This window comes from Rhodnius prolixus, unplaced genomic scaffold (assembly GCF_049639745.1).
Source record: "Rhodnius prolixus isolate KJV_2025 unplaced genomic scaffold, Rpr scaffold_4, whole genome shotgun sequence".
NCBI lineage: Eukaryota > Metazoa > Arthropoda > Insecta > Hemiptera > Reduviidae > Rhodnius > Rhodnius prolixus.
The window spans coordinates 2,676,213-2,805,402 of record NW_027411614.1 but is presented as its reverse complement, the minus strand read 5'-3'; the positions used below and the strand labels follow the sequence as shown (position 1 = coordinate 2,805,402).

Sequence of the window (129,190 nt, the reverse complement as noted above, 5' to 3'; positions counted from 1 at the left end):
AAGAGGATTAGAGGTAATGACCGCAGAACAAATGATGGCCCGATGGACAAGCCGAAAAGAACATGCGCAATTGTAGCAGACGGGATGTCGTTGTATGGTATGAACAGCCGAGAACGAGCGTAGGATGGAGGACAGAAAGAATGAACAAAAAAAGAGGCTTAAAGATCTCTTAAAGCTTGAGCAAGTCCCAAGCCTACTACAATGAGAATGAGAAAGTATCCTGCAAAATTAAATAAAACCTGGTTAACTCATCAATGAAATTAACAGAGGATAGACAGGGGGACAGGTACATCAAGAAGGAGGAAATTACTCCCTTGGGATTCCACATTAAAACACTCCTAGGATTCCATTAACAAACTTAGGATTATAGACAAAGAGAATAAATTAAAAAAATATTAAAACTGTCCGGTAGGACAGTTGTATAAGGGCTGATCGTCAAAAAACTGCACCAAAAAGGCGTAACGTTGAAAGACACCCAACTTTGACAATTTTGTTCTCTTTTTCTATAAAAGATAAAATTCCCAATTTTTCTTTAAAATATAGGACAAATCCTCCTTTATAACTGTAATTTTGTTGCAACAACATAGATTAAATAGATTTCGAGAAATATACCTATTGTTCAGTCGAACTCATCTTTTCTTGGAGTCCCCTCTCTTTAAATTTCCCGCCATGCTTTTTCCCACGTTTTGGTCCCCGCCAAACCTCTGTAACGTATTATAACCTTTATTGTGTTTTCACTTCTCTTCTTTCTAGGGTGCAGTGCATCTCGTTCATCGGCAAGAAGAAGGAGCAACAATCACCTTTCTGTATCTTTTACATTCTTCTCTTCAGCATCAGTTTTTCTCCATCTTCATCTGCAGGGGTTATCTCGGTGTCTTTTGTTTGCCCTCTTTCAGGCCTTGACCCCACTTGGTGCCCAACCTTGACGAGGTGGTGGGGATACTTCTAGTCAAAGAACAGATATAAATACAGTTTTAAAGGAGGATTTTCTCTATATTATAAAGAAAATTTGGGAATTATATCTTCTATAGAAAAAGAGAAAAAAATTGTCAAAGTTGGGTGTTTTTCAGCGTTACGCTTTTTTTTTGTAGTTTCTGACGACCAACCCTTTATACAACTGTCCTACCGGACAGTTTTAATAAACAAAATATATGACCACTAAGTGCAATCAAAATGCAATCAATTAGCAGAAGCAGCCACCTTTAACATCACTCGATTGTAACTTCAACAGATTATATTCTACCCCCACCTATCACCCTATCTGCCCGATAATGAAGACTCACCCACCAATCCTAAACACTGTTAGCTTTCAAGATTATTAGTAAAAGTTTCAAAACATAAACGATCAATTAAATAAATATTATCAATGTTTCCATGGAATTTATTTTCAAGATTGCCAAAAAAACATACTTCGTCCAGGAGCGAGAGGAGGGCTGAAATGTGGTAGAAAAACAACCTCCTAATTGGCTAGTACGAAGAAAACAACTTCCAGCCTCTGGACAATTTTGTATTTATCTTTTTCTTTTTTATCCTTCTTCCATCACAAAATTAATTATCCTAAAAATGAATGGGGAAAATGTTCTGGACTCATTTTACTTTCCACCCATTTATTTTAAAATGTTCTGAGGGAATTTGGTAGTTCAATTTTACTTTATAAATGTTAACATTATATTTGAACTTGTAAAGAGATGTTTTTATAGTAAAATGATTTTCTATAAAAGGCTATTACAAAATATAATAACTTTTTTTTAGAGAGAGAAAAATGATTAAATATTTAATACGAACAATCAAGTAATTATTTTTAACGTGGTTCATTTAATACAATACAAAAACTTTTAATGTTACATTATTTATTTATTTTTTTATAATTTGGTGACTTTTAAGTGATAAAAATCCAACAAAACTCTCGGTAGTTACAAAAATTTTGGGTTATTTTGATTGGAATCAACTAACCCACAATATGGCTTCTAAGACGATTAAAAATTTTACTTCCAGATTTTCGTTAATAATAGCGGGACCAGATTCAGCCAAGATCATCATTTCATTATTAGAAGCAGCTTCTGAATCGTGCCTGCCCCATTCTGTGAAAAGATGATAAGAGAAACCCAGTTACAGAGTTCAAGAGGAGGGAATTCTCCAAGATTTTGTGATTTCATGGATATTTTTGGCTTGGATAGAGAGGAGTAGGTCACCCAGAAAGGATAGATCTTGAAGAATGTAGGGTATCATCATACTCTGATAGAAAGAAAAATCAATTCTCTGCTTTCTCGGGCCATCTAATCTGAGACATACATTTTTTGAGCTCATCTTTAGCACATACATCTTGGGCCAATTTTTTCTAGCACACTTATTTTGAAATCCCCCTCCTTAACGCTCATTCCAATCCTTAATCTATATTTCTCTCTATATCTCTCTCACTAGTTTGTCACACAGATCTCCCCCAATCTATTTCTTACTTTCCTTATCTCTTGTCCCAATAATGTCTTGAACGTGCAGATCTCTGTATCATAGAAAAAGAATATCATTGACAACAAAAAATATTTCCTCTTAGTTTCTCCGGAAAGAGCTGAACGTCATTATACTGTACGCTAGATCCTTTGTTTCCTTCATTTCCAATCACTAAAACTTCCTTATCTTCCAAAACGCTGAAAAAAAACTTAATTCTTAATAATTTTTATTTACAGAAAGGACACGTTCCTATCCACACTAAAACAGCCTCTTTGTTTGAAATTAATTTACAAACTTCAGTTAGGAATATTCATCACCAAATTTTCCATAAAATAAACTCCAGATCCTGGTTATCCTAGGTCAGCGCTCATTTGATCGGCAAGCTAACGAGATGAAGATCAAAAGCGCTCACACTATCAACATCCACTTCTCCAAATTTCCTGTTCCTAATCTAAGCAAATTAATTAAAATCTAATTAACGAATTCCCTCTTTACAGTAAATACAAGAGTAAAGTTTTGATATACTCGTATGTATATGTGTTAACCATGTGTCTAGTCTTTTTCATTAGGAATTATTAAATTGTAAATATTTTATAGGTAAGGATGGCTGGAAATACGTGAACGGTAAACATCCAGTAATTTCTTACGCAAGAGGTCATGGAGCTACTCGGGGATTAAGGTATCGCTGGCTGGATTTCCTGGCTGGGGATTGGAGTATATTTGCTACTTGAGGGAAAAGCTGCGGTTAATAGTTTGGGCTGCGAGTTGTCAAAAGAAGATCAGAGTAAGATTATGGCTGGATACTGGAATAGATGGATACGGTTTAGATTAGAACGCTTAGCAATCCCGTAAAGTTCCAGGCCTCCGTACGATGCCAGTGGCAGATTGTGAAAGACACAGTCTTTTGTTGGCTATTGCTAATTTAGAGCATGCCTTATTGAATTCATCCATACTGTGAATGTTCGGCCTGAAAGACAGATGTACAACTGGATAGGCTTATTACCGACTTCAATCCCAAAATTCCATTTGTTGCCAAACCAGGCCCCAAGCTGCATAACCGAAAGTTGCCAGCAGCGGAATCCATAAAGACGGAGAGCTACACTAAGGCAGGATGAGAAAAGAGAAGGAATAAGGTGAAAAAGGAAGTCGGTGGGGGGAGACACACCGACCCGCCAGAGCCCTGTAAGTCGCAACGCCTAAGCGCTACGCTTCCGGCCCACACTACGTGGAAGTAGGGTTGACTTGCCGTCTGAAACACTGGAATCGCTAAAAAAGCTTGGGACTCAGTGTCCCAGAGGCCTTGTGGACCACTTTATCTCTTCATTGGGCATAATCAGGTTTCTTTCAAATTCCTGAGCGACTCCTTTTTTCTTAGGTTAATAACCCGTAAGATAAAATACAAGAGAATAACCAGAGTATAACCTTTCTTTAAATAGTTTTTTTTTTCATCATTTGTGTTCATTTCCGTACGTCCAGATAGGTTTTAAAGTAGTATTGTACATAAGTCGCTGAGAACCAGATTTCTAGTGAGGGATGAAGTCTAAAACACTATTTTAAATATTGTACCGTTTTAACAGCTGGATAACATTTGATAAAGGATATTCTAACCTAAATTCTGCGTAAGAAGAATATCAGGACACCGAAAGTGCGAATTTAGTGAAAGCGATTTTTCAGCTTATCTATCAGTTTAGTTTGAAAACTTTACTCAATTGAATATAGTCCTGGGGTAGCTGCGAAGTACACTACTATTTTATTGCAATGAATATTAAACGTAAACTGTGGTAGAGAATATCATGTGAGTATTCATCAAGATATACAGGGCGATCCATTTAAAACGCACCAATCGCTAATAACCTTTTAAGAAAGCAGAATTTCGAAAAAACCCATGAAGTAAACTATATGTTTTTTTTTGTCTAGTTTTCAAATTTTCCTCCCCCGATGCTGTATCTTTATTTTTCAGGGAGCTACGGCCAAAAACCCGATTGAGCTTACATAAGGACCACTGGTTTTGACAATGATTATGAAAACTACATAAAAAACTGTGAAAAATGATGTTGACTCCGTTTTGATATCCGTTATATTAGTAGAGATATTTAAGTTACAATTTTATCTATCCGTGAACGGTTTTCAATACAAATTTATCCTGACCCACCCACAACCATTACATTACACTAAATGTTTTGAAATCTTCAATTATTATTATTTTTTTACTTTGCGTCACCAATAACATTTTTTGCAGTCAGAGGACCTCCCAAAACGTGTATTTCTGGTGGAAAATTAATATTAAAAACCGTTCACGAATAGATAAAATTGTAACTTTGATCTTAAATATCTCAACTAATATTAGGGATATCGAAACGGGGTTGTCATTTTTCACAGGTTTTTATGTAGTTTTTACAATCATGGTCAAAACCAGTGGTCCTTATGAAACCTCAATCGGGTTTTTGGCCGTAGCTCCCTGAAAAATGAAGATACAGCATCGGGGGAAGAAAATTTGAAAACTAGACCAAAAAAAACATATAGTTTACTTCGTGTTTTTTTTTTTATCGAAATTCCGCTTTCCTAAAAAGTTATTAGCGATTGGTGCGTTTTAAATGGATCACCCTGTATATATTTTAAAATACATAAAACAGAACAGACAAACTTGAATACACCTGACTTTTTATTAGCTTTCGTCTTAGTCAAAATTTGCCAAATTTTCGTCCTAATATTTGCGCGTAGTTAAGAGTAACTTCACCTGTCTGAGAAACTTGCTAATTATAAATTGAATACCTACTACTAATAAGAGCAATATGGTAATTGTTTCATTACCTGACTCACAAAAAAGATGCATTCAATCAAAAAGTACGAATTTCAGAAAAGGTAAGTTACCTAGCCAGAACCAAGTACCCTCCCAACTAAGAGGTTCGTAGAGGATGTAAAGTTCCAATTAAATTTTGTTTACCTTTTTCCTAATATCAATATTAGACTTACTTCCGCTTCATTACGTTAAATTAATTAGTAATTAAACATAATTAAATTCTAGCCAACCATTTAATTCCCTAGCCGTTCTAAAATCAATGCATTAATTAAAATCGTCTAATGTAGTGGACAATTTAAGAAATAGGTCCCGCAGAAGCAATTATTACTTTAAGAATAGATTTACAAAACAATTGCTCTTTAATGAATTACTGGTGGCCCCTCTCATCTCATTCATAATTTCATTCTTTTAAAATGCTATTTTTTAATTAATTAATTAATTTTTTTTCTTTGTTTACTGCCCGCTGCTCCCCACCTCCATGACACTTTTTTTCTTTAGATATTTTTATTCGAATAGGAAATATATTTCCGGTTAACCATTTAGTCGATTCACATCCGCTACTTAGCAGCATTTTCGGCATAGCTCTTATCACACGATGAGGAAATCAGGTGGCCACTGGCGTTTTAATCGCCTTAAGACGATTATCTGGAATGGTACGAGTGGTTTGGTGGCAGATCAAGGGATTGGACTGAGATAACAGGGTTTGTTTCTTTTATAACAAGGAAAGGGACTTGTTGAAAGGAATTTGCAAAGTAGAAAGTGAGCATTAACTGTTGTTATTCAATAGGATTTTGGATTGCAGGGATTTTATGCTTCCTGAGGGTTGGAACGTTTGATTGAACCCCACCCCCCAGAGTTCAATTCCGTATCTTCTGGTAAGTTTTAAAATGGTTCTCGTTGGAAGACTGGTACTGTGAATCCAGTAGTCTTTTGAAATTGCGTTCTCTAATTTGCATAATAATGGATTAGTGACAGGTCACTCCATCATACCCAAACATAAGCACGGATATCCTAAGCAGTTGACGCGCCTGAAAAAAAAAGTAATTTAATTTATTAATTTAATTTCCAAGTTTTTCTAAAAAAAAAGTGTACAAATGTCTCTAAAAGATGTTATTAAAACAAAGTTTAATATAAATAATCTTTTCAGGCAGGCTTTACTCGTCCTACTACCAAATTAGGTGTAATGGACGTGGACAACTTTACTTTACAATTCCCATATTAACCGCATTAAATAAAATCCAAGGCCTAGACCGGGGGAAACGAACCCACTAACCAACAATACATCTTAGCATTGCGGGTCTAGCCTATAACCGCCTAACACTTTACTACAAACTTCTCATATTAACCATTAAATAAAATCCAAGACCTAGACCCCGGGAATCGAACCCACTAACCAACAATACATCTTAGCATTGCGGGTCTAGCCTATAACCGCCTAACACTTTACTACAAACTTCTCATATTAACCATTAAATAAAATCCAAGACCTAGACCCCGGGAATCGAACCCACTAACCAACAATACATCTTAGCATTGCGGGTCTAGCCTATAACCGCCTAACATACTTTACTATAAAGTTCTCATATTAACCATTAAATAAAATCCAAGACCTAGACCCCGGGAATCGAACCCACTAACCAACAATACATCTTAGCATTGCGGGTCTAGCCTATAACCGCCTAACATACTTTACTATAAAGTTCTCATATTAACCATTAAATAAAATCCAAGACCTAGACCCCGGGAATCGAACCCACTAACCAACAATACATCTTAGCATTGCGGGTCTAGCCTATAACCGCCTAACATACTTTACTATAAAGTTCTCATATTAACCATTAAATAAAATCCAAGACCTAGACCAGGGGAATCGAACCCACTAACCAACAACACATCTTAGCATTGCGGGTCTAGCCTATAACCGCCTAACATACTTTACTATAAAGTTCTCATATTAACCATTAAATAAAATCCAAGACCTAGACCCCGGGAATCGAACCCACTACCCAACAATACATCTTAGCATTGCGGGTCTAGCCTATAACCGCTTGGCTACCGTGGCGCCTGTATTAGTATTCTTTTATTATCGCATAAATAAATGATTTGTACTATATGATAAATCGAGCATTTCATTCTTACGTAATAAAATCTTGATAACTTGATTTTTTTTTTTTTTTTAACATTCATATAAGATTGTAAAATTCATATACATGTAAATTCATACATGTTCATACATGTTGAAATTCAAATTCTAGAGTCTAGTAATACAACTTTTTTACATGTCTTTAGTTTAAGTTGGAATTTTATTTTGCAAGTAGAAAATCGTAAAAAAAAAAAGTTTCATTTAAATCACTGTGCAAAGTGCTTTGTACAGAACATCTACAGGGTAAAATATAATAATAATTTTCTCGGAAAATTTAATGATTTTTCTTTTATTTTTTTCCCCTTTGTTACTCGGTTTTATGTTTGACCTAAATAACTTACAAAGTGAAAAAAAAAAATTATTTTTTTCTTATTCAATTAAAGTTCGTTACAAACAGAGCGCTGCGCGTGGGTGAGTAAAAGAGAAGGTTTAGTATCTTGATATGTCTAGACTGTTTGCCAAGTATTTTGTTCTTCTAATCATCTGGCAAAACCGTACCTTCGCTCGTTCCCTAGCTATGTCTCCGTTCGCTTGAGAAGTTACATTTTTATTGAGTTTAACATTGGAAGAAAGGAACATGAAAACTGAAGCAGGGAATTAGTTAATCTGACAGCAAACATTCAGTCCGCTGTCTTCTTATTGCAATTATTACGGTTATAATTGACCAAATTTTCTGTCTTTAAACATAGAATATCTACTGAATAATAAGTTTTCTTTGAGGTTTCTTAAGGAGAAGTTATTTTTACTGGGAGCGAACATCTCTTCCTCAAACTCTAAAACACGATTACGCCAATCATAGCGTAATTTTAATATCTCATCCTGATCCTATTTACGTCTTCAACAGATTGTACAAGGAACACCTTGAGCTCATGGAAGCTTAGTATAAAAAATTGGAGAGTTAAACTCAATACTGACAAATGCGTACAAATAGCTTTCATTTTATTTATTTATTTATTTTTTTGCGAAGACAGGCCTGCCAACCTTTTGCTACACATTACTTTACACATCCGCTTCTACAAAAAGTTCGGATCTTAAGGCTCTGCTTAGACAGTTCTACTAAACGTGGAACTCACATTAAAAGACATTACGGGGACTGCTCAGGAGACTTCTTGTACCCAATCTTGAGATTCCACAAAGAAAAATAAACTCTTACTACCAAAACGGAAGATGGGCAGTGGAGATTGAAAAGCTGGGGCGAGAATTACCATGGAAACCAACACATCAGTCGTTTGATCTACTCAAAATTCCCTGAAAAATTGCTCTGCACAAAATAACGTCCTTAGTATTACCGTTGAAAATCAAAATAATGTTTATATTACCTTTACAATAAGATAGAGTTATTTGTAACGAGAAAACACTGTTTGGTGGCCGGCAATTTACAAAAAAAACTCTTCGCGCCAATGACCTCAATTGTTGACGCTCTTTAAATTGATTATTTATATATATTCACACTACATACATAAATTATATAAATATAGATTATATATTATGTAAATACACAGATAAAGCGGTTATAGGCTAGACCCGCAAAGCTAAGATGTATTGTTGGTTTAGTGGGTTCGATTTCCGGGGTCTAGGCCTTGGATTAGATTAGATTAAACTAAAGCGGCCTCAAGGCCTACGCCACTGCGACCCCTTTGGATCTATTGCGGCTCCCCCCACTCTAAAGCTCACTCTCCAGACCCGTCGTTTTAATCAGGCTCTTAATTCTGGAGAGCGGCTCCCTGGGTAAAGCTTCTCAGGCCTTGGTTTTTCCTCCCTGAGAAGTAACATCCATATTAGCCATACGAGCCCCTCGCACTGACACAACACATGCGATGCCGTTTCCTCCTCTTCCTGACAAAACCTGCAAAGGCTATCATCTGCCAGGCCCATGCGATGCATGTGTTTTCTGAGCCTGCAGTGGCCCAGTTAATAGGCCTACAATTATCCTTATAGCCCCACACGGCCTTGACGGATTAATTCTGCAGTCAGCCTTGGTGGGATAGCCCGTTATGAACTCCTTCTACCTGTCTCTGCCCTGAGGTGGCAAGCCACCACTCTTGGGTCTAGGCCTTGGATTTTATTTAATGGTTAATATGAGAACTTTGTAGTAAAGTATTGTTTGCTAGTCGCCTCCGTCCACGACACATAATTGGAAGTTAAACGTAAAGCCCGCCTGAAAATAATAGGCAATTACTTTACTTTCAAATAATTTTTACCTAAACTTTTGGGCCCTATTCTCAACAAAAATCTTTCATATTTTAGGGCAACTCTAAAATCTAGTATCGATGCCCTTGCAAATTCCACTAACACAAAATGAGATTTGAACAGCTTGAAGGGCATTGGATTGTTTCCCGATATATGTGAGCCGAGATGACCTATTCTTAACCTAGTTAGTATGAGCCCTTCTTTTTTTAAGGGCTTCTCCGTGCCCTTGTACTTAATACTTTGGCTTCATTTTCTTCAATATTTTTCCGTATTCTTTGCCATTCTTGAAATATAAATCTCTTGATAATACATTTCAGCGTCACTTCATCTCAATTTTGTATTCTTTGTGATACTACTTTTTGTCATTTGTTGGAAAATACAATGGCTTCTCTTTTATAATTATTTCACTCACACGTATTTTTCTGTGAAACCTGGTATATCATAATAAACATGACCTTTGTACATTATGCAGGTGTGTATAGTTCATAGCATTACCGTAGAGTTATCCAAATAATATATTAACAGATAATTAGCGGTAGAGCGAGTGTCAAATGGCCGGCTTTACCCCATGGCGCGTGGCCAGTGTAGATGAGCAACCATTGTAGCGAGCTACATACATGTTTATGTTAAAGACAGTCTATTAGAATGGTTGTGATGTTTAGATTAACCCGTTGTCAACTGCTCAACATGCCCACTCACTAACACTACGGCAAACTACTGTGTAAAGCTGTTTATATACCCAAACATTTACACTGCATATGTTTCATGCACTAAACATTCCTCACGAATACATTTAAACTAAAATAAATATTTTGAATTTACTTTACCATTTGGTTACCGCTCGTTTAAATAAATGAAGTACAATTAGACCAACTATTTTGTGCCAAATTTTTAGCTTAAACCTTTGCAAGATATGGATACTCCGTTCTCAGCGTTTTCTCCTCATTGAATCTGCAAAGGCGTACGGTTGGCGTCGTCCATCAAATGTGACTTAAAAAACTATTCCATTGTCTTCAACAAAAGATGTTAAAAAACTGCCCGGAAGGTTTGATCGTCAAAAACACCCTAAATTTGACAATTTTTCCCCTGTGAAAAAGATATAATTTCCTAATTTTCTTCATTAACCAGTCAACTGTTTATGACGAAGATTTTCGTCATGAAAAAAAAAATGTAAAATTTTGTGTTATGACGAGTATATTCGTCATTCGAGACTGTCTGGGTGCCCTGAAGGAAATTAGTGACCAGAATAAGGTCTTTCTAGTTTGGGTAACTGGTCATTCAGGACACAAGGGGAACGAAGTGGCAGATTTATTGGTCCGGAAAGGCTCTGCGGGACACTTCGTTGGCCCGAAGCCCTGCTTTGGGGTTTCGAAATGTATTGTCTGCGACCATTAACTTATGGGTGCAGAGTAGGGCTCAAGAGTGGTGGCTTGCCACCACCGGGCTGAGTCAAGTGGAAGGAGTTCATCAGAGGCTATTCGCCGAGGCTGACCGCAGAAGTAATCCGCCAAGGCCGTAGGCTAAAAGGATAATTGTAAGCCTATTAAGCAGGCCACTGCAGGCTCAGAAAACACACGCATCGCATGGGCCTGGCAGATGATAGCCTTTTGTAGGTTCTGTCAGGAAGAAGAAGAAACGGGCACAGCACGTGTTGTGTCAGTGTGAAGGGCTTGTCTGGGGCTAAGGTTGTTACTTCTCGGGGAGGAAAAACCAAGGTCTGAGGAGCTTTACCCAGGAGCCACTCTCCAGAATTAAGAGTATGATTAAGTGGACGGGTCTGGAGGGCGAGCTCTAAAGTCGGGGAGCCACAATAGATCCATGGGGGTCACGGTGGCGTAGGCCTTGAGGCCGCCCTAATCTAATCTAATCTAATATTCGTCATTCGATTTCAGTAGTGACCATCGGCAGTTAATTTTGCAATTTTAGTCAAAACTAAAATATATTTTCGTAAATTTATCTTTAATGTTTTTGGTTCGTATTTATGTTGATATAAATAAAAGAATAAATAGACATGAAATAAATAACGACAAAAAAAAATAAATATAAAAGTCATTTCATTGCGACCCAATTTCATATCAAACATACTCTGGGTTCCACGAATATATTCGTCATCGCTTATTTTTGTACGACGCAAGTAGGGGACACATTTTCCAACAAGGGGTCGAAACCAGTTAACTGGTTAAAATATAGGGCATATCCTAGTTTAGTCTGCAACAATGCAAATCGAAGAGATTTTGAGGAAAACATGGTTGTTGTTGTGACCGTTTTTTTTTCTTCTTCTAAACAACGTAGCGTCTAATCAAGAGAGCCGATTCTCATGGATGTGGTATCATTCAATTTGGCATTTTTTTTGTAGATCTGCCTTTTTTGGTGGAGGGGGGAAGTTGTCCACAGTTTAGAAGGGGAGGGAGTAAATATGAGAGAATTGGGAATCAGCTGATCACATAATCTTCTTTCGCCAGTTTTAGAGGGGGAAGCACATTCATTATCAAAGTTTCCTTCTGTACCATGCTTACGTCCCAAAATATTTAAATTTAGAATAACCTGGTCCTAAATAACGAATAGCATAAACATCAAACCATTATTTATTGAGAACACAGTTAGTTATGTTTTACGTCAGAAATTTATTATTTACCAATTTTAAACCGTAATTAACTTTAGTTTAATTACAAGAGAAAAAGGCCTGAAAAGTACATAATTAAAATTTAATCTTTTCCTATTTTCATCTTAGCGTATTAATAATTCTATCCGGGGTGTGGGGGAGCTTACAATACGTCCACTCTTTCTTTGATTGGATAAGTACTAAAAGCTACGTAATTATTAACTAAATTAACTTATTAGTAATTAAAATTAAATGCACAAAGAAAATTAAATGTTCATTAGCTTTGCTACCGAAAATTTCGATTCTGTAATAAATTCTGGCATAATTATAAATGGTGTATAATCAATATAAAACCATAAAAACGAACGGCGGGCTTTACGTCCAAATGCCGAATTAGGTGCCGTTACGGAAGCGACTAGCAAACATACTTTACTATAAATTTCTCATATTAACCATTAAATAAAATCAAAGGCTTAGACTAGTACCGCAATACATCTTAGCTTTGCGGGTCTAGCCTATAACCGCCTAACATACTTTACTATAAATTTCTCATATTAACCATTAAATAAAATCAAAGGCTTAGACTAGTACCGCAATACATCTTAGCATTGCGCGGCTAGCCTATAACCGCCTAACATACTTTACTATAAATTTCTCATATTAACCATTAAATAAAATCATAGGCTTAGACTAGTACCGCAATACATCTTAGCATTGCGCGGCTAGCCTATAACCGCCTAACATACTTTACTATAAATTTCTCATATTAACCATTAAATAAAATCAAAGGCTTAGACTAGTACCGCAATACATCTTAGCATTGCGCGGCTAGCCTATAACCGCCTAACATACTTTACTATAAATTTCTCATATTAACCATTAAATAAAATCAAAGGCTTAGACTAGTACCGCAATACATCTTAGCATTGCGCGGCTAGCCTATAACCGCCTAACATACTTTACTATAAATTTCTCATATTAACCATTAAATAAAATCAAAGGCTTAGACTAGTACCGCAATACATCTTAGCATTGCGGGTCTAGCCTATAACCGCCTAACATACTTTACTATAAATTTCTCATATTAACCATTAAATAAAATCAAAGGCTTAGACTAGTACCGCAATACATCTTAGCATTGCGCGGCTAGCCTATAACCGCCTAACATACTTTACTGTAAATTTCTCATATTAACCATTAAATAAAATCAAAGGCCTAGACCAGGGGAATCGAACCCACTAAACCCCACTCCCTGATATCCCTGACATGTTTCGGATTTTCCTCCATCATAAGGGGTAAATTGTTTATTTTGATGTAGAAATTACGACTTCTTCGTCACCCCTACGCTTCTTGTGTGAGGGAATTTTGACTTGGTGTGTTCCAAAATGTTTTATGATTTATTATTTTAGATAACACTCATACAACACTTTGTAACCTTCCTCACTTAGTAAGTACAGTGTGAGACGGATTTGTAAGTGAAGCCCAACCTGAATGGGATATAAGCTCGAAACCTGTCAAGGATACAACAAACATGCGCATTGCAAGGGAGAAAATCAACCAGCAGTACGGACCTAACCCCATATTTTCCGTGCGGATTCACTGACCTTCACACTCGGAAATCCTACGAAACCCTTCAAAACCATTGGCTGAAACCTTCTCTCTTACATTCCTTACAGGACCCCTTTTAAAAGATTTTTTAACACCCTGGGGATGATGTGACTTAAGCGATCATGAATATCCAGTTAGTATTTGCTATCAAATAAATGAAAAACTGTAATTTTCTAGAAACAAAAAAACAGTTTCTGAGTTTACAATTACTGATTTTGTCAGTCTTTAAAATGAACTCATCTGTTGCCATATATAAAATAATGATTTACTCCATTTGCTTATTAGATAATTTATTATTCCATTGTTTACAATATTTAATAACAACTTTGCGACTACTGTTGTTGTGTGTAAATATCTTCAACAAAGTTGTTTTCAAATATTAACGAACGTTTGGATAATTATGTATTCTCTCTAATCTCCCATGTTTACAAAGCATTCTGGTTTTGTACAGTAATAACGTAATGTATAGGTGTGTTACTGAGTGTAATACGCAAGGCTAAGTGATATTAAAGTGTCCTTAAAAGGTATATAAATGATTAATTGAAGATTTTACAAGAATAAAACCCCTCCCCCCAAAAAAAGCTAGCAGAAAGAAGTTTAGCTCCTGTCTACTGCTGCTTTTGTGCTTTATCTGAAGCAGTCCAAAATTGACTCAGAAGTTTAGCATAGATGCCAGAAACGTTGACCAGAAAAGTAGTAAAGTAATGCCTAATTTTCCAGGCGGGACTTTACGTCCATCTACCAAATTAGGTGTCGTGGACGGAGGCGATTAGCAAACTGTACTTTACTGTAAATTTCTCATATTAAACATTAAATAAAACCCAAGGCTTAGACCAGGGAATCGAACCCACTAAACCAACAATACATCTTAGCATTGCGGGTCTAGTCTCTTAACCGCTCGGCTATCGTGGCGCCTCATTGATGGACAGTGTGCTCACGTTACACATCCATCAATGGCAGTGGACTGTAAAGGCACTAAACGCCAATGGCCTTAGTTAATGACGAGCCTTAATTATTTAACAAAATAAATAAATAAAAATAATAATTAACAAATAATAATAGATGAGAACTACAATAGGCAAAAAAAGTATTTGCACACCCTGTTATTTTAAGATTTTATATCAATAAATTTCACTTTTTTACCCAAATTACATTTATTTAACTTCTTAAATCAAAAACTATAAGATGATAAATATAAATATGGAAAATTGTCAAATAAATTAAGTATAAAGAACATAAGGTTATTTTATACTGCAAAAAAAGTATTTGCACAGCTGTAATTAGGGATAATAAACAAATTCCCTAACAGACAAAATAGGATTAACGTGACCTTTAGTACTGCCTATACTCCCCTTACTAGATTCATTAGTTTTAATTGTGCTTTCAACTATTGCGTTTGAGATGGCTCCAAAATCTGGAGAAATTCCTGTGAGTGTGGGACAGGAAGTGCTTATACTACATCGTGCTAGAAACGGTTATAGAGAAATCGGAAATAAAGTAAATTATCGTTTTCAACAGTGAGGTATATCATTAAAAGAGGAACAACAGAAAATAAGCAAGGAACAGGTCGACCAAGAGCCTTATATGAACGGGAGAGGAGGAAGGTCGTCAAAGACGCACTGAGAAAACCAACTCACAGCGCTCAAAAACTTGCGCATGACCTGGCGTCTTGTTCAGGAAAGACGGTTACAACTCAAACAATAAGAAATGTTCTTCACAATAAAGGTATACGAGGCAGGCGACCCTTAAAAAAGCCATATATTAGTGAGGTTAATAGGAAAAAACGTCTTGAGTTCGCCAAAGAATTTGTTAAAAAACCTGTTGAATTTTAGAAAAAAATTATTTTTTCTGATGGAAGCAAGTTTGAGGTTTTTAAACCACAAAATATAATAACAATCTGGAGAAGAAATAAAACTGGTTTGAATACAAAAAATATATTAAAAACTGTTAAGCATGGAGGAGGATATATCTTGGTTTGGAGCTGTATGGCTTATTCTGGGGTGGGTAATTTAGAAGTTGTTGAGGGCATAATGACAGCTCGGTCTTATTTGGAGGTGTTGCGAGGCAACTTGAAGGCAAGTGCTGTAAAATTAGGTTTGGAGAACGATTTTCATTTCCAGCAGGATAACCATCCAGAACATAGGGCCAACATTACAAAAGAATTGCTTCTTTATAATGCCCCAAGAAGATTACTGACCCCACCTCAATCACCAGACCTGAACCCAATTGAAAATCTGTGGCATATTCTGGGCAGAAAAGTCCGCCAGACCTCTATTACAAGTAAGGAGCACTTAAGACAGGTGTTAGTTGATTGCTGGAACTGGAGGTGACAAGAAATTTAGTCGAATCAATGCCAAGGCGGTTACAAGCCGTAATTGAAGCTAGAGGGATGCACACTAAATATTAAGGGCAATGTTATGATTGGTTATGGATCAACCAAATTATTTTTTGAAATGTTTAACTAGGTGTGCAAATACTTTTTTTGCAGTATAAAATAACATTATGTTCTTTATACTTAATTTATTTGACAATTTTCCACATTTATATTTATCATCCTAGTGTTTGATTTAAGAAGTTAAATAAATGTAATTTGGGTAAAAAAGTGAAATTTATTTGATATAAAATCTTAAAATAACAGGATATGCAAATACTTTTTTTGCCTATTGTAGTAGAAGATTAAATTTACACGCATGTGTTCATTCACATAATTTTCTATGTAAATATTTATAATTTATTTAATTTTGTTTGTTAATAATTGCCATTGAAAAAAGGAGAAAATTAACTAGGAAATAGTCTTCATTCATCCCATTGTTTGTTTACACCGAAATTAAGAATGGAACTTTTCACTCAAAGGAAAAGGAAGTTCCAACAATCTTAATGACCAGTAGTAAATGATTCTACCGCTAGGATTGTAAACGAAACTAAAAGTGGAAAAAAGAATAATGAAAGGATTCTGTGTGCGCTTGTGTGTGTGTGTGTGCGTGTTTAGTTGTTTGAAGGGACGCTAGACAGAAGGAGAGAGAGTAAGATAGTTAAAAAGAGAGGGAGCTACCAAGTGGGGGTGGAGAAAGGTGTGTCATATATAAAGGCTAGGCACCATTCTGTGGATACGTTATTCTGTGTGTAGTGTAGAATCCCCCTTAGCCTTGTCATTGTCAACGGCTCTGGACTTCCTTTGCAACCACAAACTGCCACAAGAAAGACACGAGGAGTGAGGACAACAATAAGAAGAAGAGGAAGAAGAAGAAAAAAAACGGCCAGCGAATCATGCTCTTCTTTATCCAGGTAAGATAGTAGATCTTCTAGTTCATCTTTCTTATACCGTTGACAGCTTCCAGCTACGTCAGCCATCTTCCCTGTCTATCTGATAACTTGTGTCAATTAATTCACTTCATTTTTTGGTTGCTGTTGCAGTATAACACCCACAATTTCAAAAATAATGCATATTTGCATAGTTTGTTGCTTTAAATAGGTGCATTCAAGGAAGGAATATTAATAATAATAATAATAATTGTTATTATTATAATTATAATTATTATAGGGCGAGATAAACTCCGTGTTAGCGTATACTGATTCCAACGGATAGATCGATTAAATGTGTGATAGATCGAAACATTATGCCCAAGTTCAAATTAAAATTAATTAACGAAGGCCTACAAAAATTTATAGAAACGTAAAAAAAAGAAGACCGCTCTGTATATTATTCACATTTCTGGTCTGCTAGAATTCATCCAACTAATTTTGGTATTTTTAACAATTAACAGGTGTTATAACAGATTTTAACTTCACCTCTCTCTAAGAATAACCGCTGCTAGTTTTCCGGAAAAGCGTTTCAATTAAAAGTAAAGATATCGATATTCTGTCTGTGGTAACTCAAAATTAAAGAAAATCATTCAAAAAGTTTTCAAGGAAATAAAAAATAAAAAATCGGGAAATGCTGGGAAAATTGGCGTTTTTTGTAAAATAGCACTTCCGGTACTATATTTCCTTCAACTTTAGAAGTACAGTAACAATTTAATTCCTATTGTACAGGGAAATGATGCCATATATCCACATTCAAATGGCGCTGTCGAGGAAAGCCTAAAAGTGCCCATAAATGGATTCCCTAGGGATGTTACGTCTACAACTATTTGTCCACTATTCCATGTTTGATTTTTTTTTTTATTTTTAAATAAATAATAAATAGTAAATTTTATTACTGTCGAGTCATATCGTGGCATCTACCTCCAACAGTACAGGCGTTAACAGACAGACTTATTCTCGCGTACCTGATCAATTCTATAAAACTCACTCTTTCATAATCAGGAAACCCCAAGACATGTTCTTCCGTTGGATATGCAAATAAATTAATTTTTATCTTTCCCAAATGGTGGACTTGCAATCTATAATAATATAAATCACTTTTTTTGGCACCAAATAAATAAATTAAAAATGAAAATACGCCAGACAGTTTATTGATTGTAATTATTATGACATTTATGACGTCTAGTATAGGCTCTTTTACGTAACAGAAGTTAGTGTATCGATTACGAAAAAATTTATCAATTTGTAAAAACGTTTTATTGTGTATCGTATGTGTTGTTAGCTGTAGATGAGGTTGATGTCGATGAGTACAGCCACAGAAAGGGAGATTTAAGTGGCTATTAATTTATAGGCAGGAGCGGAATATCAGTGATTTGATTAGGGAGGCTGAAGGGCTGAGTAGAATACAGGATAATATTACTGGCTAAGAGTTTAAGGGCTAGCATTAACACTAACTTAGGAACGAGCGTAACTAATCAGGGTAAACTAAATATAAACTATTTCTAAAAGTACTGGCTGAACTGAATGACGAGTAGAGTAAGATCGTGAAGAGAGTGTAAGAATGAATCCTCAGCGTGTGAATGCTATGCCCTGAATGCGATTGAGTGTCCCAAGCAAAAGAATTGGTTGAACTGAATGACGAGTAGAATAAGATCGTGAAGAGAGTGTAAGAATGAATCCTCAGCGTGTGAATGCTATGCCCTGAATGCGATTGAGTGTCCCAAGCAAAAGAATTGGTTGAACTGAATGACGAGTAGAGTAAGGTCGTGAAGAGAGTGTAAGAATGAATCCTCAGTGAGTGAATGCAATGCCCTGAATGCGATTTGGTGTCCCAAGCGGTGGTCTGGCGTCCTTATATACTCTGATGCTCTTGGGCAGCTTCTATTGCACTGAGCTTTAACCCTTTAAACCTTTCATAGCCATCTGGAGTCCTTATATACTCTGATGCTTGGGCAGCTTCTACTGTTCTGAGCCTTCCTGGGCTTTGACCCTTTAAACCTCTCTCAGCCATCTTTTTTGCCATCTTTAGAATTTCCTAATTCTGTGACACTATTATTCTGTTAAAGCAGATGTTACCGTCTTATATTCTGCACTAAACTAGTGTAAAAAGTACCTAATACGTACTGTTGCCAAAAACACCATTTCTAACAAAAACAAAAGTAAAACTGTAACTGTAGCACATAACTACAAAGATTAAGTAGCATAATTCTTAGTATGAAGGTTAAATAAGGGCAGGTTATCGTACTTATTCAAGGGATAATAAGTTTAATCAATTTGAGGCAAACGTACAGCTTCAAAGCTTGAATGTTTAAACAAAGATTCTATTAGTATTGGATGAAAACAACTATTTTTTTTATTGGTTTACATTTTTTAAAATCTCGTAAAGGTTACATTAAGTTGTACGTAATCGTTTCATTCTTTTAACTATACGTATATAAAAACAGATGGACGATATAAAGCGTCATTCTTGAGTTGAATGCCTTTCAATAAAAGGATAATCAATCAATGCTTCAAGGTCGACAAAAAAAATTTTTCTCAAAAAGAATTCGTCTTGGATATTTACCCGTGCACATAGAGACCTCATCTGTCAAATAAATTATTAAAAAAGTTGTCTTATGTTCGGGGTAAAAGAATCATACTGTCTCTTTTTAGTGTTCACATAACCTTCATTGATAGAATTCTCGATTAACACTTTATTTTTGGTGGTAAATCTAAACTCACAATAAGTGAAACATTTCACATCAAGAAAAATGTTTAATCTTATTGTCCATGATCTTTTATTTCTCTTATGCAACTAGTAGGAGTAGGTATTGTGATTGCCAAGAATTCCGATTTTCTATCTGAACCCAATTTCCAACCCTTTGGCAGGTAAAGTACGATATCTTGATGGGCTCTATCACGATAAACGTTTTGCGTGGAATCCCCAAACTCGACTATAGCGGGCTTAAACTTGACTTAATTCATCGAATGAGATCAAAAAATTGATCGAAAAAAAGGTGTACAATCTAAGCGCTGCAAGGCGCCACAATATAGCCGAGCGGTTATAGGCTAGACCCGCAACGCTAAGATGTATTGTTGGTTTAGTTCGATTCCCGATTTAGACCTTGGATTTTATTTAATGGTTAATATGAAATTTAATAGTAAAGTATGTTTGCTAGTCGCCTCCGTCCACGACACCTAATTGTTAGTTGGGTAAAGCCAGCCTGAAAAAATAAGCATTACTTTACTTTACTAAGCGCTGCAATTGTAACCGTATACAATCCCACTGATTTTAACTCCTACGCACCATCGTTAACGCACCTTTCTACGTTAGCTAACAGAATATACACTCTGGCCTTAAAAAATCCTTTTTGTTCTTGAACATAACCTAATTCCCGTTACACATAATTTCATTCCAAACACTTCATCCCGTTAGCGTAATCTGTCTTAAAGTAGTCTTCCTCCTCCCGAAGACTGAGGCGTAAATGGCCTCGAAATGACCTTATCGTATGATAGAAAAGAGGGCATCCTTCATAGTTAAGATATCGATAATAAAAGTAAAGTAAAGTAATCGCCTATTTTTTCAGGCGGGTCCAACTACCAATTAGGTGTCGTGGACGGAGGCGACTAGCTAACATACTTTACTGTAAATTTCTTTTATAAACCATTAAATAAAATCCAAGGTGTAGACCAGGGGAATCAAACCCACTAACCAACAATACATCTTAGCATTGCGGGTCTAGCCTCTAACCGCCTAGCAAACAGTACTTTATTGATATTTCTTTTATTAAACATTAAATAAAATCCAAGGCCTAAGACCGGGTATCGAACCCAATACCAGAATACGTATTAGCTTCGCAGGTCTCGCCTCTAACCGCTCAGCTCTACCGTGGCGCCTATGAGCAAGTAACCAATGAAGATCTTCTGAGGTGTGATTATTGCTAGTTGAAAAATTTTACGAATATCGGTAATATTTCATTACATTTTTCCATTTTTTCAATTTATTTTGTTTATTATAAGCAATCATATTTTTGCTTGTTACCAATAGGTACTTTGTAAATTAAATACTGAGTTCAAAAAATGGAAAATTGCAAAAACTTGCCAAAATCGTTATTGCAAATCGATGCACTATTATCAAAACTGATAATAAATTTTGTTCAATATCACTTTTAATTGAAAATGCCAGTTTGAAAAAGAAAATTCTGCGAAAGTGGGATAAGATTTCCCTCATGATATGAATTTGCTGTAAGAATTCAATCATGCAATGAAAATTGATTGAGCAGAATTATCAATTTGTTTACAAAGAAAATTTTGTGAATTTGAGCGTATTTTTCAAAGAAAATTCAACAAAACTTTTATCACGAAATTATGCATCGAGAGAAAATTGTGCGCAACAGGTTTTTTACTACTACAGTAATATTACAGTTATAAAGGAGGATTTGATCTATATTATAGAGAAAGTTGGGGAATTTTATCTTTTATAGAAACAGAGAAAAAAATTGTCAAAGTTGGGTGTTTTTCAACGTTACGCTTTTTCGTGCACTTTTTGACGATCAACCCTTATACAACTGTCCTACTGGACAGTTTTAATAATATAGTGAAAGTTTTCTAATTTGATTATTACTTCCTTCCTGTAATATTAATTAAAAATCAAAAAAGGAAAGTCAATTGTTCAATCTAACTCGAAATTTTTGAAGTCAATGATTAAGTTCAACTTACAATTGAATTTGTTGTAATAAATTCTAAAAATCTTATCTAGAATGTACAACAACGTAGAATGAAATAAATTCTAGATAAACTATAATGCATAGATAGATCGAACGAATCTCCAGACCTTTCAAAGGCACAATGGCCGCGGGGAAACATCTCCTAATAGCGGTTAAAGTATTTTACCTTTACACTGCTCGGTTCATCGCCAGGTTTATCTTATTCTTGTTATCTTATCAGTAAATGTTATGTTGGTATCGAACTGTTATCAGATATTTCGTAAAAGCATTGTAAATTTATTTATTTATATATGCATATGTTAAAAAGCTCCAGAATACGAGCTTAGAAATTTAAGCTCTCTCTCGCACTCTTTCTAAATCTCTGACGTCAACACTCTTGCATTTAACACTGCCATACAAATTGTAGCTATCATTTGCAACTTCCTTTAATATTAGGAATGCTTTTCTACAGTATTTCTAGCCATAAAACAGGACCTCCGTCCAAGTTTGGCCTTCTAGATAAAGCCTGACCCGAGATCGGTCTCCCTGGGAACATTTTCCACAAATAGATTTAAATTTTGTCTGGAATATCTTTTTACAACTTAATATTTTTCTTTACTATTTTGTCCAGTTAAACCTGAGAATTTAGAAAATGGGGGGGAAAAAAGGCCGATCTTCCTTTCCATTCGAACATTTCAATTTATTTAAGGGTTCAAGATTGGCGAGAAATCGGTCCAATAAAAAACAACTCGCCTTTTTGCCAACGTTTCGACAAATATATTGTCTTCTTCAATATTTGACCGATTCCTCGCCAATTTTGAATCTTTAATTGAATCATTTACGGTCACGAAACCTATATATTCATTTCAATTTATGTCGATGATACGGCCATCCTATCCTACAATTCAGATCCCGTAAAGCCACCCGATCTAACCAGTCTTATCTTCATATCCTGGAACCATGGTTTCGCTAATGGAGAATAAAAGTCAACTTGGCCATATCACATTATATATTCTTTACTCTTAATCATAAAATACTACCTAAAATCTACCTGAACCATTTTTTTATCTCTCCAGCAGATAAGGTGCGATCTCTTGGACTCTATCTCGATAAACGGCTCATCTGAAACCCCAATACTCGTCTCAAGCGACATGAACTTAAGTTACTTTACCGATTGATCAACAAACTACTCGACAAACGCTCCACTAATTGACAATAATGATCAAAAAGAAACTCTACACAGCCCCTACTAACCCCAATCTGGGGCTCGTATGGCTAAGGATGTTACTTCTCGGGGAGGAAAAACCAAGGCCTGTGAGCTTTACCCAGGGAGCCGCTCTCCAGCATCAAGAGTCTGATTAAACGGACGGGTCTGGAGGGTCTGGAGGGTGGAACCCGTATCCAATCTCTCCAATCGAAAAATACTACGCACTATCGTTAACGCACCTTTCTAACGTTATCAATCAGACTCTTCTCGCAGACCTAAAAATCCCTTTTGTTCTTGACCTAACCTAATCCCCCGTTACACCAAACTTTCCCCAAACATTTCAAACCCGCTTATGGAATAATCGATCCCAAACGTTCTCTAGAATCCTTTTCGCGATCACCTGATTCGGGCATCCTTCCAAATTCACTTCATCGGTCTACCTGAGTTAGCCGAGTCTTAGTTGGGTGGTCCTTATTCAGTTCTTTCAATTTAATATTTACGCAATCATATTTACTCGTTGTAGATTAAATGGAATTTTTTAAAAAAAAAGAAAAACAAAAGCAAATTGAACTGGATGTAATTATAAAAAGATATCTTCCAATCACTTTACAATGGTGAGAAATTTGTAACACACGATGGCTCTGATAGGGTTGCTCTTCTATTGTAACTTGATGACCTCTGTCACTCTTTCACACTCTCCACCATCGGACAGACCAATTTTCTGTCTTGATAAGGAAATGTTACATGTTCTTTTTTGGTTTGGCTTTATTTTATTTTTTTCCCAATCTCAAGTAGCTGGATTCTCAATTAGAGATTGTATCATTGATTTTATCCAATCACAATGACGCTTCGTATCTTTAATTGTGAGCGCATAGGAACTTTCTTTCATTGTCCGTAATTAAGGTCATTATTTAGTTGTTGGAGTTTAAATTTTTAAAAGTACGTAATGCCTGTATCCACTTATTTCGTGTTACCGTTACATTGTGTAACATTGCTAGGGCTATCAAATATTTAAATATTTGGAAAAAATACATAAATTGCAGTAACTAGAAATGTTTCTCATTCAGTGGAATCTTTTAATCGTATTCAATGGGAGCACTGATAAGATAAGATTCTTATTCTAATAGGGCGGCCCTTAAGGCCACTGCAACCCTATCGTGGCTCTCACCTCTCTAGAGCTCGCCCTCCAGACCTGTCCTTTTAATCAGACTCTTAATTCTGGAGAGCAACTCTTGGGTAAAGCTCTTCAGGCCTTGGTTTTTCCTTCCCGAGAAGTAACATCCTTAGCCCAGACAAGCCCCTCACACTGACACAACACATGTAGTGGGAGTACTGATACTGAACTTGATTGATACCCAGTTTGTTGGTCATTCCCGAAGGAGACCTCGGAGCTACTGGCACTTCAGTCGGTGCAGAGGATTGTCAGAAAAGGTAGGGAAAAATTAGGACAATGAGAAAGTGTAGGGTGGTATATTTCCATGAAGGACTAATTTATTCTTAAATATTTGTAGTATTTTAGACTAAAGTGTCTACATTGTCCATATAGTTTGACTACGTCTCTGAGTTCTAGTCCATAGATTCACACATGTTTTTCATTACAGAGTTGTCTATTAGTCTTTTTAGTTTCGTTCGTAGTTTTCGATCTTCGTCCAAATAGTTGGCAATGAAGTCTTGTTCTATGAACAAGGGTACCTCATCAGATCTTTGGATAGGAAAGGAATGGTTATTGAAGAAGACGGGAATCCGCCGCTATCTGAACTTTCAGCGAGTTGTAGTACAAGACGGAAACATGAGTGGATCTGTACACCAAACTCAATAATCCATCTCTAATGATGGATGAAAGTGCGAAACCGACCAGGGATTGGCTGGATCAGGGATTCATGCTATGACGGATAAAATCAACAATACGTAGATTTTAATTAACAATACTATTTGTTAAATTTTTTTTATTTTTTTTTTTTTACAAATTCACCATTTGCCTTTAATTTAGTAGTACAATGAAAATGGCAGAAACTAGTCTGTAATTAAGAATGCCTAATTAAAGTGTTGGCAATGCACTCCCTTGGTTGCTCAGCGAAATGAACAGCTGAATTGTTTAGAACTCATTGAATATTGGATCCAATTGATTGGCTGAAAGCCTACATTCCAATCAAAACTACCCAGTAACTTTATAACAAATTCTGCCTTAGTAATTAACAATAGTTTGATGTGTTTTGGGACAAAAATGAACTTATTATCGGGTGGAATTTTTGTTGATTTATAAAAAAAAATAGCTTTCTAAAATAATAATAAAAAGATGTTTAAATTAAAGAAGAAATATTCAATAATTTTTAATAATAAATGATTTTTTTTTTTAACTTTCGATTGAGTTGCATTCATGATAATTATCGATTTTGAATTTACCGGTAACACAAGATCGAACATCAACCGATTTCAAACCTTGCAATCTAAAATTCTAAGAACAATAGTTAACGCTCCCTTCTACGTCTCCAATCATACTATACACTCTGATCTCAATATTCCTCTCGTCTCTGTAATAACCCAATCTCTATACACAAACTCCACTCACACAGTCATTACTACCCTCTGATCCTCAAACATGTCTACTACAAGCACTTCCTTCAAATCCACAGCGCAGACTAAAGCGGCGGTGGCTACGCGACCATCCCAACATATAATGCCGACCTCCTAGAATGGTTGCTTTGTAAGCTTGCCCAAAGTGGCGAACTAACGGCTTCCATCTCTGGATGGTCGTCGTTCACTCCACTCACGCCTCTTGGCGCACATGCACGTGTATGTAAGTGCATATATATGCGTGCACGTGTATTTGCGCCATTTCCTTACCCTCATCTCTTTTGCTTGTTGTAATCTATTACAGTTGCAAAAGAAATAAGCAAATAAAAATAAATAAATAAATAAAATAAGGTGCTTTTATATCAATCAAGTTCTTCAACTGTCCAACTAAAGTTCAAAATTATTTTGCCACGTAAAAACTAGGCTTCAGAGTGGCGAAGGTGGTAATTAAGGGGTTCTATGTCAGGGGTGTGAAATGGGGAAAGGGGATGAGCTTAGAAATTCCAAATCCCAAAATTCTGCGTCCAAAAACAAAGTTTATTTTTACTCTTAAATGGGATAAATAATTTAGAAAACACCCTTTATTTATTACCCAATCTTGAACGGTGTTCGTTATTTTATTCATTTATTAGTTATTAGATAACTTTATTAAAGTGTACAATCGCAGACGCAATTGCCACTGTAATGAGTATAGCATGTAAAGATGCTGTAAAGACGTGAGAGAAGTTACCTCTCTCAAGGAGTCAATTATTGGACTGTACCGCCGGATTAAAGGGGCGAGCTTCCGTTTCAATCGTCGGTTGGGATTTTCAGGAAGAGTAAAAGATGAAGGCTGGACCATGAGAGGATTAGTAAGAGAGTGAAACTTCCAAGAGTTATCGTGGGGCGGAGATTAGGTCTTTTAGTTACTTTTAGATAGGTAGGAGAATGGTCCGGTTAGAGCATTGGGCTGGCTATAAGGCGTAGAATTCGTGTCTGCGGTTTTGGAATGTTTGGCTGAATCCCGAAGTTCTGATACTTAAGTCGTCCAAATCGGTTTCAGTAGCACGTTATATACTAGAAGTTTGTTGTTTAGGGTCAATTTGTGATCATCTGTCCAGGTAGTGACAGTTCTTTAGTCCTTGCCCTTTAAGGCATGTATGTGGATTTCCACGTCAAGTGTTTGTCCAAGTGTAGTCCAAGGTATCGTACAGTGTCTGTGCAAGAAAGTACAGTCTGGTTCTCCAGTAAACTGGAGAACAGATGGCTCGTCTAAGTGTGAAGGTTAAAATTAAACCAACTAGTCATAAGATCAAGGCTATTTAACAACAATGTACGTCTGTTTGTGACCAGCGTTTCACAAAAAAAACAAAAAAAAAAACGTAAATAACGCGCTGAAAATCGAGTTAACACTCTTCTTACAAATAAGAGAACGTAGTAAGAAGAATTACAAAGTAGAAGAGAGAAACTCTACCCCGTGGAATAGTTTGTAGTGGAAGGTAAAATCAAACGTCGCGAACAGTGATTGCATTATAAACTAGCATTGATATTATCACAAAAGATAGACAGCTGCCTAGTTGGAATGTTATAGTTTCGTCCCGTTTATTGTCACAGATTCTGTTTTTGGCCATAGTTTGTAAATTTAAACAATAACCCACTGTGTCCTAAAAGAGAAAACATACCAGAAATGAGATCAAATTCACATCAGACCGCAATACAGAATAGACCCGCCAATATTCAATTGTTTATTTCTAGTTTTGAATGCACAAACAATAATGCACTAGGAGATTCATTAATGAATAGAATCTGAATCAAATTCATTATGAATTTATCTCTGAAAATGTTGAAATAACAAGAAGTGATGGTTTTTGAATTGGCTTTTCTCTTCTTTTATTAAAGTTGGGAAAACTGTTCGTTTACGATTTAAATTAAATTTAATTGAGCTAACATCATATATGGGATCCCGAAAACTTTCCTTTGATACATTTTCCCAGGTAAATTTATTTTTGGGATATTTTCAATATTAATAAAATGAAAAACTAAAAACTTTGAACATGGAAAGGACTACGATTCAAATCCAGCTGTTTGCTCTTTGATTTTCTGTTTTTAGAAGCTCCTTACAGTTCACGGTGAGGGATAGTGTTGCCTATAACGAGAGAAAACACTGTCCGGAGGCCGGCCAATAATCTGAGATGTTGAAGCGCCTTAATTAGGCAATACAGTAGGATTGAATATAAAGTCACCTTATCTATAAGATAGATACAACCAGGTCAATTCAAGGCTGGTTTGGGACTGTCTGGGTGCCCTGAAGGAAATTAGTGACCAGAATAAGGTCTTTCTAGTTTGGGTACCTGGTCATTCAGGACACAAGGGGAACGAAGTGGCAGATTTATTGGCCCGGGAAGGCTCTGCGGGACACTTCGTCGGCCCGGAGCCCTGTTTTGGGGTTTCGAAATGTGTTAAGTCTGCGGCCATCAATGTATGGGTGCAGAGTAAGGCTCAGGAGTGGTGGCTTGCCACCACTGGGCTGAGACAGGCGAAGGAGTTCATCAGAGGCTATTCGCCGAGACTGACCGCAGAATTAATCCGTCAAGGCCGTGGGGCCATAAGGATAATTGTAGGCCTATTAACGGGCCACTGCAGGCTCAGAAAGCACATGCATCGCATGGGCCTGGCAGATGATAGCCTTTGTAGGTTCTGTCAGGAAGAGGAGGAAACGGCACTGCACGTGTTGTGTCAGTTTGAGGGGCTCGTATGGCTAAGGATGTTACTTCTCGGGGAGGAAAAACCAAGGCCTGAGAGCTTTACCCAGGAGCCACTCTCCAGAATTAAGAGTCTGATTAAACGGACGGGTCTGGAGGGTAAGCTCTAAAGCCGGGGAGCCACAATAGATCCATAGGGGTCGCGGTGGCGCAGGCCTTGAGGCCACCCTAATTTAATCTAATCTATCTATAAGAGGCAAACAATTCTATGCAGGGATAATTGTACAGAGACTCTGCAGAGATGCGGAACTGGGTTACCCCAAGATATTCGGAACTCCAACCCAGTTTTATCTGCACAAGCCAATCCCCTGATTTCCTCATTATCAGCAATCATTCTCCCAGAAAGCCTGTGGAGTCGCCTGAGAGTAATACTGTGGAGTAATACTAAGGCTGTGTTCATACCCATTTTGTTGGTGTAAATGTTGAGCCGTTTTCCGAAGCAATCTAAAGGCAGAAAAATTGGAAAATCTATTTAGTGATTTAGATGGAGGCCAATTGAAATGTAATGTTTCAACTAATTGCTTATTAAACTTTACACTCTCAGTTCATTTAATTTCGAACTCAATGAAATTTAAAACCAATATTTCCTGATTGTCAACAACAACAAAAAGTTGACAAGAAAATAATAATTTCATGACTAGTAGTAAGAGACAATAAAATGGAGAAAAAGCCTAGGTCAACATGTAAAGAATACATAAATTAAATAAAAATTTGTAGAATTAAAAAGAAAATAATGAATAATTAATATTAATTTAATTAAAGAACTTCAGTATAATGAAATGTATTCTGATACAATATTAAGAAGCTTTTAAAAGCTTCATTATAATTTCATGTTGCTTAGAAAATAAACAATTTGGAAAATAATATAGCTTTTCCAAAGTGTTTCAGTATATACTTTCTTGGCAGAGAATTCAAAGATTTTCTTGGAATATGGAAGATGTAATATTATTTGGGGGGGGGGCGGAGAGGATCTTGTGGAAAAGATTTTAGTTGATTTTACTTAAACTTATTGATAAATGTTCGTAAATTTTCACAGTACAGTACTGACTCTTATAGTGAAACAATAATTACAGTTAACATCAATCCAATATTATAATAGAAATGTTTGGTTATGCATTTGTGGCCGGCAAAGTAGAACTGAATGTTTTCTGAGCTCACAGTTCGAAACAGGCAGAATTTGTTGTCAATTTCAAAAACAAAAACTCACTGCAATGAATACGGGCATAATACAATAGTTTGTATCGCCTATTTAATTGGTTGAGTGTCACGTGATTCAGGTAGAAAGATCGATATACAAATTTTCAAACAATGTTGAGAACTGGGTGATGTTTCCTGGGGTCAAACACGGCAAGAGGGGGTCATGCTCTTGGCTGTGTAAACGAAGAGCCAAAAGAGACACTGGGCTTGGGCAGAAATCAGATTATTCTGATCACAGGCCTATTCACCAGAGCATGGTAGGTTCGGGAAGTATCTGCACAAGATGGGGTCTTATTAGCTCGGAACCGTTGTGCAGATTGTGGTCAGGAAGATAAGGAAACAGCCTCTCACCTGTTGTTCAATGCAATCGAGTGGTTACGCTATGAAACCTTTGGCTCTTTGAGACTAAAGGAGATAGTAGCGCAAAAAGAACTAATAGGGAAAGAGTCCTCAACCTCTTTACTAGGGGAGGTTTCGTCTACTAGATTCGAAAAAAAGGGAAGGGCATAATAAGTCTCTTGTTGCTGCGGTGCCGTGGGGCACAGGTCCCGCCCTGCTTTTTCTATTCTAGTATAATGAATTCGTGTAAAAAGATCAAAGATATAGGTATTGCTTATTAAACTGGATAAAAGAGTAAATAATTAAATGTAGCCAAGAAACTTCTAAATCTTCGAGGTAGTATTATTAGAATGTCGATTGACTTTACAACCCAATTCGTTCAAGGTTTCGTGGAGAATAATCTGTATTGAGGTTAGCAGAAGTTAGTCGGCGCAGTAGATTGTCAGGAATGACGGAGGAGGCGAGAGACAGGACGAGTGGATTAGAAGGAAGTAAAAGTATGGAACTGGTAATGATATTTCGTCTTGGCGAGTTGTACGAAAGGGATGTTGAGGTCGTTGTGAAGAGTGAGGTTTTTCACGAAGAAAAGAGAGCGGAGCCATTGAGGAGGATTGTCAGGAATGACGGAGGAGGCAAGAGACTGTACGAGAGGATTAGAACAATTAGATAGAATGAGCGGTATGGAACTTTTGATATTTCTTCTTGGCGAGTCGTTTGCACGAATGAGATGTTGAGGTCATTGTGAAGAATAAGGTTAGTGACGTAAATATATCTACAGATTTGATTTAAATATATCTACATTCCATTTGTTTGTAGGTTTGTCTGAATCCCACAGCTCTAGTCCGCAAGATAATCAATATTTCAAAATATTTGTTTGCATATATTAACTGAATTTTTACTTAACAGAATTTTCTTTTTTCCACAGTGAATAAAAAAAAAAATTGATGAAAATTATTTTTTTCATGAAAAACCAATAATAAAGGAGAACTGTAAAAAAAAAAAACAAGTTGATAACTTGTGAGAATGATGACAAAGATTGGATGATGTGGTCCTTGAAATAGACTCCCAAAACCATTCTCTTTGACAATCTATCACCATTTCTTGACTGTCAACTGAAAATACATCCATTCCCTTACTCACTTAAGACTGTTACCCAGTCAGACCAGCATATACTCCCATCTCTGGCAGGACATTATTCATCCAATGAACTGCCGGCTGATGGCAGCATCACACTTCTTCTCCTCCTCCACCATTTATACCTAAATTTACAAACACATTTGCTATTCTATATTGAATGCACATTCTAAACAGCAAAATGATATCAAATCAGCATAGATTATGTAAAGTATATTTAGATAATAATTTATGTGGTACTCAATATAGAGCAATTCACTTAAAAATGCATTTTGAGCACCCCCTAAGATGGTAAACATTTTCTCTAATAAAGTACGAGGGTCGTTTGAAAAGTCCGTGCAAAAATAAAAACTACTTAATTTTTTGGGGTAAACCTTTTTTATTTTTCAACATAGTCTACTTTTAGGCTTATACACTTCGTCCAACGCTGCTCTAGTTTGTTGATCCCTTCCGAATAATAGGATTTGTCCAAGTCTGAAAAATAGCCATTCGTTTCTGCAATCACCTCCTCGTTTGAATAAAATCTTTTCCCCGCCAGCCATTTCTTCATATTGGGGAACAAATAGTAGTCCGAGGGAGCCAAGTCTGGAGAATAGGGGGGATGTGAAACGAGTTGGAACCCTATTTCCATTAATTTTTCGACCACAATTGCTGAGGTGTGAGCTGGTGCGTTGTCGTGATGGAAAAGGACTTTTTTGTGGGCCAATCGTGGGCGTTTTTCTTGCAGCTCGGTTTTCAAACGGTCCAATAACGATGAATAATATGCACCTGTAATAGTTTTACCCTTTTCCAGATAGTCGACGAGGATTATTCCTTGCGAATCCCAAAAGACAGTCGCCATAATCTTTCCGGCCGAAGGAATGGTCTTCGCCTTTTTTGGCGCAGATTCCCCCCTTGGTAACCCATTGTTTAGATTGTTCTTTGGTCTCAGGAGTGTAGTGATGTATCCATGTTTCATCAACAGTGACGAAACGACGCTTAAAGTCCTGCGGATTCTTCTGGAACAGCTGCAAACCGTCCTTGCAACACTTCACACGATTTCGTTTTTGGTCAAGCGTGAGCAATCGCGGCACCCATCTTGCGGATAGCTTTGTCATGGTCCAAATGTTGATGCAAAATATTATGTACCCGTTCATTCGAGATGCCCACAGCACTAGCAATCTCACGCACTTTCCACTCATCTGTCATCCATCACCATATCATGGATTTTATCAATGATTTCTGGAGTAGTAACCTCAACAGGGCGTCCAGAACGTTCAGCGTCACTTGTGCCCATATGGTCACTCCGAAAATTTTGAAACCACTTATAAACTGTCTAATCGAAGGTGCAGAGTCACCATAATGTTTATCAAGCTTCTCTTTAGTCTCCTGAGGCGTTTTGCCTTTCATAAAGTAGTGTTTAATCAACACACGAAATTCTTTTTCGTCCATTTTTTGAAAATCACTCGACTTCCTCGATTCAAACGAATGCCAAACACAAAGAAATAGACCGATCTGGCTGAAACTTGATGTGTGTTCTTCCAAGAGATGCTACTAACTAAACATAACCTCGATACGCGCCAGTGGTGCTATCTGCATGACTTTGCACGGACTTTTCAAACGACCCTCGTAAAACAGAAGAAAAAAGGGTTAATAAGAAGAAATTAGTTGAGAAATAAAATAAAAACGACGAAAATTCAGGTATTTACTTATAAAAACAAGAAGGTAAATAAGGTCAGAAAGAGTGATTCATTCATTACCTTACAATTGAATGAAATTGAATAAAAATGAATAATAACTACAAATAAAATAAAATATTCACAATCAATGTGTAGGTGAGGTGTAAAAGTAGAATACAATTGACTGTAATTCACACAATATATTGTAGAACTAACAATTGATTGTGTAAATAAGCGCGACATGTTATGTGAATGGTCAAGTCAACACGTAAAGGTTCTCCATAGGCTATATTTATTGTGTCTACTTGTGGAAATATGTCATGTAAGTTATATATATGCGATGTATTTAGTGATTCAATGATTTGCTGGAGTTTACTTATAAATTATTATTATATATCTGTATGTATGTATGTATGTATGTATACAGAGACTTGTAGGTTTTATTATTATTATTATACATATAAATATCTAATTTTTTACAATTTATTCATAGCTAGTATCATTAATATATGTATACACACAATTTATTACGAGGGTTGGCTGAAAAGTAATGCACACACGCTATGAGTGAGGGAAAGAAAAGTGTTATCAAGTTCGGACAGAAAGTATATTAAAGTGCAATTCTTAAGCTACACAATTATGTATTACTTTTCAATGTAGTCACCATTAACGCTAATACATTTCTCCCAACGTGAAACAAGTTTTTCCATTCCGTCAATGAAGAATTCTTTTGACTTATCTTGAATCCAGGAATTGACAGCTGCCTTCACCTCATCGTCTGAGGAGTAGTGATTACCCTTGAGGTCTCTCTTGAGTAGAGGAAACAAATAAAAATCGGAGGGGGCAAGATCCGAGGAATAAGGAGGGTGTGGAATTGGTTCAAACTTCAGTTTTTCCAGAGCCTCTTGCAGTTATAGCCGCGCGAGGTGTGAGGACGAGCGTTGTCATGTTGCAAGAAGATTATTGGTGCCAAGCTGGCCTCTAAAACGGCAAACTCGATGTCGGAGGTTTCTTAGAGTCTGACCGAGAAGAATTTTACCGTTGCCCCTGGTTCCAGAAGAAAATCGGTCACATAAACTTGGTGAGCATCCCAAAACACAGTCAGAAGAATTTTTTTTTTTTTCTGCGGACGGTTGTGTTTTGAACTTTTTGCGGCCGAGGTGAAGATGCATGTCGATATTCAGTGCTCTGCCTTTTCTCTTCTGGGTGTCGTATTGATGGACCCCATGATTCGTCCCCTGAGACAATATTCAAAAGAAAGACGGTAACAGCACGCCGTTTAACTCGCAGTGACATATCACCAGTACACGTGTCCATACTTCGGCGTCTAAAAATACACACTGGCTGAACGCAGCGAGTTCAAACTGCGCTTTATGTAATAAGGGGAAATGTGTCTTCCAAATGCCACCTCGCACGCTTTTTGGAAGCTCTTCGTTCGCGCTCGGCAAGCGTGTGTACATTACTTTTCGGCCAATCCTCGTATTTATCACCATTAAATTTTGTTTATTCAAATTGTAATTTTTATTTTATATATGGAGAGAATTTTGAAGTAAAGTTGAAGATCTGTCAGTTTGATTTGGTTCACATTTTAATGAATTTAAGATTTAAAGATAACTTACATCAAGTAAAAATTTGGAACAGAATTGAAGTATGAAGGAAGTCGTGTTCTTGTCCAGGAAACCGTTAGAACATGTTACTTCCGGTGGAAAACCACCTAATTCCGTAAATAGGTCAATGTCTCGTAATAAATAATCTCAGACAGGAAGTCTGATATTCCATAAAATCTGGTTCAATCTGGTGCGATGTAATGGTACTCGTTCTATAACCTAGTATTTTATAGTCTGTTAAATCTTAAGAAAGATATTACGGTATTATTATTTTTTTTAAAAAGTTAAAGATAAGCACGAAAACAATAAGTACCGCTTATAAGAAGAGAGTGGTAATTAAAAAAATTGCAAAGATCGTGATCAATGAAAGTCTGTCTAAAATAGTGGGAGAGCGGGGGGGGGGAAGGCGCCCAGGATAAGGCTCACTACTGCATAAGGCTCACCTCCAGTATGTGTGTGTGTGTGTGTGTGTGTACAATAAACTCCTGCCTTCTTACAGCAGTCTCTGGTGTGCCGGACCAATCTGTCGACAGTAAATGCTTCAGGCACAGTCACGTTCGTTTTATTGCCATCCGATTGGGCAATTTGGCCTATCTGTCTCTAATTTTACATGTCTATCTCAAACTGTATTTATTTTTAACTTTCTCCAATCCTTTGGGAAGGAAAAAAAGAAAGAAAAAGAAATTATTGTAATCGAACTGATTTTCGATTTTATATTGTCACTCGAAATATCAATTTTTTTTAACGCCCTCCTCAAAGTGTTGAGGTCTGAGTTATCTTATGGCAATTCCTTCAACTATTGGTTTTAAATTTAAAATTTTTCAATTATTTATAGATCTACAAGTGTATAAATCAATGTTACAAATTTACAGGAAACCTTGAGGCCATTTTCGAGAAATTCTCATAGAAGTAGAAGTCTTACTTCCGGTTCCATGTAATACTTAAATAAAAAATAAATTCAAAAATTCCTGCAATCAATTTTTTAACTAGTTTATTCAATTAAGTAGACCATTTTATATTTTTATACATTTTTGAGGACATTAGGGGTTCTTCAAAACATGTATCTATTTCCGGTAAAAAAATCAGTTACGAAAATTTGCGGATTCTTCCGCTGTCTAAGTATTCGTATAAGAGAAAGTATTAAATAGATAAAAACTATTCCGGTAGAACCAGTTGTATAAGGGTTGATCGTCAAAGAAAGTGCACGAAAAAACGTAACGTTAAAAAAACACCCAACTTTGACAATTTTTTTACTCTATTTCTAAGTAAAGTAAAGTAATCGCCTATTTTTTCAGGCGGGGCTTAACGTCCAACTACCCAAATTAGGTGTCGGTGGACGGAGGCGACTAGCAAACATACTTTACTGTAAATTTCTTTTATAAACCATTAAATAAAATCCAAGGCCTAGACCGAGAAAATCGAACCCACTAACCAACAATTCATCTTAGCATTGCGGGTCTAGTCTATATCCGCTCGGCTATCGTGGCGCCTTTCTCTTTTTCTATAAAAGATAAAATTCCCAAATTTTCTTTATAATATAGGGCAAATCCTCCTTTATGACTGTAATTTTTTTATGCAACAACATAGATTAAATAGATTTTGAGAAATATTTAATGATTAACAGTTGGAGAAAGAATTGTACCAGGCTAAAAAATATGGTCTCTCTCTGAAGGCGTTCTTCTAGCGATTAAAAAACATTAGTTATGAAAAAACAATCAGCAGACGTAGGTTTAAGACTAACTAGCGATAATCTATCACTTTTCACCACTTTGGAAAATTAATTTTCTTTTTTCCCTTTATTTTCCCCCACTACTCCAAATAAAATACGACTGGTGCTAACAAACTTCAGAACTGGATCTAAACGCTCGCCTGGATGTTGTGAAATATTTACTTTGCTCAAGTGGTCTCCAAGGTCACACCGGATGCTTAGCCCAAATCGTTTACCTTTCTTTGCCAATTATTTTGTTTTTTTTACATAATCTTATCTTTTTTTTTGTTTTTTTGTTTTTACTTTGTTTAGATGTGAAACAGGAAGACCATATCTGGATCAATTTTGTTGACAATTTACTTGACCTAGTTTATATCTTTAAACTGAATGAAAATTGTCTTTTTTCTATTCGCCTAAATTTCGGAGGGAAATCTTTATATCAGTCCAATTTCTAATATTAATAATATACTCCTTAACAAAAACTTACAGTTTAAAAAGTTAAGTATAAGGGTTGATTAAACGCCAAAAGGTACACAAATCAGCAAGTACCCAACATTTCATTAATACTTCATTGATATTATTTAAGTAATTTTACCGCATTAATTTTCATTAATATTTTTTAAGAATTTATTAGATGTCACATACCCTTATGCTGGCCATTTTCATCTACAAAATATTTGTTCAAGTAGCACACCATTTAACTTAGATTGACTGTAATATCTATTTATCTATAATAATCAAACTATTAATCACTGGTGAAAAAGAAAACGTTATAAAAAATAAAAAAATATGAGGCTAAAAAATTCATAAACTTTTTTAAAAATTGCTTACACCAACTTACATCAATGATTTTATTTATTTTTATTTTTAAATAAAAATCGTCGGTTTAAGTTCATTCTTCGATAAAGTAATTGTTATTTTATGAAGTAGTCAATCTGGCTTTATCGTAAATAATATAGTTTTCTTCAATTACATTCTCCATCTAGGTGTTCTTCCCACAATGTTGTGTATATGTAATATAAAATAAATAAGATATGCATATTTTTAGGACAGCTAATTATTCCAGTATTTTACCATAAGTAAAATTAGGGGAACTAAATTAAATTACAATTGAGAAATGAATAAATAATGTTGAATAATCTACTTGTTATTAACTGTGTGTTATTTGTCCTCACGAATATTTCGGTAAGACGAATTCAAGACTGAAAAAATGCTTTAAATCCTCCGTGATTCAAATTTAAACAGTAGCCGGCTCTAAATTTGTCTTTTTCTAATTTAACATGCATGTATATGTGACAACTTCAGAATCAGAAGAATAATTTGGAATAGAGTTAAAATAAAGTACCTATTTATACGAAGATATAATATACATTTTATCACAATTATAACTATTATGAATGAACTGGCCAGCATAAGGGTATGTGACATCTAATAAATTCTTAAAAAATATTAATGAAAATTAATGCGGTAAAATTACTTAAATAATATCAATGAAGTATTAATGAAATGTTGGGTACTTGCTGATTTGTGTACCTTTTGGCGTTTAATCAACCCTTATACTTAACTTTTTAAACTGTAAGTTTTTGTTAAGGAGATTTTTGTACCTTTTGGACAGATTTTCCTTTTTGTCTATTAGCAAAGTTACATATCTGCTTTACAGATTGGATTTTTTTAAAATTTGGAATAAGCTATTCTATCATTATAACCTGATAAGGTGTTAAATCGGAACCGTAACTACCACTGGAGAGATCTTTTTAAAGAATGGTTATAGTTGCGGTTCCCAAACCATCCTCAATAACATTTTTTTTGAGAAAGCCTTTTTATATAAAATAGGAAGGTATTTGTACGTAAATAGCAAAATTAAACTGCGATTTCAGTACTTCCTTTTAAGAGGAGCAAGAAAAATAAACTGCGATTACAGTACTTCTTTCTAAAAGGCAAAGATTTTGAATCGAACGACAATTCATTGATGTAAATCGGGTCACTCATTGATAATTTTAACGATTGCAGTACTTCCTCTTAGTAGGTGTAAGAGCATGATGGCACTTCACAGCCACGTAGAGGAGCTTTAATCACTTCTTCGTGCTAAATTTTATCAAAATCGGGTTAAGCTTTGTAGAAATATTGGTAATAATAGTTTTAGAAAGGGCCTTATTTGGGTGGGGCAAACTCCCCTCCTTATGAGGCATAGCGTCGAGACTTTTAAAGTACAAATCTGTACAAAATTTCGATTCATTCATGAAAATCGGTTCACGTGTCGATAATTTGAAACGATTGCTATACTTCCCCTTAATAAGTGTAAGAGCAGATCGTCGCTTTATTGTTAGGTAGGGGAGCCCTAACCCTATCATCCTACCAAATTTTATCAAAATAGGGCCAAGATTTACAGAGTAATTAGTAATAATAATTTTGGAGGGGCCTTACATAAAGGGGGCTAACTCCTCTCCCATTCGATGTACAGGGCCGAGACCCCCAAAAGGCACATCTACATAAAGTTCCGAATCGAATGACACCTCATTCATGAAAATCGGTTCACGCGTTTAGGCGCTACGTTGTTTACAAAAAAGGTAACAAGAACAACAACAAGAACAACAAGAAGAAGAAGAACAAGAACAAGAACATTTTTTGAAAAAGCCGTTTTTGCTCATTTTCGGCAACTTTTTTCTCGAAACCTATTAGATCTGGGTGGTTGCAAAAAAATTATAGTTATAAAGGAGAATTTGGAGTAAGATTTAATGAAAATTTGGGAACTTTATCTTTTATAGAAAAATAAAAAAAATTGTCAAAGTTGGGTGTTTTTCAACGTTACACTTTTTCGTGCAGTTTTTGATGGTCAACCCTTATACAACTGTCCTACCGGACAGTTTTAATATATTTTATATTATATAAAATTTATTTCGTTATTTACAATCTGTATAATATAATATACACTAAGTAAATAGGGAGAATGAAGGATAAATGAATGCGTGAAAGGCAGAAGGAGAGAAACTGCCCTACAGAATATGATTTTTAGGCCTTCAGACTGCGAGGAAGTCGCGGGGCCACTGGCGATTCAGTCGGCGAGTATTGTTAGGGATGTCAGAGGAGGCGAGAGACTTAGAGGATTAGAGCAAGTGGAGAGAGCAGTATGGAATTTTTGATATTTAGTCTTGGCGTACCAACCCCTCTTATTAGAGAACGCGTGAGCTTAAGCGACCTTCCGTGATTTCGCAAGGGCGGCCTTTGTTAGACGAATGGTCTCGGTGTTTGGGCGAATGATGTTGTTGATATGGTTGGTAGACTGGGACATGTTGCTGGCTGATTGTTGTTGTGGGTGTGGGGTGGGGTGTTTTGAGGGTTGATGAGTGTGTGAATTTATTTATATTTGCATAAATTGTTGATAATATTTTATTCTTTTTTTATCTTGTGTTTGGCGATTGTTTGTTTTTGTGTTTGTTGTGTTGACGAGATTTGGGGTCGTTAGTCTTGGCGAGTTGGTTTATAAAGGGAATGTTGAGGTCGTTGCAAAGAGTAGTGATGTAGAAAGGAGCGTCAACTATCTGTCGACAGTAGTTTTGTCTGAAATGTCTGTGCTGTCCGTATGTTTGTAGGTTTGGCTGAACCCCACAGCTCTAGTCCTGTAAGTCCATATAGGTTTGAGGATAGTATAGTATACGAGTGTATCAACTGTTTGAGTTCAATGGGTAATATTGATAATATAGTACACGAAAAATAAAAGCGATTGATTCAATTTCCGGAATATTAGCTATATAATATATTTATCAATAGGATGAAAAAATGATTGCCATTTCAGTCGTGATACATTTATTCTGCCGAGCTTTCGACCTAGAGGACTAGGTCATCTTCAGGGCTAGTTTACAAAGTAATATTTTTACATGACAAGGTTGGTGTGTCTTCTCTCTTGTCTGTTCACACACTCAGTCCATGAACAGACAAGACAGAAGACGCACCAACCCTGTAATGTAAAAATATTACTTTGTAAACTAGCCCTGAAGATGGACCTAGTCCCGAGGTCGAAAGCTCGGCAGAATAAATGTATCACGACTGAAATGGTAATTATTTTTTCATCCTATTGAAACTATGAATCAGTCACCAAAAATAATGAATAACAACTATATATATTTATTCACCTAACTAGTTTTAACGAACTCCATGATTGAATTAAAATATACGAATTCGTGAAATAACCCTAAAATATAATAAGTTTTCATATAGGTTTTTAGAAAAGTGTGGAATAAATATCGTAGACCACAAGCGGCATTATGGAAACATCCCTGTGCTTATATCAAAGTTGAGAGGGTAAACTCTTGACTCTAAAGCACGTTCTGCGTAAAAGATCAAAAAATTAAAAAAATAAACTTAAAGCAAACGAACACTTCTCATTAATAAATGTACGTAAAAAAAGAAATAGGTAATTAAAAAATAAAATTATATAATTTAGCGATTGTTTTGTTCATTTTAAATAGTTATATTTATATAACTTTCTATTTCATAATATAACTACATATTTAGTATGAAATATGTATATTATACACTCTTGCAAAGCAGCAAATTGTCTTTCTCATATTAGCATGTATGTATATTCATGGGACAAACATTGATTGCAATCATATAAACATAATTTTTAATGTTGTAATGTTTGTGATATTTAGAAGTAATATTTTTATTATAATCATTATTTTTTATCATTCCTTTTCTTTTTAATGGCGATCTGTTACAAGCTTTGGGAGTTGATATTAGTGAACGAATCTAATATGGGGAAATCAAAGATTTACTTGTTAGGATGACAGCTACCTTCTTAGGGATCTTACTGCCTTTGTGAGCTATTTAGCCACTAACCATTCGCACAATGCAAAAAAATAGGGTCTATAGAGGTAGTTGATGGATACAACTATTTGGGTTAAGCGAACCCACAGGCAAAATCATCATTATCACCTCATACAACCAGTCTAATTTAAGAATTCCTGCTCAAAGTGGCTAGTTAGGACTCAAATCCCGTCACTAAAATGGAGAATCAATTCGCAAAAAAAACGGAACCTAGCAGTACAGCTTGTTTAGATGTTAGTAATGTGCACTGAACTGACATCACCCTTAAAAGAGCAACTTTAGGTTTTTTTAAAAATGCTTAGAGTGCCCTGTAAGAGGAACTAGCGGATTTCCTAGCAGGAATTCCAGTCATCCAGCACCTGTGCTGACACCCTACAACATTCACGGTACACATAGGGGGGGGATCTGGTCTAATCCAAGGTGTTAAACGACCCGTGCCGAATGATGGATGTCACAGAAGTAACTGTAAGGAAAAATAGAAGAGCTATGGCACAGGTGTTCATCGTCAGCTTTGACTGGAGAAGTTTATAAGCTGCAAAAAAAAATCAAAACTTGGTGAGGTTAGTCTGAGAAGGACCCTACTAGGTGGAAGAAGTTAAAGGGTAGTAAGTAAAATGAGAGACACTAAGATATGACAAAAAAGCTACTTCTAGAGAGAGTGAAAAGCAATAACCCCTAGGAGTAGGTCGCCTTAAATGATGTTGACCTCTCAAAACCTGTGCCTACGCTTCCAATAGACCAACTGCAGCATGCCTTGACCACAAGAAACCGATAATCTGGAAAACCCCTGGAGTATGTGACAAAGAGTGGTTCCGGGGCTACAAGAAATAAAGAGCTAATAAGCGATTTCCAGATTTAGTCCCGTCGGAGAAGGCTCCCCTTAGTTTTAATCTAATCTAACTTCACTTCTTTTGGAGACTTAGCGTGCCCTGCGGGTACTCCCGTCTAACAATACGAATAACACCATCAATGTCACCTTCAACTATCGCGTGGAACAACTAGGTAAAATAGTAAGCTATTTTCGGGATTTACGTACCCCTATACGGCAACATTAGCTCACAACTATAAAAGTCCTGCTGTATATATTCACTTTAAGGGTGTCTCTTAACTATTTACTATATCTGACCTTAAACGGAACCCTAATTTATGGTAACGTTTTAAAGTATCGTTTATTTTATCGCATCAAGCATGTTTATGGTACTCCTGACTGGTTCCGAACTTCATCGACCATCAGGGTTGGATTGATCAGTTTAGTGCATAGATTTCGACTTCACTTCCGTTACCTTCTCGCAATACACTTGTTGACTGAATGTGGGAGGTTACGTAGAGTGTGTTAATCAATCTGTTTTGTAAAAATTGCGCAAAAAAGTCATTAATGAAACCTGGTAATTGTTTAAGAGCTCTAGACATTTAGTGCGCATGCGTAATATCTCAGACTTGTAAAGTTGTACTTTATGCGGGAGGGTGTAGCCGGGTGAATTTAAGCAGAAAAACACGGAATTACAATTATATCATTTGTGTGTTTGGAAATAATTATTGTTAAATAAAATTTTGATGACTAAGTGACAATATGTAATAACCACATTTTCAAAGACTTTCACTACTATATTTTCAACTTGTTTCAACATGATCGATTCCAAAGAAAACAATCCTTTCTCCGTAAAGGCTTCAGGAAATGCCAAATTTATTCAATTAATTAGTGATTATTTAAAAAAAAAAATTATTCAACTATATCCAATTTATGTTTTAGATAAATACATGAATTTTAAACGCCAACTAAATGTAATTTCCACAGATAATTTATTGCAAATTACTCACGAGTAAAATCTACAATATATTCCTAGATAGTTAATGGTAGTTTCATATTGTAACTGTATTTGGTAACTATCATCTAACTGACCCTCGAAGTAATATATTATTTCAATATAATTACTTAGAAATAATTATTATAATATTGAATAATTATATGATGGTCTTACACAGTGTAATTTAGGATATTGTGCCGGCTCATATTCGTACACTTTTAATTAATTATTAATTAACACAATTAATTAATTTAAAGAAATTTATATTTTTAAATATATTTTGTAATTTACAATCTGTATTTACTCGTATGTATACAGTCAGTAAATGTGATGAGTATGATGAACTGGTGCGGGAGGAGAGAAACTACCCAGCGGTAGCACTCTCTATAGGAGAAGGATGACGTTTAGGTCTTCAGACTGCGAGGAAGTTGCGGGACCATTGGCGATTCAGTCGGCGGGGAGGATTGTTAGGATTGACAGAGGAAGCGAGAGACAATACAAGAGGATTGGAGCTAGTCGAGAGAGTAGTATGGAACTTTTGATATTTAGTCGGCGAGTTGGTCTATGAAGGGAATGTTGAGGTCGTAGTGAAGAGTGAGGTTAGTTACCGTAGAAAGGAGGAATTTTGACTGAAATGTCAGTACAGTCCGTATGTTTGTTGGTTTGGCTGAACGTCACAGCTCTAGTCCGTAAGTCCATATAGGTTTGAGGATAGTACTGTATATTAAACGTTTGAGTTCTACGGGCAATTTGGAGCGTCGTCCAAGTAGTCCTGTAAAGTAGTTTCGCACGTTTTGTCATTGCATGCCTTTTAAGTCTAGTGTGTGGGTTCCACGTGAGTCTTTTGTCTATGAAGAGCCCAAGGTAGCCTAGCACCAGATCTGTACAAGGAAGAGGATTGCTGTTGAAGAGGACAGGTGGACAGGAGCCCCGCCAGAGAGTAAACGTGGCATGCTGAATTTTTTGTGGGTTCATTTTAATCTGCCACTTCTTTGCCCAGATTTTAAATATTATACCTAATTATTTTTGGGTGTGAATGTATTTCCAGATGTATATAAAGTTTTTTTATTTAAGACGCGTCAACATCTAAATTCATTGGCGCTCAGAGCCTTTTTCAGTACAGTTCCGGGCACTGCGGACAGTAATTTCTTGTTACAGACAACACTGAACGCCAATCGGACAATGAGGTAGTTATGTGAAGCTTCTTCTAAGATTTTTCCGGTGAACATTCTAAATTTAGAATCTGCATGATTTCAATACTTCCTTTTACAAGATTGAGCGCCCCCCCCCCTACACACTCACACAGCACTAACTTTTTTGTAAACCATTAAGAATCCTGGAATTATTTATTTAACAAGCTATAGGAATAGTAAACCGAACGGTGATGTGGGAAGAGGAAGTCGAAGAGGGAATAGCGAGTTGGCAGGAGAGAAGTCTAGGTATGGAGATGAGACTGGCTGCAGTAATATTGAGTATGCAGATGAAGAAAGTAAGATGAGATGGGTGAAGTAGAACCCTTGAAGATCTTCCAAAGTACAAGATGGGCTAGCCCGCAGATCTCTCCTTACTTTAGTCCGTCTTGAGGATGCATATACTCAGAGAGATAGAGACAGAGAGAGAGAGAGAGAGAGAGAGAGAGAGAGAGAGCAATCCGCCATTGGGTACTATCATCCTTTCAAGTCTGCAAGACTCTCTAGTCCGCCGGACCGCTCTCTAGTTCGGGCTGGTTCTTCCTCCTTCACTTAACCACCGGGGATAGAGGATTTGATTTAAGTGCTAATACAAGAGCTTTCCTCACACCGAATAGTTCCACCTCTTACATTAGCAAATCATATCCTAACCCAATTTCACTTAATTCTAACCTATAAATCTGTTATAACATCAATAAAACCTTATTGATTATTTGAATTATTAAATTTACATTTTAATAAAGTCATTAATATTAAAAAAAAATTGTAACAAACTCCTTTATTGGCTGTTGAGAATAAAATATCAAAATATAGTAGCAAAGTCCATTTAATGAAATTTTACAATAGAAATTACATTTACAATGATGGATGGTCCTGATTCGTTTAAATTTGTGACTAAGAAATCTCACATAAAGCTCTTTCAACCCAGAATTAATAATCATTTACGATTCTTGACAGGGTGTATGCGGAGGAGTGTTCGAAACACGACAAACACAATAATCACTACAAAAAAAACACCAATAACTCAAAAAGACAAAATTCGAATCTAAAAGACGGGACTGAGAAAGAACAAAGAATCAAATCATATGTACGAAATTGAATGTAAAGATTGTCACAAAAAATATATAGGCGAAACATCACAGTACATACTTAAAAAAAAGACTGTACCAACTTGCTTACATTTGCCAAAAAAGAACTCCACAGCACTTTCCTTACATAGCACAGAAAATCATCACACTTTCGATTTCCCAAACCCAAAGATACTTAAATCAGAAACCAACACACAAAAAAGGAAAGTGCTAGAAATAGATATACATATCTAAAACAGAAAACAGTTTAAATTTCAAAACTGACACCAACAATTTAAGCAACATATACGCCAACTGTTACTACAAAATACTTGACAATTGGCAACACTGACTTCCTTACAACCAAAACACAATCACACACAGACCGATCACATTTCAGTCCATGAACAGACAAGACAGAAGACAAACCCTAATGATGAAAAACAGTATATTGTAAATTAGGTAAATATTTTTGTCAATTTCGTTGCATTATACATATACATTGTAATATAATTAATTGGTAACATAATTGTTAAAACATTGTAAAATATGTTCCACAGCCCTGAAGATGACCCTAGTCCCTAGGTCGAAAGCTCGGCACTTTAAAGTTTATCTTGACTGAAACTGGCAACTATTTTTCCATCCTATTATTTTAAATAGTAAAGCTATTTTTTCAGGCGGAGCTTAAAGCTCATATTTTACTATAAACAATTTTTTTCCTAACAAATAAAAAGTAGTCAAACGCCGGCTTCGAACAGGAGATCTCCCACTTCCATAGCCACGCTCTAGACCACTAGACCAACACCCAACTGTTGTTAGTTTCTATTAATCGATTGATTTTTTCTGTTTTTATGTCTTTATCCAAAAACATGGAACCACTAGGGTGAAACATATATTTCATAGATTTACTTAAAATTAATTTTTATTACATAATTTTACCATTCTTATTGCGGAAGGAACCACCCAACATTTTTAAAAGTCGTGCATAAATAGATTAGTGAAAGTAGTTTTGATGTATATATATACATATACAATATGTGAATGTACTAAATGTTGTCCAAAGAAATCAAGTGGTAATCGCTACACGAACTATTGTTGTTTATTAAACCAGGTTGAAACAATGAAGGTTGTTCAAGCAAAAACACGAATAATAAATTATTCAGCAATAGTTAAATAAAGGGCCCATTATTGTACTAAATTTTGTACAGGAAGTTCAATTTTAAATCACTATTTTGTTCACCACTGCTTCGGGTGTTTCATTTGTTTGTTTGTTTTTTTTTCAAGTTAATTATGTATAAACTAAAATAATGAGATATTCAAATTTTATTGTTGAATTCACTTTAATGAGTAAATTTTGTAGAAAATGTGATTTAGGTCCGCAGTGGCTGAATTATATCTTTGATTTTATTCATCGTGGGCATATTTATGGTATCTCGGACCGATTTTGGACTTTCTTTTAATCAACGGAGGTAGATTAAACATGCAATACATGGACGTCACAGCATGGTTTGCCTATTCTCTGTGCCTAACTTTTTCTATTGAAAATGGGGTTTAGGTCTGCCGTGCTGGATAATATCTTTGATTTTATCCATCGTAGGTAGATTAAACATGCAATACATGAACGTCAGCATGGTTTGCCTACTCTCTGTACCTAACTTTTTCTATTGAAAATGGGGTTTAGGTCTGCCGTGCTGGATAATATCTTTGATTTTATCCATCGTAGGTAGATTAAACATGCAATACATGGACGTCCGCATGGTTTGCCTATTCTCTGTGCCTAACTTTTTCTATTGAAAATGGGGTTTAGGTCTGCCGTGCTGGATAATATCTTTGATTTTATCCATCGTAGGTAGATTAAACATGCAATACATGGACGTCCGCATGGTTTGCCTATTCTCTGTGCCTAACTTTTTCTATTGAAAATGGGGTTTAGGTTTGCAGTAGTGGATAATATCTTTGATTTTATCCATCGTAGGTAGATTAAACATGCAATACATGGACGTCCGCATGGTTTGCCTATTCTCTGTGCCTAACTTTTTCTATTGAAAATGGGGTTTAGGTCTGCCGTGCTGGATAATATCTTTGATTTTATCCATCGTAGGTAGATTAAACATGCAATACATGGACGTCCGCATGGTTTGCCTATTCTCTGTGCCTAACTTTTTCTATTGAAAATGGGGTTTAGGTCTGCCGTGCTGGATAATATCTTTGATTTTATCCATCGTAGGTAGATTAAACATGCAATACATGGACGTCCGCATGGTTTGCCTATTCTCTGTGCCTAACTTTTTCTATTGAAAATGGGGTTTAGGTCTGCCGTGCTGGATAATATCTTTGATTTTATCCATCGTAGGTAGATTAAACATGCAATACATGGACGTCCGCATGGTTTGCCTATTCTCTGTGCCTAACTTTTTCTATTGAAAATGGGGTTTAGGTTTGCAGTAGTGGATAATATCTTTGATTTTATCCGTTGTAAGCATATTTATGGTATCTCGGACCGATTTTGGACTTTCTTTTAATCAAAGAAAGTAGATTAATAATGCAACTCACGGACCATAAATTTGTATTTCACTATTTTTACATTAACATTTCGAATAACATACTACGACACCAAGTAACCTCCCTTACTCAGTCAGCAACTACGGACAAGGAAATGAACTGACAGCAGATCTTAGATGTAGCAATGTAAAAAAAAATTAAATAGCATAAGCCCTGATGATAACCTAGACTTTTGATCGTAAGCTTGGTCAAAAATTAAAAAAGTTATTTCTGAAATTGGGAAAACTATTTCTTAATTTTGGGTTGATGAATCAGTCATCAAAAACGATATACAATACTCTACAATATTATAAATTTAGACAATGATGTGGTGGCAGACAATGATGTGGTTTAATTTTTAAATTAAATTCGGTATCAGAGAGAGCCTTGCTTGGCCATAGACTTCTGTCTGTAAGTGTAAACTGAGTACAATTGGCTGTAAGGCGATGAACCCAAATAAGGCGCAGTCTATAAGTGTACGATGTCCATGGTTATTAGAATGTTTATGTTGTCAAACTGGCGCTTCCCTTAGGAATGCGAAGAAACCCTTTAAAAAACAAAAAGGGCCAAGCCCGCCCTACTCTACAAAAAACCACATAACTTTGTAAAAAAAATAAATTATCAAATAATAACTAACTCCTAAAAAACAATAACTTTATTTTCACTAATATTGCGTACAAATAAAAGTTATTACTAAAATGACTGTTGCTAAATAAGTACGTAAAATAGAACAATATAAACTACACACATGTTCTCCATATTCTGGCCAAAAAGTAATTAAAAGTGTTCATTTGCTAGTTAATGAGTTTTAAAAGCAAAGTCATTTGGTTAAAGTCATCTGGTTTATATTGTCATGACATCGCCCATTAAAGATTGGACTTACAATTATGGTATTCTGAGCCACAATAGAGACCAAAGGGGGTCGCAGTGGCGTAGGCCTTGAGGCCGACCAAATGTAATCTACAATTATGGTAGAACATTATTAAATATTAATATTAAATTATTTCTCTCTAGCATTTTGTTTATTTGTTTTTTTTTTTAAACAAAACGTTATTTAATTTCTCTTATAAAATCTCTTTCTCTTTAAAATTATAAAAACAAATTTTTGCAACAAAAATCAATCGCCCAACAGTATTAAATTAGTTACTTTAAATGATGCCACTTACGTGAAAAGACGTTACTGTTACCAATTTAAATCGATCAATTTGGGGTTTTTAATTTGTCTGTTTTGCCGACTGTCTGGTAGGTACTCTCTTTACGCGTGTTCTGGCGGAACATTAATCTTTTTTACCGTGGGGAAGGGAAAATATGGTAAATAACTATAAATAGTTCAAATGGTAATAAAATTGTTACATTATTTATAGATATCAAAAACAAAAAAACTACAATGTGGTTTAGCGGAATACCGGTCATCTATTTGACTACAAAGATCTTTATGATCTCAAGTATCATTTGAACAAATATTGCATTCTAGCAAAGATGTATAATGTCTATTAAAGTTATTATATTTTGTGGGATGAAAATAATAGCAAGTTTTTCTTAGCATTTCTGAACTATGTAAAAAAGTAAAGTTGAAAATGTGGTTAGGTCAGCCAGTGCTGATTAATTTCTTTGATTTGTTTTCATGTCTTAGCATGCATATTTATTGTAATTCTAATCAGTTTCGTACTTTCATCCATTAACAGAGGTAGAATTATCAGTTTGGCGTAGAGATTCTGACTTAATTTATGTTTCCGTCTTGCTCTTCACTTAATGACTGAGCGTGGTAGGTTACATAGATTGCTGAGGAAAAATTTATGAACTGTACTGCACTTATACTGTATAAACCTCCCTCAGTAAGCCGGTCAGTAAGCGTAGTGCGAAACTGTAAAGTCAAAATCTCTACCCCAAACTACTTAATCTACCTCTGATGATGGAAGAAGGACCGAAACCGGTCATTGATACAATAAAGATGCATGCTACGACGGATGAAATCAAAGATATTATCCAGTACTGCCAACCTAAATCACATTTTCAATAGAAAAAGTTTGTTACAATGAATAGGCAAACCATGCTGACGTCCATGTATTGCATTATTAATCTACCTCCATTGACTTAAGTCTGAAGCCGGGTTAGGTATACAAATGAACAAGCATGCTACGACGAATGAAATCAAAGATATTATCCAGCACAACGTATCTATAACCACATTTGATGTTCTTTCCTCGCAATATTACTCAGATTTGTGAGTGATAGAGAGAGAGAGAGAGAGAGAGAGAGAGAGAGAGAGATTGGGTAGATTCCCTCTAAAGTGCCATTTTTGTGTAATGTACGGTCCTATCCCTCGTTTGAGGGGGGGGTCTAAATGAATTGTCTCTACCGGAAATCCCCATTTTTATTCATTCAATAGTTAGTTAACTTTCTCTGAAAATGGCTCCTAAGCTATTCTATTGAAACTTCTTGAAGCGAATCACTGGACCGGAAGTTTAAATGATTTACAGATCCACGTATCTCCATATAATTTCTACGTCGTCCATTCGATGACGTCAAAAAAGAAGAAAAATGAAAAGTAAAGTAAGTTTTCTCCTTATTCTTATAAAAAAAGAACCAAGTTTTATTTGTGAAAAATTAAATTACTTAGAGTGGAAATAAGATTTCTTGTCAATAATTTTCTATTCCCATTTTCTAACTTAATATAAAGTTGTACTACAATGGCAAAGTTCGATTAAGTTGTCACTTAGTTCAAAGTAAGAGGGGAATGGATGGAATTTCTAACCTTAAATAAAGGTTTGGTTTTTTACCCCTTCTCACTTTTATTTAAATTTATTATTTATTCATTTAATGTGATTTTAGTCTCTTTTATTGTTTTTTTATAGAATAATTAGTTTTTATTAAATTTATTGCTTTCTAATTTCTCTTACTGCTTTCTAACAATAAGTATATCCACCGTTCGCTTTCTTTTTTCTTTTTTTCTACCGTAAATGCGCACATTTCGATCTTATGAGTCGCCAAAAATTCAAAACCGGAAATACAAATTATTGCAAAGTTTAGGTTCCGCAAGGGAGAGCAACAGATATGTTTTTAGGACAAAATCAGGGAATTGGCAAAGCGGAAATTATTAGAATGGGAATTTACTCGTAAAAAACAAAAGAAAAAGGCTCTAGTAATTTCCTTTAAACTGGTTACGTTCATACGAAACATTTGTTGCCCAAAAATTCGCGCTTATAAATGAGGATATACTTCTTATTTTTAAAGAAAGTTTTTGGGGAATTATTAACTTTTTTTGTCTGAAAAGAGGGGGAGGGGGGAAATTGATAAAGTTGGGTGCTTTTTTTCAACGTTACGCTTCTTCGTACAGGTTTAGGTGATCAAAGCTCATTGTATCCGTCCTACCCGGATAGTTTAACCATTTCTCGTGTCGCCGAGATTGTTGAAGATAATGAAATAATGCGTCTATTAATTTTTTAGCCACACTTGAAATGACGTCAAACATGTATTGTGCCAAGCAGTTACTTACCAAAATTTTTGCTTAACAAAAACGGAACGTACCAATTGGATATTTCTTTTACGTGCTATAAGATGATCAAATAAACAGGAAGAGTGAAAATAACGATTTTCTTGTAATTCTATGATTGAAATATTTTTTTCGATGTAATATCGATTTTAAAAATTATACTACTTATAATTTATCTTCTATGTTTAACAAAATGGTGGATCCTTGTAGTGGAAATCTTAGAAAACTGGAAAATCAATTCAGCAGAGTGGTGCATTTTCTGAAAGCTGATTTTGTCTAATATCTTATTATCATATCCGGTTGTGGGCATTTAAACCAGACGTCAAATTCGATCTTAGTGCATAGTTTTGACTTGAAGTTTTGCTGGCCACTTTTTTTGTTTTGAATCAGCGGATATTTCTCTGGAAACTCTACAACCTAATCCTGAGACTTTCTCCAAGAATCGTAAGAGAAATTAAAGTATTTCTATTACTACAAGTATCTCTATTGAGAGAGTAAAGCACAATAGGATCACAATGGATTTAAGGCATAAAACAAACAAACAAAAAGACCAACAAACAAAACATACAATTACAACACGAGGTTTGACATTTGCATGTCTCAATTGATCGCCTGTCTACAGAAGATTTTAAAATCGTCTAACTTCTTTTTTTAACTCTTTTTGATCACTTATTTACTATTTTTTTTTTAAAAAAAACTACTTAACCGGAAGTCTCATCCTATTGGCTAATAGCTAAACCACATCACTTCTCTCAGCAAAAGAAGAAGAAGACTGGATTAACTACAATTACACCGTCAGGAAATCAATCCAAAAGAGCCTAGAGAATTTGTACGTCAGTGAACGGCTGACTAGTGGGTGTTTATGAAAGTTTATAGCTCGTAAAGTTCAAGCTTGCCCGAGTCTCTAGCCACGAACATCTGTATGTGGTCTGAAATGTTGGGAATTGGTTGGTTAAAATAATGTTTCGACTCCCATTGGAGTAAAACTGAGGGGGTAGGGAAACTTGTTACAGAAGATTGACAAATCTATATGATTTATAACAACTTTCTCTTACTTCCTGTTGGAAGAGGAAGTGTGATCGTGGAAAAAAAAATCAAATTTAGTTATCCCAATTAAATATTTGGATTTGGGGCCAAATGAATACGAAATAATAATAATGCCTTTCTTGTATCCCCTCAATGAGTCAGCAAGTATCATGCGAAGACGGTAACGTAACTGAAGTCGAAATATCTACTCTTAATTGATTAATCTATTTCTGTTGATTAACGAAAATCTAAAACCGTCCCAGGAATACCATAAACGAATAATCTTTTTTTTGTAATTTACAATCTGTATAAATATATAGATACAGTAAGTAAATAGGAGGTGAATGAGATGAACTGGTGCGGGAAGAGCAGGAGGAGAGAAGCTACCCAGCGGTAGCACTCTTTAGATGAGAGAGGAGAATATGAGTAGGAGAGAGGAGAGATAGGAGAATAATAACGATTAGTTCTTCAGACAGTAAGGAAGTCTGAAATATTTGATTTTTTCCAGCATCCGGAGGAAGATTGAGGCTGTTTGGAGAATAACTCATGCTTCGAAATGGTATCAATTTTATAGAAAATTTATCTGTCTTTCTAACCGTGTCATCAAAATCGAATTCGGACTAAAACTTTCTGAGTAATAACATTTTTATTGGGAAAAAAGTAATGATTTTAGAAAAAAAATTTAAAGTGGCGTCACTCAAGAACAGTGGAAAATATGAAGTTGGCCAATACCGTCATTGAACTCCACTTTAGATGTACTACACACAGTAGGCCTATGGACAGTACTGACTGGTTCACCCTGTATATTTTATTCTATCCATTTCAGACTGTGTTCTGCACGAAGTTATGAATGAAATTTTAATTACTCTAAGTGCCAAGTTTCAATGGAAATTTCTCAATTAATAATAACGTCTGTGAATGATTACTGTTCGCAGTTTCCACACTGTATAAAAACAGAAAAATCTCTGTTAATGTTTCTCATAATGAAATTACAACTAAAATTAATTCATTAATATGTAACTTAATTAATTTTTGCCACATTTTTATTTATACATTATATTAATTATTACATAATTAGTTACAACAAAAAAATTTTATGAATGAGACAAAAATATAAAAAGTTCCCATTATAAAAAATAAAACTATTAATGAAACTAGCTCTAGATTTTATTAGAATTAATTAGTTTTAACTAAGAGTGAATTGGGTCACGATTAGAACACCTTAATCGACTTCCTCTTTGAATAGTTAATGAATGACGTCAAATTTGCAATTTTTACTCATCGTAAGAGGAAGTAATGCAATCGAATTAAATTTTGTACTTTCTCTTGTTAAATTAATAAATAATAAAAAATCCTGGGATTTCCCTCCAGCTTAAGCGTTTTCATCAGCCAATCCCTTCAACAACTTTATTGCGTATCTCATTATATGGACGTATATTTGGAAATTAATAAATAATTATTTATGGTAAAACCTAAATTCATTTCTTTGTTTTTGAGTTTTTGGTGACAACTACGTAAATAAAAAGTAACTTATTACAAAATTCTAGTTTTAACAATAACAATACAAGAGTTGTATAAAATATAATGAGAATAAAAATAAACTTAGACATAGAGACAAACATGTATTGTAGAACTGGTAAACTCTGAGATGTGAATAAAATAAACAAAAAAAATCGGAAAAGAAGTAGGGACAATGTTGATGAAATAGGAGTGAGAATCAGGACAATACATTGAATATCGGTTTCTCATTTCTATTGTGTCGAGAACTATTGTGGGAGAAAAGAACAAATTAAAGAAACATAATTAAAGATTGCGAGACATTCTTGAGAATGTTAATGAGCTTGAGGGATGCACTTCTTGGTTGTGAATTAATTTTTTAGTAAAAGAAATAGGGTGCCACGATAGCCGGAGCGGTTAAGAGGCTAGACCCGCAATGTTGAGATGTATTGCTGGTTTAGTGGGTTCGATTCCCCTGGTCAAAGTTTTGGATTTTATTTAATGGTTAATATGAGAAATTTTATAGTAAAGCATGTTAGGCTGATATAGGCTAGACCCGCAATGCTAAGATGTATTGTTGGTTAGTGGATTCGATTCCCCTGATCTAGGTTTTGGATTTTATTTATTGGTTAATATGAGAAATTTACAGTAAAGTATGTTTGCTAGTCGCCTCCGTCCACGACACCTAATTTGGTAGTTGGACGTAAAGCCCACCTGAAACTATAGGCAATTACTTTACTTCACTTACTTTACTTTTTAGTCAAAGAAATCAAGAATTGTTTTAAATAAAGAACAGTAAATGGTAAAAAAAACGTAATAATACCATAAATCTGGACACAAAACTATTAGCTCATAATGAGTAAGAAATAGATAAAGACAGACAAAAGATAAAGACAATTCCCATGATGATTCAAGGAGGCCCACAAACAAAAGAAATTTAAAACAAGAAAAAGTTGCAAAAGCAGCAACTTTTGGAAAAAGGAAAAAAGTTTAGATTTAAATCCCAAATCTATTATTTTTTAGATGTGAAATTTTTTACTGATAATGGCTTTGGATTGTTGCTAGAAACAAGTGGGCTAAGATTGGTAGCTCTGCAAGCGAATTGGCAACCCGATTTAGCGAAAGATTTGTCCAAGGATGAAGTACGATGTGAGGGAATATAGAGGTCAGAGGAACGAGATCTAGTATTGGGAGAATGGATCGAGGGATTTGAACTTGAAGAGATGGAAAATATAAGATGGTCACTTTGAGATTGGTTAACTTTGGAAAAGGAATGAAGCCCAAAAAAATACTGGCGGCGATAGGCAGCGGAAAAGCCACTTAATACGCAAGCACTGTGAAAATGGCCAGTAAAGCCTTGGGTGGGATACCCTTAAGGGATTTTAACACCGACTCAAAGATCAAAGCTCAAGGCCTTAAAGTCATCTGAAAGGACACAACTCACATTGTATGGACCAGGGAGACTGTTCGCTCACAAAAAAAAACAACAGTTTTTTGACAGATTTGATAAAAATTTACAAAAATAAAAAATACTAGTTTGTAAAAACGTAAGTAAGTAAATAATTGCCTATTTTTTCAGGCGGGCTTTACGTCCAACTACCAATTAGGTGTTGTGGACGGAGGCGACTACCTAATATACTTTATTGTAAAATTTCTCATATTAACCATTAAATAATATCCAAGGTCTAGACCGGGAATCGAACCCACAATACACCTTAGCTTTGTGGGTATAGCCTCTTAACCAACCGCTCGGCTACCGTGGCGCCTTAATAAACGTACATTATACTGAAGCATATATTAACAGGAAGGCCTATCCCTCAGGAACTACCCAAAAACGATATTTTCTCGCCAGTTTACAGACAAATCCTAGGAGTTCATTTACGAGAAAAATCACAAAAACTTGAACAACCAATTAAATAATGACGTACTTCCGATAGACGAATTTCCTTCGGAAAAACTCGTAATTTTAGTAAAACATTTAATCTTTCTCAAGACAAAAATAGTACAATAGGGGAGGGGGAATCTATCCATTTCCTTTCACAGAGGTGCCCTTAATTGTGCGCTTTTGGTGAAAAATATTATAAACAAAAGTTATAGAACTAAATACATATAATTAGTACATCAAGTTTATGGAAAATGGTGGAAATCTTTTTCGAGAAATTCCGAAAATACTGGAAAATTGATTTTAGTTAAGTGACCTAAACTGGTAGCCAGGTTTAAACAGCGCCATTTAAGGTGATAAATAATTCATTTGGCAAACAAAAATAATAATCCAATTTCAACTTTATGAGACAAGATCACACGCACAGCAATTTGTGAAAATCCCTTTTTTTTTCGAACTCAAGGAACCACAAAACCGGATATTGCTGGTGAAAAATCAAGTATTCTAGAAAATAGCGCCCAAAATTATCATTACAACTTCCTTTATTAAATACAAAAAAAACTTCTTTAGAAAACAGCTGATTTTAAGTTTGAATTTTAACCAGAAATTAAGTTAAGTGAATAAGAGTTGATTGAGTTTAAATCGCTTAAAAGTGATTTTTAAATTTTTATATTAAAAAAATTAAAAATTAATTTTGTTGATACAGATTCAGCCAATCATCGATAACTATCGATTTCTTAATCAATGACTTCCTTTACCAGTCTACTACTTAGTAACTTGACTACTAACACACTTGGCTAATTATTAAGTATCTAAAATTTACGGCGAATACATTTTTTTTAATTTTATTTTTAAACCGGATATATGTTTCCTGTCAAATATTCAAAAATAAATAAAAAGTAACAGTGACTTTGTTTACATCGAGATTACTTTATTTTTTTACTCATTGAAAATTATTATCCTCTTATAGTTTTAATAATTTAATTACGTAATAAAATTAAATAATCATAATCGCCTTTCTCTCACCACTAACTGAGGTAATAAAAGTAATAAAACAACATAATCAGGTAGGTTTTTTAAGGTAATTGGTCTAACTTAGAAAGGAAAATTCGTTGCGAGTTCAATAATTTAGGTGCTATCCCAGGATGCATCCCTAAAATAATTTTATTAAAGTAGTTGCGTTACGAATCGCATAAAATGAATGAAAATAAATTTATTATCCTGGGTCTATTGTCCCCTTAGAATAAATATATGAACACTTCGGAGGCCCTATTGGTTTTAGTCTGTATTTTAAATATATTTATATACAAAAAATAAGCAAATATTTATAAGAATAAAAAATAAGAATAAAAATAAAGGAAATAAATGCATTCAATTATTATTCCGGAGAAAGCTGGGTAGAAAGGAGATTATTGAACTGAAGGGATTTAAAAATGGAAAGGGTAGGAGCATGACGGACAGATGAAGATAAGGATTTCCAGAAAGAGGTAGCACGTATTAGGGAAGATTTGTCAAAGGATGAAGTACGGTGTGAAGGAATATAGAGATCAGAGGAACGAGATCTAGTATTACAGGAATGGATCGAGGATTTGAACTTGAAGAGTTGGAAAATATAAGAGGGTCTTTGAGATTGCATAACTTGGAAAAGGAATGAAGCCATACTGGCTGCGGTAGACAGGAAAAGGCCACTTCAACTGCAGCTAAAACAGTCCTTAACGGTGTCAGCTGATGGACTGAGGGTACTGACAAAGGATAAGGGGTAGGGACGTAAAGTGGAAGTACCATTGGTACTTTTTCCTATGTTGATTTTAATTTTCCATCGTCGCGTCAACTGCTGCAATGCTGTTACATGTAACAGGGATTTATGTTCGAAGATAGAATTGCTATATCGTTCAGCGATGACCGTGCTGGGTATTTTTGAGGGATATCGTCGGTGTATACCGAGTGGGACAAGGATACTTCCGACAGAAATGAGAAAGTATGGGGAAGTAAGTTGACACCCCGCCTAACCTGAAAATACGGATCGGCTAAATAGGACCTAAAGACTGGGTAATAAGTCGTGGGCTACAGGAGTAAGCAGAGTGGCCAAACTCAAAATAAGAAACTAGCGCTACCCGATAAAGTCACCAGAGCAATACTCTTCTCGTTCAGGCGCCACGGTAGCCGAGCGGTTAGAGGCGAGACCTGTAAAGCTAATATACTGTATTGTGGTACTGGGTTCTATTCCTGGGGTCTAGGCCTTGGATTTTATTTAATGGTTAATAAAAGAAATTTACAGTGAAGTATGTTTGCTAGTCGCCTCCATTCACTACACCTAATTTGTTAGTTAGATTTAAAGCAGGCCTGAAAAATTAGGCAATTTCTTTACTTTACTCTCCTCATTCGAGGTTGCTGTGACTCGATTGATTCAAATTCAGGCGGGGCTTAACGTCCAATTACCAATTACGAGTCGAAGACTGGGAGCGGAAACACATACTTTGCTGTTAACATTTTTTCCAACAAACAAAAAAGTAGCTAAAACGCGAGATTCGATCTGGGTATCTCCTACAACTTGCAACACCACACTTCATAACCACTAGACCAACAACACCCACCCTTAAAATTAAAATCAAAAATTACCGCAGAATTTTGTGTTTTTACGTTAACTAGAAGATTTTGTATCCAAATATTACGGACGCTGCTAGTAAGCGACTAATGAAACAGTAATGTTATATAGTTGTAAACGATTTGGTTAACATTCCCGTAATGTGCAAGTTCTATGGAAATGGATAACACAGTAACTAAATTTAATGATCAAATCTGGTACCAGTATCTAGGATGGATACTAAAATTACATCTCTTACATTTCACAATACATGTAGCAACATATACCAACAGATCTATCTATTTCCCATTATTATTAACTTAAATTGTTATTGATAAATTATGTTAATCATAATAATTAATAAGTGATAAGTTTGGTGTGTCTTCCGTCCTGACTGTTTAGGTGTAGACTAACGATAAACTTTAAATTATCTTGGATTTTTTTTATTTGTTATGAATATATTTTATAAATATTTACATGAATTTGTGAAAACCATTTCCTAAGAACCAGGAGAACTTAAAACGGATATAGTACGTAAGTATCGGCTGTTTTTTCAGGCGAGGCTTAAAGCCCTCTGCCAATAATAATAATAATAATAATAATAATAATAATAATAATAATAATAATAATAATAATAATAATAATAATAATAATAGTCGTTCATTCTTTTTGGTGACTGATTCGTTGTTACAATAGGATGAGAAAATAATTGCCATTTCAGTCGTGATACATTTATTCTGCCGAGCTAGAAATGATATACATATCTAAGACAGAAAACAGTTTAAATTTCAAAACAGACACGAACAATTTAAACAACATATACGCCAACTTACTACAGAATACTTGGACAATTGGCAACACTGACTTCCACACAACCTAACACATATCACACACAGACCGATCACACTCAGTCCATGAACAGACAAGACAGAAGACACACCAACCCTGTAATCGCTTTGTTTTTTTTTTTTTTTTTTTTTTTTTTTTCTTTGAACTTATTTTATTTATTTTTATTTATTTATATACAACTGTTACAACCATTCGGTATACAGTGGGAGTTGCACGTACAATTACACTTGATCAATCTGAATAAACGAGACATAATAAGTATACAAAAAAATATAAAGAATAAAAATGAAAACAATCTCTTCTTTTTATTAGGTATAAAAATAAAACTATATATTGAAATAAACAAACCAAAAATTTTTTTTTTTTTTTTTTTCGTTTTTTTGATAATAATTCGTAATATTACTCGTTGAAAATAAAAGCTCTTAACTTAAGTGCAGCTGAACAGTAACTGAAAATGTCGTTTACCTGTTGGGCATTTTTAATTGTGAGTAGGTGTGTAAGTTGAACACTTTTATCGCCATTCTGTGTATATTTGTCAACATACAGCTTCCTTAGAGCGCTATAAAGCGGACAATTGAACAGAAAGTGTCCTAAACTCTCTTCCTCCAGTGTATTACATATTATACAAATATCGTCTGCGTTCCAACAGTGTCTATTATGGTTATAATATAAACTAATTCTTTTTTCGTTAATCATTCTTAATTGACAAATTAGTGAAATTTTTACAAATGGTACACCGTTGAAAAGCAAATAGTCACTGGGCCTATTAATGTTTAATTTAATATTTTTAAATGTTCCGTTATAGGAGGAAGTTTGAACCCTATCCCGATCATCTTGCCTGATTGTTTCATTAAACTTTTCTATTAATTGCTGCCTGAATTGTTTAACTGTTTGTGGGCACTGTTCCATCCACAACCACTCACATCCCAAATCACCAAGAATATGCTTAATTTGGCTGACCCAATTATAATTTACATCGTTATTAACAGATGAGTCTAACTCCACCAATCTGCTATAACATTGCTTTTCTATTCTATAATTAGGCATTGATAACAAAGTACACCACCAGTCGATAGCTCTCTTAAGTACACTAGCACTTAGTTTCAATACATTACACTCTGTACGCAGCATATACCCTGGGGTTGTTAAAGGAACACCTAACAGCTGTTTAAGGAATTTTACTTGCGTTTGTTCTATACAATCAAAATATCTAAGCGCCCAAAGTTCACTACCATAAAGTAGGTTGTTTTTTACAATGTTATTATATAAGAGCATCTTAGCTTCCCAAGAAGTGCATTTTGTGCTTATTAAAATTTGTCTGACAGATGCAATCGCGGCTAAACATTTGTTAGACGCCATTTTACATGCATTTAGAAATACCCCCGAATTACTGAATTTAACACCCAGATAAGAGAAGGACTTCACAATTTCTATTTTAGCATTCTTGTCATAAATAAATTGCTCATCTTTTTTTCTTCCTTTTTTCTGAAAAATTATCATTTTGGTTTTTTTAATATTAACTTTAAGTGAGTTAATTACACAATACTTTGTTAGTACGTTAATTTTTCTTTGAGCCTCTATAGGCGTATCTGATAGAAGCACAATATCGTCAGCATAAAATAAGACTGAGATACTATTCTTGTTATCGATATTAACGCCTGCACATCCGTTTTCTCCGAAAAAGACCTCGAGATCGCTGATAAATATCGAGAATAAATACGGTGATATTGTGTCGCCTTGTAAAACTCCTTTACTTATAAAGAATGACTCACTGAATTCGTTTTCCCTTCTAATCTTAGTGTGCATATTATTATAAAGACTAACCAGAATTTGAATAAATTTTCTACTGACGCCGTAATTATATAGTTTTCGCCACAGAATATTTCTTTCTAGCGAATCGAAAGCCTTCTCAAAGTCGACGAACGTACAATATAATTTTCTCTTTTTATGCCTCAGATTAATACAAATTAATGACGACAAAGAAAAAATGCTATCCCTACAACTCCTTCCCCTTCGAAAACCATTTTGAGTCTGTGTGAGCGGATTTCCGTATTCTAACCAATCGACCAATCGATTACTTAGAGCTCGTGTAAATAATTTAGTCAGATTGTTCATTAGTGTAATTCCTCTATAATTTTCTGGGTTTTCAGGGTCTCCCTTTTTAAATAATTGAATTCTATAACTATTACCCCACGTTTCAGGGATTTTCTCGGTATCTAAAATTTTATTAAACAAATTCCTAATAAAAATTATACAGTGTAACGGCAAATTCTTTAAGAATTCTATAGGTATCCCGTCCGGGCCAGGCGTTTTTTTGTCTTTAAATTGTTTCAAACCATTTATTATTTCATTTTTACTGAAATGTACATCGAAAAATGGGTGTGTTACATCCAAAACCCTGAAATCGGCTATATGTTTATCTGGGTACAAACTCCGAAAGTATTTATTCCAATCACTCAGTTCTATTTTATTATTATTTGCCCTGTTTGAATATTTATGTTTCGATACTACAGTCCAGAATTCTTTACTATTATTTGTATTTAGTAATTTTAAATTCAGATCATAATAATATTTTTTTTTTGTTTCTGCGATTATCAACTTAAATTCCCTTTTATTTTGAAAAATTAGGCAATTTCTTTACTTTACTCTCCTCATTCGAGGTTGCTGTGACTCGATTGATTCAAATTCAGGCGGGGCTTAACGTCCAATTACCAATTACGAGTCGAAGACTGGGAGCGGAAACACATACTTTGCTGTTAACATTTTTTCCAACAAACAAAAAAGTAGCTAAAACGCGAGATTCGATCTGGGTATCTCCTACAACTTGCAACACCACACTTCATAACCACTAGACCAACAACACCCACCCTTAAAATTAAAATCAAAAATTACCGCAGAATTTTGTGTTTTTACGTTAACTAGAAGATTTTGTATCCAAATATTACGGACGCTGCTAGTAAGCGACTAATGAAACAGTAATGTTATATAGTTGTAAACGATTTGGTTAACATTCCCGTAATGTGCAAGTTCTATGGAAATGGATAACACAGTAACTAAATTTAATGATCAAATCTGGTACCAGTATCTAGGATGGATACTAAAATTACATCTCTTACATTTCACAATACATGTAGCAACATATACCAACAGATCTATCTATTTCCCATTATTATTAACTTAAATTGTTATTGATAAATTATGTTAATCATAATAATTAATAAGTGATAAGTTTGGTGTGTCTTCCGTCCTGACTGTTTAGGTGTAGACTAACGATAAACTTTAAATTATCTTGGATTTTTTTTATTTGTTATGAATATATTTTATAAATATTTACATGAATTTGTGAAAACCATTTCTTAAGAACCAGGAGAACTTAAAACGGATATAGTACGTAAGTATCGGCTGTTTTTTCAGGCGAGGCTTAAAGCCCTCTGCCAATAATAATAATAATAATAATAATAATAATAATAATAATAATAGTCGTTCATTCTTTTTGGTGACTGATTCGTTGTTACAATAGGATGAGAAAATAATTGCCATTTCAGTCGTGATACATTTATTCTGCCGAGCTAGAAATGATATACATATCTAAGACAGAAAACAGTTTAAATTTCAAAACAGACACGAACAATTTAAACAACATATACGCCAACTTACTACAGAATACTTGGACAATTGGCAACACTGACTTCCACACAACCTAACACATATCACACACAGACCGATCACACTCAGTCCATGAACAGACAAGACAGAAGACACACCAACCCTGTAATCGCTTTGTTAACTAGGTAAATAATTTTTTTTGTAAATTTCGTTACATTATACATATTCATTTTAATAGAATTATTGTTAACAATCTGTAAATATGTTCCACAGCCCTGAAGATGACCTAGTCCCTAGGTCGGAAAGCTCGGCAGAATAAATGTATCATGACTGAAATGGCAATTATTTTCTCATCCTATAATAATAATAATTTAGATTTTCTCTTCCTAAGAGCTTCTTACAGCTCACTGCCCGGTGATGGACAGTGTTGTCTGTCACGAGGTCTAACGACCAAGCTGTCGATGCGCCGAAAAAAATAATAATAATATAACAATAATTATAATAAATCGTCCAATCATGTGGCCTTAAAACGGATATTCCCAGTAAAAATCCTCATTTCGAAAATTTGGTATCTTCTTGGCGATGCTTTTCTCAGTTGATAAGAGAAAGAATTGAAGAGATGAAAATGACCTACTTCCTTTAAATGGTCACTTATATAGAAGGAAGGACTTATGGTACTCCCCATTAGTATTGAAAACAATGTACTAAGCCGAAATGGACTTTAGAAAACTAGCAGAGATTAACAATAAGTTTAATCAAAACAATAAATTAAGTAAACCTTTAAGTGCAATAAGTTCCGTTAAAAGTTTCGCTATCTTGGACTTGAAATAAATGCCATAAAAAAAGTAAAGAAAAGAATTATTATCGAGTCTAAAAATAAGAAAAGAGAATTCTAGACTAATAAATTACTCTTCAACTTTAAATTGAACTATTCAGAAGAATTTCCAAACTTAATATAACAACGGATAAGATGAAAAAAGCAATAACTTAATTTATTGAGCTTACAAACTTGGCCAATGCAAAAAAAGCAATCTTGAATTATTTCAGTAGTTGGTTTAAGTAAACATTTAAGTCCTTCACAGTGACTTCTTCAAGAGTCTAGCGGAAATACGAGTCATAATGATAAGCATCCTGACAATGCTTGGTACTAGATACCTCCAGGGTGCTTATCAAATGCTTCTTGATTTGACAAAATGCTTTTTTGGAAGACATTAATCCTTAATTGTCCCCCCTTTTTTTTTTAATGGATTTTAACCATTTATGTTAATTATTAGCTAACTTAACGGGAAGTAAATAATATTGCACAGAATTTGGCTTCCTCACGTGATATTGTTATGGTGGGAAAAAATAACCTAGGAGTATCCGGCGAACTAACATAACACACATTCGCCAATAGCCTGAAGTGATTCTACATCGACTTCCTCCTCTCACAAATTCAATCTGACATTCACTCTCAATAGATTTGTTCGGTTGAATTTTTTATAATCGCCATATATAAAATTCAACCGTTCCATTCTTCCCCGTTCAAAACAATTATCCAAATAATAGCAATATCATTATTATTACCATCATAGTTATTGTATGCTCTATATAAATATATTTATCTATTTATACTTATATAACTGGTGATACAACTAAATAACTTCTGTAAATATTTATTTAAATAGACTACTTTAGTACTACTTGGACGACGCTCTAAATTGCCCATTGAACTCAAACGCTTAATATATAGCACTATCCACAAACCTATGTGGACTTACAGTACTAGAGCTGTGGGGTTCAGCCAAACCTAAAAACATACGGACTGTACAAAACATTTCTGTCAAAACTACTGCCAACAGATAGCTGACGCTCCTTTCTACGGTGACTAACCTCACTCTTCACCAAGACCTCAACATTCCCTTCATTCACCAAGACGCCAAGACGAAATATCAAAAATTCCATACTGCTCTCTCCACTTGCTCTAATCCTCTTGTACAGTCTCTCGCCTTCTCTGACATCCCTAAAAATACTCCTCGACGACTGAATTGTCAGAGGCCACGCGACTTCCTTACTATCTGAACGTCATTATTCTCCTATCTCTCCTCTCTCCTACTCATATTCTTCTCTTCACATTCTCCTCTCTCATATAGAGAGTGCTACCGCTGGGTAGTTTCTCTCCTCCTGCTCTTCCCGCTCCAGTTCATCTCATTCACCTCCTATTTACTTATTGTATACATTTATACAGATTGTAAATTACAAAATAAATTAATTTAAAAAAATTTAAATATATAATTTGTTATTATTTTTATTAAGTAAAAAGTATTGCGATTAAGAAAAATTTTCTATTTTAGGTATTTCCCGGTAATAGCCATTTTGAGACCCATCGAGGTTTGTGGTTTTCAACATTCCAAAGAGATTTGTGTTTTTTAGAAACAAATAATCTCAGAAATTTCAAATTTTTTATTTAGTTTAGATTCCATGATTGGATCTTTAAATTGAAGGAGGAGAGAAACTACCCAACGGTAGCACTCTTTATATGAGATAGGGGAATGTGAAGAGGAGAATAGGAGTAGGAGAGAGGAGAGATAAGAGAATAATGACGTTCAGACAGTAAGGAAGTCGCGGGGACACTGGCGATTCAGTCGGCGAGAAGGATTGTTAGGGATGTCAGAGGGGGCGAGAGACTGTACAAGAGGATTTGAGCTAGTGGAGAGAGCAGTATGGAATTTTTGATATTTAGTCTTGGCGAGTTGGTCTGTAAAGGGAATATTGAGGTCGGCGTGAAGAGTGAGATTAGTCACCGTAGAAAGGAGCGTCAATTATCTGTCGGTAGTAATTTTGACTGAAATGTTTTGTACCATCTGTATGTTTGTTAGTTTGGCTGAAACCTCCAGCTCTAGTCCTGTAAGTCCACATATGTAGATTTGAGAATAGTGTTGTATATTCTACGGGCAATTTAGAGCGTCGTCCAAGTAGTCTGTAAAGCAATTTAGCACGTTTCGTCATTGCTTGTCTTTTAAGTCTAGTATGTGGGTTCCACGTGAGCCGTTTGCCTAAGAAGAGTCCAAGGAAGCGCGGCCAGATCTGTGCAAGGAAGAGGATTTCTGTTGTAGAAGACAGGTGGACAGGAGCTCTGCCAGGGAGTAAACATGGCATTTCTTGGGGTTCATCTTAATCTGAGGCACTTCTTTACTCAGGATTCTATTTTATTTTAAATTTTTAAATTCGAAAACTGTTCCTACCATTTCCTTTAAACTTTGCTAACTAACTGCATAGTTGAAATTGATATGAGGACGCATTCGGGAGAGAAACGGGAGAGGCTTTTTTTTTTTTTCAAAGTGCGATTTGAAAAAGTAATGTTTGGGTTCGATGAAATTAATACGTTTTTTTTTCTTATTTTTTTTTTTTTTTTTTTTTTTAAGGAGCGTCAACATCTGACGTCATTGGCACCTAGAGCTTTTTTTCATTGCACTGCCAACATCTGGACAGTGTTCTCTCTTTACAGACAACACTGTCCATTAGTGGACAGAGAGCTGTAAGAAGTTCCTACTTAAAGGATTAGGGCCCGCCTAGAAATCCAATATGCTAGCCATAGAGAGCTAATCCCTTTCCTAATATGTATTATTATTGGGTCAAGGGATCTCTCAAGGCATTGCAGCCAAGAGGTTCTTTGTAGTACCATCCCAATGGGCTCTAAATAGGGCATTCTGAGGAAAAATGAGGGTGATTGCCCTTTACAGTACAATAACATTTCACGGAAATGTTCTTTTAAATAAAATTAAATATATGCAACCAAAACCCAAAATTTCAAGAAAATAGGTAGACCGGAAGTTAAGTTTGGACTATCTAAAGTTTTTTTAACTTTTATCAAGAGAAGAATTTTTTTGGTGGGATTTTTGAAGGGAAGCTGTGACTTGACGCCTTTTTTTTAAAAAAAAGAATCATTTTAGGTTTAAAAAAACCTGTAGTATAAAAGTAATTACTTGTTGGGAGGGGGTCCAAAAAACCACGAATTAATAAACCATAGTAAGTTACAGGCATGTGTCCTTCTAAATTTAAAATATATATATATATATATATATTTTAATTAAATTGAAGTGAAAACCCGAAAGGCGGGCAAAAAAAAAAAAAATATTTAAAATAGAAGCAAGATTCAATAATGGGATATTTTCATTGTTAAGGGTGAAATTTCCAGTAAGATACTACCACGAAACAGGGTTCGCGTCAATTATTCTTGGGAACGATGAAAGTCATTAGCGGAATGTTACCGTTTAATTCTACTTTAAGGAGGATCATTCTTGTTTGGAACACAAAACAATTATGTTCCCCTTTTGTTCCCTTTCTAAATCATCCAATACGGGGCTCTCAAGCACACAGTTTCCTTTCTCAAATATTGTTCTCCCCTATCCATCATCCAATCAACTACCTTAATATTACATCGCTTGTCTTCCCCCTCCATTTGTCTATCCATAATGATTTTACCCTTACCTTGGTGTTAACTTACAGTTAACTTATTTTAAATAAATGATTTAAACTTAAAATTTTAGGTTTCTCGATGTATTAAGCAAAATTTTTAATTCTAATAAATATTATGCTGGCAGTAACACAGTAAAATTCAACAAATGGAACATTAGAACAAAGTCTATTATCCCAGAACTTAATCCCAGAGCTGCCTTATGAACTAGTAAAGTGGTACTTTTGGTTCATCTATCTGGACAAAAACCTTAATACACGGTCATCTGGAAGCTAAAATACAGGGTGTTCATTTTAAGACGGCTCAAATGCATTTCATGCTTAAACGGTTAATCTGAGCAAAAAAATGGTAGAGGAAAAATTTGTTGCCCGTCACCTCTAGTTTCAGAATATGGGACTTGATTTTAGATTCCTGCTCGCATACGCGGCTGAAAATTGAGGGTTTGCAGATGACCCCTATTTTCATATACACAGTTTTAAAGAGTATAAAAAGTTTTGAAAGAAACCGGAAACCGTAATTCGATATCTTTAAAATTAAAGGTGCTAGGCCATTTCCAAAATCTGGTATTTATTAATCATATTTCCATTTTTTAACTTGTTATCAAAGAGAAAGAAGAGCACGCGATAGGTCATTTTTATGTATTTTTTCATCCCCTTTCTACTGAAAATATTGCCAACGCAGTAAAGCTAGTATTTTTCTTAATATCGGGAAATAAGTAGTTTTCCGATTGATTTTCTAAACAATAATCAAATGTTAAGAGCTTTAGATTGTTCTCAAGCATACACAAAATGGTTAAAAAATAATTTTACATCTGTTACAAACAAGAAGGTTTAATAATTATGTGGTAATTTTGGGAGAGTTACGTTTAATTACCAAAAAAATTGGAAACCTCCTGCCACATATTCAAGTGATCAATATCTTTCATGTAAAGGATCAAACTTATTCCTTAATTTTTCAAATAATTCACTTTACTCAGCTTGTGCAGCATGTACTGAGCCTTCAAAGATGCCTCTGGCTCGCAAGCCAGGTTAGCCAGGAGGTTATCAACTGCCCTCTGTATCAGCTCACTGTACGGTGGTGGACAGTGTAACGAGAGAACACTGACCGGAGGCCACCGGAAAAAGCTCCAAAAACCTTAGAATGTTGACGTGCATTAAATTTGAAAAAAGGAAAAATAAATCAGAGTTATTTAGTTATGCTAACCACACACGGACAACAATAGTTGTTTTCAATATTATAAAAGTTCTCTAAAATAAAATATTGCTGATGAAAACTATATGACGTCACAGTTCCTTCAGAGCAACTCTATTCTCCGAGTAGAAGTTTGAAATCAATCCGACAGATAAGTTCCTGGCATGCGTTTAGTTCACACTCAGATGAATCCCAATGGCACTTCCTCCCCAGATAGCGCGAAAAACCTAAAGGGAAAATTCGCACTTCCGTTCACTTACTAGATAATTTTGATTCAATCGTAATATTAACTTCTAATTAGTTAAATAAAAAAAATCTTTTGAGCACAAACAATAACAAGAATAACATAATAAAGCTAAAGAATTAGCAGCCTCTATAACCTATATTTCCGTAAATGTCAATGGCGTGCATGATTTGTAATCTAATCGGTACAAATTTTGATCCTGGCCTTCAAATGACCTTCATCTTTAGACAAGACTACGAACTACTATAGTTTTAAAGCAATTTCTATTGAATGACTTAGTTTTATTGGTTCACGCCTTACTTCTAACTACGTATTTTATTATCTTATATACTTTTTTGCTTTTAAGGTCATTGTCTCAGTCATTTTTTTCTCTTTTAAATGTATAGTTCAATTATATTTAAATAAATACATAAATATATATAATTAAAATGTATTTTTGAGCACGAAAATACAATTAACAGTGCCAAACTTTGTGTGGTAGTTATGTGGTATGCTGTTCACGCTGAGGAAGTTAGCCGACTGTGTGGAAATTGGGGTACCAGAAAGATTTCTAAGGCCGAGAAACTTCAATCCTCATCCTTACGACGTCGGCGATGAAGAACCTCCCCAACTACTGCAACAAGTTTCCGACTTGCCGCATCCTTATCGGCTGTTCGAACGGCCACCGTCCAGAGGAGATCTGTCGAATAATGGTCCAGTACAATTTCCCAAAGTACCTGAAGCGGCACAGATCCAGACTTCATCACGTGACCAGTCGCCTGGTGGACTGAAGCCGAACTCTGTGAAACATCCACTGAATACTGTGTTGAATTCAGTGAATTCATTAAATGTAAGTGCTTTAACGGATTTCATTAATTTATCCCTTCTTTAATTAAGAGGTTATCTATATTTCTATCAGGATCTGTTCAGTCTTACTTCAGTAGTAAAAATAACTGCAATGATGAAGGAAGGTTGGAAGACTAGTATGACTATGACTGACTGTCAAGATTTTCATGGCTTGTGCCATTTGTAAATGCTGTCTCTTTTTTATACCATTAAATCTTCTTTGTTGTTTCAAGAATTTCTTTGTTGCTTAAAGTTTGATGACTGCCAATTAGAGTCTTATTTGTGCTTAGAATTGTGCTTGGAAATCTAGGCTTTCACCTTGAAAAACAACCAACAATTGAACGAAAATCCTTTCATGGTTTCAGCACATCCTTAATCCTGGGAAGAAGTCGAAACAAAAAAAACCACTATCGTTGCAAACAATAAGAAATTACAATATAATTCTCATCTTAGAATATCCTTCAGTTAACAATCTACGTAAAAATTGTCTACCTTTTATTGCAGCAAGTGCAATTATTTAATTTATATACATAAAAGGGCGCACAATGGGTTCACGGTTAAAAAGGCAATCCAATCTAACAATTGGTTGTTATTTTCAACAATATTTTGGCTTGTTGTTATTCTTTGGTGGAGCTCTTTAAAATGATGTTTTTGTAGTATTCAATTTTATCATGTTGTCCTGCTAAGAGCTTGTCACATTCTATGTGCTCGAACTCAATACATTTGCTTCAATAGCTAATTTTCTATGAATTAATTGAAAAAATTAATTTCTATATACTATTTATTGTTTTATTCTTAATTAATTATATTAACTGTTCTAGTCACTGCAAGATTTCCAAGCCTTGGAATTCGTACCTTCCTCAGTAGGTTCAAGCAATCTACCACTATATGATACTTCTCCGGTACGTGCTAGCGCTCGTCTTAAATCGAATACAAAGCCCAAGAACTATGCCTTCTCTTATGCAGTAAAGGACGGCCATTCTGGTGATGATTTCTCGCATAGACAAGCACAAGCCGGAGCGCAGACCATGGGCGAATATAGAGTGAAACTACCCGACGGAAGGACACAGGTTGTTAGCTATACGGCAGATCATCGAGGCTATAGGGCTGATGTGAGGTAATTTAATTTTTCTACGCTGTAAAACAACTAAAAAACATTGGAAGTGTATGCTAGTTGAAAGAATGCAGACAGATTTACAGACAAACTATACGAACTGCCAAATAACATATGGAAAGATTATATGGTAATTCCATCGCTTTTCTCCTATAATAACAAAAGTAACCGATTTATATAGCGGGGCGGTTATAGGCTAGACCCGCAATGCTAAGATGTATTGTTGGTTTAGTGGGTTCGATTCCCAGGGTCTAGGCCTTGGATTTTATTTAATGTTACTATGAGAAATTTACAGTAAAGTATGTTAGGCGGTTATAGGCTAGACCCGCAATGCTAAGATGTATTGTTGGTTTAGTGGGTTCGATTCCCCCGTTCTAGGCCTTGGATTTTATTTAATGTTTAGTATGAGAAATTTACCGTAAAGTATGTTAGGTGGTTATAGGCTAGACCCGCAATGCTAAGATGTATTGTTGGTTTAGTAGGTTCGATCCCCTGGTCTAGGTCTTGGATTTTATTTAATGGTTAATATGAGAATTTAGTATTTTAATAATTTTAGTAATTTAATTCAAATCAACTTATAATATAGTAACTCACAACTATGAGAATTGCAGTAAGAGAGTGTAATTGAGAGTGTTTTATTTCAGATTTTAATTAATTATTAAATTAATAAATTAATTCTTTGAATGAGCATCAAATTCTCAAATATTTCCCCAAACACACACACACACACACACACACACAGTGTTGCAATTTCCAACATTTGATTACTCCATAGACACTTAATCAATTACAGAATAAACAATGACAGTGACAATGTTATTGTTTAATTAATTTCGTACTTAATTAAATTGTAATTAACTTCATTAATTAAAATGTTGATTTTTTGTTATTTTATTATTTATTTTCCTTTTTTTTTCTTATAAATAAAACCGAAAACATCGTGTAAATACTCACACGACTGTTTCTAACTACAATATACTCGAAAGTTTCTAACCTAAATTAAATTTATATGTGCGATTCGAATTGGAGATCCCCCACTTACAAAGCCACGCTTCACAACCACTCGGCCCCAAGAATTGAAAAAGATAAATTGAAAATCTGATTTTAATTTTTTTTAATTAATGATAACAATAAAGTAATTTTTGGTTTTATTTCCTGAGAGTCATTTATACACCCATCTCATACACGCGAACTCCCTCACAAAATTAAATTACATTAACCTTTGACCTGACCTGTTACATTTAGTATCAAAAATATCCGTCAGATATAGAGTGTATCTTATAAACAGAAATTATGTTTAATACATTAGCCTTGGTGTAAATTTAATATGATTGCCTTTAGGCTATTAAGTAATATATAGGTACTTACAAGTAATTTCTTATTGACCTTATGATACCTATGAATAAAACTATAATTCAAATTATGCAAATTATAGATGTCTACTTAAGCCCTTATAAATAAGATCTATAATTTTCAATCAATCGTATTTTTTTTACTGCTTTTTTTATTTTATGATTGATTCAGATGATTAGTATGCAATATAAACAATTTGACCTATTCAACTTGACTACTGACTTTTTATTACACTTATTGATTTTATTTAGTTATTTTTAAATATTTTGACTTCAATCCACGTGTAAAAAAAAATCCGGTATGAAGGTTTACAAAAAAATCGTTTCATATAAGTGAGGTCACTTTAGACTAAAAATAATTTTATGAATATAAAGAACATAATCATATACCGTTGCATAAAATTATATAAAATGTTACGCATCGCAGCACGCTTGTTTATTGTACACCTGATAGATTTTGGACTTTTATCCATCAGTAGAGGTAGGTTAATTATTTTGGTGTACCGATTTTGACTTCATTTATGTTTCCGATCAGTAACTGATAACTGAGTGAGCTTTAGTTAAAAACATAAATGAAATAGAAATCTGTACATCAAACTGTTTAATCTACCTCTGATGATTGTAGATTAGATTGTAGATTGTATTAGAAGGGCGGATCCACCAAAAAGGGGAAGGAACGCAGGCAATCCAAAATGGTTCCATTGTTCCCCGCCCACCCATCATCTCATCAGAGAGGTGGACTCTCATAAAATCGGAACCTCAATCCAAATAAGAGAAAGAGAGAGAGAGAGAGAGAGAGAGAGGAAGAAAAACGTTTCTCTCACGGCTCAGAATTTTTAAAACTAATTCTTCCATGTTTCTAACATGGTACATCTTGTAGAACCATACATGATACTTAAACGTTACTTTAGAGGCAAGCCAACTTCTATTCTCTCCACTAAAACTGCCATAAAACTAATTTTTAATTAATAGTTTATAGTTAATTTTTGCAATTTTGTGGTATTTCGTTCAAAATTCACTGATATTTTCCAATTACATTTTATAAAAAAAACAATCATTATGCCTTTGAAAAATTCAAATTGAGTACTTCCGGTTATAAGCGTAATTTTTGAAAATTGAACAAAACTACAATACTCTCTATTTTACTCAAAACTAACAATAAAAACTATCGTACTAGTAAACTATAATCCACCAAACAACTTTGTGTATCGTTCAATCATCTAAAAACAAACAATCAAAAAATATTGTTCAAAAAAAAAGAACAATAAAACTATAACGTAGATGTATATACATAGCAAATACTGGATTCCCGTATAGATTGATTTTATCCCCGAATAGTGGGAATTGGGGGATAGGTAGTGGACAAAATCCAATTTGAGACTTTTTCTTTTATGAACTCTCTTTTTTTTCTATTTTCCATTTTTTCCTCAACAATTTTTATTAAATTTTTCATCACGTGAATCAAAAATGTAAAAAAAACAACGAAGAATTGGATGCTGTGACCTGATGGAGAGTGTGATGCTGTGATCTTTCTTTGGCCTCCCACTCTCAATAAAAGTTTTTGGAACTTAGAATGTGGTAGCATTAGTAGAGTCCAAGTATTTGATCTTTTTAACTATATAAATTAATTTATGTAGATATTTAAATTAATCTATTAAAAGAGGCGTGACAACTCTGCTCCCCCCAACAAACACAGAAATCCCTATATTCAGAAATAAAAAGATCTAAAATTCAAAATGATTCACACATTATATCCAAAGAGCCAATTGAAACCTTAAAACGAAGGGCGTTAAACAATTTTTAGAAAACTCGAAGACGGCTAAAATCAAAGGTTCTGTACTTTAAGTAAGCAGCATACAGTAAAACCTAAGCTGGGAAAACCATGTTTCCCAAATCTCTCGTCGTTCCATCCATATCCTGAAGCAGTTTAATAGTTCTCGTCACGTTTTTCCAATTAAGGACCCGGCAACTCCTAGTTTCCTCTATTCCCCCATTTCGGACTATGGTTGCACAGTGTATGACCGGTCTTTCTGGTGATAATGAAGCTAAGCTCAAGCGCCTCATGAACTGCTTCATAAGATTTATTTTCAGCATTTCCAAAGACTCTCGCATTTCGCACTACTACGATGAGTTGAAGTGGCTTTTCTCCTGTCTATCGCGGCCAGTATTTTTTGGCTTCTTTCCTTTTTCAAGTTATCCAGTCTCAAAGGCCTTCCTATATTTTTCAACTCCTTAAGTGCGAATCCTCGATACATTCCCGTAATACCAGATCTCGCTCATCCGATCTCTATATTCCCTCTCACCGTACCTCATCCTTTGACAAGTCCTTCCTAATACGTGCTACCTCTCTCTGGAACTCCTGCCATCATCTGTCCGCCATGCTCCTACCCTGTCTATCTTTAAATCCCTTCTATTCAGTTATCTCCTTTCTATCCAGCTTCCTCCGAAATTCTAATTGTTTTAATTTATTTCCTTAATTTCTGCTGTTATTTTTATTTTCACTTTTTGTAAATTCTTATTTATTTTCTGTTTAATCACAGGCCAAACTATTAAGGCCTCTATTTGTACCTGTATTTATTCTTAGGGGACAATTGTTCCAGAATAATAAATTCCTTTTCTATTCTAAAAGGTCAAAGTTTACAGAAAACTTGGGAGGATTCTAATGAGAACAAAGTCGTGTCTGTGATTAAGTCAGAGTTTTTTTTAAAGTAATAAACATGACTAATCAAGTTTGTACTTAAATTATGCGCAGGTATGACGAGGAAAATTTGGTAGAGCCGAACTTCTCAGAATATAAACCAGCCTTCAAGCCAAGCTACAAGCCAACGTACAAGCCAAGATATAAGCCAGCAGTAATCGTAGCAGCATTATCCAATTTCGGACCGACTGGAGGCAGTAAATCCGTCCAGCCAAATACAGGCGACTATACGCCAATACATGAAGACGTAGACGAGAATCATAGCAACTCTGTTACAGCCAAACCAACTCTAGTATCTTCAGCAGTGCCGCCAACTGTCTACCAAGCACAACCTGCATACTTCCTACAATCTACAGCCTCCCCACTAGACTACTATCATACTCCAACTATCAAGGCTACCTATTTCAATGGTAATACCATAACCGGACAAGAATACTATGTTTCTAGTACCGCAGCACCACAAATAGAACAAGAGTACTATCCATCATCCACAGTACCACCACAGTATCATGGTCCAAGTACCGCGGCTTCCTCTGAACATAGGTACTTCCTGGTTCGTTGATACTTCTTCCTGAAATCCCTAATATCGTGTTTTTTTTTGTTTTTTTTACGCCCCCCGAGACTTTGCCAATTATTCCTTTATGTAAATAAATTTTATAATTTTTTTTTGTATAAATCAAACAAATACAACTTTTTTTAAATTTTTTTGGCGTTTATTTTTTGCTACGATCAGCGCGTTGGCGCTATAAGTAACAGTGATAACAGAACTATGAATGACAGAGGTATACGAGTGGAGAAGTTACTATAGTGGTAACACTCCAAAATATTAGGCTATTAGTCGCTCTCTTCACTTGAGAGGAGATCACGAGGCCACACTGTCTCTTAAGGCGTCTTGTCGGGTTGTCAGGAAGAGTTCTAGAAGAAAGATTTTTAGCTAGAGGATTTATATGAGATTGCAGGTTGAAGTGGAGTTTTCTGTATCTTGTTTTAGCAACTTGTGTGACAAAAGGAATGTTAAGGACAGTGTGTATAGTCCCAGGTTGGGAGACATAAAAAGGAGCGTTCGAAGTATTTTAGATTGTAAAGATTGAATCCTTTGGAGATTGGAGCGTTTGGTTGAACCCCCAGAGCTCTATAGCATACGCCCAGATGGGTTTTAAAAATAGAAGTATAAATTAGTCTTTTGTTGTCCAGAGAGAGTTTTGATCCGTCGTCTAAGAGTCGTTTAAATAGTCGATAGCGTCTGTTTAGTTCTGTTCTTTTAAGTCTAATTAATACAACTTAATTTTTGTTTTTTTTGTAATAATCTGTAACGAAAGGAATTTTGAGATCATTATGGATGGTGAGGTTAGAAATATAGAATGGAGCGTTAAGTAGTTTTCGTAGTATTTTTGACTGTTATGAGATGCGTAAAGAATTGGAACGCTTTTGTCGATCCCCATACTTCGATGCCGTATGACCAAATAGGTCGCAGTTACAGCAGGTATTTCATTCCTCTACAGCAGCTCATCCTAACCCTCTAATAGAACACCTATCTTCTTCCACATTACCAGGTAATCCTCCAAGGAGATTAAAGAGAAGATGGCCCCGCGATCTACTCTCATCATAAGGGCAGTAATGGATTGACACTACTGGGTGACTTCTCCGATCCATATTCATGTTATTGTTTTATCTTTATCACATTTGCTTGTTGCAACAATTGCTGCAGTTGCGAATTTCAATGAAAGATTGACAGAAAATTATATTTCAAGTAAATATTAAAATGAATCATGTTTTGATGCAGAGAAAAAGATCGAGATGAAGATGATCCTTCACCGTACTTTCAACATTATTTTATTTCTATTTATCACTATTTCCGGACATTGTACTCTCGTTCTATCACCGGACAATGGAGTTGTAAGAAGCTCTCAGGAATTGAAACTCTAAAGCCTCTAAAGCTGAATTCGAACTAGGGATCTCAGCATAGAAATCCAAAACACTAACCACAGAGCTAATACCAAAAATTTTCTAGTTATATCATGTTTTGCATTTATCAAGGATTCATTTTATAATAAAACCTGATTAAAATACCTCGTACACAAACTTAACAAAACATTTTGAATGTTTATTTATTTTAGTGGGCTAAAATAATGTTATTATTGTCTTGTTTGTTTTAGAGATAGCTGAATCTCCCCCTCAAGTGCTAATATCTCTTCCTGCCTTCCCACCTATTGTGTGCCCGTGAGTTCCACTAAATTCACTCTTTGAAGTAAATCAGAGAATAACCTCTCGGCTGTGTTTGTTGTATAGTCTAATTCATAATAATTGTAACTAGCAGAAAGTAGTTAGTTACTAAGCCTGACTCTGTTCAGCTAAAGATACTGTGGTCGAATGCTGTATCTCTTTAAAATAGTGATTCATAAAGTCAGTACGTAATATTTTTATGAGACGAATGCAGAAAAATGATTGCTAAAAAAAAAAAAAAAAAAATTAAAACTAACATTCTTTGTGCTTCACTTGATACAAATTTTCACAAATATACACCAATTTTTTGTTTTATTATTTGAACTTTAGAATTTCAATGATTTGAATTTTGCAATTTCAATGAAGTTAGTTGAAAAAAGAATTCAGATGACTGCATGGAAAAGCGTAAAAAGTGAAAAACACCCAACTTTGACAATTGTTTTTTTTCTCTCTCTTTTTCTATTACAGATAAAATACCCAAATTTTCTTTAAAATAAGAAGGCATATCCTCAATTATAGGTATAATTTTTTTTGCAACAATACAAATGGAATAGATTTAGAGAAAAACGTTGCCAAAAATTGTATTTTTGTTTTTTTAATTTATTTTGTGATTTAAAATCTGTATACATTGTATACAATCAGTAAATATGATGAGTATGATGAACTGGTGCGAGAGGAGAGTAGCTACAAAGCGGTAGCACTCTCTATAGGAGAGAGGAGAATGTGGGGAGGAGAGAGGAGAGTATGATGAACTGGTGCGGGAGGAGAGAGGAGAGTATGATGAACTGGTGCGGGAGGAGAGTAGCTACAAAGCGGTAGCACTCTCTATAGGAGAGAGAAGAATGTGGGAAGGGAGAGAGGAGAGATAGGAGAGTATGATGAACTGGTGCGGAAGGAGAGTAGCTACAAAGCGGTAGCACTCTCTATAGGAGAGAGGAGAATGTGGGGAGGAGAGAGGAGAGATGGGAGAGTATGATGAACTGGTGCGGGAGGAGAGTAGCTACAAAGCGGTAGCACTCTCTATAGGAGAGAGGAGAATGTGGGGAGGAGAGAGGAGAGATTGGAGAGTATGATGAACTGGTGCGGGAGGAGAGAAGCTACCCAGCGGAAGCACTCTCTATAGGAGAGAGGAGAGATAGGAGAGTATGATGAACTGGTGCGGGAGGAGAGTAGCTACAAAGCGGTAGCACTCTCTATAGGAGAGATGAGAATGTGGGGAGGAGAGAGGAGAGATAGGAGAGTATGATGAACTGGTGCGGGAGGAGAGAAGCTACCCAGCGGAAGCACTCTCTATAGGAGAGAGGAGAGATAGGAGAGTATGATGAACTGGTGCGGGAGGAGAGTAGCTACAAAGCGGTAGCACTATCTATAGGAGAGAGGAGAATGTGGGAAGGGAGAGAGGAGAGATAGGAGAGTATGATGAACTGGTGCGGAAGGAGAGTAGCTACAAAGCGGTAGCACTCTCTATAGGAGAGAGGAGAATGTGGGGAGGAGAGAGGAGAGATGGGAGAGTATGATGAACTGGTGCGGGAGGAGAGTAGCTACAAAGCGGTAGCACTCTCTATAGGAGAGAGGAGAATGTGGGGAGGAGAGAGGAGAGATTGGAGAGTATGATGAACTGGTGCGGGAGGAGAGAAGCTACCCAGCGGAAGCACTCTCTATAGGAGAGAGGAGAGATAGGAGAGTATGATGAACTGGTGCGGGAGGAGAGTAGCTACAAAGCGGTAGCACTCTCTATAGGAGAGATGAGAATGTGGGGAGGAGAGAGGAGAGATAGGAGAGTATGATGAACTGGTGCGGGAGGAGAGAAGCTACCCAGCGGAAGCACTCTCTATAGGAGAGAGGAGAGATAGGAGAGTATGATGAACTGGTGCGGGAGGAGAGTAGCTACAAAGCGGTAGCACTATCTATAGGAGAGAGGAGAATGTGGGGAGGAGAGAGGAGAGATAGGAGAGTATGATGAACTGGTGCGGGAGGAGAGATAGGAGAGAGGAGAATGTGAAGAGGAGAATACGAGGAGGGGAGAGGAGAGCAATAATTTAGGTCTTCAGCCTACAAGGAAGTCGCGGGGCCACTGGCAATTCAGTCGGCGAGGAATATTAGGGATGTCAGAGGAAGCGAGAGACAGTACAAGAGGATTAGAGCTAGCCGAGAGAGTAGTATGGAATTTTTGATATTTAGTCTTAGCGGGCTGGTCTATGAAGGGAATGTTGAGCAGCTCGGTGTGAAGGGTGAGGTTATTCACCATAGAAAGGAGCGTCAGCTATCTGTCGGCAGTAGTTTTGACTAAAATGTCCTGTACTGTCCGTATGTTTTGTAGGTTTGGCTGAACCCCACAGCTCTAGTCCGTAAGTCCACCATAGGTTTTGAGGATAGTGGGTTCTATGGAGCGTCGTCCTAGTAGTCCTGTAAAGCAGTTTCTCACGCAGTTTTGTCATTGCTTGTCTTTTAAGTCTAGCTTGTGGGTTCCACGTGAGTCTTTTGTCTATGTAGAGCCCAAGGTAGCCTAGCACCAGATCTGTACAAGGAAGAGGATTGCTGTTGAAGAGGACAGGTGGACCGAAGTCCCCGCCGGAGAGGAAACCAGTGACATGGTATTTTTAAAAATTGTTGGTATTCTTTGTCAACATTTTTTGTAAAAAGACTAAACGCTTGAACCGATTTTCATGAATGAGGTGTCATTCGATTCGAAATTTCATGTAAATATGGACTTTGAGAATCTCAAAGCTGTTGATCAAATGGGAGAGGAGTTAGCCACACAAATTTAAGGCCCCCCCTCCAAAATATTATGAGCGCATAGCCAGATCAAGATGGTCCAAGAACGTGGTTTTATAGGATGCAAACTTTACAGATTTTCTGATGTAAACATGAACTTAAGGCTGAGAAAAACACATATATGTCGATCGTAATCCTTACATCTTTACAATGCAATACTTAAAAAACAAAATCTTGTATTTTTACGTAAAGCCAAGAAAAAATAAAAATTTATTTAAAAAGTGAACGTGTTTCAGCATGAAATATTAATAGTTTATTGAATTTTGATAAAAAAAAAAAAAAACTAGATAAAAACTGATACAACTAGAGGGGCGTGTCTGGGGAGCTAAATGTGAGGAGCGTGTTGAGGAAGGTCGATGGGAGTTCATGTCTTTGAACTCCTCCAGGCCATCACGGAACACCTCCATCAAACTCTCTTCATTATACAGCACACTTAATTTCTTTTTATTATTATCATTTCTGTTATTTTTTTTATTCTTAAGCAGAATATTGGCATTATTATTTAAAATTACTCTAAAATGGAAAAAAAAAGCATTTTGAATTTCCGAAACTAACAATTTTTATAATAGCAAAATTTCTGTACAGATTTAGGTATATATTACATAGAATAGCAAAAAATCATATGTTTGCTTTAAGCTGAAGTCAACCAATTACTCCTTCAGGCGGCATCGTATACTTTGCGAAAATCACGCCAATGAACTTGTTGCGAATATCACCCATGAACGTAGGTATAATAAATACTCGTATATTGAAAATGGGATTGAGTCCACAGTTCTGGGTATTATTGTTGATTTTATGTTTATTGTATCCCAGGAACTGAACTTTCATCCATAATCAGAGATAGTATAATCAGTTTGGTGTGGAGATTTCGTCTTCACATCCGTTACCGTCTCGCTCCAACGTACAAAACACTAAATTGCAAAGGTTAAGCTAAGCAAGGGTGACATAAACTTCAACTTCAACTTCAACTTACACAAAATATATCCCATTTGTGCATTAAAATGGAAACTAAAGAAAATAAATATTCTTTGAAGGGAAAAAATAAATGGGCATAACACTGGAATATGTCCGATATGTCCAAGTGTACTTAGGTCGGTATATGGCTTAACCATCAGCGAAAAAATCTCGTTATGTCTAAAGACAAACTCGAATACTGGAATAAGGACTCTCGACTAAAAGATATGTTGTTCAGATCCTCTTAAGGCTAAGAAACTCCCCGACTAACCCCATGTACGTATTACCCAGTGTCTCATCCCATACAGATCCTACCAGTTCCTCAGGTTCTCAATTATGGACTCACCCTACTGCCGAGGCCAACCGACGGGTATCACAGGGGCAAGACTATTCCCTAGTATGGCTGACGACACTCTTAAAAAAAACCACAGAGCCAGGCTTAAAAGATTCTTCTTGAGTTCTGCTAATCAAGTTCAGTAGTAGGTACATCAAGGAATCCATGACTTACGTAAATAAGTGGGACTTAAAAAGCACTTTGTATTTAGTAATAATTTAAAAAACATTACAAATTTTTTCGTATTCAGAAAATGAATTTACTGAATAAGTGGAGCCAATGAAGACACATTGTTTTTTCCCCTACCTTCCCCCACCTAAATAAATTACTGTTCTAAAAATCCTCATTTATAAGGATAAAAGAAATTATTTAAATATAAAAAAAGAAGATGTCCAAGACGAATGGATGGGGAGCCACAGAATGAAAGAAGGACTGATCAGAACAGTAGGCCGAAGTAAATTTGAAAAGATAAACGAGACATGTTGTTACTCATTTCAATGTAGATAGCAGCACAGTTCATTTCCTCCATTCTCTTCTCTACGATTAAGAAGCACTCAATATAAATGTTAAGTTATTGTTTGATGGTAAAATCCTTAGAATTACCAATTTCATGAGAGAATTTCAAAGCAGGATAAGACGCCCAAAAAAGGGAGCGGAAGTATTTGGGCTGGATGTATTTGCTTGATTGTGGAAATATTAAAAACCAAATTTATATTGTATACTGCTAATTTCCGTTTAGATAGAATTTCCGTTTAATTCTTTCTCCTACTTAGGGCGAAAATTTATGAACCGAAAATCTTGAATTTTACGACAAACCCTAAAATGGAAAAAAAGCTATGTTTTTTTTTTTTTTTTTTAGTCTTTACCGGAAATGCACATTTAGAAGTTCCCTGAAATCGATTTCTTTTTGACAATTCTTGGAGTAGTCGTTGAAAGGTTCGGGATAAAAAGAGAGAAAACCTGTATCATAAATAAGTCTTCAAGAACATCCAGAAGAGAGGATAGCAGTATCGTCAGTGCCAAAAATGGAAGATAAGAGATAGGCAAATTTTTTATTTAAGGCGATTTAGAAATGTTTCCTTTTAAGAGACCATTTCAGCAATTTTTTTTTGCGATCCTATTAGTTCCTAGGTACCCTACGACTTAGATCATAAGTCTCCATTAAAGATATTTAAGAGGGTGGCGAAAAATTCAGAGTTTCATTCCAGTTAGTCCGTCCCCCGGGACAATTTTGTCAGAACTTCGCCTATAGATAGATAAAAAAAAAAGAAGAAAATTCTCTCAGGCAGTTTGGGAAAGCTTTTCAGTTAGACGTCATTTCAAATAAATGTAGTTTTTCATTTTAAAATTTGGAATTTGAAAAAATATAAAACTTAAAACTAATCAGACTTTAACTTTATTTATTCCTTTTAAACAGGATTAATTAGGTAGGCATATCCTTTTGATGTATGTAACGAACCGAAAAATAAATATTCTTTTTTTACTTTAAAGTAGAAAATCCAACTTCCGGTCACTCCCCCCTCACTAATAATAAGCCGTAAACTTCAAAAGATTTAAAGTTATCAAAGTAACATACAAACTAATTAAAGTCAGCCACAGAAAAACTACCAAAAATTTCAACGGAAAAAAAAATATGACAGAAAATCGCTACTGACATTTAATCAGAGCAACGCGTCTCCGCTCCCAGGAGAGACGTCAAAGTTTCGCGTGGAAAACGAGGGGGCGGTTACTTCCTAAAGTGAAAATATTATGAAAAAAGTTTCTTAAAAAAAACTGTAAAGTATAAAATAAATACTTGTTTGATTTATATGATTAATTTTTCAAAGAAAATTCGTTTTCCACAGTGTTTTTTTTGGAAGTATGGAGCTAGATTTTTCCTCTAGTAAAACATCATTGTTGGTTTTTCCAACGATACATTACGAGAAAAGAGTACAACTTTAAAGCAAATTGTACAGTCTTGTATCTTGTTTACATACGGAGGAATGGTCGAAACTTCGGGAGGTGATTCTGGGCATCATTTGCAACAAAAAATTCTATATAAACTATAGCCCGTTTCTGCCCCGTTTTATAGATATTTTTAATTTTATGTTTTTCCAAGGTATTACTACTTCTTTTTAGCAAATAGTTGCCTATATTTCTCAAACTATAAAGCTACAGCAATTTCTAGAATAACAATTCTTAAAATAACCACTATTCATGGTATACCTTTCGAAAGATATTTGTATGTAGACGTTTTTCATGAGTAGCACACGTTTTAAACTTAAGTATTCGAATACTATTAAGAAAAATGAAGTCAAAGTTTTTCGGAAAAAATTAGAAACTTGCTATTTCTTATGTTTGGGCCACAAAGTGAAGTTCTTGATATTATTATTTTGAAATATAAATTAGCTTATTTAAAAGGAAATTTAACCTTCTTTCTAATGAGCTTATTAAAATCGCTTTAGCTTTAATAGTTTGAGTAATATAGGCAACTGTTTGCTAAAAAGTAGTAATACCTTGAAAAAACATAAAATTATAAATATCTATAAAACGGAGCAGAATCGAGCTATAGTTTATATAGAATTTTTTGTTGCAAATGATGCCCAGAATCACCTCCCGAAGTTTCGACCATTCCTCCTTGTACACCCTGTATATTGGGAATTAAGAGGCAGTCATTATGTTTGCGTCATATTTTTTAGTCAAGAACTTTATTAAATATAGAATAACGATACATCTAATTATTATAATATAATAATAAATATATTATATTTAAAATTAAACGTGCAGGCCGAAATAGAATTATTTGAAATCAGTCATAATAATGGTTTGAAATAGCCTTCAATGTCAGAATGCGGTGAACCCGCAATACACAACTGTATAACTGAACTAACATAACGCCAACTAAAAGGTAATTTCACTTTATATCCCATAATATTAGGTATTAATATTAGGCCAATATTAAGGAACTTTAAAAAGTAACTTTTTAAAGAAAAAAAAAGAAGTTTAATTAATTATAAATCATTCATTAAAAGTTAGTTAATTGGATTTTAAAGGGAATTTTGGGATACGAAATTTTGGGAACATTCACTTTACATTTCTTATTGCACATTCTCAAAGTTCTGACTAACAAATTTTTTAGTAACTTGAACTTTTTACTATTATATAGTTATAGTTACCGCTAACATACAGATTTATTTTCACAGCCATCAGAAACATGCAGAATCATCATTCTTTTCAACCTTGGCTCCGCCGATGGAGGACCTAGGTTAATTTTACAAAAAGCAAAATACGTAATGTTCACTTTAAATCGATAAACACTCCCATAATCTTTATCTAAATAACATCTACTTCCCAGTTACGACTTGAAATATCTCAGGCTTTATCTAGACTCATTCGGAACCTCCATGCTCGACTAAAAGGAAGAGATTAGCCAATAATAATGAATCAAAGAATACTATGCAATGCCTTAATAGCATACGATCTCGAACTGTACGGGACAGCCGAACTAGACTGCAGACTTGTAGCATATTTTAATACAAAACAAAAAGGTAAGTAAAGTAATCGCCTATTTTTTCAGGCGGGGCTGAATTAGGTGTCGTGGACGGGAGTGGAATTACATACTTCACTATAAACAATTTTTTCTTACAAATAAAAAGTAGTCTTACGCAGGATTCGAACTGGGAATCTTCCAGTTCTTACAAAGCCACGCTTTAGACCACCAGACAAATCCTTAACCTTGACCAAACTCAAAAGAAGGTAGAGTGGTAATAAAAGAGTAAATAATTTCTACAGAAAACAACTAGCGATTCCAAAGATGACTTCGCCGTTTTAATGGAATTTCTGAATGTAGGTATACAGGAAGAGAAAGCAGGTCATGAGAAAGGCCGACGCTAAGGGATTGGGATAACCTTTAGTATGATCTCAAGAAGATGACGAGAATGATAACTGCGAAGTCCGACTAGGACAGTAGCGCCAGTTCATGGCAGTAGTATCAGGAGGTAAGAAGTACACTTGACTACTTTTATGCGGAGGTTCCTTACGATAAAATAAAATATCAGGAGTAGTGCGCACAACTAGACTTGTGCAGCGAACAAAGTTTACCTCCTTAATGCTGTCGGTCATTGTTGCAACTAAACTGAGTCATCAATCTCAGACTTAGAGGAAATGGTACTGGCTCTGTTAGCCTACTCATAAGAGTAGTTGTCCGGGGGGCACCTCGTGGAGGTAGAGCTCAGGTTTCTGTCCCCCAAAAAAATGCCTTCCTGCCTTTAACATCGTATTCCCGCTGGTTTTCATCCTCTATTAAGCAGGCGTAGCAGCAAATCTCAGTAACAATGGAGATGCATTACCTGCGATCTAAAGAGGAGGGAGAGAAAACCAGCAAGGGTCGCGTTAAGGAATACGATCATCCGATTCTAGAAGTGGGGAATGGCAGGTATGGCGGAAAGCTGGTCGCTTTTAATAGCTGACCATGTTTGGGAAAAGGGATAAGGGAATCAAGGGTCCACATCAAGCCAATGGGCACAACATCAAGCGATCGACAGGAAAACAACCAAGACAAAATGAATCTTATACACGAATCCAGTGAATAAAGAGGAAAAGGACAGTAAAAATTCGACTAACCATGAACCAAACTTGAAAAAACAGCAAAATCGAATAACAGCACCATCCATAGAACATCGAAACAACGTTGAATACGAAACCTGTAATGTTCGTTTACACTTCAGCAACTTATACACTAAAACGTCCCCCAAAAATTGTTAAACAAAAACTCCCAGCTATGACATAAACGAATACATTTTGAAATAACATAAATGTTAAAAGAGTAAAACATGCAAAGTAAAGATATATAAATTGACCGACCTGGGCTGCTCTACTTGGACTGGAAGTTCCGAAGAAGGATGTTAATGGTGGCCATATAAATGTTTTAAATAATTATAATTCCGTTTATTTTTATAAAATGACTGGTGTCATTTTTCTCATGCAAACAAAATAATTGGAAATATAATTATTATTAATAAATTAATTGTTTAAACGATAGATAGTAGCGAGCCTTTCCGAAGATTGGCAAGAGTCATAAATATGGACCACACAATTAACTCCTCAACCTACCTGTTTTTGCTGTCGGTTGAGATATGTACCAAAATCACTTGCTGAGTACATATCCATCGATGTCTTCTTCGCCTCATCAACACTGGACACTGGACACAGTTTAAAAGATAATAACGGAAAAATAATACTGTATCGTATTACTGCCTTGTGACGGAATTTGGAAAATAACCGAAGCAATTCTTTTTTTCTATTTATGCGCACAGGTTAAAAGCAATCACTTCCATCTTAATGAAAGGGTAATACTTCACTTCCGGACACAATCACTCCCGGGGATTTTACCATACCCGGACACAATCACTTCTCCGGGGATTTCAACACTCTCGCACATTCCTGTAAAAATAAAAGAAAAGAAAAATTAGTACAGAATTATCTAAATTTTGTTTACATTATTATGAAATAGTACACTGATAGTTAATAATAAATTTAAAATGTATAATAAATTTTTCCACATCTCTTTTTTTATTTCAAACTAAGAAAATTGCAAATTTTCTTCTGCAAAGTCCAGGAACCCAAAAAGAAGAAGAAGAAAAAAACATTTTCTTATTCAAATTTGCAAAAGAAAATTAGAAAAGTTACTTTTTTTTACGTGGTTTCCGCAATGCCAGTTATAAAAACTCCAATTTTTCGAAAAAGAAAAATTCATAACTTATTCATTGAAACGGCAATAATATTCATATTTAAAATTTATAATTAATTAAATATATTCTTTTGTATACATATTATATAAGATTAAATTTACATATAAGAAATGATTTATTAAAACGAATGGGATTGATTTTGAGAAAGATAAAAACAAAAAACTAATGAACCGATTCTCAATAAAGTGACACTTCCGGTTGGTTGATTTTATTCGATAGTTTATGTCGATGATCGATATTGGTAACTAAAGTAAATATGAAATTTGAAGTATATTGCTGAACAATCGATTCACAAAGATACATACAAATCGATTAATTAAAACTTTTTTTAGAACTCAGGTAAAGCACAAAACTGATTTTTTCCTGAGCAAAAATAATTTCAGAAATGCGCCACGATTGCCATACATTCTCTACGGTAAAAGACAGTAAAAATACAAGGGTAAAAATAATTATGACATTTTGTTTTACTATATTTCATAACAGCCTTTTCCCCTGGTACTTTGATTGAATTTACGAAAAGATTCTGACGGAAAAGTAGAGAGCCATTTATTGTTCAAATTCTGTCAGTTCTTTCTACAACTGATTCCTCTGTGCTGTGATTCCACTTGATCACGTACCAAGAAACTGATTGACAATTATTTTATTAAACGCCAACTGTGGCACGTCCCTTTTGTGTACGTATATGTGTGTAAGTACGTATATACGTAGTAGGATGTTGGTGGGACAATGTGTTGCGTATTCCGGATAACAAACCTACAAAAATATGGTTAAAAAAACTCTGGTTGTAAAAAGTGACTCGATTTTCTGATAGTGGGAGTCAATGCGAAGGATGGAGAGTTTAGCTCTTCGAAGAAGAAGAACCAGTAACTTCATACTTCGCTCCCAACTGGACATTCAAGTCTAATAAGGTAAGATTAGTGGGACTAGTAGACTAGACTAGTCGCTCTAACAAGTGGAAGGCTCAAATGGACCCGCTGGATCGCGGTGACGTAAGCTTTCTAATATAATAAATAGCCACCATGCATGTAGGCTAAATAGAATAGAGTAATAAAGCTCAATGAGTTGGCATAAATTAGTTATATTACTTTAAGCGTCGTTTCGTCACTGTGGATGAAACATGGATACATCACTACACTCCTGAGACCAAAGAACAATCTAAACAATGGGTTACCAAGGGGGGAATCTGCGCCAAAAAAAGGCGAAGACCGTTCCTTCGGCCGGAAAGATTATGGCGACTGTCTTTTGGGATTCGCAAGGAATAATCCTCATCGACTATCTGGAAAAGGGTAAAACTATTACAGGTGCATATTATTCATCGTTATTGGACCGTTTGAAAACCGAGCTGCAAGAAAAACGCCCACGATTGGCCCACAAAAAAGTCCTTTTCCATCACGACAACGCACCAGCTCACACCTCAGCAGTTGTGGTCGCAAAATTAATGGAAATAGGGTTCCAACTCGTTTCACATCCTCCCTATTCTCCAGACTTGGCTCCCTCGGACTACTATTTGTTCCCCAATATGAAGAAATGGCTGGCGGGAAAAAGATTTTATTCAAACGAGGAGGTGATTGCAGAAATGAATGGCTATTTTTCAGACTTGGACAAATCCTATTATTCGAAAGGGATCAACAAACTAGAGCAGCGTTGGACGAAGTGTATAAGCCTAAAAGGAGACTATGTTGAAAAATAAAAAAGGTTTACCCCAAAAAATTAAGTAGTTTTTATTTTTGCACGGACTTTTCAAACGACCCTCGTATAACTTCACGTAGCACGTATATGTATATATATGCAATAGATTTGTTTAAAAGTTATAATACTTGTACCGCAACACACCTATGTAGTGCATGTTTAGTATAACTAAATGTCTACTATTGTGAACAGTTGAAACTTGGCAGTTTAAAATAGTTTTATTTTTAATTTTAATTTTAATTTTTTAAATTAAAAAAAGGCAATTGGGCGCCCCAGAGCTTTTGATTTCAATGCATTGCTGGTCAGTGTTGCCAATTGTCAAAAAATTTATTTTTAAAATTTTCTAAACAGATACAAACATCTTTTTAACAATTGGTAACACTGGCATGTCATCAACAAGAATACGCCAACTAAAATGTTGAACAATATAAAACAAGATGACGCCACGGTAGCCGAGCGGTTATAGCAGGGGTCCCCAAACTACGACCCACGGGCCACATGCGGCCCCCTGAGGACATTTATCCGGCCCCCGCCGCACTTCCTTAAGGGGCATCTCTTTCCATTGGTGGTCAGTGAGTGGAGGGAGCACTATATGTGGCGGTGCCGCAAAGCGCTGCGTCGTTCATGTACAGTACTACTTCCGATGACGCGTCACGGCTCCGAAAAATAACAGCAGAAGTAGGAAGAAAGGCAAAGCACTATAACTAAACCGGGCATTGACCATCTCATTAGCCAATAGCAGGTCCATAATTTCCACAGAAATACTGGTACAGTTTGTTAATTTAAATTTACTTGTTCTTTATCTGAAATATTCTATTTGTTCCCGTTTTGTCTCTTTTACTTTAAAATAGTTCGTTTTATAGTCCGGCCCTCCAACGGAATGAGGGACAGTAAACTGCCCCCCCCCCTGTGTAAAAAGTTTGGGGACCTCTGGGTTATAGGCTTAGACCCGCAAAGCTAATATGTATTGTTGGTTTAGTTGGTTCAATTCCCGGGGTCTAGGCCTTGGATTTTATTTAATGTTTAATATGAGAAATTTATAGTAAAGTATGTTAGGCGGTTATAGGCTAGACCCGCAATGCTAAGATGTATTGTTGGTTTAGTGGGTTCGATTCCCTGGTCTAGGCCTTGTATTTTATTTAATGGTTAATAAAAGAAATTTACAGTAAAGTATGTTTGCTAGTCGCCTCCGTCCACTACACCTAATTTGGTAGTTGGACGTAAAGCCCGCCTGAAAAAATAGGCAATTACTTTACTTTACAAGATGATTTTTGAAGGTATATTGAGGAGCGGTCAATCAAAAAATCCACAAACAAATTTGCTTTCTTCATACCAACGTTTCGGTATATAGTATATTACCTTCTTCAAAGTCAGTACAAAAGGAATATTACACTAATATACTTAGATACAAATTGAGAAACATAAAAAATATACAAAAAGTTTTTTCTCAATATTCCTTTTTGTACAGAGCCTGAAGAAGGTAATATATTTACCGAAATGTTGGTATGAAGAAACAAAATTGCTGTTTGAATATATTGATTGACCGCACCTCAATATTCCATCAAAAATCAACAAAACGGTAGAAAACAAAAACTATCAATATAAAACAAATTACAATTGGATGAAAAAATAAATGCCAGTTTACAGTCGTGTTACATTTATTCTGCCGAGCTTTCGACCTACGGACTAGTAAATTACATGCCAGTTTACAGTCGTGTAACGGGGCCACCTGGCGATTTAGTCGGCGAGGAGAATTGTCAGGAATGTCAGAGGAGGCGAGAGACTGTACTAGAGGATTGGAGCAAGTGGAAAGCAGTATGGAATTTTTGATATTTTTTCTTGGCGTACCAACCCCTGTTATTAGAGAACGCGAGAGCTTAAGCGACCTTCCGTGATTTTGCAAAGACGGCCTTTGATAAACGGATGGTCTCCGGTGGTTGGGCGAATGATGTTGTTGATATGGTTGGTAGACTGGGACATGTTGCTGGCTGATTGTTGTTGTGGGTGTGGGGTGGGGTGTGTTGAGGGTTCAGGGTTGATGATTGTGTGAATTTATTTATATTTGCATAAATTGTTGATAAGATTTTATTCTTTTTTTATCTTGTGTTTGGCGATTGTTTGTTTTTGTGTTTGTTGTGTTGACGAGATTTGGGGTCGTTAGTCTTGGCGAGTTGGTCTATGAAGGGAATGTTGAGGTCGTTGCGAAGAGTAAGGCTAGTCACCGTAGAAAGGAGCGTCAACTATCTGTCGGCAGTAGTTTTGTCTGAAATGTCTGTGCTCTCCGTATGTTTGTAGGTTTGGCTACATGCTGTCCATATAGGTTTGAGGATAGTATAGTATACGAGTGTATCAACTGTTTGAGTTCAATGGGTAATATTGATAGTATAATACACGAAAAATAAAAGCGATTGATTCAATTTCCGGAATATTAACTATATAATATATTTATCAATAGGATGAAAAAATAATTGCCATTTCAGTCGTGATACATTTATTCTGCCGAGCTTTCGACCTAGGGACTAGGTCACCTTCAGGGCTGGTTTACAAAGTAATACTTTACATTACAGGGTTGGTTTGTCTTCTGTCTTGTCCATGAACAGACAACCAACCCTGTAATGTAAAATATTACTTTGTAAACCAGCCCTGAAGGTGACCTAGTCCCTAGGTCGAAAGCTCGGCAGAATAAATGTATCACGACTGAAATGGCAATTATTTTTTCATCCTATTGAAACTATGAATCAGTCACCAGACAGAATGAACATCAAATTACAATTGTTAATAAGTATATGCCCTTAAGATGATCCAGTCCAGTGGTTCCCCGGTATCATTCAGGGGGTCCGCGCGAGGTTCAATATAAAATAATAAAACTGTGATCCATTTTTATTATTATGCAAATTAGAAACTAACAAGGTGACCAATTAAATTTAATCAAAATTAAAAGCGTAATATCTGCGTTTGTTGCAAAACGTTTTCTGTAAATACAAAACTTGGGAAGAGGAGAATGTTCTCAGTTTCCAAATCTTTCGAAATCGCAAATTAGAGATGAAGATTTGCTTGCTCACTGTCGGAACACTTGGCGACAGACCTGAACCAAAGATTTTGAAGATACGAGTATTCTTCACTTGAATATTCCCGATTGGGTGTTACGACCCTTTGGCGCGTGGACAAACTCAGATCCCAAACACAGATGAATCCATACTAATACAGGAGCAGCTTATTGAAAAATCCACAATTGAGGAACTTAAACCAATGTTTTGAACAAGGATACCACAAATTCTAGTTACAAAAACAGATCCCAATTTTTGATATCCTGCATTATGGGTTATTGTACAGAAGTTGTTGACTGCTTTCCCGTCTTCCTGTTTAGTAGAACCTGGATTCAGAGCCGTTATGAACCTCATCACAAAATGTTTTTTTTTAATTTGTTATTTTTTATACTATGCATTTATGTAGCTTTTTCACTTGGGGGTCCGTGGGCAAGTTTTGTCTATAAAAAGGGGTCCATGGGCAAGTTTTGACTATAAAAAGGGGTCCATGGGCAAGTTTTGACTATAAAAAGGGGTCCATGGGCAAGTTTTGACTATAAAAAGGGGTCCATGGGCCAAAAAAGTTTGGGAACCACTGATCTAGACCTTTAATCAAATGTTTGGCTAAAAAAATTATGATTGAAGTCGGCGATAATCTTTCTGCCCTTTGAGTCACCTCTCTCTTACTAGACGATAACTTTGTTTAAAACGCTGAATTGAAACTTTATTAAGCTAAGTACAGCTGATTCTTTTTTTATTTTGTGTTAAATATTGTTAGTGTTGAACATGTTCTGGTCTGTTAGCGTTAGGTAGTGATATAAGGCCGGACATTACCTTTTAAAGTTCACCTAGCGTGTGAACTTGGTATGTATACAAAGTTGGTAACTACATCTAAATCTACAAGGCAGAGGATATTTAACTTGCATGCCCCATTCTGACCTCTACTCTCTCTACTCTCTCCCAAGTCTTCAACATCTTGTGAATGGTTGTAATCTATTGTAAAGGTACATGTGTTTGTGAAAATGTAGAAAAGGTTTGGGGGGGTTCTTAGTTAATGGGGAAGCCCTTTTTGCAGCCGGAACTTCCTTCATTCCACTACATTCAACCTTTCTCTCATTTCTCTTCTCCTCTCTCTCTACAATCTACTGCTGCCAGACTGTCTGTTAAGGGAAGTCTTTCAGCAACCTCCCCCCCCAACCAGCCCTTCCTTTCACTTCGCCATAGTTCCTCTCAATTGACTTGCCTCCACCACCTTTTGCCCTTTCCCAAGCTATTTTTAACTATTCCTTCACTGAGCCATTCTCTCCGCATTTCCGCACACTTCTACCCTCTCTCTCACACACACTTAGTTTTCAGGCCCTTAACGACACAAATGACAGCTTAGGAGAAAAACACATCTCTTTGGATCTATTGCCAAAGGTTGGCAAAAATAGACAATTTTCTATAATCATAAAGTTTTCATTTCCAGAATACAGTACAACCTCGATTAACCGGGCTCTCGGATAACCGGGATTCGGATCCTAAGTTGGCTCAGAAGGAATTCTCAAATCCTTTTTTTTTTTTGAGACTCCGAACAGCTGCTAGAAGTTGCAGTTAAAAAGCAATTTTGTTTTTTTGAAAGAGTGGAATTAAATATTTGAGGATTCGAATTCGAAATTTATCCATTACTATAAAATATACTAAGTGTAATCGCCCTGTTCTGAGTATGGACCAAAGCGATGCTGCTAAAAAGGTACACATCTTTGAAAGAAGAAGTTTTTTTTTAAAAAAAGAAAAAGATATGTGGTCCAGTTAAGAAAGATGAACAGTGAAGAATAATGAGATCGTCACAACGAGAAATTGGTTAGGTTAATGCAAAAATTAATTTGTATAAAACTGATCTTGTGTAGAAAAAAGTAAAGTAATTGCCTACTTTTTCAGATCCAACTACCAAATTAGGTGTCGTGGACGGAGGCGACCTACAAACATACTTTACTGTAAATTTCTCACATTAAACCGCATTAAATAAAATCCAAGGCCTAGACCGGAGGAATCGAACCCACTAAGCCAGAGGTCGCCAAAGTGGTCTATATAGACCCCCAGGGGTCTATTCAACAAAAGTAGGGGTCGATCTGAGCCAGGGGATCGAAGGTAAAAACAATTTCGAACCCAATATAGCGAACCTTGCAAAGAAACACCAGGCACACCCATCTCATTAATTAAGAAGCAATACTGTAGTTACTTTACTTATTTATAATTACTTATTATTTAATAAATATTAAGGTATTTAAATTTCAACATTAAGATATTTTCCTTAAAACTATTGTTACACAATGTAAAATTTCTTTAATAAATGTAGAAAATCATAAAATAAATGTACAAACACAGCCAACCTAATATTTTATTTTGAATTAACTGAAAATTACTTTTATGGGGGTCGAGGGAGATTTCGAAGAATTATTTAAGGGGGTCCATGATCAACAAAATTTTGGCGACCCCTGCATTAAACCAACAATACATCTTAGCTATGCGTGAATTTAGGAATGTTTGTTAAAAGTACTGCACGCCACAGATAAGGAGTAAGTTCAAGAAAGACTAGGGATATCACAAATAAGGTTCCACATACCCCCCCCTGATGCGATGAAGTAAGGAGGGGATATCGGTAAGATCCCCGATCACCTAGGCCTTGCTGGACAAGATGCTGCGTGTAGAAGCTAAACAGAACAGAGCCATCTAGTTCGAGTGTCTTTAGCAAAAGCAGAAAACCAGCTTTAGGGCGCTAATGACCATCGCAGTCAAAGCGCCCAGCTTCCCCCTCCCCCAAAAAAAACCCTAAGTAACAAAAAACATATGATACCATTAAATGATTATGCGATTACCTAAGTATATAACCTCAAATTACTAAGTAGCCTCTGAAAGACAATACTCTTGTATGCAGTTAAACAGAAAATTGTGAACGTAGTAAAAGACAAATATAACCATGGTTTTCAATCATACCATACGGAAATTAAACCTTGGTTACTATAACTAGTAGAAACAAGATCTGTAATAAAGTAACTAAAGGATATACCATAATAATTGGTTACATAAAGGATGGAGGTGGTTATACGAACTACGAGTATAAGTCTAGCGTGCAACTAACAATAAAGATGGTATCGTTATGTGGGCACTTCCCTTGGGAAAATCGCTCTGTTTTCACTCACATTGTTAACCTTTAATTTTGTTTTTATTTCTTATTCTTTGAATCATATTGCAAAGTTTTTTTTATTTTTTGCGTAAATCTCCAATTAAACTTAATTCTCCTAATCAATTAATGGGCGATTATAAAAAAAATCTTCTTTTTTATAATCACTGGGCCATGATTTAATTGAGGTATTTTTGCAATAAAATTAATTAGTGGGTCTCATTTACCTTTATTATTATTAATAAAGCTCTAAGATTACTACTTATAAATCCAGTGATTTCATTAAATCCTTTATTAAAGACAAAAAAGTGGTAAATAAAGACGTAATTACTTGTTCAACTCATTCTGAATGAGTTGAATGAATAAAAACACAAGCGCGTCAACATCTGAAGGTCATTGGCGCCCGGAGCTTTTTTTTGTTAGTGCACTGCAGGCCAGTGTTCTCTCTTTAAAGATGAGAAGATCCATTACCGGGTCAGGGAGCTGTAAGAAGCTCCTAGGAAGAGAAAATCTAAGGGTCAGCAGCTGGATTGGAACCCGAGATCTCTGCTTTGGAATTCAGTGTACGCTAACCGCTGAGAAATGATATAGTTCAAACTTAACATGTATACATGGTATACTCGTACTTATCAGTTTTATTTTCTATTTAAAAGCTAAGCTTTCGTATTTCTGCATGTTTAGAGCATGTTATAAAGTTCTAAAGACTTTGCAAAAATTATTATTAGATGTTGCTTTAAAAAAAACAAAACAAAAAATACAAGAAACAAGAATAATAAGTTTACCGGAAGTGCGTCTCATCAGAATAGCTTTCCTAGATTTTCCTAGATTTACTTGACAATAGTGGAAAAGGTTTTTCATTTAAATGGCCATACCGTCTAACTATTTTAAACTTTTTAATTATATTTTCTCTTTAATGTAATAGTTATAAAGAAGCAATGAGGGAAAATGTTAATCAGCTAAACTATGTCAAAAGAAAATTGTGGGAGGATTTGTGACAGAATCGATTATTATTATTCGATTTATTTTATTTTTTTTAAAAAAGGAAAAATAGAAAACTGTGATGAAATTGACAGGAAAAATAAACATGAAAGTAGTACATATGTGATGATGAAAAGTGGTGGAAATTTAGAAAGCTACAATGAGCATTGTTTGCACAGAAAATGGAAAATTCAAACATAGATGGAAATATGGACCAAGTGACATCATCTGTTTTGGAATGCTTCATCAAAAGTGGTCTCATCAAAAGAGTTTTATTCTAAATATATTTTTAATGAAAATATTTTCTGAAAAAAGAAAAAAATTTGACCATTTTGGAAATTTATTTGTAATAAAATTTAGTACGTTTGGCGCGATGATAATAGGGAACCGTGGAAGTTAAAGATCTGAAGAAGTTAACCAGTAGATAACACTCCAAAACTGAACTATTAGGCTATTCTCTTCACTAGAGAGGAGATCACGAGGCTACTGCTTTCCAAGAAGAAGTACCTACTAGAAGAAATATTTTGAACTGAAGGATTTGCGTGTGATTGTAGTGGTTGAAATGGAGTTTCCTGTATCGGGTTTTTGTGACAGGTGATAAAAGGAATGTTAAGTCCGTAAGTAGGTCCTCTTTGCGTAGATTGCATTGAGGAGGAGGATTTTAAACATATACGAGGGTCGTTTGAAAAGTCCGTGCAAAAATAAAAACTACTTAATTCTTTGGGGTAAACCTTTTTTATTTTTCAACATAGTCTCCTTTTAGGCTTATACACTTCGTCCAACGCTGCTCTAGTTTTTTGATCCCTTCCGAATAATAGGATTTGTCCAAGTCTGAAAAATAGCCATTCGTTTCTGCAATCACCTCCTCGTTTGAATAAAATCTTTTTCCCGCCAGCCATTTCTTCATATTGGGGAACAAATAGTAGTCCGTGGGAGCCAAGTCTGGAGAATTAGGGGGATGTGAAACGAGTTGGAACCCTATTTCCATTAATTTTGCGACCACAACTGCTGAGGTGTGAGCTGGTGCGTCGTCGTGATGGAAAAGGACTTTTTTGTGGGCCAATCGTGGGCGTTTTTCTTGCAGCTCGGTTTTCAAACGGTCCAATAACGATGAATAATATGCACCTGTAATAGTTTTACCCTTTTCCAGATAGTCGATGAGGATTATTCCTTGCGAATCCCAAAAGACAGTCGCCATAATCTTTCCGGCCGAAGGAACGGTCTTCGCCTTTTTTGGCGCAGATTCCCCCTTGGTAACCCATTTTTTATATTGTTCTTTGGTCTCAGGAGTGTAGTGATGTATCCATGTTTCATTCACAGTGACGAAACGACGCTTAAAGTCCTGCGGATTCTTCTGGAACAGCTGCAAACCGTCCTTGCAACACTTCACACGATTTCGTTTTTGGTCAAGCGTGAGCAATCGCGGCACCCATCTTGCGGATAGCTTTGTCATGTCCAAATGTTGATGCAAAATATTATGTACCCGTTCATTCGAGATGCCCACAGCACTAGCAATCTCACGCACCTTCACTCTTCTGTCATCCATCACCATATCATGGATTTTATCAATCATTTCTGGAGTAGTAACCTCAACAGGGCGTCCAGAACGTTCAGCGTCACTTGTGCCCATATGGCCACTCCGAAAATTTTGAAACCACTTATAAACTGTTCTAATCGAAGGTGCAGAGTCACCATAATGTTTATCAAGCTTCTCTTTAGTCTCCTGAGGCGTTTTGCCTTTCATAAAGTAGTGTTTAATCAACACACGAAATTCTTTTTCGTCCATTTTTTGAAAATCACTCGACTTCCTCGATTCAAACGAATGCCAAACAGAAAGAAATAGACCGATCTGGCTGAAACTTGGCGTGTGTTCTTCCAAGAGATGCTACTAACTAAACATAACCTCGATACGCGCCAGTGGTGCTATCTCTTTGACTTTGCACGGACTTTTCAAACGACCCTCGTAATAATGATATGTCCACGTTATGTAGTAGAAAGGAAACGGATGTTGGACGACTTATACAGGTATTTAGATGCACCATTTCGCTACGAAGGCATAATATTCTCCACCAACATCTATGTGCTTAAATCTGTAGCAGAGCTAGCAATGAAATATGAATGTATTTAAAAGTTATAACCGATTAGAATGAATGGAAGAAAATTATTAGAGAAGGATTACGGTGATTTTAATTTCAGTTAAGCTATAAGGATGGCAGGAATATAGAGTACTGATCCATCCATTAGTTGTAAGGTTTGTATGTAAATAATTGTATGAAGTAGAGGGATGAATGTGTGAAGCGAATGTATTTATAAGTAAGAATGGAGAGTGAGTGATATTCTAGTGATAAGCACCTAGACGATGATGGCTTTATGACGTAAGCCAATGCCAAAAATAAGCCCCCTCCAAAAAAAAGTCTGTAAGTACAGTGTGGTAAGATTCGTAAAAAAGGAGCGTTCACAAAGTATCGATCGAAGTATTTTAGATTGTAGAGATTGAGTTCTTTGGTGATTGGGTGCGTTTGGTTGAACACCACAGCTGTTGGGTTACCAGGATGTGATCTAGAAGAAAGATTTTGAGCTAGAAGATTTGCGTGTGATTGCAGGTTTAAGTAGAGTTTCCTGTATCGCAATTTTGGTAGCTTGGGTGATAAAAGGAATTTTAAGATCTATATAGTCCGGGGTTAGAGACGTAACAAGGAGCGTTCACTATGGATCGAAGTATTTTAGATTGTTGGGATTGAATTCTTTGGAGTTCTGTTTTGGTTGAACCCCCAGAGCTCTATTCCATTCACCCAGATGGGTTTTAAAATAGATATGGTAGGTTAGTCATTTGTTGTCTTAAGGGAGTTTAAAATCTATCGTCTAAGAGTCTTTTAAATTGTCGATAACGTCTGTTCAGTTCTGCTCTTTTAAGTCTCTTGTCGTAGAATTCCAAGAAAGTTTCCGGTCTAACTAAAGCCCATGGAAGCTGGTGACGTTCACAACTGTTAGGAATATTTGGTTATAGAAGACTGGAAGAAGAGTAATGCGACGAAGAGTGAAGGTGACTCACTTTCATTGAGCTTAATGGCCCATTTCTTGATTTCTGTGAGCTATTACAGGATCATGATCAGGTAATCACGGCTAAAACAAAAGGACAGCAGCCTTTTAATGAGACTTTAGCCAGTCTGGCTGAGAAAGGTCTTCCCTTTTAAAGGACCCGAGAATAATGGCAAAAGAATTCGCAATATATTTTCCACTATATTGTCATCACATTGAATCAAATGAATTACTTCCGCTGGGAAATGTAACCGAATTAACAGTTTTGTTTTTTTTTGCGGCAGGAAAAACATCGTTGGTTATAACTTTTCATGTTACAACATGTTTTACTGAGCTCTATAATTTAGTTAGCTAGGAAAAGCTTGTATCATTTTTATCTTTGCAACTTTTACGTCAATAACCACAAAAAAAAAGTTTTCATTCTTTTTTTTTCAAATATTAGGCAGGAAGTCAATCATTGTGGAAGTTAAATTTTTTGAAATTGAGTTATGAAAGGAAATTACATTGTTTCGAGTTCGAAAAAGTTCCAAGTAATTAGTCTGTTGCTCTCATTTCGTGTGAGTGAGACAGAGAGAGAGAGAGATAGAAGAGCAGGAATTCATACTTAATTTTTCCCAGTCACTTCCAGGTGGAAATCAACACCACACTAAGTTTCGTAATATTTACGCTCGGCAGGAAGTACAGGAATCAGAAGATGGTTCAGTCCTGTAAGACTTTGGACTGGCCACCATTGAAGCGCTGAGTTATCAGCTCAAAAATTATCTGAGAATAGCTCGTAAAAACTCTGAGCAAAGAAAATAAGGTTAGCGCTTGCGCTTTGGGTACCAAGATACGTTGGCGTAAAAGAAAATGAGGTAGCCGGCCCTGACAAGGGTAAGCTATTTATTTATTTACGGGGTAAAAGAGGCTTAGGAAAGCGTACGATTGGTTCACCCTAAGGACGAATATTAATTGTAGATTGTATTAAAAGGGCGGTTCCACCAAAAAGGGGAAGGAACGCAGGCAATCCAAAATGCCCATTGTTCCCGGCATTTTATGAGAGATACCGGGGCTTCCAACAAATCCGGCTAAAGATTGCCAGATGCTAATATAATAAAATAATAAAGTAGCAACAGGACACTAGGGAGCATGACGACTCAATCGCCACAGTGTACTGGAATAAACCTAGAAAGTTCTGGTAAAGATAACTAGATGCCACAATCTCCTGTAGGGAGACATTTGGCCACCCGAAGACGAGAAATCTAGTTTTAGAATAAACGGAGCACGCCTCTACAAAGTGCCGTACAGTCTCATTGGACTCCACCACAGCCAGCGCAGATTGTCGAGACTGGGTAAGGCCACATTTTAAAAGATGATACGCTAAATTCGCATGTCCACTCGACCAACCTGAACCAACTGGCGGATCCGGGGCACCTGCTAAAACCAACTATAGCCGTTTTTGACAGACCAAGAATTTCTTTAGCCTGACGGCAGTCAGCTCAGGGATCTCAACCGTTTCCGATGTTCCTTCAAAATCCATTGCTCCACTGCTCTGTTCTACAACGTGGATAGGATACAGGGATAATGGGGCTGAGGAGTCATTGTTATCATCGCAGCTCCTTCCTTTGCTGTTTTGATCAGCAAGTTCGTTACCCAGATGGACGAATATTAATAATAAAAGTTTGCCCTAACGAAAGTGCAAATATATTTTAACTAATAATAATTTATAACCACTTAAATCCAGTTGGATATAACAATAATAATGAGCAACATTAGTTGAGTTTAGCGAGAGATAGCTAGAGATGTGGAATGGGGAATTACAGACTAAAAGACCCTAAACCTACTTGAGTACATCTATTTGTCTCAGCCCAAGACATACATCGTGGACTTGCACAATCTCCGGCTCCAAACCACCAGAAATAAACAATTAAACCTTCCTTACTTCGCCACAAAATAATCTACACAATTTGTTGTAAATGTCAAGTTGGTGGTGGTGTTCGTTCAAAAGTGTGGACTTCAGGCCAGTTTCACAAAGTTACCCTTGAAAGTCCTATGCTAACTTAATGGTTTGTTGCCGTTAAAACTTTTGTATTAATTTATTTTCATTGAATGCTTTTTAAGTTTTGAGCTTAATTAAATTTTTTTTTAAATAAGCAGACTTTAATTTTTATTTATTTTCCTTTTTCTTTCCGAAAAAGGAAGTCACACAATCGACCGGATGATTTTTCTAATCCATGTTTAAAGAGAACCTCACAACAACAAAAAAAAAAAAAGCGCGAATATAAAATCAGCATGTTGCATGATCTGTTTTACGTAACTCGGGAATGAAGTTAAGCACTCTTCAACCACACTAAAGAATTTTTTCAGAACATTGTAACATACAATTCTAGTATCAATATAAAATGTAAGACTTAAGTACAACAATGATCTTAGGGAATATTGAGGTGCGTTCAGTAAATTCACGAACTAATTTCTTTTCTTCATACCAACGTTTCAGTCCTTCTCTACGAAACCATCATCCGACCAGTGCTTAGTTATGGTTCCGAAGCGTGGGCGATGACCAAGGCAGATGAACAGGCCCTTTCGCTTTTTTGAAGGCGGAAGGTACTCCGTAGAATCTATGGTCCTACACGCGATGGACCGAATTGGAAAAGTAGGAAAAATCAGGAATGGTACACTGTGTGTCACAGGTCCTGATGTAGTAAAAATAATAAAGCTTGGTAGACTGCTATTTGTCAGGACACATAGCTTAGGATGAGTGAATTTGAGATTCCTGAGAAAGTGCTAGAAGGAAACATGCAAGGATCCAGGAGGGTAGGCAGACCAAAGCTGCGTTGGGAGAATAGTGTGGCAATGGATGCTGCATCTATGTTAGGATTCCGTAACTGGAGGGCGGCTGCGCAGGAAAGAGACGCCTGGCGGGCACGTCTTGAGAAGGCCGAGACTCTACATGAGTTGTAGCGCCACTTAAGAAGAAGAAGAATACCGACGTTTCAGTAAATATATTACCTTCTTCAGGGTCTGTACAAAAGGAATGTTACTCTAACATAGATAAAAACTGAGTAAAATAAAAAATATATAAAATTTTTACATTTTTTTAAAAATTGGGGGGGGGGTTGTAAGGTGCGCAACAACAAGGGTCCTTTGCACCTAAACTATACTGTAGAATAGACACTTTACTACACAGCCTAACCTAGTCAATCTGATCGATACAAACCTAACGGTTGGCCTAACTCCTATTTTCTTCTAACCTAACCAACTAATGTTGGGGTGGAGTACTCGATATTCCTCGCACCCCATAGAGAACTAACCTAAATTTTTAAAAAAAACCTATTTACACATTTATATGTACACTCATATACTCATCTTATTAATTACATTCGTCCTAATAAATACAATCATCCTAATAAATACAATCATCCTAATAAATACAATCATCCTAATAAATACAATCATCCTAATAAATACAATCATCCTAATAAATACAATCATCCTAATAAATACAATCATCCTAATAAATACAATCATCCTAATAAATACAATCATCCTAATAAATACAATCATCCTAATAAATACAATCATCCTAATAAATACAATCATCCTAATAAATACAATCATCCTAATAAATACAATCATCCTAATAAATACAATCATCCTAATAAATACAATCATCCTAATAAATACAATCATCCTAATAAATACAATCATCCTAATAAATACAATCATCCTAATAAATACAATCATCCTAATAAATACAATCATCCTAATAAATACAATCTTTTTAAAAATTGTCTAGAAAAAAGTATTTGAAATGACTTTCAATGTAAGTTGGTATCTATATTAGTGTAATATTCCTTTTGTACAGACCTTGAAGAAGGTATTACAATATATTCACCGAAACGTTGTTATGAAGAAAGCAAATTTGTTTGTAATGTATTGACCGCATCTCAATATTCCCCAAAATCATCAATTAACAACGGATCGAAAATCAAAACTAACATTTATAATAATAAAAGTCAATATTATTGGAAGGCTATCAGTGTTTTCCGGAAATGCTAGACTGCCCAGAGGACACCTGTTTCCTGTTTTCTGTAATTTTCTAAGGATTATTCTAAGTATTTCAGTATAACTTAAGACATGCTTATAACTTGAAGGAAGTAGGCCCATTTTAGCCTATAATTATTTTTATTTTTGGCCAAGCTTTCAACTTAGGGACTATTAGCTCATATCCCTAGGGCAGTGATGGCGAACCTATGACCCGCGGGTCAGACACTGACCCACAATTGCTAGGCAACCATTTGTTTGTTTACGCGAGTTTTTCTAATTGTGGTGGATAATTTATATTCTATCTGTATTTTTTTTTTAATCACGCATTGACACAAAAGCAATTTAAAATGCTATCTATAACCTTTAGTTTGATCATTACAGTTATAAAACGCAAATGACGACAAATGCTTTTGTAGTATTTGAAATAAAGCAACAGTGTTTACAGAATATCAAATAAAATGTATAATTTTACTCATATTTTGTTTATTAAAAAAATTGACAACCCAAAGCAAATAACCATATTTAGATTTTTCTTCAGATAAAACACACTTTTGTTAGGTTTTGTTCAGGTTATGTTTGTAAAAAGAGAGACTTCCGTAGCACTTGTTTCGTCCCGTTTTACCCAGTTAAGCCAACTGAATTTTAAAGATGTTTAGTTTTGAAAATATTCATTATAAAATTTTTAAACTTAACTCTCGTGCAAATGGGCATTAGTGACCCAAGAGCTAGTACTAAAAAAAAAAAAAAAAATGAACAAAATTTGACCCACGTCTCTAAAAAATTCGCCATCCCTGCCCTAGAGCTTATACTACTAGAAATTATGATATTTTACATTGTTATGTATAAGGTAAGTGTATCTCCTATTTTGGCAACACTAAGTATACTTCTAATTAGAAACAATTATCCCGAAAAATTCTGACATATTACAAGAGTACTGCTGGGAAAAGGGATGGGTAGACTCCCTCTAAAGTGCTATTTTCGTATAATGTACGGTCCTATCAGTAGTGAACTTTGTACTAATCGCTAAAATCGAATTTGTGGCAAATTCGGCCTATTTTTATTCAATGGATTGTTCACTTCCTGTAAAATGGTTCCTATGTTTTTCTGTTAACGCCATTTTTACCGTATATCCGCTTAGATCTGTAACTGTTATACCATTTTTCTATAAAAATTTTGTTTAGAGCTATTTCTTAGTGTGGGGGTAGAGAAACGCTCCTCTGTGTGGTGATGTTTCCGGATAGTATACAGATTACAAACTGAGTTAGGGAAAAATTAAATACGGCGCCCAAATTTTCAGAGTTTCAAAAAAACTATTTATGAGTTTAAACTTTGAGAATAATAAGTCGTGGGTGTGTTAATTATAAAGAATTAACAATTAAAGATAATCTGGTACCGTGGAGGATGCTGCCATAGAGGCTAGGGTAAAAGTGATTACAATGTCTCCATAGTCGACATACGACTAATACCAGAGAGGTACTTGCGACAGAAGTGATCCCGGTAGAGAGAGGCTACTACTCCTCTGCCTGGAATAGCCCTGCCCAGCTAGCTGCCTGTTACGTTCATCTCTAGACCACACATATGTCACCGTCAGGACCTGAGTAATTTCTAAAATTATATGAACCAACGAGCGTTATGTCCCTTTTACATACCATCGCTGTTACCCCTGTATTTATTACCACTTCTTCTTCTCATACCTTCACATATTTGAACAGGGAGAGCTGTCCCCCCAGGACATAATTAGTTCGTAATTCTTGGAGGTAATACTAAGCTCTAATAATAAATAATTTAGTGTCAACAATTATTTGGAAAATTTAAGCACTCCAAAAAAAAAAATCAATCTTTTGTTGTGCCTCGATAATTCGCCAAAAAAATTAATCACGGTCAGTTTTGGGACTTTTAGCGGGACCTGGTTAATAGTATCGGGCAAGGAATTCCTGGAATTCTGTTTCAGTGGATTCATCTTCCTCAACTTCCTCAGTTAGGGAAGTGATCCTCAAAAACTAATGGTCATTTGACTGATTTTTTTTTTTGTAAATTTTGACCCTATTTTTGAATAACGACAAGACTCAAAATATCATCCTCTACTCGTCACTTCCTCCCAAAAAGCTTTCCAAAAATCTTTAAAAAGCTCTCCTCTGGTCGTATTAAATTTCAGAACAGAATTCTACTCAACAACGCTGGCGACGCTGTTAAAAGTGAAATTTTAAAGTTAAAGGACTATATTGCCATTTCATTGTTTAATTGCTCCCCCCCCCCTTTATAGAACCCAAATTTACCAATTTTCCACCTTTAATTATTTTGAAATTTCCTCCTACCCAAGTTTTTCCCTAAAATTAATTTTCTAAAGAGGAGGGGAGGGAAACTGAAACAAAATTTTCAGCCACCTATATGAACAGTTACAGCACCAAAATTAATGAACTCAGCTGAAATGTTTTTCCAAGAAAATTTCGGAAAACTGTAAAGACCCCCCTGGAAAATTCATACTTCCGGTCGTGCCATTTCCTTCAATCTCCTCATTTAATCTTCGTCAATATACTGCAAAAAGTTTTAGCACCATATATTGTAAGCCTAGGGGGGATAATAAAATCCGATCTTTACCACCTCGTGGTTCATCCGGAACTAACGGGAAGACTAGCACGGGAGATCGTATTTCCGTAGCAGGGGTCAAGAGCGAGGCTTTGTAAGAACTAGGAGACCTCCAGTTCGAATCCAGCATATGACTAATTTTTGTTTGTTAGAAAAAATTGTTTATAGTAAAGTATGTACTTCCGCCCACGTCCACGACACCTAATTGATAGTTAGATAACTGTTGCTAAGGGCAGACTATCAGAGACCGTAGCAAAGACTTGCTCTTTAGCCGAAATTGAGGATAATTCTTAATCTCACATCTCTTCATCTTCTCTACTGAGAGGAGGGAATTCATTCTCAGAACATCTGAAGAAGATGATCTAATGGAAGCTCAATGACACCAAGGAGCTGCTGATCCCAGAACTGTTGCTCCCTCCCTTTCCAGAACTACCCCTAGCCCAATTCAAGGCATCATGGAGCCCAGCCATGGAAGTATGGAAGAAGACTCTGAGGTAAATCTGAACCCGTGATTTTTCGTTATTTAGTTGAATTGACCATAAATTCCACAGTCAGACCAATTTGTGATACCCACATTTTGTAGGGGAGGCCCCTTAAAACGTTATTTTCAATTAAAAATCAAATTAAATAATTTTTCATAATCGCAACACTTTTACTTATGTAAGAAACTAAAAATATTTAATTGACTCTGATTGGTTAAATTTTGTTAATAATATTTAAATGATTTGAATATCAATAATTATACACGATGATGCCTCCTGCAATGTTCATGGTGTTACGCCCTTCAAAGGTGTTATGAATTATGCTGTACGCTCTAATACATAGCAATTACCAACAACTAAGCTCTCACAGCATGGAGAGATCCCATTATCTTCAACCGGATAATATATGATCATGGCTGGAACTCCTGTGCTAGTTCCAGCCAAACAACATTGAAACCCATGATACCCTGGGTTCTGGTTGTACCACAAAACCAATCCCATTTCCCCATTATGATGAATATCTTTCAACGTCATAAGGTGGCTACTTCTACTGTCATAGCTCATAGTATTGGCTTATATAACAAAAAAGAAACACAATCTTATGTGACCATAAGGATGGCTTTTTCTCTTAATTTCAATGTACAGACAAACAAATTTTGTAAAACCACAAATTTGTAAACATATTTACTTCCTATGTGCAGTTTGTAAAAAGTCTACACTGAAATACGAGGGTCGTTTGAAAAGTCCGTGCAAAGTCAGAGAGATAGCAACACTGTCGCGTATCGAGGTTATGTTTAGTTAGTAGCATCTCTTGGAAGAACACACACCAAGTTTCAGCCAGATCGGTCTATTTCTTTGTGTTTGGCATTCGTTTGAATCGAGGAAGTCGAGTGATTTTCAAAAAAATAGACGCAAAAGAATTTCGTGTGTTGATTAAACACTACTTTATGAAAGGCAAAACGCCACAAGAGACTAAAGAGAAGCTTGATAAACATTATGGTGACTCTGCACCTTCGATTAGAACAGTTTATAAGTGGTTTCCAAATTTTCGGAGTGGCCATATGGGCACGAGTGACGCTGAACGTTCTGGACGCCCTGTTGAGGTTACTACTCCAGAAATCATTGATAAAATCAATGATATGGTGATGGATGACAGAAGAGTGAAGGTGCGTGAGATTGCTAGTGCTGTGGGCATCTCGAATGAACGGGTACATCATATTTTGCATCAACATTTGGACATGACAAAGCTATCCGCAAGATGGGTGCCGCGATTGCTCACGCTTGACCAAAAACGAAATCGTGTGAAGTGTTGAAAGGACGGTTTGCAGCTGTTCCAGAAGAATCCGCAGGACTTTAAGCGTTGTTTCGTCACTGTGGATGAAACATGGATACATCACTACACTCCTGAGACCAAAGAACAATCTAAACAATGGGTTACCAAGGGGGAATCTGCGCCAAAAAAGGCGAAGACCGTTCCTTCGGCCGGAAAGATTATGGCGACTGTCTTTTGGGATTCGCAAGGAATAATCCTCATCGACTATCTGGAAAAGGGTAAAACTATTACAGATGCATATTATTCATCGTTATTGGACCGTTTGAAAACCGAGCTGCAAGAAAAACGCCCACGATTGGCCCACAAAAAAGTCCTTTTCCATCACGACAACGCACCAGCTCACACCTCAGCAGTTGTGGTCGCAAAATTAATGGAAATAGGGTTCCAACTCGTTTCACATCCCCCCTATTCTCCAGACTTGGCTCCCTCGGACAACTATTTGTTCCCCAATATAAAGAAATGGCTGGCGGGAAAAAGATTTTATTCAAACGAGGAGGTGATTGCAGAAACGAATGGCTATTTTTCAGACTTGGACAAATCCTATTATTCGGAAGGGATCAATAAACTAGAGCAGCGTTAGACGAAGTGTATAAGCCTAAAAGGAGACTATGTTGAAAAATAAAAAAGGTTTACCCCCAAAAATTAAGTAGTTTTTATTTTTGCACGGACTTTTCAAACGACTCTCGTATAACCTAAAAGGAAATCGCCACAACCTTCGAAAAATGCCCTTAAAATAATTTAAAAAAGAAAATCCTGAAAACTCTACACGATTTTCTAATAACAACTTCCTCTTATGACCGGAAATAAATGAATTAATTGGGTGAATTTGTTCATCTCTCTCTCTCTCTCTCTGTTTCTAAAAAAAAAACCTCAGTTTTCAGAAAACTTCTTTAATTAAAGACGCTAGAATTAACTTAGTAAAAATCATTTAATTGAATCTGGAAAAATTAAAATAAACTGATGGAGTAAAATGAAAAAGTATAATTAAGATGTTTTAAGAAACAATTATTTTGTATTTTAAATTTCATTGATCGGAGTTAAGAGGAAAGTTGATGTAACAGTATTGAAACTTCTGATTGATCATAATTAGTACTAATTAAATTATTAATATTTTGTTGATTTTGAAAGCTTTTATTAAAAAAAACAACCAAACTTCATAAATAAACCAATTTTTAATTAAAACTGAAAAATTAGACGACAGTTTTGGGAAACTCTGTTACGGATACCTTCAACGCCGTTTACATGATTAAATTTCATTGAAACTAATTTTAGTAAAAGCACCATTTTGAGGGGAATTATTATAAAATTCGAAAAATTGCAAACCGCATTTCCGGTCATCCAATATTCATTAAAATTGAAATTATGGTTACATATTTATACCTAATTAGTATTTAATAGGTGGTAAACCGATATTTTACACTGAAATGGCACGTTAGATAAAAAAAAAGAAAAGCCTCCCTCTTTAGATTTTAAAGAAAAGTTTCCCACTCCTCGAACTCTCATCCATGAGTGTCTATAATCGAATTTTCTCAGTTACAGAACTACTCTTATTCGATATCAGTATAGTAAACTTCAGGAACGGAGGAATCGTGGGAGCCGTTTTTGAGAAAAATCTCCCCCCAAAAAACCTGTGTCTGTGTCATGGACACGGCCGTGTGTTGTACGTGAATACGTTTACGTAACGGGTTATATTTTTTATATAAAATATTTTTATTTATGTATTTAGGATGAAATCAAGGAAATAAAAAGCAGCGGTAAGTGTTTTTTCTTTTGTTAGCTTCAATGAGCGCAGAAACCATAGACAATCACACACTTCACACTTATGTCCTAATGGATTGGTGACAAACGTCGTAGTGAAACGTGCACTAGCTGCTGCCCAATGTGTCTTCATAATCGACGATCGAACACAATCTATGCCTATACAGTCCGTTGTCGATGTAGAAGCGATTTCATCATCCACTTGCATAATTTCAACCGCCCCAGCTGCAGATGTACTGACACCGTCGTTGATCCGCTCGGCCGCATTCATTCTTTTAAGTTCCCGGCTATAGCTTGGCTCGGTCATATAGTGTTTTATTATTACCATTCGATTGTTCTTGAGAAGCCCTTTCCAACCGTATACGATCTCTGTATTTGATTTTGGCTTTTCGACGCGTATAGGCTGACATTATATATTTTTGATAATATTTTTTTATTCTAACACCTTATTATGTTCACTGTCACTAATTTACACTAATGTTTTATATACAATCGATAGATTGTGACGTCAGCTGAAGATTAAAACTTAAACGAACATCGTAGCTTCTCAAAGTCAAAAGTTATACTAAATGCAAATCTCGATACGCAGCAAAATGATCTCAAAATGGCGGCGCTTCCCCCTCCATTGCGCGTGATGCGTCACAGTCCTCGCTTATCGTAATGAATTCTTTGATCCTTTAGGTATCCAGTGGTCTAATTTAATTTTGGATGTAGACGATAGATTCGAAACTATAATGCCAAACTGTATCCCCCGATTTTGTTATCATTAGGTTTTTTGGATTGCCTCCTTATGATAGCAAATTTAAAAACGTATTCACGTTAAAACTAATATATCGATATTTTTTATTAATTATTAATTTAAATTATGTGCTCATTTAGTTTTAAATATGCTCTATTAATTATATCACCTTTCCTTCAATGAAGTGAAACAATAGACCACCCGGGGACCCCTTTGAAGAGGTATTCAGTAATGGAAATAATTAATATATACTAATAATTAATATTAAACTAATAATTAATTATTATAAATCGTTGGAAAATTAATTATATTAATATTGTTCGGAACTAATAATAACTAACGCCCCAAAATACTACGCTACAGAACATTAATAGACTAAATAAATGTTTTTTTTTGTTGTTTTTTTAATTATAATACCAATTTAATTAATAAAAATTATTTAGGTAAATTTTTAATTGGCAAAAAGGCAAAAATTAATTAAAAACTCTGAATGGCTTCGTCTCTAAGGGTTTATATGTAATTAAACATCTTGATAATGTGTTGTAAATCTTCTAAAATAAAATCACGAAGTTAATTAAAAATTATAAGGAAAGAGTTATTTTTTAATTAAATAAATAATTATAAATTTTACTCGTAAAAATTATTTTCAAAATTGTCTTTAATCAATTAATGCAATAATATTAAAAATTTAATTATAAAATGAAGCCAGCAAAAATTCAAAATCCTAAAATTCTGTCTTTGTGATAAATTCTAGAATAGAAATTAGGTAGAATCTTATGAATGAATTTAATTAATTTATTTTTAGATTGAATTTTATTGATAAAACTCAATTTAATCTAATTAAAAAAAAAGGGTTAAAAAACTATGACGTCACAGGAAACAAAATATTACAAAAAGACTATGGTGTAATTACTACTATACGTTAACAATATCTTGTACTTACACTTCCATGTCATCCATGTTACACCATCCATGTCTTTGGCTCCTCAATCTTCGCACTAGTGACACAAGGTAGAAAAAAGTAAGTCGCAAACAAGGCACTGTACGCATTAATATAGCTGAGACGGAATTTTGTAAAGTCAAGAAATCCATATTTAAGCACTACTTAAAAATAAACAGTTTTTTGCTATAAAAGGTGAAATAAAAACTAAGTCCCGTCAGAATCACTCCCGGAAATTTAACACTACCGAACCATCTGTAACAGACAAAGAAAAAACAACTTAATTAGGGAATCAATCTGAACAAAGTTGAAGTATGGTTAAAAGTAAGCAAACTAGAGGGCCACCTCATACTTTAAACTTTCTAACTGAATACCAAACTTACAGGTATTTACCTGTAAGTTACACTCCTCTTTTAGAGGGATTAAATTCACAAAAAAAGTAACTAGCAAAAAAGAGATTAGTTAATAATTATAAAATAGATAAGAATTTAAATTTGCAGCTAAAAATTTTAAGAAACTTTCATTTGAATAATAAAAGGTAATAGTTTATCGAACAGTAATAAAACTTTACTATAAAAGGAAAGTGTAAAGAAAAGTGGCTTTTACTGATTGTATGAACATTTTATTATATCCTGTTGGTTAAGGGAAAATGCAACAAGAAAAATGGTTGCATTTGCATGAAAATAGATACCAAGTTAGCGCAAAGAAAATGCAGTTTAAGAAAAGTAGTTACAAAATATGGTGTGCGTATAAATAAATACTCAGATATAGTGAAGCAAATGCTGTGTTTTGAGAAATGTAGTTATGAATTGCTAATAAGAAGATACCAAGTGGGAGCTAAGAAAGAGCAGCATTTAAGAAAAGGAGTGATATCGTCTTGAAAGTAGTGGACGTTGAATTAAAAAAGCTATGTTTGAAAAAAATTGGGTCTAATTGCTTGTAAGTTGATGCTAAGAAAGAGAGTATTTAAGAAAAGGAGTGATATCGTCTTGAAAGTAGTGGACGTTGAATTAAAAAAGCTATGTTTGAAAAAAATTGGGTCTAATTGCTTGTAAGTTGATGCTAAGAAAGAGCAGTATTTAAGAAAAGGAGTGATATCGTCTTGAAAGTAGTGGACGTTGAATTAAAAAAGCTATGTTTGAAAAAAATTGGGTCTAATTGCTTGTAAGTTGATGCTAAGAAAGAGCAGTATTTAAGAAAAGGAGTGATATCGTCTTGAAAGTAGTGGACGTTGAATTAAAAAAGCTATGTTTGAAAAAAATTGGGTCTAATTGCTTGTAAGTTGATACTAAGAAAGAGCAGTATTTAAGAAAAGGAGTGATATCGTCTTGAAAGTAGTGGACGTTGAATTAAAAAAGCTATGTTTGAAAAAAATTGGGTCTAATTGCTTGTAAGTTGATACTAAGAAAGAGCAGTATTTAAGAAAAGGAGTGATATCGTCTTGAAAGTAGTGGACGTTGAATTAAAAAAGCTATGTTTGAAAAAAATTGGGTCTAATTGCTTGTAAGTTGATGCTAAGAAAGAGCAGTATTTAAGAAAAGGAGTGATATCGTCTTGAAAGTAGTGGACGTTGAATTAAAAAAGCTATGTTTGAAAAAAATTGGGTCTAATTGCTTGTAAGTTGATGCTAAGAAAGAGCAGTATTTAAGAAAAGGAGTGATATCGTCTTGAAAGTAGTGGACGTTGAATTAAAAAAGCTATGTTTGAAAAAAATTGGGTCTAATTGCTTGTAAGTTGATGCTAAGAAAGAGCAGTATTTAAGAAAAGGAGTGATATCGTCTTGAAAGTAGTGGACGTTGAATTAAAAAAGCTATGTTTGAAAAAAATTGGGTCTAATTGCTTGTAAGTTGATACTAAGAAAGAGCAGTATTTAAGAAAAGGAGTGATATCGTCTTGAAAGTAGTGGACGTTGAATTAAAAAAGCTATGTTTGAAAAAAATTGGGTCTAATTGCTTGTAAGTTGATGCTAAGAAAGAGCAGTATTTAAGAAAAGGAGTGATATCGTCTTGAAAGTAGTGGACGTTGAATTAAAAAAGCTATGTTTGAAAAAAATTGGGTCTAATTGCTTGTAAGTTGATGCTAAGAAAGAGAGTATTTAAGAAAAGGAGTGATATCGTCTTGAAAGTAGTGGACGTTGAATTAAAAAAGCTATGTTTGAAAAAAATTGGGTCTAATTGCTTGTAAGTTGATGCTAAGAAAGAGAGTATTTAAGAAAAGGAGTGATATCGTCTTGAAAGTAGTGGACGTTGAATTAAAAAAGCTATGTTTGAAAAAAATTGGGTCTAATTGCTTGTAAGTTGATGCTAAGAAAGAGAGTATTTAAGAAAAGGAGTGATATCGTCTTGAAAGTAGTGGACGTTGAATTAAAAAAGCTATGTTTGAAAAAAATTGGGTCTAATTGCTTGTAAGTTGATGCTAAGAAAGAGAGTATTTAAGAAAAGGAGTGATATCGTCTTGAAAGTAGTGGACGTTGAATTAAAAAAGCTATGTTTGAAAAAAATTGGGTCTAATTGCTTGTAAGTTGATGCTAAGAAAGAGAGTATTTAAGAAAAGGAGTGATATCGTCTTGAAAGTAGTGGACGTTGAATTAAAAAAGCTATGTTTGAAAAAAATTGGGTCTAATTGCTTGTAAGTTGATGCTAAGAAAGAGAGTATTTAAGAAAAGGAGTGATATCGTCTTGAAAGTAGTGGACGTTGAATTAAAAAAGCTATGTTTGAAAAAAATTGGGTCTAATTGCTTGTAAGTTGATGCTAAGAAAGAGAGTATTTAAGAAAAGGAGTGATATCGTCTTGAAAGTAGTGGACGTTGAATTAAAAAAGCTATGTTTGAAAAAAATTGGGTCTAATTGCTTGTAAGTTGATGCTAAGAAAGAGCAGTATTTAAGAAAAGGAGTGATATCGTCTTGAAAGTAGTGGACGTTGAATTAAAAAAGCTATGTTTGAAAAAAATTGGGTCTAATTGCTTGTAAGTTGATGCTAAGAAAGAGCAGTATTTAAGAAAAGGAGTGATATCGTCTTGAAAGTAGTGGACGTTGAATTAAAAAAGCTATGTTTGAAAAAAATTGGGTCTAATTGCTTGTAAGTTGATGCTAAGAAAGAGCAGTATTTAAGAAAAGGAGTGATATCGTCTTGAAAGTAGTGGACGTTGAATTAAAAAAGCTATGTTTGAAAAAAATTGGGTCTAATTGCTTGTAAGTTGATACTAAGAAAGAGCAGTATTTAAGAAAAGGAGTGATATCGTCTTGAAAGTAGTGGACGTTGAATTAAAAAAGCTATGTTTGAAAAAAATTGGGTCTAATTGCTTGTAAGTTGATGCTAAGAAAGAGCAGTATTTAAGAAAAGGAGTGATATCGTCTTGAAAGTAGTGGACGTTGAATTAAAAAAGCTATGTTTGAAAAAAATTGGGTCTAATTGCTTGTAAGTTGATGCTAAGAAAGAGCAGTATTTAAGAAAAGGAGTGATATCGTCTTGAAAGTAGTGGACGTTGAATTAAAAAAGCTATGTTTGAAAAAAATTGGGTCTAATTGCTTGTAAGTTGATGCTAAGAAAGAGCAGTATTTAAGAAAAGGAGTGATATCGTCTTGAAAGTAGTGGACGTTGAATTAAAAAAGCTATGTTTGAAAAAAATTGGGTCTAATTGCTTGTAAGTTGATGCTAAGAAAGAGCAGTATTTAAGAAAAGGAGTGATATCGTCTTGAAAGTAGTGGACGTTGAATTAAAAAAGCTATGTTTGAAAAAAATTGGGTCTAATTGCTTGTAAGTTGATGCTAAGAAAGAGCAGTATTTAAGAAAAGGAGTGATATCGTCTTGAAAGTAGTGGACGTTGAATTAAAAAAGCTATGTTTGAAAAAAATTGGGTCTAATTGCTTGTAAGTTGATACTAAGAAAGAGCAGTATTTAAGAAAAGGAGTGATATCGTCTTGAAAGTAGTGGACGTTGAATTAAAAAAGCTATATTTGAAAAAAATTGGGTCTAATTGCTTGTAAGTTGATACTAAGAAAGAGCAGTATTTAAGAAAAGGAGTGATATCGTCTTGAAAGTTGTGGTCGTTAGAATTAAAAAGCTATATTTGAAAAAATTGGGTCTAAATGAAAACCGAGCTGCAAGAAAAACGCCCACGATTGGCCCACAAAAAAGTCCTTTTCCATCACGACAACGCACCAGCTCACACCTCAGCAGTTGTGGTCGCAAAATTAATGGAAATAGGGTTCCAACTCGTTTCACATCCCCCCCTATTCTCCAGACTTGGCTCCCTCGGACTACTATTTGTTCACCAATATGAAGAAATGGCTGGTGGGAAAAAGATTTTATTCAAACGAGGAGGTGATTGCAGAAACGAATGGCTATTTTTCAGACTTGGACAAATCCTATTATTCGGAAGGGATCAACAAACTAGAGCAGCGTTGGACGAAGTGTATAAGCCTAAAAGGAGACTATGTTGAAAAATAAAAAAGATTTACCCCAAAAAATTAAGTAGTTTTTATTTTTGCACGGACTTTTCAAACGACCCTCGTATAAGTACCAAACAACCTAATCAAAAATATATTCCATCTTTACAGACAACCAAAATCATTTTATTGTCAATTTGAATCAAAATTCCAATTTATTCTTCAACTCAAAATCTTCGAGAAAGATAAAAGTCAAATAAGATACTTTTTTACCTCAATTTAAACATGAAAGCGTTTGTCTAAAACTTATTAATGATGATTATAAGTTAAAAATTATTTTTATAAGTTAAAATTAGTGAGAAACAAAAATATTAATACATATAGCTTCGAAACCCAACTAAAAACTGTCTAGGAACCATTCTTTTGGCAACCTAAATAAATGAAGAATTATTCTTCTTTTAATATTGAGAGAAATTTATATATCTATTGCTGTATATTAAGATAATCTACGTAAGCAACTTTTGTGAATAACTTGCATTGCCAACAAAAAGTTGAATAAAATATTCAAAGTATTTAATTACTAACTAGTTAAATTTGAAATATCAAAATCTTACAATAAATACGTAGATCTTTATATTTATTTTGTTTTTTTAATTTATTTTGTAATTTACAATCTGTATACAGTATACAATCAGTAAATATGGAGAGAGTGATGTACTGGTGCGGGAGGAGAGCAGGAGGAGAGAAGCTACCCAGTGGTAGCACTCTCTATAGGAGAGAGGAGAATGTGAGGAGGAGTGTGTGAGGAGAATACGAGGAGGAGAATATGAGGAGGAGAGTGTGAGAAGGAGAATACGAGGAGGAGAATGTGTGGAGGAAAGTGTGAGAAGGAGAATACGAGGAGTAGAGAGGAGAGATAGGAGAATATGGCGTTTAGGCCTTCAGACCTCAGGGAAGTCGCTGGGCCACTGGCGATCCAGTCGGCGAGGAGTATTAGAGATATCAGAGGAAGCGAGAGACTGCACAAGAGGATTAGAGCTAGTCGAGAGAGAGTAGTATAGATCTTTATATAGAATTTAAATTCATGAACTTTCTTGAATGTTCTTTAGACTATTTTAGGCGCCACGGTAGCCGAGCGAGACCTGCAAAGCTAATATGCATTATGGTACTGGGTTCGATTCTCTGGTCTAGACCTTGGATTTTATTTAATGGTTAATAAAAAAGAAATTTACAGTAAAGTATGTTTGCTAGTCGCCTCCGTCCACGACACCTAATTGGTAGTTGGACGTTAAAGCCTGCTTGAAAAATAGGTGATTACTTTACTACTTTACTTTTAGACTATTTTATATTTTTTTTTTAAACAAACTACACCAGTTTAGTTGAATTCCTCTAGACATTTGTTTTCTTTATTTCTTCATTTTGCAATCAAAAAATACGTGTCATTAAAAATCTATCAAGTACAGCAAAGAAGCTAATAGAAGTTTCAAGACACTTAAGAAATAAATACCATACATAAGAAGACAGAACTTCAGAATGATGTGTTTCGAGCACAAAAAAAAACTATTATTAATAATAATTAGATTCTTAAAATCAATCTAATAATGTAAAAGAAAATAGATTAATTAACCCCAGCAGATCACTTAATTAATAGTACTTTCCAACAGAACTACTCACATAATTAGAGAAAACCATTACCTAATTTTTTTGCAACACAAAATAATAAAAAATTAAAATATGGGTTTTTTTAAGAATATAAACGTTGTACAACTTATAATAAAAGATAAACCGAAAACTGAGTTAGCTCAAAAAATTCCTTACATACATGTGTACATAAATGGAAATTGTAAGTAAAATGTAAAAAGAAAATTAGGATAAACAAAGTTAATAAACTGCAATGGGATTGGTAGTTTTTTATTTTAAACATTATTGAAGAACTCTAAACCCACCAATGAAACTAAACTCTATGAAATAATAATATAATAATGATGATGATGTTAAACTCTTTATAGGTCTTATGGTTCAAATCCAGGGATTTATAAAATATTTTATTCAGGGATTACCCTAAGAGTCTTTTATATTACATTTTAACAACTTTGAATCGATAATAACATTTATATTTTAACATTATTACGAGAGATGTTAACAATAATCTGACAAAGGAATATACATGCTGTAATATTTTAAGCCTGGGATCAGAAATAAGCTCTAGTTATTGTTGTTTATAGCTTCGATTTTTTTTTGTTAAGTTAATAAGAACATTAGAAAATTGATTTTGAAGTTTAATTACTCACCTAGTTTTAGATTAACAACATTTTGGTATTATTTAGGAAAGATTTGAAAAACGAAAAATAACATTGTTCAATTTTCAATATAATTTGACCGCCATTAGTAATTCTACTCACTGCAATCTATATTGATATGGTACATTAGCGATCCTAGCGGCTTTAGCTGAAACTCGAGTTTTGCAATTTTAAACTTTTAGTAATACCTGACATTTAGATGACCATTAATGAGTCAAAACTTATTAATAAAGTTATTAGAGGAATTTAATGGCTAATTCTTCACGTAGATATTTTAAAAATATGTGAACAAACACGGCATTTAATGCAAATTAAATAAATATTCTATAAAAAAAATATAATTTGTCCTAAAAAAATGTTTGATACTTTGTCCTTCAAATAAAATGCATGTTTTCTCTAATAAAATATTATTATGATGTTACAACTCCCATAAAATCCCATTAAAATCAATATTCCCTAAGAAATTTTCTAACCAAAACAACTAATAGACCTAACGTACACGTTATAATTCCAAGTTCATATGAAACCCTTAGGCATCTATGTAAACAAAGCTGTAGTAAAACTTCCAGTGGACTTATATTCTGTCGATTAATAATTTTTTATTAGATAATCGAAACACAGAACAATTTCGAGAGTTTTGTTGATGAACAGAAACTAACGTCTTCTGAACTATTTGCTTGAAAAAATACCAAACCACAGACTAGTAACCAAAAAGTAACAATTCAATAACTGTAAGGTAAACATAAAAATTGAGTTAGAAGATGCAGTTTTATCATTTTCGTACGTAACTGGATAAAAGTACCTATTTCTTTTGAATCTAAATTTTTTTGGCGTTGGCTTCCGCCATACAGTCGTCTAGGTCAGTGGTGGGCAAACTTTTTTAATGGGGGGCCACAAAGTTTAAGAAATTCTAGAGGAGGGCCAGAATTATAGAAAAAATGCATTTTGTGTTAAAGCTTTTAATCATAATATTATAAAAACATTACAGCATTACACACTTGTGTAACTACGCGGCTAGTTTAGCTTCACCTATAGGTTATGCATCTATTATTCTACTAAGTAGAATCTACTTTATACTTCTCGACCGTCAAAACGTAATTATAGCGGGCCATATACTATCCATGTCTATGGACCCTCGGCGGGCCGGATTAAATACTTTCGCGGGCCGTACTTTGCCCATCACTGGTCTAGGTGTTTATCACTAGAATCACTCACTCTCCATTCTTACTTATAAATACATTCGCTTCATACATTCATCTCTCTACTATATATACAACTATTTACATACAAACAACTAATGGATGTATCAGTACTCTATATTCCTGCCATCCTTATAGCTTAACCGAAATTAAAATCACCGTAATCCTTCTCTAATCATTTTCTTGCATTCATTCTAATCGGCTATAACTTTTAAATTCATTCGTATTTCTTAGCTAGCTCTGCTACAGATTTAAGCACACAGATGTTGGTGGAGAATATTATGTCTTCGTAGCGAAATGGTGCATCTAAATACCCTGTATAAGTCGTCAAACATTCGTTTCCTTTCTACCACATAACGTGGTATTATTATATGTTTGAAATCCTCCTTCTCATTGCAATGTACGCAAAGAGGAGAGGACCTTTGAATCTAAATTAATCAAGAACAGATATATTTCCCTTATACCAATAGCTGGCAACGTTCAAGTATTTAGGAATGCACTTAGACAAAAGATTGATCTTGAAACTTCCTACTAGACAAAAAAAAGAGACGTTACCACCTTTTCGCAGACTTTTGACGTAAGAATTAACAATAAATAACACACCAAAAAAAAACTGTTAAAAATGACCATAATAAAATATGACTTATAGAATTGATCGGTGGGACTAAGTGCTCCACTTCCAAAAGAATCCAGTCTCTCCAATTCAAAATTGTCCAAGCACCCTGGAAAGTATCAAATTTAACCCCCCACAATGAGCTGAATATCCCCAACAAAAAAAAAGGCATAGTCCTTCCCTAATTACAAACATCTAAACTCCCCACACAACCCAGGAAATCCTAGATAGTTGGCTGAAGTCGGCCAGTGTCTTCGAGAACTCCTCAGGTGATTATAGTCAAATTATAGGGAACAGTCGCCATTGGACGGCTACTCCTTCATGTTGTACATGATAGTGATGTAGTATCATCATTTTTTTACTAATTGTATGTATTATGCAGGTGTAATTTATAAAATAAAGAAAGAAAGAGAGGATAATAATGGATGGCGGGTTTGGAAAGATGTGTAATCTACTTAGAACATTTTAAAACTTTTTAATTTTGGGCCAATTTTGGCATATCTGATAAGGGTTTGCAGGTAAGAGGGTACAAGGGACCCAGATAATAATGGAATACCGACTTCCCTCTCTTTTGGAACATCCCTAGAGCTTCATTCCCTTTTTTTTTTTTATCTGGAGAAGCTATCCTCAGAACATAGCGCTGGGGACTTTGCGTAAGTTCTTCCAGGGAATCTAACCTGGATAGTTACCAGGTGTTACCTAAGTTTAACTGGGTTCATCACGTGACATTGTAATAAGGATGTGCCCAATATCTGATACAATTTTTTTACAAGAAATTACTTAAAAATGAGGATCTATCAGATTTAGAGTATAAAATAAACGTATTTTGAAATGTACTTATCACAATTTAAAATTTATTAAACAATTTATCAAGGTTTAACTCTCATCATTAAATCTAAAGTAAGATTTAATGGTGTTACCAGTAAGGAATGAGTAAATCTGGTTAATAAGAATGAAATAATCCGAATAAAATATATTAGGAACACAATAAAAACTACTCATCCGTATTCATCATGAAAACAACTATCATCTACAACCTGCAAAGCTTAATTATTGCAAAAGCCCAGATTATAACTGCGCTGGGTAAGGATAATCTACAATAATGGGTTACCAGCTAAAGCAATTCTGGCTATTATGTGTTTCAAAAAACTTTTCTGGCTCGATTGCTGGCTAAATCGGAACGATAAGCCATAAAGGTTACTTTTATAAAAACGACTTTATATTAATTTTTGTTTAGCAATACAAAATTGAAGTTTGTGGTTAGTTAAACCCATACAGTTATGGGAGAATTAAGTTGATACGGCTTTGATTTTACTTTTAATGTACGCACTTAGTAGCAAAAACCTTAGAGAGAAAATATTCATCATGGTTCACAGTTAATGAAATTAAGTCCGATTAATTATAGTTACTTTACCAAACTACACGATTAATATTTTGAAGTATTTGTATTAATTTTGTATTAACTGACTTTCAGAGGTTTCCAAAAAAATATAAATGATCAAAGTAACTATTCAAGAGACCCTTTTTCGGTGCAAAATTTAGATGGTTTCCAAAAATTAGTTGAAGAAAGTAATAAAATAAATATAAACACTTCGATCATAAAAACTAATCCTAGCAAAAGAATTTAAAAAAGCCAAAAACAAGCGTCGAAAGGCAGGCTTTCTATTTGAACAAATTGAATCTTTTTAAAAAAAATAGTATCCAACACTACACCTAAAGGAGTAGAACTAAGCTAACGCTTTTGACCACACAAAAAAAACTTACGACGATAGATCTAAACTGTCTCTAGACAATAAAAGACTAATTTATACTTTTATAAATTGTAAGACCCATCAGGGTGTATGGAATAGAGCTGTGGTGTTCAACCAAACGCACCAATCTCCAAGGAAATCAATCTCTACAATCTAAAATACTTTGATCCATAACGAACGCTCATTTTTTACGTCTCTAATCTCAGACTATACTCACAGATCTTAACATTCCTTTTATCACCCAAGTCGCCTAAAACCTGATACAGGAAACTCTCATTTCAACCTGCAGTCACACGCAAATCCTCTAGCTGTAAATCTTTCTTCTAGATCACTTTCTGGCAACCCAACAGCTGTGGTGTTCAACCAAACGCACCAATCTCCAAAGTATTCGAACACTTCAATCTAAAATACTTCGATCCACAGTGATCTCTCCTATTCACATCTCTAACCGAACATACAGAGCTTAAACATTCCTTTTATCACCCAATTCGCCTAAAACCTGATACTAGAAACTCCATTTCAACCTGCAGTCACACGCTAATCCTCTAGTTCAAAATCTTTCTTTCAGAACTGTTCCTGACAACGTAAAAAGTCGTCTTAAAAGACAGTGGACTCGTAATCTCATTTATAATGATGTGAATGGACTTAAAAGTTCAGTATTTTGGAGTGGTTACCTCTTAGTAACTTCTCCACTCGTTTGCATCTATTACAGTTCTCTGTTATCACAGTTACTTACAGCAGATGAAATGGGGTACGTCTAGTAGAAGATCGATAACAGATGTAACAAAGATATTCAAAGAGATTTAGAAGAAGAAACAGGTCTAGTGATTCAAAATATAAAATATTGTGACAAGAAACTGTCTTTTTTAAAAAAAGAAATATTTGATCGAGAAAAATCTTTAAATCTATTTATTGATAACCGACTAGAATTATCTTATAAAAATTAAAGTTTATATTCCACAATCATAAAACAAATTTAATGTTTTGATAACTCATATTTTCTGCCCTAATTTTATGTTTATAAGCTGAGCTTTAATAAATTATTAAATTTTACATATTAAATACAAAAATTAATTAGTAATCTCTCCTTAAAACAAATAATATTAGCATATTGTGTTTAAAATTAATTAAATCCAAATAAAATTAATGTTTAATCATTAAATACATAAATTTTAATAATGCTGCATCAATGGTGAGATGAAAGTCCATTGGAGTATTTTATGTACAATGTAGTTGAAATGCAATTTAAATAAAACCTAATTCTACTCGGAAACCAGCGTTTAAAAAGATAACTAAGCTAAATGATTGCGCAAAAAAATGCCTTAGAAATAAAAGACATTTCATTGAATTGTTCAGCCACTTAAATGGTAATAAAGATAATTAAAAATGTTGTTAAGTAACAATCACAATTTGGAAACTACTAAGTACAGATTGAGATCAAAGAAAAAAAATCTTTAAAAGAATCTGGTGAAAAGTTAATATTAAAGCCTTGAGTTTCGCTTTAGATTGTTAACTTGAGCTTTAATGTCAATGATTAGCATAATTCAACTTTGTCAAAGTTCAACACTCATCACTTAATCCCAAAACTTTTCACTAATACCAACAAGAAATGAGTTTTGTTTGGTTATAGAAAGGAAATTTACCTCATAGCTGATAGCTGATTGGTTTCCTGGTTTTTTTTTACGTAAATTTAAATTTGATTACCTCAAATTATCTATCTACAAAATGTCTATATTTGTAATCGTAAATTACATAAGATGATTAAATTCTTGTTATCATATTATCAATCTATAATTAATAATTTGTGAATTAAATCAATAAATAGAAAGTAGACGACTTTGACAATTAAAACGGTTCTATAGTTTTTAACCATTCAAAAAAAGTTTACTTATAGAATAATACTTTATCTAGAATCTGAACATCACTTACTATCAGTTATTATCATTTAAAAACTAGATATTAAGTTAAATGTTCTGGGAATGGAAACCTACAGATTCCTATGGATATCTGCAGTGGAGATTCTGTACAGGGGTATCTTGGTGTAGTCGATGAATGGGACGGATTCTTGCTGAACAGCATCATGGTATTATTATTAATTTGCTGCAGATCATTTTTAAGTTTATTGCCTTCCACCTTGAGATACTTAATTTCCAAATAGGCTTGTTTCCATACTACGAACTTTTGAGACGAGTATTGGCTAGGTGAGAGGAGAATTGTTGCCCCTAAACTGTAAATCCTAAGTCCCAGATTGTCCTCTCGTATAACTATAAAGTGAAAGAGGGCTAGTTCCATTTCATCGCTATATCCTCGTTTTGACTTACGAAGTAAGATTTGTTTCGACAGAGCAATCAATACATTAAACTTTCTTAATGGCCCAGAATGGTTCCGGTTAATTTTTCATTGTAATTCCGTTTTTCTGGCTCTTAAGAGAAAAACTAATAAATTAATTTCTTAGTTATCATTACGACGTACAAGAGTAATCAAATATCAAACTTTATTGTGTGAAATTTCATTGCGATAACTTTTTATTTATGTTAATTGTAATTTCTGTTATACTGAATCGAATATTATTATTTTAGAATTAATTTTAAGCTGTAAATCCACACATGCACCTTTTTCTTTTCAATTATTTTATTTATTATTTTTTTTGTTAAACTCGAGAATACAATAATACTTCTTACCAGATAATGTTTTGTAAGTATCATACATATTTTTCAACAGTAAACCTAATAATTACGAATAGTAAAACTGAGAAATGCTTTAATTTTTCAGCTAAAAATTTTAGCCAAAACATACGATAAAATTCGGAAAAATAATTGAACAGATCGAACCATTCTTCAACTCCTAAAATGAAAATAATTTTCAATTCGACAATTAAGGATTTCTGCTAAACTTCTATGATTCTCAGAGAGCCTATTAATTCTTTGAACTGCTTATCGTTAATAGAAATAAGACTTAAATGAGAAAAATTACCATTTAGTTGACAATTCTTGTTTACCATTTCTTTGGAACTGTTACTGCGACCTAATTGGTCATACGGCACAAAAGTATGGGGGATCGACTAAGCGTTCCAACTCACTACGCCTCCAGACATTACAGTAAAAAAAACTTCGAAAAACTTCTTAACGCTCCGTTCTATGTATCTAAACCTCACTATCCATAATGACCTCAAAATCCCTTTCATTACAGATCTTGCTAACACTCGCTTTTCTCAAATTTCATTCCACTCTACAGCAGCTCATCTCTAACCCTCTCATAGAACACCTATCTTCCTCCACATTACCAGGTAATCCTTTAAGGAGATTGAAGAGAAGATGGCCTCGTGATCTTCTCTTATCGTGAGAGCAGTATAGCAAGAGCACGTTACTGAAGTGACACCACTGGGTGCCTTCTCCACTCGTGACTTTCACTAATTTTATTATTTTATCAGGTACCACATTTGCTTGTTGCAACAATCGTTGCAGTTGTAAATTCCAATAAAAGATTTAAAAAAAAAAAATCTTTGAAATCTAATTTAAATTCTATCAATTGTTATAATAAACAGCAATAAAGATAAAGATTAGAACTACTCTAGAAAAACTGGAACTATATTTCAAATTAATAATTTAAAGTTGACAAACTAACAACTAGATGCTTACAAGTGAATGTAATTGTATTTAAGATGTAATTACTGCTCTAAAACTATTATCTAACCAAAAATTTAATACTTGCTCTCATAATAGAGTCAATACAGCTTCCAAAGCTTCTTATCCTGAACCTAAACTGTCAGTCACCTTCAGCCTCTACTTCGTGATAATACTGTTACTAAACCACTTTGAGATTACCTAAACATGGTTCTTAGTCCATAGGAATGATGTGTTACGATCCTTACCTTGCTAATTCAATTACCTCTCACTTCCCGAATTTTTACAGGAATACAGAATAGTATATCCCATCTTTCCTTTAAGTGTTTTGTTTTCCACAAGTAGTTGAGGATTCCAGCAGGGGTTTTTTTTTTTTGCAATGGTTTAAGGGCTTTTAAGGCTATAACAGAAGTTCTCATTTTCCATTGATTTGTTACCGAGCATTCCGAATCTATTCCAGAGCCTTGCAGTATTTTGTAATGCTTCTTAAATGCTGTATAAAACTGTAAACTAACAGTTCAACAACTCACGGAGTTTACTTATTTGAAGATGTATTCCCAAAGCCATATTACCACCTTCTTTTCTGTACATTTTTTTAAAATATAAGTAAAACAACACTATTAGCAACAAATGCAGATAAAGATGATCTATTTTCAAATAGTAAAAACAGTATACTGCTTTACTTAACATTGTGTTGTAAATATTGATCAGATATGATTAAATTCTTCAACCATAAACTTCAATAAAAGTGCTTCAACATAATTTGAAAGAATAAACTTTTTTTTTTTCTGGCATTGGCTTCCGCCATAAAGCCAGATCGTCTAGGTGCTTATCACTAGAATATCATTCACTCTCCATTCTTACCTACAAATACATTCGCTTCACACATTCATCCCTCTACTATATACTGCTAACTACTGCTAATGGATGGAGCAGCACTCTGTGCTCCTGCCATCCTTATAGCTTAACCAAAATTAAAATCACGTAATCCTTCTCTAAGCATTTTCTTCCATTCATTCTAATTTGGCTATAGCTTTTAAATACATTCATATTTCATTGCTAGCTCTGCTATCGACTTAAGCACATAAATGTTGGTGGAGAATATAATGTCTTCGTAGCGAAATGGTGCATCTAAATACCTGTATATATCGTCAAACATTCGTTTCCTTTCTACCACATAACGTGGACATATCCATTACGTATATGTTTGAAATCCTCCTCCTCATTGCAATCTACGCAAAGAGGAGAGAGGACCTTTTGTTGATCCTGTGTAGATACGATCCGCACACCGCGTGGTTCGCTCTCAGCCTGCTTATTGTCGTAACAACCCATTTATTAGTGACAATTCCCTTAAACCATGGTTGTCTAGGTAACTGATCTGCCATAGTTTTTTAGAATCTACCTTTATCACCATTATTGTAATCTGTCTGCCATTTTTGTAGTGCTCAAAGATTCTGAGCAATTTTTAATTTCTTCATCATTTGGTTACAATGGGGGTGCCCATTCTAAGCAATACTTCAATATAAAGCTGTGTTTGTGTTGCAAATTCAAAAAACAATTTACTTACTCTGATAAGTTTTGTCGTGTTTCATTTATCGGCGTAAGAAAAATTTAAATATAACCCTTGACTAAGTTAAGAAGTTCTTATAAATTCATTAAATGATCCAAACATTAGTTATCACAAAGTAGGTCACGTATATAAAGCCCTATAATCTTTTACAATGACAAAAGTCTCTTTAGAACTGAACATTTTAATAATTAACTAAAATAACTTTAAATTTTAATGTAAAAATATAATAATTATACTTGCCTATTACTTTTGAGCCTTCCATTTTATTAAAAACTTATAATAAAAAACCAAATTTGTTAACGAATTGAAGAAATAAGGGTAAATATTGGTCTATACTTCTGCTGAGTAAAGTTTTTTTTTCTTAGGTTCAATTAAATTAAAATAAAAGATAATTTGAACCAATCTGTTGTTCACTTATGGATATTTCAAAATCAGATAAGTATGCGAACTGAAGATTACTATTTATTTTGTATAGAATATATTGATTAATCAGAACATTAAGTTGAAATTATAGTTTTACTAAAACCGATTGAAAAAAATATCATCATTTCTAATATAAGAAATTCACAATTGAGTGCATTTAAAATTTCTGCTGAATTTCAAAAAGACTTTTGGATTATTTTCTGTGCAACATTTAGATTATCTTAGATTAAAACTATAATTACTACAATAAAAGAACTGTAAAGATGCCTCAATGTTCCTCACAGTTAATTCAAATTATTGCCCAACAAGTTGTAGAATAATAATTAAAAATTGATCGCATTGTACATATATATGTATATACGTATAAAAATTTGGAAGTCTTTAAAGTATTCACCATTTAATTACAACAATCAATTACAAATATACTTATATTAACAAAAAAAATAAATAAAAAAAATAAAAATTAGACTCACCAAATTATTATTACCATTTCATTACGAAAATCCAAGAATGTTAACTTTAATTGCACTATTAATTAATCATTGTAACTTAAACTTTATTTTATTTATAATTTAACAAGAACTGTAATTTTCCTTTTTTTTCTTAATTATATATTAAGCAAGGATAAATGAATAATACATTAAAAATTAAGCACTTGAAACCCCATGGCCATTACAAGATGGTGACGTCAGAATGGTCCAGCTCCCAAGAGTCTGCTATAATAAAAACTTTAATTACAAATTTTAATTTAAAAAAAAAAAATCATATTACAATAAAATAATTAATAAAAGTAACTTAATTATTTAATCTAATAATTGTAAATTATAATTTTCGAAAATATTTTAGTTTTATGAATCAAAGATTTTTTTTTTAATTTTATTTATTATAATAATAATTGAATAATTATTACAATATATTTTTAAAATATTTAATTAAGATAAAAAATTAATTAAGTTGCAATAATTTTTATTATTCAATAAAGCTATTCCTGTAAGGTATACCCCCCTTGTGAGATCAGTCTATCCCGTGAAACGAGCTCTATGATGTCCATCTCTTTGTGTGAGTACAATTTATTAATTAATTATAACAGAAAATGAAATAATTTACATTATAAATGATTAAACTAATTATCTAAATCAAAACTATAAAAGATTTAACAAGTTAAATGATAAGATAATTTGTTTAATTAGCAAATAAAAAAACTTTGATGAATGCCCCATTTCTCCATGAAGCAAGATGGCGTTTTTAATCTTAATTTTTATTAATTGTGTTTTAGACAATAAAAATCATGAAATAGAACTTTAGAATTGTCAATTTTACTTTATTATATTATTTTTAAGATTGTTTTAATAAGTTAACTATACAAAAGTAAAGGGATACTTTAAAATTTTGAATTTAAGTACCGGGCCAAGGTCATTCTGTTTAAACTGCTCACTTTATTTTAGCTTTAAATTTCATAACTTTTAAGTCTACAAATACAATTTTAAAATCCGTTATTTAAGCTTATTATAATAGTATTTCCATTTTAAATACTGGATGATACAATAAGTTATGAAAAAAGTTTTTGGGCCAATGGTAAGTTGAATAATTATATCAGAGCTGAACAATCTGCTAAGTAGCTTTATATTAGTAATTCTAGATTATAAAACATTTACTACTCATTAAAAATGGTTTGACTTTTGGCAAATTATTTTAAACAAATTAGCAATTATTTCATTTCTAGCATTTTTATGGTAGAATTTTTTTTAAAAAATTATTAATAAAATTATTGGGTCTCTAAAGCTGGCTTAAAATTGTAATAATTCTTGAAACTATTGTTATTATTTTTAATTTTAATCAGTTATTTCAAATAAGTAAAAATATCTCTGAAAAAGATTACAATGTTGTTAGGCAAGAGTAAATTTAGTAAGTTTCTTACATAAAATTTCAATTTAATCAATACCAGCCAGCAGCTTCTTTAATGGCTAGTTTTTTCAATCTGAACTTTCTTTTTCTATTTGTGGAACATCTTATTACACTCCTTTCTTTCCCCATATGGATCAATAGATCATTAAGAAAACTTTTATGATTCCAGGTGCCGTCTTTTTACTGTGTTTTACTCAAGTGTCGTGAGCTTGTGTCCAGTGTGAGGATGAACTGTTGCTGAAAATTGCGTATCAGGCTCAACGTAGCTGAAACTTTAAGGTAATTTTAGTTACAATTTATGATTATGAATTTTTTTAGTTATGTATGCATGAAAGTTATTCAGAATTTAATTCTCACTAACTGTAAATCGACACCTTAACTATTTTTCACTTGAAATATTCTTGGTTTTACTAACCTCAACTTAGGACATAGATTTCTTTCAATAGTATGATCATAAATGTGACTTACAATTTGATATACAAAAATTATTAGAATTTACTCTCAAATTGCTTACTAATTTAAGTTCAAACTGATATTATTATCTTTAGTTTCTCTAAAGGTTCTTATGCGAATATCTTATTCTTGTCTGTTATGTTAACTTTTTTATTGGTACATGTACATAAACATCATTGTCACAGTTTGTTCGAACTTCGTAAAACTGTACTTGGTACAGTTATGTTTTTTGTCAAACTGTTGATTTCAACTTACTCAACGGCTCTACATACTTAAAAGACTTCAAAGAGAAGAATGACTGTTGTCAATTTCAGACATAATTTATTTGTATTTGCTTTAATGCCAAAGCTTTCGACTTAAGAGACTAGGACATCTTCAGTGCTTACACTTATGCACAATTGTAATATGCTTTACATTATGCTTGTTTCCTTTAAAGGTTGCTACGTCTTCTGCTCTACCTGTTGAGTAACTCAACAGGTAGGGCAGAAGATATACTAATCTTGCAGACATGCACGCATAACTTAGAACATATTTAGGGTTGTTCACATGGATAAATCCTGAAGATGATTGCCTAATCCCAGGGTTAAATGCTTAGCTGTACAACAAAAAAATTACGACTGAAATTCGCTTCAATCTTTCTTCGCTTTGTATTAATCAATGAGTAACCAAACATGATGAACAATTAAAGGGCTTCTGTTAATCGGGAGATAATTTTAGTTATAAGTCATGCAGGTTTTAACATGCAATTCTTACTATAAATTGCTTCGGTATGTTCCCTCCAAATAGATTTAATCCATTAAATAAATGAAAGGAAAACCACCAATTCACTGAAACACAGTTTCAAGTTATCCTGGAAACCAACAGTAAATTTGTATAACCTATTTTTTCTGATCACAATCTTTAAGAACAAAACATGGTTGCTAAAAGCTGATGTAATTCTCCCCACCATTAACAAAATAGTAGTTGAGCTGCAAATGTGGTGCAGTACAGGAGCCCTATC

At 34.8% G+C, this 129,190-nt stretch overlaps 1 protein-coding gene, 1 long non-coding RNA gene and 1 pseudogene across 2 annotated transcripts in view; 2 read left to right on the top strand and 1 right to left on the bottom strand.

Moving 5' to 3' along the window:
* The first annotated feature begins 16,876 nt into the window (after positions 1-16,876).
* On the top strand, positions 16,877-74,803 carry LOC141455628 (uncharacterized). The gene is made up of 4 exons (XM_074130846.1): positions 16,877-17,076; positions 68,684-69,031; positions 69,849-70,144; positions 74,246-74,803. Exons 1-4 carry the CDS (start codon positions 17,059-17,061, stop codon positions 74,751-74,753), a joined length of 1,170 nt encoding a protein of 389 aa, XP_073986947.1. The 5' UTR covers positions 16,877-17,058; the 3' UTR covers positions 74,754-74,803.
* On the top strand, positions 20,960-21,086 carry LOC141456603 (U4 spliceosomal RNA; annotated as a pseudogene).
* A 51,066-nt stretch (positions 74,804-125,869) lies between the features above and the next one.
* The window catches only part of LOC141455490 (uncharacterized), a 19,232-nt gene continuing 15,911 nt past the window's right edge, over positions 125,870-129,190 (bottom strand). The window contains exons 2-3 of the long non-coding RNA XR_012459303.1: positions 127,751-128,009; positions 125,870-126,548 (exon numbers count right to left, since the gene is read on the bottom strand). This is a non-coding gene — a long non-coding RNA (uncharacterized lncRNA). The remainder of the gene's footprint in view (positions 126,549-127,750; positions 128,010-129,190) is intronic.

Excerpts from the sequence above, each read along its gene's own strand:
- LOC141455628 (XM_074130846.1), top strand. Across the intron at positions 69,032-69,848 it reads ATTCAGTGAATTCATTAAAT|TCACTGCAAGATTTCCAAGC; the intron begins GTAAGTGCTTTA and ends TAACTGTTCTAG. Across the intron at positions 70,145-74,245 it reads GGCTATAGGGCTGATGTGAG|GTATGACGAGGAAAATTTGG; the intron begins GTAATTTAATTT and ends AATTATGCGCAG.